The sequence below is a fragment of the Lineus longissimus genome, chromosome 11 (assembly GCF_910592395.1).
Source record: "Lineus longissimus chromosome 11, tnLinLong1.2, whole genome shotgun sequence".
NCBI classification, from domain to species: domain Eukaryota; kingdom Metazoa; phylum Nemertea; class Pilidiophora; order Heteronemertea; family Lineidae; genus Lineus; species Lineus longissimus.
The window spans coordinates 6,000,085-6,144,263 of NC_088318.1; the positions used below are offsets into that span (position 1 = coordinate 6,000,085).

The 144,179-nt window shown below is 41.1% G+C and overlaps 2 protein-coding genes across 3 annotated transcripts; one reads left to right on the top strand and one right to left on the bottom strand.

Annotated features, from left to right (window-relative positions):
• The first annotated feature begins 7,527 nt into the window (after positions 1-7,527).
• Positions 7,528-73,692, top strand: LOC135495597 (junctophilin-1-like). 2 transcript variants are annotated; one of them, XM_064784400.1, is made up of 7 exons: positions 7,528-8,300; positions 21,467-21,499; positions 30,626-30,649; positions 53,597-54,401; positions 55,596-55,714; positions 57,002-58,011; positions 66,741-73,692. In XM_064784400.1, exons 1-7 carry the CDS (start codon positions 7,916-7,918, stop codon positions 66,831-66,833), a joined length of 2,469 nt encoding a protein of 822 aa, XP_064640470.1. In that variant the 5' UTR covers positions 7,528-7,915; the 3' UTR covers positions 66,834-73,692. The 2 variants fall into 2 exon arrangements, with proteins under 2 accessions (XP_064640470.1, XP_064640471.1); XM_064784401.1 differs by lacking the exons at positions 21,467-21,499; positions 30,626-30,649.
• A 30,434-nt stretch (positions 73,693-104,126) lies between these two features.
• Positions 104,127-105,554, bottom strand: LOC135496012 (uncharacterized). The gene is made up of 3 exons (XM_064785116.1): positions 105,292-105,554; positions 104,729-104,965; positions 104,127-104,507 (listed from the first exon to the last, which is right to left on the bottom strand). Exons 1-3 carry the CDS (start codon positions 105,552-105,554, stop codon positions 104,339-104,341), a joined length of 669 nt encoding a protein of 222 aa, XP_064641186.1. The 3' UTR covers positions 104,127-104,338.
• Between the last annotated feature and the right edge of the window lie 38,625 nt (positions 105,555-144,179).

A 144,179-nucleotide genomic window follows, 5' to 3' on the forward strand; every position in this document is an offset into this window, starting at 1 on the left:
CAAAAACGTTAGTGACGGTACTGCCATGGATCTTTTTGCTGATGATTCCAAAATGTGTAGGGAGATAGAGTCTGTAACCGACTGTCTGCTACTTCAGACCGACCTTGATAAATTGTACGCTTGGAGTAAACGGTGGGGCATGACATTTAGCCCAAGCAAATGCATGGTCATGAGTGTTACTAGGAAGTTAAATCCGACACACTTCTTTTACAATATCAATGGTTTTGCATTGTCTCGGGTTGATAAATTCAAGGATCTTGGTATTGTCTTTTCTTCGGACCTGTCATGGTCATCTCATGTCAATGGTATTGCAAGCAGTGCAAGTAGAATGTGGGGTATGATCAGGCGTGTATGCGGGCGTACTGCAGACGTTAATTTGAATATCATGTTGTATAAATCACTTGTGCGTAGTCGCCTTGAATATGGTACGGTGGTATTCGACACACATGTGCGACGTGATCTTGAAACTTTAGAGCGTGTCCAGCGGAGGGTGACTCGTCACATTTTAGGCCCTGATATGCCATATGTGGAGCGTCTGCGAGCGTTGTCTCTGCTGCCCCTGTCGTACCGTCGGGAAATCAAGGATCTAGTTTTTATGCACGATTCTTATTATAATGTCCTGGATTTTAATGCACGTTTTTATATAACCCCGGCTGTAAGGGGCGACGGTTTACGACTGGCGCAGCCGAGATTCCACTCGGAGACGTTCGGTGCCTCATACTGGGTGAGGACACCGAAGCTGTGGAACAGCCTCCCGGTCCAATTACATAATTTGAAAAAAATGCATTTTAAATCGTCCCTTAATGTTTATTATTTTGACAGGTTGGATCGTTTGGATGTCGACGACATGTGCACTTTCGTCACTTTCTGCCGTTGTGCAAACTGTCGGCCCACTTAGTGCGCATGTCGCCGGCACCCCGACGACACAACCCATATTATCTGGTGCCATATAATAGGTCTCGACCTACATGGTTACCAGTGTAATGCATGTACGTTTTATTTTGTTCGTAATCCAATGTCTTGTCATGTTATATCAAATATTGTACATGTATTTTACACGAATAAATAAATTAAAATTAAATTAAAACGCAATCCCCTCAACAAACTGCTAAAGCTCATCATTTACCATCTCTACCCCCTCCCTAACTTCGTCATCGTCCTCAGGAACTAGGCCACTGGCTCTCCAACCCTTCATAATCGTCTGTTGTGTGACCCTTTCCCAGCCGAGGCTGATCATCCAGACCACATCCCGCCTGGTGATCCGCTCACAATGTCCTTGATCATCGGTGTGGCCGATTTTCCACACTTTCCAAATGGTGACACTTGAAGCTCCTGTTTACGGTTAAGTCCAAGGGCTGCAACAGCGAAGTACATCGTCCTGGGATAAAAAGTGTCTGTCCCATTCTCTGCGGTGATTGCGTCACGAAATTGCTGATTTCGATGCGCCGGATACCTGTCTAAAAGTAACAGGAACGTGGCCCCTGCTACAAATGGCACAATCAGGGCCTGCAACCACTCGATTAGCGATTGGTGTCGTGCCCAACCCTGTGGACTACCAGTTACCTGGAAAAGCAAACAACAAGTATGAACATTTACATTACTTTTCTGAACAGTCAGACACGCACAATGTTTTGGTTGCATCCATGACAAACCTACAACAATCTTAGTCAAAGAAGTTCTGATTGTCCTAAAAAATACTACCATTAACTAGAATGTCTGAACGTCAATGACAGCACTGATGACGTCAGGTACATGTCCTGCACTACAACCACGGACTTGTATTCTATGCCAATACTCACTCGCACATTGTCTGGAGCATCCGCCTGAAGCTGCCGAATGACGTCACCATCTGGTGTCAAGCCTCTGAAGTTGAGCTCGGCTCGTCCTTTTCGTCCGTCTGTCGTAACTACTAGAGTCACCGTGCATCCAAGTTCCGGGTTGCCTTGGGATGATCTAATGTCAACATTCTGGGATCCAGTCGCTTCCATTGTTGATCTTGGCACCATATCAAACAACACGAACGTCTCATTCATGTTCATGATGACATCAAAATCAGCGTCTCTGATGAGGTCGGCAAAATCTCCCCGGTAGTCGGCAACTAAAGCCTGGGCGATGTCAGGTAACCCCCTTGAATCGTTTGTCTTCCTTCGAAAGCTGATTTGTTTCCTGAAATGGAATTTGCATATTGTTAAAATTCACCGAATACAATCCATACGTTAAGGCCGATCCATGCAACAGCGGAATAAAGCTCACCTTTCCATAAAGTTGCTAAGCCAATGTGCAGATGCATGGAAAAGGTATAGCAGGGGTCTCTGTTCTTGTCTTTCGGCCTTCGTTTCGTTCGGAAGCTCTGCCCACCATTGCCGAAATTCTCTTCCAGCTTGCCCTTTAATATCCTCACAGGGAAACAGGGAAACCAAGTCTTCGGCGCTCAAGGAACCAGGTGTTCAAATTGTTTTCCATTTCGGGCCACTGTGCTGAAATAAAAAAGCTAACACGTTTAACATCTTTGGAAATATTGATTGGTGATGACCACTGGTATGAACAAAATGTTAGTCCTAAGAATAAAGGTCCCTGGAACAATAATACTGATTGTTAAAGGCATGGTCAGGGTCAGTCGACTAATGTCTGCGGTGCTATGCGGTGGTGTCTAGCACAGGATGTCGCAGTTTCAGCATGACGTAATCCTATAGCATGCTCCAATTGGTATGTCTCGATAAGGTCAATCTTCCGATTGAGACTGTAGCTTTTCTGGTGCCTACGTGAACCCGGTACAGCTTGGTTAGCATCATCTATATCATCATCATCAGTAGTGGTATCAGGGTCAGGGCTTTCAACATCATCTCCATACTCCATTCCATACGTTAAGATCATCATGGTGCCTGCTAGGCCTACCCACAAACTCCATCGGATTGCGTGCATCTTACCAGAAGAACGTGGTCAAAGCAAGATGGCAGAAAACAATTGTGACATTTGACACGAAAGTTCCCTGTATTGGATTTTCCCCTCGAGAAAACGATTCCATAATCGATTAGATAAAATAAATTCATTTAAAAGACTCTGGATCGGTCAACCATTTACATGGACTTGTGATAGACTTACGTAACTTCAATAATCATCACCCTGACTACAGGGATTACTGGCCCTGGCCGCGACCAGGCGTGATTGAATTGACAACATTTACAAGGTTGACTTCCTATATCTATTGATCACTATAATTGGCTGTCATATTGAATGTTTGCAGCCCACCCGTAAAATACTACAGACTGCCATGTTTCTGGACTTAGTCATTTTCGAGCCATTTTATTGGCGCTCGGTTAAGTGGGAGAAGACAGTATATAGCTTTCGCTTCAAGGTTATCGAGGCATTATATTATACGAGCAAAAATCACTAATACGTGGGCCTATACACGTAGATACACGGCGTCAGAGATTCCTCTAATTTGTCTAATAATTTGTAAGAACAAATACGATTTGCATGAATTTGTAATCCTCACCCACCACCAGACTGTCTTTCTATGAGTACCCGAATTGTTCTATTGCACACCATTGACATGTTCAATGAATGCTAAATGCGAACTTCTCTTTGGTGTGCGGATGAATACATTTGTTAAGAGATAATAATTCCTCTTGTTGCGCGTGAGTCATAAACGATGAGAAAATCTCTTTGAAACGACCAAAACCTAAGACATGTGCACCGACGACATAAGTATACGGTACCTATCTAGACGTTACAGTCCTCATAGATCCAAAAAATGAAAATTCCCCCATGTGTTGATTGTATCCCACTTATCAATAAATGTCTATTCATATTACATGTTTCGACTCGGTTTTCGTTTTTTGTTGACATTATTCGCAAGAACCCAGCCGCGCACCGAAGACAGCCGCCTCACTTTGGCATTCTGCCAATCTGGCCGATGACGTCACCAGAGGGGACTCCCTCCGCCATTGTTTGTGCACAATGGATGCAATGTACAAGAGGAGTGATTGAAAATGCCGAATTACTGTGTTGTTGGGGGATGTAAAAGCATTCCGAACAGCGAATTACAAATTACAGTTTTTCGATTCCCAAGTGATCCAGCTATTCCTCTTCTGCATCCATGATGTCCACACAAATGGCATCATCAGCGGCAACTCCCACTTCTGGCTCGTACATATACGGTGTAATGCCGGCCGCTTCATCACCCTCTGATTGAAATGAATCGTCATCCCTTTCATTCAATCCACTTTCATCAAAATCTGTTGAAGATTCTGAGAAGAAACTGGATGAATCGGAGACAAGACCACTTGTGAATATTCATAGGTTGGAGGGTCGAGGCCTATCAATTAGACGAGTGCAGGGGGGGGGGGGGGGGTCAAATTTGGAGTGAAAATGGCCGATATGGGTAAAAATGTCCACTTGTGTCAAACTTGTCAATTTAAAAAAAAATTTCCGTGGTCAATCACCAATTTAAATCGCACCAGTTACTCGCAAGACTAACCCGTATATCATATCCGAATTTCAGTTTCACTACTTGACGCATTCTTTGATGCGTCGCGGTCAAACATTGACAATTTAACTGCTAAAAGGCTTAAAAAATCAACTGTGGTCTTGTCTCATCGCTCGAAAGATCGTCGTGAGTCGCCATTGTTTATACAGTGTATGCAAATTCAAATTATGCTTGGGGTATAGCTCTCGTGACGTCACAGCCTCGGTTTCGCAGATTCCATTCATAAATTAACACGATGACTTAGTTTTTCGCCTATTTTGGAGGAGCGGCTTTTTGCCGATTAAAAGACGGTATTTTCGCTTTTGCGTTAATAATTTTGAAAAATTACGACTATGATATGAATTGTTTCTATAATACCTTTCTCACTACGGCAAAAGTTCAGCTTCGACGGTCGCTGGATCTATTAGGACTTTAATAGTAGATCATTATGTGCAGTCCTTCCAGAAAGTAAATGTCCACCATTTTTTAAAAATATCACAGATATAAAATAAGATATTTGAATGCGGTTTTCGGCAGAGTATGGTATATTCAGTTGGTCATATATCTGTTGTGTTTGGATGCACCTAATTCCATCCCTACATTATGTAACAAACATTTAAAAAAGCTCCAACGATCACCTCTTTTATTTCATGTGCCTTTTCAAAATTTCAAATGAGTCCATGAACTCTACTTTATGACCATCATTTTTTGGCATTTGCAATTCCATAGAGTGTGTTCGATAGTCATGACAAATGCACATTTTTGTTTAAGATTTTTATGTTATTTTTTAAATCCCTTCATAACCTTTGAGACCTCCAATCTTTCATGTATGAGCTGGGTTGGCCATAAAGACCCTGACTGACTGCATTGCTGACTATGAGCGGTGTTCTCAAAGGTCACTAGCTGTCTGAAAAAAACAATCACCTATAGCAAGCTAAAACTAATCTTCAAAATAAAAGAATTTAGCAGGAATTTTTTTGTAATGTAGTAGACTGTACATATAGTAGCGATTACAGTACTGTAGTAGAGGTGCAAGGAAAATGGGCACCAGCTTTAGTTCGTTTTGAGGAACATCATTGCCAAAAGGTGGCAATAGTAGTATTTGGGTATGAAATTGACATGGGTATGACATGTGCTGGAAATCTTCGACCGCCTACTTGGGCCGCTTATCAAAGTTCCGCATTGAAAATGCTGTTGCAAAAAGGCTGCCTTTTCCCCATTTTTTGAGAGATGTCAAAAACTACAATAACGTAATTAAATGTCAATGGAAAATGCATCAGTGCAGCCAGGGTCAATGCTTCAGATTGGCTTATTTTCGACCTATATTCTATACACACATGACCTGGAGGAGACCACGAAGTTAACGATGGTATAAACTAAATGTTACACATGTAAATGGTGGCAGTTGACCAAATGTTGCACTGGCAGGCATCTCGGTCAGTTGCTAGTTGGGTTTTTCGCGCACTGGTTGATAGCTGAAGTACCAGTATTGGTATGCAGATGGAGTCCGCGATGCACTGCAATGTTTTTGATCTCATCGACCACTGCATTCGGCTGATGCTATGAGAAGAGTCTTGGAGGAATGATGCCTACGAGAATTTGCAGCAGTGCAGTGGACGCAAAGCTGTCAGCATACTGAGATGCTGTTATAACACCTACCTTGTATCATTTGTGAGAAACATCTTGGATTATGCAACCTGGTACATGCACATCTTCGGTCGAAGTTGTAACGCCGATGTTGTAATTACACGATCGTGTACACATGTTGGTCAGGGTTTCTGTTATTGAATCAAAAATTAAAGATTTCGATTTCAAGTGATGGTTATTAGGGAACAAAGGTCTTTGAGCTATAATCTACATTTTTTTGTGCTATGGACAAACGACTTGTTTATAGGAACTGTCTCAATCACTCGAAAGGAGACTGGCTTTTTTAACAACATACTAAAAGATGCCCCACTCAGCTTTTGGACATATGTTATCCTCGTCAGTTCGAATGCGACGAAATTTACAGAAAAGGACATTAAGGAGATGGAGAACCTCAGATGAATACGACGTATATATAAAATGTCAACTTTGAATAACGCAGTCACGTACTTGACATTCTAGGCATATTCCTCAAATTTAAGATGGGAGGCCGATTCACTAGTTGACATATGCGGGTAACCATGGTAACAGTAAAGCTTTCATGTCAGTCAGAGGCAACATCACACGATACCTGATCCTTTGTAAACAGGTGAAGCCGGTAGTAGAATATATACTGAACACTGAAACAAACAACAAGCATGGGTATTTATGCTGGAGGTATCCATACATATCAACTGTGAGGGTACGTATCAAAAGTAAGCCAGATAACTGTTGGTTTTCATTCTGAGAGTCTGGGCTTTTTCACTCCTACGCCATATATATACATGTACAAACTCAAAGTAGAACCACAGGCTGTAAGATATATTACGAGACGTTACAATATTCGCATGCCAAATACCAAAATTAAATGGAGCACTCTATTTTGTAAACGTCGAACAGTTTGAACCAAAAGCGATCAAAAACGCCCCAATGATGATACTGAAGCTATATTTGTACTTTACATGCATGCATAAAAGCTTGTAAAATAGAGTCAATTACGCTAATAAGAACATTTTCGCCTACGGTAAAAAACAAGTGCCAGGGAATAAAAGCTGTCTGCTCATTTGTGACGTGAACGTAATCTTCTCCTCCCTGCTAAGAGTTTTGTATTTATTTGACGTTTCCATCTCCGAGGCCCTGGGCCAATATCGGAAAACACCACGTGAGCACACTGTCATCGCAGAACAAACGCCGGTAAAGCTTTTGTTCCGCTGATGCAACTATTCATACGTCCCTTCTCAGCGCAATTACAAAACTGTACGTGTGGTTCCAGCGTCGCAGTGAGCAGACTAAAGAAGGATAATGTATTCATTTTGGGCATCCTCGATGCGCTTTTCGAAGGTTTCACATGTCAACAAAGAGTTCGTGCGAAGCGAGAGATCATTGTCCATGGTTGGATACGAGTTTCATTCCTGGCGCTATGGACTGCAGGCGCTGCAGTAATCGGTAGTGTCTATAACGATCAGGGTATCGATCTGTCGCGGATTACTTTATTCAATCACTACACAAGCAGGCGAGTGTGACCAGCTGCGACGGTGTTGAGTCGGAGGATACCTCCTTCATAGGTTGGATTACTGTACCTTTCTCGAGGATTCGGATAGCGTGCTCTTGGCGCCGAGATGCACACCTTGGCTACGATAGGTAACTGACTGGATGACGTGGGTAGAAGGCCGGTAATGTAGAACATTCCTTACAAGCCAGGCCCAGCCTTGCTACACTAGGATCCTCTATGAGGAAGCTACAACCTTCGTCCTCAGCCTCCCGGCCCGGCGCCCCATAACAACGGGCAAAACTCTGCTGCTCCTCACACACTGACAGGGTGCAATGACTACCGGGGGTGGTCGTTTTGATTTCGATGATGGCGGCACATACTGCGGGGGTTGGGAGGATGGAAAGGCCCACGGTCACGGCGTATGTACTGGACCCAAAGGCCAGGGCGAATACTCCGGTGCCTGGCAATATGGGTACGAGATCTCCGGAGTATACACTTGGCCTAGTGGTAACCAATTCGAGGGTCAGTGGCTTCAAGGAAAGAGACACGGACTAGGAATAGAAACAAAAGGGCGGTGGATTTATAGAGGGGAGTGGACACAGGGATTTAAGGGGCGCTACGGAGTGCGGCAGAGTGCCAATTCCGGGGCCAAATATGAGGGGACATGGACCACGGGGCTGCAGGACGGATACGGCGTGGAGACTTATGCTGACGGAGGTAGGTCGAATATTATTTTCTCCTTTATACGTAACGGTCACTCTACTAAACATCCCCCGAGCGCGCATCGCACCACCAGCCTTGCACTGCAGACATCACGATGACCTTGAGCTAGCCATGGCGCCCATCAACATCATCCTTCTCATTCTCCTCCTCGTTGCCTTCTCCATCTTCACTGCTCATTCTAGCCTAGAAGCCATACGATGACTAAACTTAATGATCTCGAACATAAGTCCTTAATCAATCTTTATGTAGATTCACGAGTTTACACATCAGTTCATATAGCACTGCAGGAATATTTAGAAATGGTCATCTGCCTTCTGTCGTACTAGTAATGGGTCTATTGGAAAGCTTTGGTCAGTGTTACTGTTGAATAGCTGTTACGCTTACAATCTCACCGTGAAGCATGAGAAACTCTGGTCATATCATGATGAGTATGATACCGACCATTGGATTGCGACAGCAAGCTATTCCACGATTGCATGGGCTACAATTATGGTGGAATTCATAGTTTTACAGAATTGGACGTACGAATGTACTCTATTCGCACGGAATGGACGCCCATATTGGTTCATATTCCCATTTTCTTATTCGTTTACAAGTGACAAGCAAATAACTTTTGCACTGCCTGGTTGCTGAGCCGGCATGGCACTCCTCGTAATAAATCTAATCATATAGTTCTCTGTTGATATTAATGTTGTCAGTAACAGTGAATCTGAAATAATAAGGAGGGTTTTACGCATGTTTTTGGCTGCCTAGTAGCCGCAGCCAGTTAATGGAAAACGTCTGAAAAAGCACCGTATACACCTCCAATATTTTATAGCGACAGTAAAGTCACATTTATGTAACCAAACGCGGGTACATCCTGGTATAGTATGTATTGTGTCTGTCGAAGACACAGTAATCGAGGTCCATCGTCCTATACCAGGAGCTCGAAAAGAATAAATCACATGCCAGTTTTGGCCTGGTTGACCTGAAAATGGTCCTAAGGTTTCTTGTAATTTAAAACCTACGTTGTCCGCCATCACAGTGTCGACAATACCCCAAGACATAATTGATGACAACTACTTCTTGTCTAGAGATTCCAATTGTCTAAAGTTTCGCAGAGCTTTTCATCTTTGAGATTGCCAAAAGAGCTGCGACCTTTCTCATAAAATGATAAGTAGCAGAGCCCCTGTATTTAATCCCTACTAAGAAGAGCCCATCATCTTACCTGGGTCTGGTATCTTGCGCTATGCAGAAGCATCATGATTGCCCAGCCTTGGAAATAGCTAAGTCATTGCTCATCTTCTTCTGAAGATAATGACTAGGCCAGCATTATATCAGTATATATGCCTACATTGCTATATGCAGTCAGTGAATACAATAGATCTAGATTGAGTGCCAAGCCTACAGCCTTCACTACAGCAAAGCAATCAGTTATTGCAGTGCATTGAATAATAAATAATACAATTGACTCCAATGTACTTACATACGTGTACATTGCAGTACATCATAATGTGCATTGCGGTGCGTGCATCGAATAATAATGCGCCTCCCATTTGTACATATATACGTGTACGTGTGCGTGTGCAATTCATCATAACGTACACTACACTGCAGTGACGCGTTTCGTGGCTTTATACAGTACATGTATATCAATTTATGCAGTTGGTCCATTGCTAAGTGTTGTAACCATTGCATTTGCAGTTCAGTACTCGCCGTTGCAGTACTAGGCCTCGTACTCTGTCTTCTCGTCCATCAAGTCGGGCCGGGGCGACCGGCCCGCGTGTCCTCCTGCGTTGCAACTTTACCCGAATCTGCTGCATTACAGGACGAGGGCAACTCATTTGAAGGTGACGCCAACATTCACTTTTTGGTATACTTTTTTAAATTAGATGCACCTCGTGCTACTCGAACTATACATCAGTTGGGGTCCGAGCTTTTGGTAGGACTATGCTTGTTTTCTTGGCGTGGTCTGGGCTACTTAGAATCCGAAATTTAAATGGGTCACCACCAGGCATTAATTGGGCGCTGAAAGAATACAGGATTTCACAAAAATCTATAGGTTTTGAGTAAATTGGACGTTCAAATAGGGTTTCGCAAAATCGCTGCAATTTTCAACGCTAAACTTATGTGATACAGAGCCCTTTGTCACATACTCTGCCCTGCATTATTCAGTCATTTTCCCATCTTAAATATTGATGTTGATCTCCAGATATACTCTGAGGAGTTTCTTTCATAAAAGTTCAAATGAAATACCTTCATCTTGAAAAGGTTCTTCATCTAATCGATAGAGGTTCCAACCTCATGAATATTGAAATGGCGACGCCGTCTATATGTATCTAACACCTCTAACTCAATTATATAATATCAGAATCAGTCAATGCTGATAAACCAAATACAACAACATTGTATTAATTTTCACCTGTTTATTTTCGTTATCCACCTAGGCTCAGTTGTTCAAAAGCACGTTAGCTTTAATGTTGCCGTTATGTCTTAATGAGATTAACTGAAAGTGATAACGACCTTAAGGTTCCTTAACGTAACCGTTAGGGATAACGTGACTTTTGAGCTTTTGAACAACCGGCCCCTGGTGTAATATCGTTCTCTGCGCTGATAGGAATATAGACGCACTTTTTGATGTATCATTAACAGAGCAAAAGGCTGAATCATCATAAAGAATTTATTTAAAAAAAACAAGATAATTGACTGATACAACGGAAGTCATCCCTGGAACTATCTGCCCTGTAATCCAGGGTCTATATCGCTGCGCCTGTGCTTTGTTAAAGGGGGATTATAGGCAGGAGCAGTGTTAGGGATCAAAGTGAAAACTTACATTTAAGTATTATCTTCAAATTCTTCAATAAAGCTGATGTACATGTACAATAACGTAACTTATGACTTAACGCTAACGTTACTGTACATGTATGATAACGAAGATTTAGCAACCGCAGCGGGGCCCAGTGCGCGCGCTACGTTCCCCAAATTCCGAATGAATCATGATTATCAGTGAACATGGAAAGTAATTTTTGGTAAGGCAACCGCAATGAAGGTTACTCAAATTCATGGGAGAGGTTCTCACACACAAAATGCAGCAGAATATATTATGAGATGTCGGTGATAAGTCCCTCTCATATAAAAAAAGTATATTTCAGTGCGATTAAGATGCAAAATGCCTCAAACATGAACATATAACACACCGAATGCATTCTTACGTGTATCAGTATAGTACACAGCATTGATGTGATCACTTCCATGCATGACAGGACGTTGGTCTCAATACATTACCAAATGCACTACATCAGTATATTTCACCGCGATTCCTTCTTGTGTAAAGATCCACCAGTGCATTTAATTGTAGTTGGCCACACACATTGCATACAGGAATGCACACAAACTGAGTGAAGCTATCGATTACCAGACTTCAATAAGTCTGTTCTCGTACACATTTATTTTCTACGCGATAATTCTGTGGATAGATGCTACCAGATTTCGATCTGCAGCTCTTTTGTGCGCGCGGCAGACATGGTCAAAGGTCGGATAATCCCACAGCGAGTTATTACGATTGAGGAGAATTCGAAGTGGGCAGTAAATCTGTGTGGCTCAGAAATATTGTGCAGAGGCACGGGATAACCTAAAAAGCAGCACTACGAATGCGAGAGGCCGAGGCAGTCAAGACAGTGCATTTGTTTCATCCCCAGTCAAATTAAAGGGGTACATCGTTCGTAATTACTGGTGGTCAAATGCCGTTAGTGCAGTTATTATGCGTACGAATTTGCTGAAACTTGGTATTCATAGCATTTGGAAATCTGTCTACACAACGACAATGTTGAAATTTGAATTAAGCACGTATTAACGCAATTAACAAATTTCAAATTCAAATATATATTTCAAATTTTTAACGAACGGCGTGTGCCTTTAAGTAAAAAAACTGTTCCGTATACGTGCCCATGAAAAACCCTTTATTTCTGAACAAGCCAGGTTCACCTAGGCCGATTTATATACAGAAAAAAACCTGCAATACCAGTTTTACTTGAAGTTTGATGAGGAGTTATGAAAATAAATCAATATTGAACTGAAGTCTTGGCCGAAAAAAAAGCCACATAGTTTATAAAGAAGAGGTAACATATTGAATAATCACTGGCCTAAGTTTACGTTCAAGCAATAATATTTAACACTGGCTACGAGAGTGAAGGCAATAATGTAAAAAATAAACACAAGGCGCATTGAAGACAACAAAATTTGCAGCGATGATTCATAATATATCCTTCTTTAAAAGCGTGGAACCCTAACCCAGTTGATCACCCACCTTATTCAAAGAAGCCAACTTCACTTCCAAGCAATAAAGGTTCCTGGGCGTTTAAAAAACCGTTGAGGGTATTTCAGCCAATGCACCTTTGGAGGTATTTCAGCGAAATAGAAGACGCTTAAAATGTTTTCAGAATCTCAAAAACTGTTATTTCTTTGAGTTGTTGGCCTGGTTGGGTGCGGCTTGTTCTGGATGCGCCACTGCGTTATTCTTCTCCAGGGGTCATGTGCCTTGCTCTTTCGTACCCTCCACAGGACCCCTGGGAAAGAGGGCTAACAATGGCAAGACAGGACAGGCAGCAGGGGAGTGCATGAGCTGCATCACGTGTGGGGTGCCATGTTTGCTTATTATTAATATACTAAGTATATGTGATGGACATCCATTAAAACAATGCTCTTTGATTTCCAAGTCCTTTTTCCGTTGTGATGTGATTGCAAAACGTTTTTCACGTTGTTTCAGATCTGTGTTCTACCATTATGCACAACATACTTACATTGTGATATTTTGGCCCTCCCTCTGCTTACACGCATCAAGTGGAATTCAAAGGCCTACTGCTTTCGTTGAACTTAAAATTTAAAAACTTTGTAATCATTTAAATACGCACTGGATATAGATTTTAACAATGCAGTTGTGTAGACATATATAGACACAAGCTCTTTCTATTTTCCTGAGTAAGCAGTAAATACAACAAACACGACCGGTGTGCCCCTTTATGGTTGTTTAGTAACATCGTGATAGTAAGCAAGAACAAGATGTAGCTTATGATATGGAACCATAAGGTCTGATGTGGCAAATAGGTTTTCAGGCGTTGTTTTGAAAGGAAACCCCACAGGCGTACTCAGTTTTCAAGTGCAGAACTAAGGCAATGCTCTTGGTGCTAGCAACGGAGCACAGACATAAAGCTAGTTGCAGTAATACTTATGTGTATAGATAAGGCACTGGTAAACTGCCACGTATCCCTGAGCGAAAAACAACTATGGCGTAGCTGGGTCTTTCTTGCGAATGCTAGCATATCTTCTTTGCAATGTTCAATCGCCTACATTGCGCTGAGGTAAAGTTTCAACGGACCTATGCAAAATATCCACAGTCACATGCACTCCAATGTACACGTGTTACTAACAAGGTTAGATTGAAACCGACTTTGATTATATATGTCTTGAGCAGTTAGGTGAGAAGGGCACGTGATCACCTGGCAGCCATATTAAGATCTCGGTACCGGTTACCAGTCAGACTGGTTCTAATCATCACTGGCGGGGGAGGTAAATTTAATACTCCACTCATTTCGCAAAACCACTGCTAACGTCATCAGCAGTCTCGGTTTAACGGAAGCGTTTTGTTAAAGATGTAGATTTGAGACATAGAAGATATATAAAAAAGATTGTTTATTCAATTTTCTGGCCATTTTCCCATTTTCTGAAGCCGAGTGACGACAAGGAGTCATTCAAAATAGCGACAATACATGTTTTGCGGTTTTTTTCTGTTAGTGCTTGTTGGAACTGTTCGAATATTATGAACAACAACCAGGGTGAACAACCACTTTTTACATTCGTCATTAATTTGTCCTTTTTTGAATATCGGCGTGTATCAGGGCTGAGAAATTCTTCATGACCAAATCTATGCGAAATTGATAATGCACTCTAACATGTTGTGATAATAGTTTTGAACTTTTGACGATTTCTTTCGGCCAACACAAATATGCACCCCGAGGAGCTTTTTCGGTAATTTGAAAACCCCTTAAAGACCTTTCCCGCCACGTGAGTCCACGCCGGGATCCGAGTTCACGTCACCCCGCTATTACGACGCAACGTCATTTCCATCATCGTCGCAGTAGTGGGGTAAAGCGCCATCACCGTGACGTCGGAAAATCGATATCAACACCAAGGGTCACAGGATAGATCCATGGTTCCAGGAAGCGCCTTACTAGTGCATCGTTTCACATGGAAAAGATCGACGCATGGAGAGCTATAACTCTGGTGAAATCGGAGTCAACATCGGAAAAGCGTGATAATTCAGTCTGATTTTGAATTTTTCCTTTTTTGTGCATTTTGGGCAGCCGACAGCTGGGTAATAGTGCCCTTAATAATACCAATGGTCCTTTGAGGGTTTTTTTCATTTCGCTGAAAAACCTCTGCAGTGTGCATAATTATTTGTGTTGAGCGAAAAAATATTAAGCTTTTTGAAAGCTCAGAAACTCTATAAATAAGAGTGTCACAGTGCTTGGCAAGAGTAGATCGTTGTATCTGATTTCTTTGGGACATGATAAACGAAACAATCCAGGAAATGACTTGAAAAAAACTAGAAGTTTGAAAAAAAGCAATTATCATTCTTAGTACATAAACATTGGCTGCCGGGAGACATCGTTTACAAAGCAATATTGTTAATTAATTGCTCCATCAATTTTTCGTATTTGATGGCCTAACGATCATTTTTCTGAACAGTACAGTGTAGTTTGGAATGAATTCTTGTTAATTTGTAATTTTCCCTGTTATTACAGCATGGCAGTTCGCTATATGGGCATGGCAAATACTGGTAGTTCTTTCCAGTGCTACAAAATGATGTTGACTTGTTCCTGTTCACATGTATTTATAATTAGTGTATCTTTGAATAAGCTGAAAAAATGGAATACATGTAATGTACGTTTTATGCACTTGTATAGTACATTTTGCTTATTATGGTGTCAAACCTAAGGAATGGGCTTCCCCAGATTTTGCTTATGAGAAACTCTTTACTTCCACGCTTCCACACGTCTCTAAGCCAGGCGGTCGGCGAGAAGGCATATAATTTTAATTCAAATGATTTGCTTAAGTCCTTGGAAGTTCATTACACTGTAATAAATCGTACAGTTAAATAAAGAACCAATGCAAACTAAAACCACGTGGAAGACGACTCAAGTGGATCCTGATCTAAAATAGTTTGGTTGCATATGCACACTCACCACGCCAAGGGAAGTGTACTTCTACGTGATACAAGTGGGGTAATCATGGCAACACTGCGCCTATTCTCAATGATAAGATAAACTATCGTTTATTGGTAGTTCTACCAGAACAATAATGGCATTCTTGTAGTATTAAAGCATCTGGTGCTAGATCGAAGGCCTGACCCAGATACACGTAGCGGTGAAATATGTCAAAGGGAAAAGTGTGGTTTAAACTGATGAAATCAATCATAAAGAATGAGATACAATATCTAAATATTGAATTCAATATTTTTTTTTTGATTATCAAAAATATACTCAATTTTTAAAAAGATACTCAGCCGTGCAATGTAGTATTTGAATAATTTACTGAGGTCATTAACTATATCAAATTGGAATGATGGCGTTATGTTTCATACACCAACCTTTTATAGACATTTATAACTGACTAAAAATCTTTGTAATGGGTATATAATGTGAGATGGGGGCAAAACCCGCGACTGGGAAACACATACATTCATGATTCCTCTCTCCCTGCCCGAAAGAACGGGTTATTCCTATGATCATGGTAATAGTGATAGTACTTGCATTCACTGTAAGTTCCATACTCATTAACTTGCTGTTATTGGTGATCAGATGTAGCTGAACTTGTATGCAGCAGCACCGTCCAAGTGCAGTGTACACACATGACACGACATTCACATATAATGCAATGTCTAAATGTAATGACGTGATGGATAAAATAATAGGAATCCTTCGGCAAGGTTACGCGAGCACAATGCGTGTATAACGCCCAATAGCCTAAGGCAGGCGTTCCAAATCAGTCAGGGGCTGGCATTGCCCAACTCTGATTTCAATCGATTTTTGTAATACTGTTTGCCGGACAAGAAAAAAAGAATACCGGCAGTGTTGACACAGCCGTCAGCATGGACTTCAGCAAATCTCTCATGATGGTCCACTGCATGACTCAATCTAAGACACAAAAGGGTGACCTTAAAGTGCAACGGAAATATTTCACCTGAATATTACGTTTATTTGCTCCGGCTGGTTTTGGCTATCGACCCCCACGAAAGCTTTCTCGTGGGGGTCGATGTTATCAAGACTTTAACAAGACAGTACAACAATAGGAATTAAAGCCTTGATGCCAGCGGGCTTTGTTTAAAGACAGTTGGCCGTGTATTGGGCATGCAGGCAAGGTACATGTAAGGGGCAAAATAATGTAATGTGTGTGACTGTGGAAGGTATTTGGTCCGTATTGGGTAAATCATGCTGCATGTTAATGCCCACACAAATCTGAGACGGGGAACTATCCTTTATGAAGATCCTTCGATCCTTCGGTAGGAAAATATTCTGCTACTATACATTCACTGATTGGAAAGAACAAAGCTTGTGATAAATATTATTTGGCTGTTGAATGTTTTAATGAATGAAACGTTTCTTAAAAAACGTCATTTTTCGATTTTGGAGATCTCGCAGAACACTGGAGATCATTTTGGAACGGGTTTTAAATATCTAGTGACATGTAACAACTTGATAAGTTTTCGCGAAGCCCCCGAAACATCCACGTGAATGTTTATACCATTTTCCGAGTTCGTTAGGAGGAGGTCGAACAAGAGATAGACGTTCACGTTGCCGTTTCGGGGGATTTGCGAAAACTCCCTATTAACTGGTAATACATGTATTAGTTCAATGAAAGCGGCTTCATAATCAGTGATTTCATCAACTTTGCCCTCACCTTTAGTAAACCCTATACACGTATAGCATAAAAATCAAAAATATTGTTGTTCATTTGTAGACGAAGATCATCAATAGGAGCATGACACAAAAATATTTTCCTTTTTTACAAAGTGCCTCTCAGTACCCGGGGCGATATTGAAAATCGCTCTGTGTCTACAAATAGTCCATTTATTGATTAAAATGTATAGGCGTATTCTATAGTATGACCTGCACGCTGCCTAATACCTTTGCCCCCGGCTATGATGGAGAATATTGAATAAATAGAGAGGTATACTAACATTTGTGCAGGCAATATGCTGAGCTGATATAACAAAGGCTTCTCGATTTCCCTGACGTTGCCACGGATAAGCCGCCTTCGCTTTTGTCAATATTACGGGAACACGCGAAATAATTATTGCCACCATCTGGTGGTGTTCTGTTGATGTTCAGGTGGCCCATGGGGGGGGGGGGGGGCAATTTTCGTGCCCTTAAAGGTCGATCATTGGGTAGGGGATAGGGGACGGTGATGATAAGCGATCCTACATACTTTACATTTTTCGTTGGAAAAAGAAATTAACGAAGCTACGCCAGGCCCCACTGTTTCATCTCTATCTTCAACGTCTTTACCAAAACAACGTTGGTATATATGCTTTTATTTCTGCCGTACACGTAACTTTTGTTTAATCGCTGAAACCTGTTATGCAGTATCAGTTTGAAAGAATATATTGGGTGTCCTATCATAGCCTCGGCCCACAGTGGTGATGCTGTAAGACAGATAGTACGTTTTATACTGTCAAGAGCATAGTTTTGAGATAGCCTTTAGTGTGTCTGAGGCTTGATTTTTCAAAAGAGGTGCTTGGCCTTGACTCGGAGAGGTAGAGACCCGACCCGGAGAGGCTGTAACTGTTTCCACAGAGTCTCCCTGGATGTCTTCATCATTCTGCGCTCTCGGATGGAAAGTTCTGGTCGATTGATGGATGTAAAGTCGCCTCAGTCTTGTTGTTTTCTTCAACTGATGAAATGATGGAAAATCTTTGCAAATTGCAAAATAGAAGTAACGTTTAAATTTGGTGGTCTACAGAATGGTTGATATGAACTGGAGCTAGCAGGTACATTTGCCCAGCCATAAAAGTACTTTTTTAGAATTATTTGCATGGCGAGATACGAACACTTTCAACTGACACACGCAAACTTGATTTTGCGTTGATCTTTTGGCAATACATACGGGATTATGATTTGCTATGACTACATCACATTAGCAAAGGTTTAGGTATTATACATCTATTAAACCTTTGACGAGGACAAAAAAGCAAAACCAGCTGAAGATGTACCCTTATAATAGGTGAATGTCTCTGAGCGACAAATGCTACTTGGCGTTGTTTATCTGGTCCTCATTATCCATACCCTGGCAACGACAAAGCACATCACCGATGTCTGATTATTTGGAATAGCTCGTTTTCTGGTAGAATCTATGCAGGGCTGATCGGTTGCCATGTAAACCAAAACGGCAGGCGCACAAGGGACGCATTCATTGTATTCATGTTGTCACCAGAGTATGTTTCTTGGATAAACTAAATGAGGAACAAATCATGACAATATGATAGTATCCCATAAGTATGATTAAATGTTAACACTTCCATTCAACATATGGCGCGTGCTGGTAAACATCGAAATATCGGGTGTTCCACAAAACCGTCACGCATTTGGCCTTTAATGTCTCAATTACATAAATGCCAAATTCTTTGAAAAACACCAGGGATTGGTTTTTTTATATGAAAACAAGCCCAAGATCTAATTAAGCAATCAAATATAAAACTGCCGAGTACACTGCTCAATACAAAAATTCAAGTCTAAAAATAAAAAGTTCCCGATTTCACTCCGTGTTCTCCACCTTAATAGTCACAGACTGTGACCGTTTTGGTTACATTTACCTTAACCACGAATTGGTCGCTGATCCGCCCAGTCAATGATATAATCGTTGACCATAACGAACCACCATTCACAGCGTAATTGGCTCTTGATGACTGTCAATTAACTACTGTCATGTACTATCGCGCCTCATCAAAAATTAAAACGAATTGCCACAATGCTAATAACTGTACAGGTCTCTTGGGGACCAGATCTATAAATGTTTCATACGTCGTAATGTTGTTAAAGGAACTCACAAGGCAATGCACATACCCATCTCGCATTTTACGGGGAGATGTACTGCTTATTGGTAATACCGTGATCAATGTAGGGTCTCGTGACTGGACCAATTAGATGTTACGATGACAGTCCTAGTCATAACACTGGTTACTGATTCCAGAGCAAGGTTTTATAAAGCGCTGTTGTTTGCATCTCGATATTATGATTTTTTCTCCCTGCGTCGGGATGGAGACTGATAAGACCTCGCTCGCTATCGTCTTCTTGAACAACAACATCTTCGGAAGTGCTGCAGTTTCAATTATAATTTCAATAATTTCCCTGAGGACTTCCAAAAACTGTCAGAAGACATCCTTTCTGTTCATCTGCTCTTGTATTAATTCCGGTTCGATCATTAGCAGAATTGCCTTCATTCTCTGATGAAATTAATAGAGTACATGTAGTCTTGCAGGTGCCATATACATTGTACAAGGTTCAGCCGCCTCAGACTTTGGCAGGTGACTATACACTGATGAATATTTTTTTTAAAGCGCTGAACAAATATACAAATCTACATTAGGCAGAGAGAATAAAGTTACTAACAATGACGTATTGTTTGGCAAACTCGGAAATGGTTAATGTTTTATTCCAATTTGTCAGAATAAGCTTTATTTGCGCGAGGAAACATAACTCGCTCTGATGTATGGGCAAGATAGAGTAACAATGAGAAAACAGTTGTTAGCATCCCTTGAATACAGTGCATACAGTGGCGTATGAAATTATGCACTGCGCTAGGCAGGTAGCTAAAAAAGATGGCTAGTTTGACTGCAAGCAGTCTTTATAAGCTGCTAGTGGTATAGCATTTACTCTTTTACTCGTGTATTCTCTTAAAACCAGATAGTAAAAATAACTGCTATGTTGTAATTTGTTACTACTCTTGAAGTTGCTATTGCACCGACTGTGAAATTAGTTGTTTTAACTATTTGAATAGCAATTCGTAACCATTCTTATGGTAGATTTTACTACTCTTTTTAGTTGGAGCAACTCAGTAATGGTTAGTTTTTACTAATTTCAGAGTTGGTGCAATAAGGACTACCGAATTTCTTGTTTTTTACTCATACATTTGAAGAGTTTAGTTTCAACGATCCAAGATTGCTTCATTAATTCCCAGTAGTTACTGTTGCGAAATGGATATAAAAGCAAAGTCGAAATATGACATCACGGCCATGCCAGAGAGCTTGGTGTATACATCCCATTTTCTATGTGATCTGATCATTTTGATTTCGGCTTGACGACCATGTACATAATTGCATTCCTTTTTTGAGTATCTATATGACAAAGGTGTACGAAACGGTAAATAGAGTATATACATGTACATGTACTTGCATATTACGAAATACTTCGAATGATATTCGTTCTAAAACTTAACTGGTTATTAATGAAAAGAAATTCATTAGTTATTTGTCGATTGCTTCTTTCCTTGAAATCACCACTTTTAATGTACTCATTTAATATTATGTACAGTGCTTAGAAAATGTATGCACCATTATTTTAGCACTTTAAATCAAATAAATTATTATTATTATTATTATTATTATGATTGGCGTATTAGCTTCGCTCCCCTGCTCTCTTTGGGAAAAATCGTTGAAACTGACAGAGAATTAGGTGAGATATCATAATTGAAGAGAATATATATTCGTTGTATCATTGTTAAACATGTTGAACGACTCCCTCCCTCTGAAAATCCTGGCAACGCCTACGATCACATGGCCGCACTTTTTGAATTATACCAAATAGCCTCTCCCGTCCTGACCTCATATTGTATTATTCTGCAATAAAAAAAAACTAAACACTCGTTCTGCTTTTAAAAGTATACGCACATGTACGTCACAAAGTCATGCTCAAATGAAGGTTTTTTGTGCAAAAGAACCACGCGGCCACTTGATGATAACTACATATCAGAAAAATTAGAAATAAAATGATAACGAGAATTAGCTTTTGGAAAATTGAAAATGTTCGCAATATTAGCTAGTGTAATAATGGTCTTCTCCTTTGGTTTGAACCTTGTATCAGTGTGTCCACGTCCGTTTATGTGTCAACTTGTCTTCTTCTTTCTTCAAGGTTTTAGTGGTGCGATGTCCGCCCGCTCGCCAGGTTAGTTCATTGTTGCGTGTGGTGCCTTGATATCCAACCTGACATACCCAATAAAGCTTATAATGTTCTAGCTATCAACAGCAACATTAGGGCCCAATCTGACTGCCCCATTCCAATCTATTAACGCCTTTGGTTTGAATTTAAAGGTTCTGCTTTAATAACTGTCCTCGCGTTCATAGTTTGTTGAGTTCGTAACCAAGTTTGCACTTGAAATAATATGATAATGTCTTTGATTTATATAGCGCTACTCAGAACGATAACCTGAATGCCATTTGGTGCCTCACATGTAGGGTTGCTAAGCTGGCTTTAGTTTTGGCGTTCGCAAGCAATATTTATCCAATGAAAACCTTACATACTGAAGTGATGAAAATTAGCAAAAATTGGAAAATGCAACAGAATAACGTAAATATCGGTGACAAAATCGATAGAAAGAAGTTAGAGGAAAATAGGCAAAAAAGTTGGTAACAACCTCCAACAACCTCAATTACATACATGTCTGTGTTTTAAAGAAATATTGCTCGGACGTGTTAATGTCAGGACTGCACAAATGACGAACTGACATTTCCTAAGTTAAGAACGACAATGTACATAAACAGGAGAGAAAAAATGTCTGCAGAGTGCATTTTCTAGTGCATCCAACACCTGCACTCTATAGAGTGTATCAATAAAACCGCAAGCAACCGTTATTCAACAAGAATCGCTCAAGATGCCACCGGCATTGACATATATATTTCCTGTTTATGGTGTGACGTAAGGGACGTCTAACTTTTTTGATACACCATGTATATAGAAGCTGTGCTCGCATTGTCTTTATAATGCAATACTGCATTCTATATCGGGCGACTCCACCCTTTAATTAATGGACGATTATTTGTATCAAGGATGACAGATCGGGTCTGGGATAATCCTCTTCGGCAGGGATTAGCTCCAGAATTTTTTTTTAAATCAGGGAGGGTTTGACACAAAGGCAATAACTACTGAGATGAATACGACATAACTGGTTTAATGAACGCATTAAAAACAATACGTTGGACAATATAATCCAAAAAATCATACATCATACAATCCGCAAATAGGCAACCAAATTGGTTGTTAAAAAGAAGGCCCTGTTGAGTTATAAACACCACCGGACTGTTCTTTAATTTGACCTCGAGTTGCAGAAACAAGCCTCTGAGTGGTTGACATCCCAGGCTACCACGCAACAGGGTCCGAGGAGAACCCAGGATTGGTTTCTAGATGAACTGGCAGGATTATTCTGGATCAACCGGTGTAGATTTAAAGTAATAGTCCGCTTTTTATTGAGGTATGATTGTTCTTCTTCTGGTTCTCATCAGTAAACTATTTTTCTGAACGTGTTTGATGCTTTTCCAGTTTTGTTTCAGCTCTTAGATAGTAGAAAAAAGCGTTATTCGTTATTTTCATTACGCGCAAGCCCAGGCGCGAAAGACTATTCCCGCCACGCGAGTGCAGGCCGAGATCCGAGTACACGTCACCCCGGCCCAATTGGCAATATTGCCATTTGGGATGGTTAACAGAGCTTGGAGCAAATGCGACGCTTGTGATTTATTTAAAGAAATAAAATGCCCGACTTAACATCCTGGAGAATCAGGGAATCGAGGGTTTCCAGTGATATACGACACAAATGAGTTGTCTTCATGCAATCACTTTGGAAACGCATTTTAAAATAGATGTTACGTCCTGTTAATGGGGCACGTCATCATCGCGTACATTCGGGAAAAACTCCCTAACGAGACCCTAGCTCCAGGAAACGCCTTACTAGTGCATCGTTCCACATGGAAAGAGTCGACGCGTGGAGAGCTAACTCGGGGTCAAATCGGAGTCAAGATCGGAAAAGCGCGATAATTCAGTCAGATTTGGAATTTTTCCTTGTTCTGTGCAATTTGTTGATGGCAACTGCTAATACGTAGAATAGGAGGTGACTGGGCAGCCGACAGCTGGGTTATATTGCCCCTAATAATGCCAAAATAGTCCTTTATCTTGGCGTTATCTCCTTCAGTTAAGCCCTAAAACTTAACGCCAAGTTTAATTAACGCCAGCGTTAGTGACAAAACTGGTTTTGAGCAGCTGGGCCCAGAGTAAAAACCAAGAAGAGTAGATACAAATTATTTTTGCGAGGAATTCTACTGTTGACATGGTAAGAGCGATTTTATTTATCCACCTTGTATCCGAACAGTTTGGCCTTCGAGTTAAGTTGAAGGAAGGCAATACAGGACTCTGTAACACTATAAACAGTGCCTGAAGGATAATCCATAATGTTTATGCCTCACTATTTATAGCAAGTAAAAGTGTCTGGGTCGGATCAGATTCCCGGTGTAGTGTATGTATGCATCCCCGGCTTCTATCTTACACTAGGTATACCTGGAGAGATAGGCCTATTCGATACATGCATCCGTATGCAGCTACTCAGGCTAGTACATTTCATTTTCTTCTCTCGGTTAAGGAGCGACGTGAAATGATGGGGACGTATAGTAGTAAGTTATCATAACACAAAAATAGGGTCGGGTAAAAACAAGTTAAAACGGATTTTGCACGACCAACCATTCGGCCTCCTTTTTACATTTTCTCTGGCGCTGAAAATCCTGGTTTTGAGTCCGGCGCAGATACGCCCTGATGAACATGCGGACTATAGGTCATGTAACAGGGTTCCACTCAAAACTCGCGTATATGACTTAATTATAGTGCATCAATTGCTTTGATACCGACTGATGTACAATTAGGGCATTGTATGTATTGCTCGTGCGAAGTTCGCTTTAATTTAACATGTCTAAATGCATTGGCAAGTTGCATAGACAGTAATAAGCCCTTACTAAGTCATAATGGCGATATGTACAATACTATATGAGCTACTATAGCAAATATTTGAGAGCCTTGTACATGTACGTGTATGTCACATGCTCTTATCACTCTCGGCAGAACCACTCTGAAAATAGACCCACACTAACTTTCGGCTAAGCTTGTTTCTCATGGTAAGCTTATTTCTAAAGCACTTCTACGCCTTCATCTGGCTGAGAGATAACTTCAATGGCTCAGGTATTGCAGACATTATAGTATGGCAAGATTCACCTGCCAGATTCCATCTGTGTTAGGTAAACATGCATCACACTGTTAATACACCAGACACTCCCTGCATCCCGCTGCAGCACTTACTCCAGCAGTGCATCGTTATAGTGCATTTCAATCCAAGATTAGGCTAATGGAAATTCTTGTACATTTAGGTGCGGTGGCCATACCCATTCGAAGCAAGCTCCATGAGATTAATCTAGATAAATCAGTGAGTCAAGATCTCAACACGCTCTTTATGGAAAGAATGATCGTGTCAGTTTTCAATTCAACGATGCATGGTACATGTAATCTAATTAGCCACCAGACTGTCTCATTCGGGCTTGGTTAGCGGGAGCGGATGTAACTGCAGCAGCTAGTATAGTGCGTGCATTACTAACATTGGTTCAAAAAATGGTTTTCCATGGATCTTCGTCATCGGCAGGGATTGCAATTTGACTTACAAGGGTTCAAATCGATAGCTAATGCATTTATTGCATTACTGTCTTTATTATTTGTTCCCGTTTAATAATTCCGTGCTGAGTCAATTAGTTTTGTCCTAATTTTGTTCCGTGTTTTACTTTAATTTGTTCTGCCTTTAACTTTTGTTGTTGTGGATTGACTCTATTTTTCACTTTGTTCGAAATAAATTCTTGTTCCCGTTTAATATTTTGCGGCTACTTTATTTGTTTTGGCGAGCTAAAATATATTTACGTGCAGATTTAGTTTTTCGTTCTCGCCGAAATTTTTTATTATTGCTTTATTCTCTAACTTGTTCCCGATAAAATATTTCGATCTAGCAAAATTGTGAAAATGTGTGTGAAAGTATTTTACGACCGTGTTATTATATTTTCGTTATCTCTTTTTATTTTAATGACTAAATATTTACTCTGGCACTTAGGAGCCATCGTATTTATGACGTGGGTGCACGCCGGATTGGAACACACGGAAATACCCTGTAAACTGGCAGTGCGCAACTAGCACCGCTTTTTTAATGTTTTAGCAATTCAAAAGTTCGAATTCGTTCAAGCATTTGCAGCAAACATTGATAGTACTCGAGTCTTGTTAGGTAATACATTGAGTGGCTTCCGAGAGTGTTTTACGCCGGATTGTATCAAGTTCGCCAATTTTAGAAATTGTTAGAATTCTATATGGGAGGAATTTGAAATTAGATCATTGGCAGCCAAAGAATTAAAACTGAAAGTCATGTTTCATGAGTCGCTTCAGTTTTCTACTGATTGGGACTATCTTGATCGCAGAAATGACCATGAAGTTTCGGAAACAAAGCCAAATCTAACAACATGTAGTTGTAAAGATACTGTTTAAGGAACTACTAATCATTGGCCATAAGAAATATAAGAAAGAGTATCTGTACACACTCTCCTCTTTGTAACAGTATCGAAGTCCGATGAACGCAATGGGTTGTTTGTAGCTCAGTATCGGTGACGCCCCTCATAAATCGTCGGCACAATATCAATTATGTCAAACGTCAAAATCGATCAGTGTATAGTAATTATCACTTAGAACAGTAACTGAGTTGTTGTATTTATTTTTCGCCTCCACATTCACGTCATTGGTTCTAAATAAAGACAGCTTGTTTGTTACGATTTTAACGCCGACTGAGAAGGACTGCTCATGTTGTGAAGTCGTCTTCTCCTTTATTAGAACTAGTACGCATACAGTAGAACCTCTCTATTAAGAACACCCTCGAGGCTGACAATTACTGTCCTTAAAAGTGAGGTGTCCTGATTAGAGAGATGTCCTGATTAGAGAGGCCAAATTGAGTGACAACAACCAATTACGGACCAAAACTATTGTTCTTTGTCCTACCGTTTTTTGGTTTATACAAGTAACCGATATCAATACGTACAGATGATTAAACATTTAGACAATGAACACGAATCGACCACCAGTGCTTAGCTGTCCTTTGAATAATTCGCTGATATTTATTGGTCGATCGCCACTACTTGGTTTACCAAAAACTTGGTGTCGGAACAAACACAGATATTTGAGGGAAGTGTCGGAAAATGTTGGTCAGGTTTGCTGAAAGGCGCTGAAAAGCTAGTTTTATGGTTTGACTCTAGTGTGTAATACCACCGTTCGCTGAGAGTTTACTTTATATTTGGAACTTGTTCTTCCAAACCGTTTGATAGAACTTGCCGGATAGGTTGAGACTTTGTTAGATTCCCTTACATGCATTCACATCTTTAAATCACTCGTCTGCATTAGTCTTGTAAGGTGTGCTACCAGAGCTTTCCAAAGTATGTTATATCGAAAATCTAAAATGTCAGCTAAATCTCCAGGGCAAAAGCATGGCAACAGATCTATGAGCATTTTGTTAACACCATGGTTATTCGGAAGTGTTTACAGTTGAACGGTGCTTTTTTCTCACTTTAATCAAGCTATGAAAGGTATAACGTCATCGCTGCTGAACGTAATTTGAAAAGAATTAAAAGCCTACGTGTCGTACATTGAATGATAGTTTAACTATGCCTCAGCTTTAGGCCAATGCAGACAGTAAGGAAGGCCTAATTATCCGAAACAAATATATCCTTATAGTGGTCTTATAGATCATTTCATTGCGAATACTAATATATCGAAAGGTCTCCAGTTGAAACAGGCTTAAAAAACAATTACGAAAAAATGTTGTACACATAAATCGTACAGGAGCTCAATCGGTTTCTTTGACATCGGTTTGGCTGGCCAAGCTTTTCATTAAGGTCTCGCACCTGTAGTAAACCAATCAGCTCGCGGTTGTATGAATTTCAAAATAGTTCAGTTTGATATCAATGTGTGGTTTCATCATACCAGTTGAATGGTAATTTCTATGTTAGATACAGTTCTTCTTCAATTGTGAATTAGGTGTGTTTAAAATGAAGAAAATTATGAAGTTTTAGTCCAATTGGCATACTTATGTGGTTTTGAGGCTCAAATTAACCGTCGTGGTGAATGAAAAAGCTGATCTGCGGGTTAAAAATCATCCCCCTAATTCAGACCCCCAAACCCTGGAATTATCATGCACAACATACAACGAACATTTCTTGGTTTGACAGGCTAGGATAGATCTATTTGGCTGTGAAAGTGTTCCTCCCTGGGTACGTCCCGGAATAAGTTATGAGCATGTAGATAGTAAAGATTTAAGAGGAAAAGGGCGTAAAACTTTGTTACAGGTGCGTGTCCTTTAAAAATCATTTACCATTACCAGAAAGGTTTTTCGAGATTCGGAAAACCTTTTATACTTTCAGTGGAACAAATATGCTAACCTTAAAATCTACCATATTTGTTGGAACTTATTCACTGCTTTGCCGTTCAGATGGCTGCTGACGCAGTTCTCGCAGCCAAGCATTGTCGCCCTGAGAAATCCACCTCGGCACCTGTGACCGAGAGTGATAGTCTGGATAACATTGAGGTTGGGAGTTAACAGGTAGCTAATCAAGTGGAAAAATGGTGGGGGAGGCGAGCTGCCGATTATTGTTTGTGTGGCTGAGATCAAATAGATTGCCTGTTAGAATGGGGGTTCGGCGGGAAAGACTATTACTGATGCTGGTATATATTGGGTCTGAGGCGAAGACGGTGTGGCCTGGGCGTGCAAGTGATGTTAGATTACCGCTCTGGGGTTATATTACAAGCCACCACTATGGTTTCTTCATGGTAAACACGTTGGCAATGTCCTTTTACACTTGATCATTACCATAAAGTGTGTGTGACACCCTTATGTGTACTACAGGGTGTTCAAAAGATTGCGTTGCCCCATTTTTTGACTACCATGACATTTTTCAAAATATTGCCACGGTATGCATTAGTTGTAATATTTCAAATTCATATACCGTACTTCCAGTAACATGTACGCTTGTGATAAAATGACATGATGCCTTTCATGACTATCAGAATAAGAATACAGCATCTAATAACTAGCACTAAGATCCAAATTTTTACAATTATAGGGGGTTTATGCAAGATAATTTGTATTCTATTCAATGGCTATCACTACCATTTGCTGGTGGTTGCTTGATTTTGTTCGTCTTGGTAATAAATATGTTTATGATGAATTAATAACATTTAGTATCTGAGTTTAGGATATTTTTACCCACCCTTTTGAAAAATACTTGAGTTTTTTTTATTTCTGGAGACCCAAATCCGTAGTCTTTATGAATTCTTACAACCATGCATTTTTTCTTACCACGGTATGTACATGTATTTCAAATTCATATACTGTACTTCCAGTAACGCTTGTGAAAAGCTGATCTGATGCTTTGAAAGCCTCGTGTTGGCAGAAAGACGCTGATTTAGATACATAGTATACATGTTTATCACCACAAAATGTAAACACTGCATCAGAACTCGAAGTTCTATCGTTCGATAACGCATGTGACGCACAAAGGAGTGTATAAGTATCCTCCTACGCCGAAATGTGATAGTGTTGTCAGTATGACAGATATCGCGTCGGACTTTTGTGTATGCATTCTTTTATAATCCTTTATGAAAACAAATCGTTTTTTTTGCCTCTGAATTAATCAGTAACAGCAGCCATTGTGGACAATGTAATGCCATGCAGTGTGACAAGAGTCTGGACTAGTATGCACCAACACAATAATCCATTGCATGCTATGATAATATAATGCCTAGCTAATAATCCCTGATAGGACTAGGTCTACAGGGGGACTCAGTCTACTTTCACACCAGCATTGGTCATACTCTTGAAAGAGATCAAAAGAAAGATAGTTAGTTCTAGATATTCCTTGGTTGGTGTAGCGAGTTTCGGCGAATTAAAGCAGAGCTCGCTCCGTACAGACGTATCCGTAGCGATTTTACGTATGATGTAATGGGATGCATGGCGAAACAATACGTGAAGTTAAAAATGATACGTCATATGGGAGGCACTTTACGAAACTCCCTATGTACGATGGAGTGTCATGCATGCTACTGTCTGATTATAAACTAAAGCTTTTGTTGTCTGATAAAATGTGCCCTCCGAGAAATACCGGGAGAGCCACCTAGTAAGCAGAAAAAGAACTATCATGAATGTGCATGACATTTCTTTTCTCAGCTGTTAGAAGTATGGGCAGTATCCAAAACCACATACCACATACCACATACCCACATACCCACATGCCAATTTTTTCCAGGTGGGGCAATCCAATGACGGTTATGTTAAAGGGGAAGTCTGTTGTTAAATGGGAAATTTGTCGATATTTCCACCGGATGTGGTACTCCGCCAAATGGGAATATCTGTCGATATAAAGGAGGGATATGGTGATATTTGAATGCTAGAGGGCGCCACCGTTACTTTCTAGTGTTAAAGGGAAATCTGTCGATATTTCTATCTTAGAGGGCGCTACCTTTAACAGCAGACTTCTCCTTTAACATAAGTAACTGGCAGTGGCGCCCTCTAAGGTCGAAAGATCGACAGATTTTCCTTTAACAATAGTTGTGAAGAAAAAGCTTAAACCGTCATTGGATTGCCCCACCTGGAAAAAATGGTATGTGGCTATGTGGGAATGTGGTATGTAGTATGTTGTTTTAGATACTGCCAAAAGTATGGCCTCCCTTGGAAGGTACATCATTCAAACATCATGTCTAGTGTGAATGACACCCGATATCCTAATGTCATTTGCCAATCACCTCAGTAGTACAAATGAATGAGACGGATTGACAGCATCATAACGCAAAACTTTGCGTTCCGACCTTTATATCATATTTCACATGAGTTTGTGTCATAACGTATTTTTTGTTGGGTTGACAATTTGAAATACATGTATAATTGATTATTGATAAATGATCTTCTTTTCCACTTTGGCAGCTCGATCACTCTATAAAAACATCATATCCAACTGTGACAACTGTTCATATCTAAGAATAAATGACAAAATGTCTTTCCTTTGACAATCTGGACGCTTCCTCCGTAATATTACCGATAAAAAGGGAAACAGAATGATAGCTTCATATTGACTTTTGGCTGGCGTGGTTTACAGCTCCCATATTCTATGTCTAGTTTTTATTTACTGGTACCCTCTTCGATTTTCGTTATGAACCTATGTATTAAATTAGTATTTTTGTTAATTATAGGACAACAGCAGACAGCCTGTGAAAGTAAGTGTCTTCGTGCATTTGCATCTGTGCCTAACTGAAAACGCCATTGCAATTTGTCAATTTCCAATTCAGCGCCATTTTATCCTCCAGCAGTGTTCTCGAAAAAATAAAATTTGCTTATTGGTCGTCCAGTGTTAAACACGATGTCATTGAAGTGATGTTAATATCAAACTGCCTCACTTGACCAAAATAGCCATTTTGTTTTTCAACAATCGCAGTCTTGTAAGTAGGTGGCGCTGTTCAGGAAATGGATAAATTTGCATCTCAATCATATTCTTTCCATTCTATCAATTTATCATATTTTTTTATATTTTCGCACGATTTGAATGACTATCATCGCTTCTTTAAAAGATAATGCATTCATTCTTCAAAATCTATTGCTTCTGGATAAGTAAGCTCCGCACCTTCAGCAGCAGTTCCCTGACGGAATTAGCTTGTTTCGGAACAGCTAGCAGTGCCACAAGCGGAGTTGCAGCTTTCCTAGATGAGGGAAAACAGTTCGCAACGGTTTCAGATCGAGCACTCATGTCTTCCCAACCAATTTATTTCTGTCTGCCATTTTGCCTCGCTTACACAAATTTACATGATGCAAGTGCAAAAATTCTCAACTGCTGCGAATAATGAAAATAAACAAAAATGGAACGAATTTCGTCTAATTCAATAATCACAAAACTGTAACACCACTTTAGTATAGATGACTGTTTAGAGGCACGAATGTCACCCTGTCTTCTGATCCGTCCGACACAACGCCACTTCACGAACAACATTCACGCAAATCCACACAATTCGTTTTACTCTGCACGTTTCATTTAGTGTCCATTACTGATTAGTCTAGAGTTAGCCAAAAATCAAAAATGGCCTCCTTTTTCATCTGATCACTCTATCGAAAGACCATGGTCAAAAGTACATTTTCCTTGGTGTTTAAATCATTGGTGATGTATCTTTTGGCGTAAACGTCATGGCACACCATCTCGACCCCAACTTGATGGCGTTGAGAGACAAACTGAGTCATCATTGTCAGTTCTTAGTTCGCTTCGATCTGGTGACTTTGATATGCATCGCTCAGAAATTGAAAATTTTCCACCCATGAGCAGGCCATTGAATCGCTTCAAAAATTCACTCGTGTGAGCGAATTGAAAGTGATCGAAAGGCCTTCTCTGGGAGGATGATTTTAACACTGTCAAACTGAGTGCAGACGTCTAGGACTGCACAGCTCACCACGCTATCGCGCATGTGTTTTTATGTTCTCTCTCAATTCTACAACAGGCATGTGAGTTTGCTTCTGATTGATCTAGAAACGGCTTCATAGGCGTTACTGTTAGTTCTCTGCTACTTATCTGTTTATATTGCAGGTTGATCTTCACGGGATCAACTGGGATCATTCTCAAAATGCCCTTTTCGTCACCTTGCCGCCGGAATGAAATAATTGTCATCAGCTACTGTCATGTTTTACATTCACTTTCATTGAAAGGTGTGCTTGGGTGTGTTACTTTATCTAAATAATAGTGCATGGCCCGTCGATTTGATGATGCTAGGCTACTTTTACAAGCCTTTCAGGACAGCAATCACATGGCGTATTAAATCCCTACGGCGTGTTCTTTCTGTCTTGATGTCACATGTGTGTCATTTACGCACTTACATTCTCTAACTGCATGAGTGTGACCTTTCTAGTCTACCGCGTACCGATAGCATTTGCGTTAAACGACAGTCGTACAAGGCCCATGTAAGGCCATCCCACGCACTATACTGCCGTAGAAAATGTTGTGACAGAGACATAGTACCTAATGTCCTTACGTGGGCTTTTCTTTGATACACCGGGCTACGGCTGCTTTCATGCTTCTTTGCGAAGATCATGAAGGTCGCTTATGACAATCAGAATAGAGTGTTTTATTCGCTGATATGTGTTGTAACGTTTGATATGTCTTCTGTGTTCAACTTCCCCTACAGAGCAATACGATAATTCTGATGCCAAGCAGCGCACATTTCTTTTATAACGGCTCCCAAAAAGCGTGTTACATTTTTGACTGAACTAGGCAATTGATAGCAAGATCAACTAAGAAATTGATATGAATTATCAGGCCGGCCGGTTAGATAACTAACTACTTTTAGGTAACCAGCGGGCACCGGAGTGGGAGCCCCACTTTACAAACATTATCACAATGCTGTAATTGAATTCGATCAAGGGTGTGATTTACTGATCCATATATCGATAAACGACAGAACATTAGCATTAACTTAGTGCAGCAGTTCTCGTCGCCCGGAGAGCTATAAATAGCAAGGCAGTCGTTCGATTAGTCCAGCGTCTCGCTGTTCGTAATCGTTTTTGTTTGAGATCGAGACCAAGTTAGAATACTATGATGACAAATACCGAAAAACAATTTTCCTAGAAATGCAAGAGACGAGAGAAAAAGAACGATGTTTGGCATCGATTTTTACGATGCATTATCACCCTGTGGAATCAACTGCAACCTCTCCAACGAGCGTTGCCCACCTCTCCGAGTCATGGCCGACCACCTCTCCGAGCAAATCTAGCCTCGGACTGTAAACAAAGTCCTTGTATGAAACTTACACCCATGGCAACCATGGACAGGGCACCCATGGACCTTGATCAGCTTTTTGAACCTCACTTAATATCCCACTTCATTATATAGGGTGGGGTAGATACGCACCCTTAATAATCAAGGCCAGTTTAAAAAACGGTCTTAATTGAGGGGGGTCTATCTCCCCCAAACCTTCACCTTTCTCTATTCAATTTACCAGACATCGCTCCCATCACCAGGCATTTCTTTATCCGAAGACCGATCGCAGAATGAAGGTGTTTTCCTATATCGCCTCAGTCATTGAATGCTTGCGTTGCCATAGCAACGTTTGCTCTATTTCTCCCTAGCGTTCGCCAGTGACTTTCGACGAAGCAACCATTCTCCTACCATATGGCCAAGTCTATGTTTCCAAGGCAACACCTGATGCATGGAATCGTCTAAATTTTATCTAACTGCTCTTGCCGATGTTTGTGAGGTCTCGACACAATGAATGGCTCCGTTTAGTTAGATTATGGATCCGTCTATCCGACTGCAAGGTGCACCAATATTCCAACATTTTTATTTTCGAAACTTGACGTTTCTGCTACGCAGAAAGCGCGTGGCGCAGTATTGATACCTTCATAAAATATGTATCCTACAATAATTTACAGGGTAGAATTAACGTTGGTGGGTGTTTGTTATTCTTCTCCATCCCTAGACCGAAACGCTCCTGTCCTCAGAATACGCCACATCCAATTAATTGGCAACCCGTGGAACCGAGACGACCGAATGACGTCATATTCATTGAATCCTGTGTTTTCAAGACAGGAGCGTTTCGGATAACGCTGCGCATCCATAGATAGTTTGCGTGTGCAGTTTTCCTTGTTCCGTGTTCGCTGGTGATCTTCTGACGCACCTCACACAGAATGAATCTTGGTTTGTTTGATTTGACGTACCCATTGGTTTTACCAGGGAACACGCTTTGCAGACAATGGAAACAACGGCATCCCCTTTCTACAGAATTTTATTCGTATACGTATAAGGATCCGTGATAAGTTGCTATTCTTAACCTCTCTGATCAGATGGACGTCCGGATTCAATTGTGTTCCGTTGAAGCGGAAATAACTGATGTTCGTTGTCACCACACTGGGGAGCAGGGCGCACAGATCAGACTAATGGCCGTTTTAAAATTTACTGGCCAACATTTGATAAACAAAGCTATAACTCTTGCACAAACGTTTCGAAAGTCTCTCGTTCTGTACCAACAACAAAATACGATCAACTGACATGTAACATAAACAAAAACCCAATCCACCATTCCTCCTTCACCTTCGATGATATGGATCAACACTCCACCTGTAGAAGGGAGCCGCTTTGAATCACCCATCGCCGTGCTTTCATTAGCTATTGGTTACAAGTACCAACCTTCATTATTGTTCAAGTTGACAGCGACTATACTCTTACTCTACCGGGTATTCCGAAAAGAACACAGAGCACAATTTTCAAGATTCAGACGGCCATGTTACTCAAGTAACACTTGATTGAATTTTTCTGTTTGTCCTTTTTTAAGGTACTCGTTACATAGGTATAACTTATTGATGTTCGCGAAAAGTAACTCTGCAGCCTGAAATCATGTCCGGATTAAACTATCCCTAAATATTTTTTTGGTTATTTTTCTTCAAATGATCATGTAATTTGCGTGTTTTTTTGCACCAACAAGTATGTTCTATAAGATATTGGCTGCCTGATTCGATATATATTCTTACTTGCCAACTTATTTTTCTCGTGTACACTTTCTGGTAGGTTGTTAAGTAAACCCATATGCCCAATATCATCGGTTTCGCTTCACAGCCATTTGCTACTATCACGAATGTACACGCCACAGTTTATATCAGTTTGTGGTCTGTTGCCTTGGAAACGGACGCTGATTCTTAGCGTCCTTGAGAGAGATTGTTGACGATCTGCTCAGTTGTTATGGAGTTGTCTACAGCCACAGGTCGGATTGTACGGATATGGATTTTCCCGGGAATTTCATGCGAGAACTCGACAGGTTGCATGCATTTAACACCTTGACAGGTCTGATGCACCGGCAATGTCTTTTCCTCTTGTAGAGAGGTTGTTAAGGACTATCAGGACTGAGAAGAGCTTGAAATTTCAAGGAACGCATGCAATCAGAATGAGCAGAGAGAGATCCCACTTCGATGCCAGTAAAATTTTTCCCTTTTGGGGCCAAATTACCCCCTCATTTACCCTAAAATACCCTACAAATACTACAGTACCTTAGCCAAGGGTATTTTTTTTGTAGGCGCATCTGCCATCTTGTCATCAGTCTCTGGTCGCATTTGCCTCTTGGCTTATATCCTATGACTGTCATTAAGAGGCCGTACTTTTTTAAGTACGTACCCACAGACGTCCCCCCCCCCATCTATATAATCGTAAAAATGTACAGTGTACTCAAATTGTCCCCCCTCAATGTAATTCTTAGATGCTTGCGTATGTAAACACACGGTTAACACAGTCCCCGTCCCCTATTAACTGTACATATTAATAAAACAAAGACCACCAATTTGACCCCCCCCCCCTAGCTCCTGCCTACAGTCCCTCTTTAAGAAACCCTTTTCAAAACCCCGGGAAAACCCAAGTCCAACAACCACTCACGTGCATTTTTGTTGACATTCGAATTGCGCGCGTGCGTTTGTTTACAATTTCATTTCCCGCGAAATCTCATAGATCATCGTGGATTGAAAATAACATTCACCAATGCCGCGTAACAAAATAAATCCAAAATTGAGATGACCGTAATGAAATATTTTTTTCACAAACATCGAAAAGTTTAAGAAACGTGTGAAAATAACACCCAAACTTACGGTGGCTAGGAAAGGACATCACGTGATTTTTTTTTTCAACATGAACATTTTTTTTCAGGAAATATCGCGATCGATGGACTGATTATCTCGACGCTCGAGATAAATAACTCGAGCGATCGATATATTATCTCGGGGATCGAACTATTTATCTCGGGGGATCGAACTATTTATCTCGAACGATCGTGGTAATATGACAACTAAAAATTCGAGTTGTTTATTGGATTGGACGTCATGGGAGGGAGGTATTCGCTGACTGAAGTACTACTTTAATTAATATCAAAACTGTTTTCAGCAACATGCCGGCAAAACATACCGGTTTTTTGCAAGCAAATTTTGCAAAAATAGAACTTTACGTGGGAAGGGTGGCTGTACGCTTTTACAAAGTGACCAGTCTGGAATTTGTCTGAAATGGAGGCAACAGCGCCATCCGAGTTGTACTAGCCATGTCTACTTCCATACCAATTACAATGGTGATAATCAAAGCCAATGTCAATTCTATAACTCTTTACTCTCTATTCAATGCATTTCGTTGCATTATACTCTTCATATGTAATGCACAGAGTCATTCCAACTACACGGAATCTTTGAGTGGAGTTTTCTCAAAATGAAAGATTACCTGAGTGGTCACTTCGTGAAATGATCGACGACTTGTAATCGGTTTTCATATATGGTATGCCACCCTATAGCTTGAGGAATCGGGGAAGTCTTGAAAAACCGTAATCGATAATGCATATCCTTCGTACTTTGTTGTCCGTAGCCCTTCTTTAGAGCGGTGAAACCCGCCTCGCTTACAACACAAATCATTATCGTAACAACATTTTAAAACTAATCTTGGAGAAGACATCAATCAGTTTACCAATGCAGAACACACATACTTGTCTCGCAAACATGGCAAAAGACCATTCTCGGAAAAACAACTGAATAATTCATTACCCGCCGATGACCTGCTTCCAGGCAGCTGGGACTGTCGTTAAGAAAATATAGATCAGAGGCTCGTTTCTGGTCCATTAACATGGTGTGTTTCCAACAGAGACATTATGATATTCATGTTATTCATGCGGCGGTGAATATTGAGAAGGAATACTAAGTGCTTTTTTGGCGCTGTTGGAGTGCGCTCTTTAGGTATGTTTGGGTTGACCGCTGACCACTGCAGCGGAATTGTTGCAGCTTAAGCAGAGATAGATGATCATTTTGGTGTGCGAATTCTGCAGTGGCAGTTTTACAGGTTGGACAGTGATAGTACTAATCGGGTCTAATGCTCTTGGCGTGCTGACTGCAACAACAGTTTTTTGGGTTAAGCATTGATAAATCATCATGGATGTAAATACATTTTTGGTTCTAGACAGTAGCGACAATGATGGGTGATCATTGAGCGCGAATGCTCTTTGGGTTTCAGACCGAGCGGCAGCATTTCTAAGTAACATGAGTAAGGCAATGATAGATTTCTAATGAAGTGGTGATGGAGTCATATACTGTTTGACATTCCCCAACTATTTTCATGGTGAGATAAAGGGTCTGAATGCTCTTTACCGGAGCCATCCTGAAAATATCGGGCCATTTCACTCGATACATACTCACTCGGAGAAGTCGTGTTGTAGGCCTTGTTTGCAAGATGATATACCGGAGCTGAGTGCAGCCGTAATGCAAGGTGAAATAAAGCATTGAGGCTATCACGTTTAGGTTCCTTCGCATGACTTTTGTTTTGGCGAATACTTTTTTGACCGATTGCAGTGATAACGTAGCTCGTTGCAGTGATAGCGCAGTCTGTTTTCTTGGCATTTCCTAACCACTGTCTTTGAGATTCGGCATGAGCATGGTCGATACCCTCTGGTATATCAGTGGTTCCATATCGTCCCCAATTAAAGACCAACTGTATCGATCAAGAGTAAGTTGATCAAATCCAATGCTACTATTCTTATACCATTCAAAACTTGATCATTAGGTAAGGTTATGATACATATTGTATATACATCATGATTTTGTTCGACTGTTCCTTTGTTTTCGTATATTATCTTACATCGTTTTCTCAGATGACGTCCAACGTGGCAATATCATCTTATCATAATTACCATGTGCATGTAGATCACCAATTAATTGATAGACTCACCTAATTGCATCGTTTGCAACACGTGTCACGTGCCGTCTTGCCCTTTGTGACGTCATATTGACGCCATGATGCGTGCTCATGGTGACCTGTTTTTCACGTGGCCGAAGTTCGCTCTTAGAGTTACCATTTGACATTAAAAAGCTTTTGATGAAATAAAAATGGTTATTCGCCGGCTAAGAATTATGGCACTGTAGCTATGCACATTCCTACAAATCACACCCTCAGTAATATTGTGTCAAATTTGGCGGAAAACTATGATACATCAACGATAGTAGCAAACCATTTTCGTTCGAAGCGTGAATGTTACATGCAAATGTACACATGAGTACGAGATTTAAATCAGTGTCCTCTTCCAACACGCAGCCCCTCACAGTGCTCTTCAGAGTTCACAAACCATTAAGCAGAAAATCAGACCAATCAATAAGTGTCACACACATGATACATTATGTATTGAGTAGATTAGAGTCTGTCGCAGGACAATTAGCACAGGGGTGAGATTGTTATTTTCCGATAACTGATTATCGAGGTCAATATCCGTGTTACTTTTATCATTATATACTACGAAACTGTAGTAATCTACTAATTAGTTGAGTGCTGATATTTGTATCGCAACTGAGCGTGTCTAAAATCGAACCACATGAACGTTGCACCTGCTTTATACCTGCTTGTCTTATGGAAGTGCCACCACTCATCAGGCATTTTGCACGGGAGGGGATCTTGCTGGACTCCGTCTGCGACGAGTTATTTATAGCGGGGACTTTTCGTAAACTCTTTGGCTTCATATATTTGTGCCAACTACTGCTGCGTTTTGCTGCCGACACGACCGGTATCCAAGGAACTGCTAACAACTTAAGCTGTGGTATTAAAACGTGAAAAAAAAACAAGCAAATAACTCGTCGCAGACGGAGTCCAGCAAGATCCCCTCCCGTGCAAAATGCCTGATGAGTGGTGGCACTTCCATAAGACAAGCAGGTATAAAGCAGGTTGAAAAGACTAGTGCTCTAAAAGGTAACTACCTTTTGGATCTGATTTGCCCTGATAACCCTTTGATATTATAGTAGAACAAAGAGAATTTCAGTCTAGGTGTGAGCGGGCTTTGTTTACAGACAATAGCCTATGTGTTGGCGAGGCCTGAATTCCTTCAGCGGTGAGATAAGGGGAAAACTAACGTATCGATAGAGACAACGCGTACGATGTCCCGTTATCACAATCGTTTGCTTGGTCCTCGACTTGTCACCAAGTAAGCAGTAATAACGGGTAAATAAAACACGCTCGGCGTAACCTGGCTCTTCCTTATATTGAAAATATTTGTTTGGCAAATGCAACTGTTTTGATAACAAGAACCATGATTATACATTATTGCAAAAAAATTACGATTGATTCTGTGAATCGAGGTTGTGGTTTTACATAACACCTTACCGTGTGTATCGATCGAAATGTGCAGTGGTACTCTCTTTGAAATGAAGCACGCTTTCGATGTTTTTAAAAACCTCAGAAGTCTTTCAGCCCACACAAATATCCCCTTGGAAGTTTTCAGCGAAATGACAAGCACTTAAAGGTTTTTCATGTGCACCCTCTAACAATGTCTAAAGGGTGCATATTTTATGTTGGCCAAAAGAAACCTCTTAAACCTTTACTTCTACATGTTCTAAAACTCTTTAATGGTTGGAAGATCACGCACCGTTATCTATTTGACATGTAAAGCTCAGCTGGTACCCCTCCGCCCCTCTCCCCTCCCTCCTAACAAGCATTTAAAACCTGACCTTGAAGGTTGAAGAAAAAAAGATTTAAAATTGACCTCACCAGGATTATGACTCAATTGCCAGGGCGTACCCTTTTCCTCTGAGCAACGGATTCCCTCCTGCAAACCCCTGTCCCTACGACATGACAAGGTAAAAACCCTCCTCCAGCAGCCAAAATACTGTATTGTGTACCGTTGTACAAAACCAGTCGTTTCAAGAATGAAAGGAAAGTAAAGTTACTCAGATGGTTACACAGCCTTGCGTGAATGTTGTTGAACAGAACCAAGAGTTGTTTTGCCGTGCACGTTAGTTACATTGATTCCTTCATCGGTGGGCAGACATCAGGTGGTGTTCATCAATTGCCTCATCTTCAGACACTGTCAGTGGTACCAGTCTCGCAGTTATCGTCTACTAAAAAGTATTTCCGAATCTATTGGAGCTATACTCGATCAACTGAAGACAGTGTTGAACAATTGTAGCCAGTTTTTAAAAAGAACCGAACTACAAAAGTGATGTCTCGCAAAGCGGCGTTCAGAATGGTGTCTGTGATGAGGTGATTACAATAAAAACGATGCCTCAGCTGGCAGTGGCAACCAAAACGATACCTTGCCTTGTAATGAACGATAAAACACACAATTGTTAAAAACACGAATGGCGTTTTAACGAGACAGCACTTCCTCGCTGATCATTCTGTCTACAGATTGTTTTTAATTTTCGGGAACCGATCCTAAACCAGTTCTGAACATTCAATTCAAGCTCAATGTTTTGCACATGGCCAATCGAAGTCATTTGTCATTCAGTTTTGAATAACTTTATACGTTTGCGATACGAAATTATCCAATGGTTTAGGATGTCATGTTCCGGCTTTCCCTTTCTTTTGATTTCCAAGCAATTAATCAACCGGACTTAGATAGTTGAAACTAGAGTATCATATTTTAGCGCTGGTATATTACACGCCTTTCATCTAAGGTCTTACACTGAACTCTTCAGGCATTCACCTAAATTCGTAATCGAGCAACAGGGTAAACAGTTTTTATGCTACCTGTTACATCGGCGATATCTTTCTCAGAACAGGTCGTTGTCCGGTACATCAGTCTAAGATACTGCCCGATCAATACAAGCCATTCTGTATCAATTAAGGTGAGACGTTACCCAGGGCGATGGCAAGCTCGTTCAGGCCTCAGCCAGGCGTGCTGGAGACGTCATGAAGTTGACATGATGCGGTTGAGCTTGGTTGAGCAAGCGTGAATCTCTGTTGTGGTGATTGGGCACAGGGCATTACATGCGTGGTGTTCCACATGTTCTAATTCAACGCGAAAAACATGAGTACAAGACACGTTTTACACAACCATCGTATTCAGACGTGGGAGATGCACATGATGATGAAACATGTTGCAACGGATCATATATATATTTATTTATTCCTCCTATGCAGAAGAAGATATACAAAATAGTATACAATAAATTTAACAGAGTGTATGAGGAGTGAGTGCATTATTTACAGGTAATTTGGTAATTAATTGAGTGAGCTGGTCAATACCAGCACTCCGCTGCAATTTGCAGCAATGACATGTTGTCTTCTAGGTCGCAGCCAGGTATTTGCTTACCTAGCAATGTCTCTGTCAGATCATTGTCATTCATGTTCCACAGTGCCGCGGACACCTCTACGGAGCATTCGTCTACGGCTCTTTCCCAGAATAGGTCTCGCTTTACCGCGAGACCCGAGCACTCGCAGAAGAGATGTCGTGGTGTGTCCGTGTATGCGCTTTTACAATGTGAGCAATATATAGGCTCTTGCAATATGACAAATGTGTTCAGCTTTGCAATAAAAGCATATCTATGTTTACTCCTCGGGTCCTTTTGGGCGGACAGCCAGAGGAGGGACGGAAAGTCCAACGTTTTCTCAATGTTCAGAATTCTGGTTAGTTCGCAGTCCTTGTTACACGCGGACACGAAGTTAACATTTTCATGAGTCTCTATGGCTAATCGTACAGTCGATTTCCAGACGGATTTGTGAGGGAAAAGAGCTGGGTCCGTGGCGGCTAGTTCTAAGTAATCCGATAGATGATATTTATATAACGTGTCCCTGAGCAAGGGAACATAGCCAATGCACTCCTTACTGCGGGTAGTTCTGTCCTGCATGGATAGGTACCTGAGTCTGAATACCGTCCACGGGAGTTTGCATGGCGCTTTACTTAAGGCTACAAGTTGACCAAGGAACTGGAGACGTCTAGCGTCCACTGAAGATTGAATACAATGGCTCCCGATCATTGCTTGAGCCACTAAAGTCCTAGTCATTCTCGGAAATCCTTGCATCCTTTTCAAGCAAAAGCGGTGTGCCCTTTCGAGGATCATCGTTTCGCGCGCAGACAGATTGTCCCAAATTTCACTACCGTAGAGCGCTCGGGGGAGGCATACGGTGCAGTAGAGTTTGAAAGACGAGGTTGGATTAAAACCAGAAGGTTGAATCCCCGGACCTAGGATGCACATTAACGTATTTTTCAGCTTCTGGGCGGCGGCTATTACTTGCCTCAATGGCTTGGAGTGCTTATCCTGGGATACCCCAAGGTGCACACAAACATCTGTTTCCCTGACGGGTTTGTTACCCAAGTGCCAATTGCGGAGTGGCTTCGTTCTTTCCCACTGTCTCACGCTTTCACCGAATACTATTATCAGGCACTTTTGTCCATTGTAGTCGTATCTCCACTTAATTGCATACTGGTCACAGCACCCCATCATGCCGTCTAATCCAAACTTTGAGAGCGATACCAGGGTGAGATCGTCCGCGTGGCAAGGCGATCCACAGTTCACGTCTTCGATTTTAGCACCGACATCTAACTGATCTAGGTTGTCAAGAAGTTCGTTGATGTAGAGTAGGTACAACCAGGTTGAGAGTACACCACCTTGTCTGACAGACTGTTTTAGCGCAAACCACGGGGACATAGTATTACTGACAATCACGCAACTTTCAGCATCCACATAGCAGTTTTTGGTCAAGCGCCAAAGCTTGCCTTGCACCCCAAAATTAAAAAGCTTGTAGAAGAGCCCGTTATGCCAGACGGTATCGAAGGCTTTGGATGTATCCAAGAAGCACGCGTACACTTTCGAGTTCCTTTCGAGATTGTGACGGATTGTTTCCTGGAGCACGAAGGCAGTGGATACACAACTGCGCTTCTTTTGGTAGGCACTTTGCTGGCGATTAGGGAAAGCTATATTGTTGTCTTGAGTCCATCGATTCAGTTTCTCTAGCATCAGTTTTTCTAACAGTTTGTACAGAACAGGTAGCAACGTTATCGGACGATAACTCCCTGGTTCGGCCCGATCCTTTCCCCCACCCTTATGTATAGTGTGGATAACTCCTTTCTTGGCACTGGCCGGTACATGCTCAGATGTCAGTATCACGTTAAGGAGATTTGTGAGCGTTGTATGGAGGATGCGACCTCCATATTTGATGTGTTCGTTCGTGAGGGAATCGTGACCTCCTGCTTTCCCACACTTAAGTCCACGAATCGCGCGCGTAACTTCCTCAAAAGAGAAAGGGTGGTCGAGGCCGTCTATCTGTATCTGCTTTGACCTTTCGTCCATGTCTTGCACTGACCTGTCTACTTCACACCTAAACGTTTCATCATATCTCAGGTCGCATTTCGGAGAATAAAGCTCTTCAAAATATGCGGCCCACTTATTCGCGATGTCCGAAGTGTCATAAAACATTTCCCCTTTGAAGCGCATAGGGGGAGGGGGCCTGTTTGGCGTGAGTTTACGGCTTTTTAGCAGTCTCCAGAATTTGTCCTGGTCTACCTCGGCAAGCTCGTCCAGTTCTGCATAGAAACTCGCCTCCAAGTCGGCATTCTGCTTTCGCAGAGCCGCTCTGAAAGCCCGTTTGGCCTCTTTGTACAATTTGAATTCCTCCGAGTCCGCGGATCTGGGTTTGTCTGCTTGCACCCACAGGTGGCGTGCCTGTTTCATTTGCTGATAGACAGGCTTGAGTTTTTCATTCCAGTTCGGTCTGCACTTCTTACGCGAATTCCTCCGTTTGGGAATGGAGAGATCAGCTGCGGTGACCATTGTGCGAACTACTTTTACACAACCATCGTATTCAGACGTGGGAGATGCACATGATGATGAAACATGTTGCAACGGATCATGGTGACCTTGTTCAGTATTTGACGAGACATTGATTTCATGCACTCATTGTGACACATCACCAGAAGTACAATTTTCGGTCAGGCGTATAACGGAGCATATAGTCACAAACAAGGCGAGTTTCTTCGACTTTGACCCATGTACTGACGACAGAATAATTGTGTGTACCCGATAACTTGTTGACAAATCAATGACATACATATCCTCAATTTGCTTGGGAAATAAAATTCATGATGAAGTGATGAAGGGACACAGTCAGGCGAACAGTTGTGCAGGTTGGAATAGATAAGACTTGGTGTAGCCAAGGTATTTCGGGATCTCGTAGACTGCACCAAACGTTGCCATATCTTGTCGATATCAGTTATCCAAGCGATTTGTTATCGTATCCATCGCTGGCGTTCATTTTTTTCCCCGATATGATGACGTACTGGGTCAACGTCACTGCTTAGTGGTGAATGAACCCCCGCCGACAACTCAATCCATTTTGCCTGACATCTTTGGACTCGTTGAACGCACTCCGCCGCAGTGCCAGTGCTCCCCATTGCGAGGTTCTTTGCCGCATCTGGGTAACCTATCAATATTATAACGACATTCCACTGTTCACCTTGCTTCAAGTTTGCATAGGTTGGCCGAAAGGCAAAGGTGAAGTACTCGACAGGTGTACTTCAGACTGGTCCCGGTTCAAGGATATTTTCTCTCTATCATACATAAACTTGGACGATGTTATAAAGTTGGTATAGTTATTTTCTTAAAAGAATTAAAAAAATATCCACCCGTTCTCTTATAGGGGGCACAGGGTGACTACCATGGTGTTACGCATTACGAAATTTGCAGGCCTATCACAGTCCCCAAATTCACAAGCGCGCTTTGGGAATTCTTCAAATAATTTATCGGTTTCATTTTACCACCGACTCTTTCCCGTCAAAATGAATACAGAAATAAAGGTGGACTACAAGACAAGTCCGAGATCATGTCCTTATAGGTGGTTGACACGATTATCTAGTCTTTTCATACTGTTCGACTTTGGCAGAGCCGCCGCTGACATGCATTCATGTTCGCCGTGATCGCTTGGTGCCCGAATCGCACTTGGTAAGATAGACAGCCGCTTCTTGTACCTGGATATAATGAATGCTTATTCATCATCACTACGCTATTCCTCATAAGCAAAGCTTCGGAAGCGCGTATATCGCGGGTGTAGAGACCTACACAAATTGTTTATTATAAATGTAGTACTGATGACTAACGTACAACTCGTGGAGTTTTACCCAAGGATGCGCGTGTTTTCTTCGTGTTCAAAGCTCATCATCAAGCCCTTTGGCTTCTTTGCCTGCCTTCGTTTTATGATATTCCTCTAGTGAGGTACTGCTTTGAGTTCCTGGCGGTTATTTTTCCATAGAAACACTCGTGCTCTAGGCAAGCAGTGCATGCATCTTGTGCCTACCTTGCCAACAAGCATTCCGAACATTCTCAACCGAGATATGGTTTATACTCTGCCGTATTTCCAACCTGTCGATTTATTATCCAGGCAAAATTCAACCGGTATTCCGAAACAAATACCGACACAGAACATGCATGCAGATACGAACACTCATGACAAAAGCGGACTTCAAACCTTGGGTTGTACAAAAGATTTCTCATGATTAGGATAGGGACCGCATGGACTTTATATTCAATGCGTATTCGCAATACATGTAGATAACTTGTGTATTTCAAATTCAATTTCAAATTTCAAATTTTGTACAAACGAACCTGGTCTTTAAGAGTCAATTAATTTCTTTTCAGTCTGCTCTAGGGAGCATCCAGGGTGCCTTGATATTTTGTAACTAACCAAGATTGATGATGATGATGACTCCATTTACCCAATACATCCTTCGTCTCTCAGCCTTTGGCTCCGGATCTAACCCGGCCATACATCTTACATTATCTATTCACATCCCTTAAGCTCATTCGCATTCTTGACAAAACCCATGGGAGTGTTCAGCTCTCTTTCTCATGTGAGATGAATTGCTAATTCAAAATGCTGTGTATTGTACATCTATCTGAACGTATGTATGTATGGTGATGTGGGAGAATGATAGAGAACTACTGTGTACTTAAATTGAATTTGACCTGCTGCGGTCATACACTGCTGGTAAGACTTATTAGTAGTACACATTGACCATGTTAACAGTTCTGTTGTCTAGAATGATAAAAACACCGTATAATGTATGGATATTGGAAAACTATGGAGTACGAAACACTGGACTTGCATGACTGGGAAAGTCTGGACTAAAAGTCATCACTCTCCACCGCCTGGAATTAATGAATTGGTGCCCTGTCCTGGCTCACTTCCCAATACCCCATCGGTTCTCAAAGTCATCATGGAGCCAGAATCTCCCTCCAAAGAGAGAGGATCAAGATTTTTATAAGAATTTTTACTTGCAGTGGCAAGAAACGAAAAGGTTTGTGAAATAGGGCTTCTTAAGTTCTTGGCTATGGCTTAGCCAACATGTTTATCTTGCTGACAGTGTTGTTGTGTGAGGGCTTTACAATTGGGGGAACAAGAACTTTGCGAACAAAGATACGCACCCCTTAATAGCACAATCGATTAAACCTGAAAAAAATGATTACGTAATGCCAATGCCGATCCACACCTCAGTCTACCTTCGTGACCCGTCTGCCAAGTGTTTTGCCCTAGGACCAAAAACCTCACACTGAGTTACCCTTCTGCATTCCAAGTGCCTTACCCAAGGACCCACTAAGCATTAGCACCTGTTCTCAGCTCCCAAATCCTACTCGGATATCATAGCGATGACTGTCAGTCAAGATTTTCCCAGTCCAGTCCAGTCCAGTGTTTTCCAATACCCATAATAGAGCAATGAAACGTGCTGAAACGTGCTATATGAAACGTGATTTTCATGCTCACGTATCACATTACTGGGCACTACGAACATTGTTGTTTTTAATATTGCAAGCGGGACATATGTAAACAACTTACTCGAAAAAAGTCACGCGGTTATACTGAGTATAATATTGTGGGTTTGATTGGTGATATCATGGTGACAATTGTGTAGAATCATCCAATCGATATGCTTATTGTCACTCGTGATTTACCAGTTTCCTATCAATTCATTGAACTCATTAAGTGCCAGCGACATCATTAAATGAATTGGCCGGCTTTCATTTTAACTGTTTGAAAATTCGTGTTGGTCTGAATGTGAAAATGATAAGCACAAAATGCGTCTGTGGATTTTAAACACCAATATCCATGCTATATCAGAGGTTTGTTATGGGTAAACAAACTAGTAACTTTACGAGGTCAGCACTTGGCTTGTCTAGTCGCCGCTCAAAGCAGCATTTATAGACTGGCTAGTTTCGTGGTTAGAATCCTTGACAATTTCATATTAATCTCCACTCGCAAATGTACTTTGGCATCGTGAAAGCGTGGTGTGCTTGGTGATTACAAGTAATAAAAACTCACAAATGTGTTGCTTCCGTGAATTAACAGAAATATAATAGTTTATGCGTTACAAGGTCAGCACTTAGCTTGTCAGTGGCCGCTCAAAGCAGCAGCTAAGACTGGCTAGTTTCGTGGTTAGAATTCTTGACCACTACACAATCTCCACTCGCAAATATACTTTGCCACCGTGACAGCTGGGTACCGGTGTAATCACAAGTAATCAATATGCAAGCCATGATATGGCCATCTAAAGAAGATTTTGGTGCATAAAAACTTCCAAATATGTTGCTTTCGTGAAGTTAGATTCCATCACTATTCATATCAGGTAACCATTTTTTTGACGCCTTTTGAAGGATCTATCGCTCGACCATTGTGATCAAGTTGATCAGTACGTGCAGGTGGAGGAGTTGTTCGGAAAAATACCGCAGTCATTTGGACAAACCTCGTCCGCCGACTGTGTTTTTCAATGGAGATCAGCCTTCGATATTTCCGCCGTCAGTCCCTGTGAAGTCGAAATAAAATGTTTATCTTACTCTTGGCGAATTCCAGGTAAAAATGTTTAGTGATACTTCTCTGCTGCTGCTTCCTCATCATAAAAAATAACATGGTTTGCACTGAATAGATAACTTGTTTGGATCGGTGCTAAACCTCTACACCCACTAGAGCCAACTCACAAGGCTGTCATTATCATCACAGCCAGTCATGTTTATCTTGTACCCACACCAATTCCTTCATTGCCTGCGTAATGACTGTTTTGCTTGCCAACGACCCTTGGTGCGCTGATACACAGAATATACAAACATTTATCAACAAGTTCATTACGCATTCGAAAACTAACCATTACAGTGTACGTTTTTATCAGCCGGTTATAAGACGTAGAGGATGATGAAAGTAATATAGGCAAAACGAAGAGATCCTTTTGTGTCCAAAATAATCTAAGCCAGGAACTGAGGCGTTGAGAAAGTAAAAGCACAGCAACCTTCCTACTAAACTCTATCGGGACAACTTCTCAGAACATATTCTCGCTGTCTGTCTCCGAGAGTGATTACAGATATATATATAACCATGCGTTAATCACCTAGTGAACTCGGTTTTTTTACCTGTATATGTAGTCATAATAGACAAACTAAATGCCGTCAGGACTGGAATTTCAAATTCTAAGTTTTAGATGTATTTCGTACTGACTGTCAGACCCACGGGAAGATACCTTTGTCTGAAGGCTTTCAACAATAGTAGACCACGTGTTAGACATCTTTCATGGGAACAGCTGTCGAATAGCAACGTGAGGTAGCATGTATAACATATCAGGCGGGGTATAGCTGCAGTCAGTTAGTTATCGAACATTGGTTGGCTGCGAGATTCACATTCGCGAAATCGTGGGGTATCAATCGAAACGCTTTTCTCACTTGGGCAAACTCGTTTTTAAGAATGTTTTTTTACGCACCCGCTTCAGTTTTACGTACTAAAGGAAAAGGTTTTCAATCGATTTTTTTCAGAAGTTCTTTTTCCAGCAACTTCAAAGCACGCTGAAAGCTTGCTGAGACAAGACCACTAATGAATATTCATAGGTTGGAGGGTCGAGGCCTATCAATTAGACGAGTGCATGTTTTTAACTCTCAAGTACATATTTGCAGAGGTATTGAAAAAATATTTGTTGTGGCAAGTCCACAGATATAAAAGAAATTATTTGATGAAAAAATTAATTTCGAATTTTGCTAATTGGGTAATAGGGGGCGTGTTTTGAGTTTTTTCTGCCAGTTGGCTGAAAAGAGTGGAAATATCAAAGTCTGTCTAATTTGTCGATTAAAAAAAAATGTCCGTGGTCAATCACCATTTTATTTTTCACCATTTACTTGCCCGACTGTCCGGAATAATATAATCTAAATTTCAGATTCACAACACCACGCGTTCTTTGATGCGTCGCGGTCAAACATTGAAATTTAACTGCTAAAAGGCTTAAAAAATCAATTGTGGTCTTGTCTCTATTTACACTACATTTTGGGTCAATATAGTGAAAAATTTGAATGTGCTCAAATCACTCTAATTCATTTAGAATATTGTTTGCTGATGATTTAAGGTCAAAACAAGCTAAAATAATGAGAAAAAAACTTAATTTGACCCAAATAAGAGTCAACCTAACCCCGGTCTAAGTTCGGTTTCATTTTTACAAGTCTTGTTGTGTTGCCATTCATTTTGTAATTACTTTGAAACTACTTAGGCCTTGATTCTGAAAGTTGTGCCCTAAGCAGCAAAGATATTCCTAAATCACATCCTAAATTTTCAGCTCCATAGCTTGCTTATTCTGGACAGGGCAGGTCTTTGAATTTGGTGCTGTTGGCTGCAAAATCATGACTTTTTGTCGATTCTGTCCTCTTTCGTCGCTTTGGCACAGTTGTACCACTCTTTGAAATGTCTCTCATTTCTCCAAAAATGTCCAGATATGACTTTCCTTTGTTGGAGAGTTGTGGGATGTCATCTACATTAGTTTGAAAAAAATCTCAAAATGTTAACCCCTGAAATGTACCTTCATTGAGAAAAGACCACTAATGAATATTCATAGGTTGGAGGGTCGAGGCCTATCAATTAGACGAGTGCATGTTTTTAACTCTCAAGTACATATTTGGAGAGGTATCGAAAAAATATTTGTTGTGGCAAGTCCACAGATATAAAGAAATTATTTGATGAAAAAATTAATTTCGAATTTTGCTAATTGGGTAATAGGGGGCGTGTTTTGAGTTTTTTCTGCCAGTTGGCTGAAAAGAGTGGAAATATCAAAGTCTGTCTAATTTGTCGATTAAAAAAAAATGTCCGTGGTCAATCACCATTTTATTTTTCACCATTTACTTACCCGACTGTCCGGAATAACATAATCTAAATTTCAGATTCACAACACCACGCGTTCTTTGATGCGTCGCGGTCAAACATTGACAATTTAACTGCTAAAAGGCTTAAAAAATCAATTGTGGTCTTGTCTCTGCTGGCAATTTTCAGTGCACAGCCACTGACACGCTCTTCCGACTATTACCACTTGTTTTACCTGTCTGGGTACCACACAGTTTCGGACTCCTTTTCCCTCTAATTCGAACCAAAGCATGAGGTTAATAAGCTGACTGCTGGCCGACAACACGAACACCAACATATGGTATGTTACAGTCTAGCTATAAAAGATATAATGGTGAATGCAGAAAATGTTATGTTGTGCATGATGATTGGAAAAGAACAGCTCTTCCGATCTCGAGTGAGGTTGCAATTGGTATGTACTAAGGCTACATAGAGCAATAGTGCTGATAATTCTAGACGAATTGTTATAATTGGTAATGAATGCTAGCTTCTTCTTCTCCTTCTTTGATTCACTGTTAGAACTGCAATTTGTCAGGCTGCGATTTTTCAGCGATTTCTAAGAGATTGACTAGAGGAGTTCTTCATGGTACGGTCCATGTAAAGGTTGATCACCAACCATGAATGGCGATTCCTGAACTACCAAGGGGTCCAACATTCAACCAATGAACCAATCCCGTTTCGCGAGACCCATTGGCCTATTGTCGTCGAATAGGACATGACGTAATTTTAATGCTCTGTGAGCTAATTGCCAATGAACCTGATAATATAAGCTGTGTTTTTTTCAGTTGATCCTGCAGGTTCATGCTACAGCATCTAACATTAAGCTGTTAGCACTTGACTTAGCATCTTCTATCATACCCACCTCTACAACATATCCAGCTCTACAACATTAGCAAGGTAGCACTATCCAGACTAGGATTACATATACTTGAGCCTGGCTACCTTTCTGCCCACCTTATATAGAAACCTATACACAGTTTGCTTCGAGACGAAGTATATAACTAAGACTGCGCACCGATGCAATAAGTTGGTTCCTATCGCTAGGAGCACATCCAGATTCTATCCATTACTAAAGAGAAAAAAATAGCTGGGGTCCCATTCATTATTGGTATAATCTTTAATTGCACCCAAATTTAACTCACAAATGCACTACTTTCGCAACTTCATATTTTATTATCAGCAACGCCGCATAAGATGCTCACCTCTTTTTTGGGCTAACGGTATAAAATCGTCAGGAGTTTAAAGAAACTCAAAGTACGTCTAAATGAACTCAGGATTTTGACCTACTTGCTATTAAATTGACCTTCTTTTAAATCAAAGCTCTGTTGTGCGGCCTGATAGTGTCATCAGTACAACTGACGCTGGATAGATATGTAACCCTCTGCAATTCATGTATAAGCGGATGGGAATGTATGTACAAAATGTACATGTATATGAACTGTGTATCGCAAGGTGCGATCTTACTTTATGTGAGAAACTATAAAGTAATTGGAATGGTCTGAATTATATAGCTGAAACCTACATCCAAAAGTGCAGACACGATACTGGGCGCTGTATACTGATCTATATCTAAAGGAGCAACCCATCCACCAGGAAACTCATTACTGTACGTCTCACTATCACCTGCCGGTAATGAGAAGTATATTCACGTACAGCTATGTCTATATTATGTAGACGCCGAGAATGTTGGGATAAGGAAATGCTTTAACCCTCAAAGAGTACAGTCCTAGCTACGGTACTTTATCTTATTAAAGTATGTACTGACCTCAACAAATAGAAGCAACAAGGTCAGTCTTTACGTACGATTTTGGGAATTGCAGGCCTAACATCAGTTCATCAGAACTTGCTGATCAAAGTACTACATCGGGTGGACAATAAAGATCGCACCAAACTTTTACGTGGTACTAAAAAGGAAAACATCATTCAGATTCCGGTAACAATGGCTTCTTCACATTAACATGTACATGTACATGTAAATTTAGTACATAGACGTTTTTCATTCAGGAACGTTAAGTCCTTTTTTCTCTGGGGTGGATCATACCCTTAAAAACATCGGCGTTGGTTTTCATCCGTATCTGGCATACTGATATTAATGACGCCTTATACATCCTTTTTTCTTTCCCACATACATGTGTCATATTAATGTTATTTGATACAATTCTATCAACAACCACCTGGTGCCATGAGTGCTGAAATGACTGAAACCCTTTCGTATCTATGAATTGAAGGACATTGCTAATGTTGTTACTGAAATCCACATTTATTGGTCCTCAGGGCACTGTGCCTTGGTGGAGGTACCTACCATGTGTTACAAGGCCAGGCATCATTCACGAGCATCAACAAAACAACTTAACTCGAGGCCTGGTCATGTTTCCTTGTTGGCGAAGGTTAGCGATATTGCTGATTGAGTACCTCCAACATGTCTAAGACAACTCAACAAATACTGTTTACATCTCTGGGAACAAAGTTACTATCCTCAGCAATGTGTTGATAATGCACACTCTTCCAGTGACATTACAGGTATCACTTCAATTGCATGAAAAACATACCCAATGACGTCATTGGTAACATTTTTAGCCCCAAGCATAAAGTAACAGATGCCAAGCAAACATAGCCAAAGATTATTCTCACAGTCAGTGGGAAAGGAATATTTCTGGCGTATTTGTCAGATTTTTGCACCAAAAATAAGATATGTTCACATTTCCAAGATAGAGGCATGTTTACGGCGAAAACCAATTTTTCTTCGATGCAAAGCTCCATAGCGCTTAGCCAAAGGACCGGAAAATCACGTGACATTGAATTCAGTGTTTACTGAACTTTCTTGATAAAGATGCCGAGTAATATTATTTGATATTTGAGACTTTATATAATGATGTATTATTTTTATGTGCTGTAAGAAGGCGAATGCTAGTCCATTAGTAAAAACGTTGGCCGTTAGGTGTAGATCACCATATCACATGTTGTTCTATAAAATGCATACACGACGTTTGTTTGATTTCTTTTAGTTCATTTTACAGTTCCAGCATTAATCTGAACCTGACACATCCCTGAACGACAAGAAAAGTTCAAAATGTGTCTCTCTCTGGATAATGAAGACTTACGTCGCCGAAGTCTTCAGTTAACCGAATCATTGTTCTGCTTCCGACGGGAGCACTTTTACTTTGCAGGCTTCCATAACGGATAAGGTAAACTTCCTTCTTTCAGTTAGCAAAGAGGCTTTCCCAGTATAAGTAAAGCAGAAGATGACACCAAATGAAATTCTTACCAGGTTCTCCTTAACTCTTTGCAGGCACTTACCAGGGACAATGGCTGAGAGGAACACGCCACGGTTACGGAGTTCGACAGAGCGTGCCTTACGGTCTTGCTTCCCACTATCGACCAAAAGGACTCCGGGCCTCCCTCACCTCCCTAAGGAGCGAGGCTGAAGAAGATCATGTGGTTAAGGAACGTGATAAGCGACTTGACGAAAGCAGGGGCGGCTTCGTGCTCAAGGCGAAGAGCGACGAGGAGCCGGACAAACTCAGAAAGCTTTCCATTTTCGATAAGCATGGCCGCTCTAGTTTACGTAAGAGCATTATGTCCGGTTTGAAATTAAAGAAGCAGCGTAGCACAGGAGATATCAATGATTCGCCTCGGCGGCCGACCGGTTCTGTGCGGAGTACAATTAGTAATATTAGTCACATGAGTATGGATTCTACACATTCTGCCGCTACTGGCATGTCTAGGCTAACAGATAGTAATCTTAGCTTCATTAGCCAAGATGACATCACGGATGTAAATGTGACCGAATCCTATATGGGAGAGTGGAAAAACGACAAACGGTCAGGTTTTGGAATAAGTGAACGATCTGACGGTTTAAAATACGAAGGCGAGTGGTACAACAACAAAAAATACGGATACGGTGTAACAACATTCAAAGATGGTGCACGAGAGGAAGGGAAATATAAGAATAATATATTGATATCATCAGGAAAGAAAAACAAAATATTTCTAATTAGGTCATCAAAGTTACGTGAGCGGATTGATAATGCAGTTGCTAACGCCCAACGAGCAGCACAGGTTGCCTTGCAAAAAGCGGACACAGCCATCTCAAGGTCAGTATCAGCTTGGCGACAACAGCTCCGAGGGCTATCCACCTCTTCGAACCAAGGCTAAGAACCTCTCCGGGTAAATCAAGCCTGGGCCCTCGTATGCGAGGTAAAGAAGTATCTGGTTTGATAATATCACCAGGGGGGGGGGGGGATCTTGAAGAAGGAATGCATGGCACTTCTACAGAATGTTTAGTGTAACGAAGATACTTGAAGAAGAACAGGTGGTCACCAAGTTTAGATGAGAGATAGCGATCAGTAAATCAGTAGGTTTTTTTCTGGTTGGTTTGATCTCATTAATTACCTGCATTGGGCATTTACATTTTCGGCTCTTCTGCAGCCCAACTGGTTTCATTGAGTAGCCTATGGTTGATCACCTATATCATTTTTTTTTATAACATTTTTTGCTAGTTTGCCACCTTTCTATCGAATCAACAGTGAGCTGTACACGTTACTCTCCGAGAATAAATCGTCCCAGTGCAGAGTGAACGCAAGAAGAAGGTGGCGTACTAGCATGTTGATAATCGGTTATCGAAGTCTTCATTATCACCTATGCGCTTCCACAGTTCTCATTTAAGTGTTGGCATAGCCATTAGATGGCTATAAACAACCAACGTCCAGAAGGAATTGTGGCTTTTAACATATAAATCAAATAAGGTCATTGCGTTTTATTGGCAATAAGGATTACAGTAGGGTGATTCAGTGCAATGATTCCTTCCACGAATTGAAGATACCATTTATTGTCTGGTGATCAAACGTCTGCCTTTTCTTTAGTGTTTTTTTACTGTTTCTTCATTGCAAACTCGTCAGCGAAAACTACAGATCAATATTTTGAGTCAAAATCCATATCCTTTATATGGAGACTGTCTGACGTGTGATCTTGAGTGTTTCTTAAAGAGACTATAGGCAGCTAGGTAGGCAAGTCACCAGTAGGGGTCTCTCCCACCTCAGAGTACGTCAATAGGATTCATGATTGTACGACGAATGTTTTTAGTGGTGAATCAAGCATGACCCAGTGCCCTTACTGTGCAAATTGGTCTTCCGAAGATGCTATTTTAACCCCCGTGCTCCTGTCTATAGCCCCCCCCCCCCTTGAGGAGGGTTCCGCTGTTGGCATAGCTAATTTCTAAACGGCAAGAAAGTTATCTCATTGAAATAGTTTATTTACGACGGACATGTTAAACTTCGATCTTTTTCCAGGATGGCTAATGCCCGTGCGAAAGCTGAGCAAGCTGATATTGCTGCCCATCGTGCAAGGGAAGATTCAGACATCGCGAGGTTAAAAGGCAAAGAATTTGCGCCAGAGTTTCACCAACCCGGTAAGCGAAGAAAGAAATGAGCACCAAATGAAATACAAAGTAGTCACTTGGTGCATGAGATGAGTGCGAATCGTAATTCTTTATGGAGTGCTTCTCCTCACTAATGACCAATGTTTTCGAGAGGTTCGTGACAATGCACTCATTTCCGAAAGCAAATTAACCCCCAAAGTCTTCGGAATGGTTTATTTCTAATCAGCACGCCATACATAATTCGGCACTGTTGATAGGGACATTAATTCCACCGGAATTGACCTACTTTTTTGCTTTCGGAAATCCCTATATAGGCATTTAGGCAGGTTTAGCAACCATTACGAACGACGAAGTACGAAGGTATGTGGTGTGCTCAGGTTCTGCGCGAATTCGTCTAGGCGCCATGCGTACATTGTAAATGGGGTTTTCATACCTACTTGTAGTTGGAGGATAACTCAAGGAACTCTCCCAAAGCGTTTTCCATGAAGTACATTTACACAGCTCTACTTCATCGTTTATGGCTCTTCGTAAGGGTTTCAAAGCCTGCCCATTGGCAAACGAGAAATTTCGAAACATGAGTTGTAAGTTTAAAATCTAAAGAGACCGTGCCAAATAAATGAAAGAGAAGAAAAATTGATGACCTAACGCCGTGACACAATATGAAATATGAAATACCAATATCTTTGCCGCCTGTCAGTGACTTATCCTTGTCTTTAACACTGTAACAGTGTTCATTGAAACAGGTAAGTGCCTGGTGCATGGGAGACGAGGTGGCTTCCATCAAGTCTTCCCACAATCATAAGCCACAACCTGATTCAGCATCATCATTGAGACCTGTTAATCTCTCCAACAAAGATTATCTGAGGATGTCCTTTATTGTTTCTTTCAACAATATGTGGTCGAATCGTATTGTAGGAGGAAACCAGGTCATCCAGTGGTAACCTAAGCTCTCAAAGAGGGTCATTTTTCTGTCACATGAAGAAACCGGGACTGAGTGGGAATCGAACCCGGTGTAATGTTTTTGAGTGTTTCTATTTTTGAGTGTTTCCCCTCATTGTTTGGGAACGCTAAAAGATAGATTGACAAGTTTTTCTGTGTTTCCCCCTATTGAAAAGTCATGGTCTCTCTAGCTGCCTATTGTTTGGAAACACTGACATATGGGAAACAACCACAGATGTTACACCGGGACAACAGAGGTGACAGGTGCTAATGTTGAGCTCGCCCGTTCTTATGTCCTGCGTTTCAAGTCCCCTAGCCTTTTTGCCGAGTTTCAATGTACCGTTACCGATGCAGTAATCTTTTAAGACTTTATTTCAGGTACGGACATTCTGCGGAAGAAATTGCAAGAACATGGCGGACCGGATATGGGAAACTATCACCCTGTTCTAAATCACAATCCCCACATTCGATCCAAGTCGGTGACGGACCGATCGCACGAGCATTTACCGGATGGTCAAGCACCGCCAGGTATGGTGTCAGCCTTATCAACTGCTCTAGACTGTGCTATAGCTGGAAGTTCAAGCAAAATAGTTCATAATATGAATCAGTTGGAATCTCAGGAGAACCCGAACAGTAGTCGCTACTTAGATAATAGAGATGGTCGGGGTGGTAGTGATGATCATATACGGGGTGGTGGGTCCGCAAAGTATAGTCCTAACACCAGGCGTAGAATAGCTGCGGGTTATAAACCTGAAAACCTATCGGATTTGTTAACCTCTACAATGTTAAACGATCATTTTGATCACTATAGAACCAACAGGGACGATAGTGGACTAGGTAGGGAGATTTACTCCGATACGGAGCGATATAGGAATGGACCTAATTTAGACCCTTCACCAGATTCTGGAGTATCTGACTCGGACGACATAAAACCCTACCGTCCAGTTTCACGGAGAAAGACGATGCCTTCTTTAGCTAATAGTAAAAACAAAAGCGGTTCTACTGGTGATGTGACGAAACCGGAATCGGCCACCGAGGTGCATAGCAGTGAAAACATTAATGCAAAAAATCCAGACTCGTATATTATAGAAAATGGAATAAGAAAACGAGTCCAAGCGGAGGTGCATGCTGCGGCACCTATGACGCGAGCCCCGGCAAAAGAGTTGCCCAGTCGGTTACGTATGGAAACAGAAAGCCGACTAGGTAGCAAAGGAAAGCGCGGCAGTCTTCCAGACATTACAACCTGTAAGCAGATGGAGAAGAAAATCATGCCCAGGGAGGAGGTGAGCCGCCTCTCGCACGAGAGGAGACAGGAGCTCATCCGGTTACACGCGGAGGAAGAGAGACGAGCACGTGGCGAAATTGTGATTAGGCTCAGCGACTTGAAGGTAAAGTATACTCCCTTACCCAGATCCCTACCTAGTTCCTCCTATTCTGTGACAAGTCAGTAACACGCCTATCCTACAATGAAGGTGTATCAAAAAATTAACCAACGGCCTAGATTTTTAGACCTATCAACCATAAGAAAGTGTTGATGTTTGTATTGAAGAAATTGATAGACTTTTAACACTTTTGGATTGCCTGAAACACGTGAAGAATAGTTCATGCCGCGTAATTTAGAACCGTGGATTTTCTGAAATGGGGAATCATGGTGGCTAAAATGAGTTACCCTTTTTTGATGCACCTTGTACCCAAATTGATTATTCTATTGTTTGTGCTATATCTGGTCAAGTTAAGTATCTAGTAATGACGTCATACAGTTAGTACCGGGTAGGGTAAAGTGATGTTATACCGCTATGCAAAATATGTTTTCAAAATCCTTGTCTGTGGTTTGTGAAAGTGCTGCCCCCTACTTTATCTTCTGTCAATTGTAAGTCAGTCCGAGCCGACAAATCCGCTGTGGTGGAAACACATATCAACCAACTTCATGCATGTCATAATAAGTGTGATGCCCTTAGAGAGATTATGTAGTGGTTGACTATACTCTAGTTTAGCCAAACTAAGATCGTTGATTAATTGCTGCGAATAAATCGAAGCGAAGGGGAAGCCAGAACTTGACGTCCGAACATGGCCATCGGACAACTTGGTGACGCCAACTAATTGGCTATCCAAATTGATGTTGAATGGCATCGAACGGCCATGTGCATATTCAGTATTTTACCCTAGTCTTAGATCGTTGAAACTAGTGTTTTTCCGTCCCAAATCATCCATTTGTCCTTCGGGGGACACAGTAAGATTAGGTCACTTTAAGGCGTGCGGTTAATGATCTTTTGCCGTGCTTTAGATTCAGAATATTTATTGAAATGTTACATACTAAAGCGTTTACTAAAGCTTTTTCTAAAACACAGATTTCAGAAAAACATGATCCCTTCCCATTCTATACCTGCACGTGCCACAAAATCCCCTCAGACAATTGCACGTTTCTGTTAACTAAACTGTTAAAGAATACTAAAATGAAGTCACTTTTGATTGTCGAGCTTTTCCTTTCAATGGAGTCTCATGAGAATTATAGCTGGTTAAGGTTTTGATTTGCTTTAGGCTACATTATCCTACGATATTTTGATTGTACTAGAAAATTACAAGTCCGTTGTTTGGCTCAGTCACATACATGTATACGCGATTGATATTCGAACAAATTCAAAGATTTCACCATCGCGTAGAAGTTCAGAAGGTCCCCATGCTGATCGACAACTATATATTCATTGATAACGCTGTACAGAATTGAAAAAGTTTCACATCGGGTTTAATCAGTAACCAGAAAGGTCCCCTACTCGCGGCCAGGTTATTGACGTCACAGACAAGGTGCGCTCTGTAATGCATTACTGCCAATAAGCATGACGTACAGGCAGCATCAGCCCACAACATCCTTCAGCGGATGGGAAAAGGGATGGGCATGTTAACAATAATTGTCATCAGATAGAATTGCCTGTGTCCTTGTCATGAACCTATGAGGACTTCTGCAGTGTCACGTACTGATCTAAAGTATGGCGTGACTTGAACCTATGAGGACTTGGTCAGTGCCATGCACTGATCTATGGGGATTCGAAAAAGCTGGATCACTGGACTGCTGGATTCACTGGATCGTGACTCAGGGATCACCACTGCCTGGATGAATTGACCAATTCCCAAATCCCTAACGTTTCCCACCATGTTCCCCAAGCGCAATGCCAACATGGATTCCTCAATCTCTTCCCCAGAGAAATCGCCGGGCTATTACCGGCGGTCTGACATTTACTACAAGCTGACAGAAGGTCTGAATTGTAACTGAAGAACTTCCTAAGTCAGTGTGTGAATGATTTTGTACTTGAGTCAGGGCATTCGATTAGACAGCTGTGCATGAGGATAGCCAGCTTGTGTCAGCTACGATCCCTAATCCAGGCGGTGGTGATCCATAAGTCACAATATAGTAAATTCAGCAGTCAAGCGATCCAGCTTTTTCGAATACCCATTTCTGATACGTCCGATGACGATAATTACTAATTAATAATTAATGCTCAGCTTTGCAGGCGTTTTGTTTTTCGCGGATTTCGCTAACAACCTAGATTCGCGAAAATAAAAATAGTGAACAAAAATATAATTTGAAAAATCGAAGAAAATTTGTGGTCGACTGTGTGGGTGGGTTTACAATGATGAGCTTTCGAAGCGCCCAGTTAGGCAACTAACAAAACGTTCAGCGAAGATTCATCTATTGTTCGGACATAAGCTGACTGATCACTCAACACTTGACCGCTTTAACTGTGCGGTTGCGAAACCCTGATATATGGCATAGAATATGTGACTGAGCCAGCAAGAAGCAGTTCGCCACTTTCCTCAGCAGGGATTTGCCTGGTGGTGACCTTCAATCACGGATGTATAGCACTATGCAGTGCTATACATCCTTGCTTAAATCAACCCGCCCATGATGCTGCCTACTTTCATGGCAATTAGCTATTTCCAGCGAGAAAGATGCGACCACATGTCATTACCGTCTCGTAACTGTTGTCAATTTACGCGAGGTAATTTAATGTTCTCTGCTTGACCTTGATTACCCGCGTGATATCTAATTAATGGCCTGTGTACATGTCTAGAATTCGATGAGCAGTGCCCGGTCAAGAAGATTTGGGATCATCTCTGAATATACATCGTACATAGATTGAAGCCAAAAGCAGCTATCGCTATGACCACGTTCTTTGGGCCGCTGTGAAAATTTTCAAATTCATTTAAAAATTGGATTTTTTTAACGAACGGCCTACATGTAGGCCTTTAAAACATTGCTAAGCATGTGAGCTGTATGTGTTGTTACCAAATAGCAGTTAATATACATCGGGTTCTAAGATCTTCTAACTTTAAAACAGGAGTATCAGGTACCTCCATGAACGAGATACTGTATTTAGCAATCGTGGCAATAATTGGGTATACCTAGAAAATATAGGCCTACCTGTAGCTAGCCTCTAGCATAGGGCCTCACAGAACATGCATGTGCTAGCGTGTACATTCATCATAATGACTGTTATGCTGGGTCGGCGTTGGTTAGTAAACGTTTCATATACATGTTCATATATTTTCCCAAATTTTTCTCATGCCGTCTATGGTCGGTTTATTTCAGAACGACCCTATTTCAGCAAACATTTTCATACTGATCTTCTAACACAACTGATGTTAGGCCTTCTTCAAAAACTGAAATCCATCCATACCGGGCATTTCTAACGGGTATTCGAAAAAGCTGGATGCTGGATTTACTGAATTGTGACTTATAGATCACCACCGCGTGGATGAATTGCTCAATTCCCAAATCCCCTACGTTTTCCACATTGTGCTTCAAGTGCACAGACTGGCACTGCCAACATGGATTCCTCAGTCTCAGACTCCTCGCCAGAGAAACCGCCGGGCTATTTGCGGTCTACATGAACTACAGAGCTGATAGGTTTGTATTGTAGCTGAAGAACTTCCCAAGTCAATGTGGAATGATTATGTACTTGTGCCGGGGCATTTGATTAGACAGTTGTAATAGTGACAGTATGAGGCTGGGTATTGCAACATGCACGGTAGGCCTACCGATAAGCAACACTACAGTACAGCATCAGTGCCAGTTACAGCAGCGATCCCCAATCCAGACGGTGGAGATCCACGAGTCACAATCCAGTAAATTCAGCAGTCAAGCAATCCAGCTTCTTTGAATACCCATTTCTGACACATCTGATGACGACGCGTCATTTCCTCGGCTCCTGGAATAATGCTCAGCTCTTTACTATAGACCGCTCATTCGCTAATAACCAAGATTCGCGAAAATAAAATTAGCAATAAACTTTTTATTCTTTTTTTTTGAAAAATAAAGAAAATATTTGAGGTCCACATTGTGGATCGGTGATTTTTCGAAGCGCTCGGTTAGGCCACATAACAAAACGTTCAGTGAAGTTTCATCAATTGTTCGTGCATAACCTGACTGATCACCCAACACTTGGCCGCTGCGAAAGCTCACTACTATTCTAAAATACCTGGATTCAGAGCGAATCGCACTGTACGGTGTGAATGTACAGTGCGCAAACGAAGCCTCGTTTTGAATTCGGCGATTCTGGTTAGGCAACTGCGTGGGTTGGTGTAAAATATGGAGGCTGTCAAAAGCATTTAAAACCACATTTTTTTCGTTGTTTAATTTGAGACATTTTAGAATAGAAATTGATACCTCACTGTCGGTATTGATTGTCTCTCCAAAACCGCTCGGGTGGAACTGAAATATTTGCCGAAACCTCGGCTCTGCCCTGGTTTTGGTCAACATTTCAGCTCCATCCTCGCGGTTTTGGTAAGACAACCAATACCTCCGATTCAGTATATCAATTCCTTATGCATACCGTAAACGGTGACTGAAGGGATGGGTCTTATACTTTTCCGCATTTCAACCTGCGCATTTGTTTTTCAAAGTTTGCGGTGAAATCTTTGGGTCTTCTCGAGTAAAAAAACAATATAGTGATGATCTATCCTGTCTTCATGTGACGCCATTCAGCGTAGAGTTACGTACATGTTTTTCAGAATAAGCATCACAGTGGAGACCTTAGCCTGAAACTAATCATAACCAGTGTCAACTTCTTTGCCTGTCACGGTTTTGACAGTTTGTTCTAAGAGGCCATCAGTCCGATATTCATCGCATTCCATTAGGCGAGACTTTTTTATGAGATTGGTACTCTGATTTTTAACACTGCAATAGTTAAGTGGTGGATAGAATATTTTTTAACAATCTTACATTTCTTTTTGGGTGAAATATGAAAGGTATGTAAAAATTCGGAGATGGCAATGAACATTTTAAAAGGATCGAGGAAATAAAGAAAATTATCTTACAGTTTATGAACCATTTTGCTGTTTAAGTTCAATCAGTATTTCACCCCAGACAAATGGTCTCGGAGATCGGGTCAGTAAAAAAGAAAAAAGCGATTTTGGTTGTTTTATGTTGGGAAAACTTATTCCGGGTCGTAAAGTCATGGGCTGTTAATCACCATCGCCATGGCCTCATATCATGTGATTTTGCCGTTCATCATTTTTGCTAGATTTTTCGAGTTTGGGATTTTATTAATAAGTGAGGCTAATCCGAGTACCAAGTAATAAACGAAGTCTCGCCTAACCATCATACCCTGTATTGTTGTGATTGTGCTGTTTGTTTCCGCTAGGTCTCATCTACAATGGTGCAGAGGGGGTGACTAAAATTAAAATGACAATGACGGGGGAAAAACGAGATCCAAGGGGGTCGTGGGTGGTATGCGGTGATAGGGTGCATCCTGCACTAACATGCCATTCCAGTCACTACGATAAACAACTCCCAGTATTAGTCCCAGGCTCACCCGAAATCCATCCCAGTTTGCCCTATTTGTACGTTTTAAAATGACAATGGCGGGAAAAAACGAGATCCAAGGGGGTCGTGGTTGGTGTGAGGTGATAGGGGAATCCTGCAAAAAACATGCCATTCCTGTTTTCCCTATTTGTTCGTTTTAAGACTAGTAAATAATTTTACTCATGTACACGTGCACTAAGCCTTTCTGTACTGAGCTGAAGTAAAAGAATCTTAATAAACCACTCGGTATTTCGCCTTTATTGAAACAGGTATTCCTGGCACTCGCTTTTGATTTTCAATGAGTACTTTTCTTGATATCAAAGACCAGGCTAGTTCGTTCCAAATTTAAAATTCAAGTGTGTACAAGTGTATTGAAAATAAAGTGTCAAAATACTGCGATGTTAATAAATAGGTTTGGTTGTGGGAACGGTTCAGGTTGAAAAATGTCCATTTTGGATGAACAGACGCCATTGTAGATAAGGCATAAGTCCTCGGTGCATTTTCTCATTTGGTGCAGGGTTTAATCGGATTTCATGTCATTTTCGGGTAGCGGTTGGAACTTCTAGCCGCTGGAACCTTGACTGTTATCCTTTTTGAAAAGCTTTTGACCGCGTTTTCCTACGCTCATGAAAACAAACATTGTTGGTTTAGTTGCACACTTTCATAAACGGAAATCTGTGCAGAAGAGTACTTTTTACTGAGTCACATTCATTACAACAGATAATACGTTTACGAGCAAACTATCTGTATGCATTTCATCAGTAAGCTCGCACCAAAGGGATAGTAGCGCCGTATAGTTCTTATCCTTTGCATGCGTGTTTCTTTTAGGCTGACCTTGATCCAACCATTAGTGTTGCATGTGGAGACAGTATCAGTATCGAAAAACCAACCCTAACCGCTGCTGTCCGAGTCATAGTGCACGTTGTCCAAACAGCATGTCAGTATCAGATGATTAGGCTAAACCAGGCGCTCGGGCCGTGTAGAGGACCCCTCCGAAGGGCGAAGGTACCCACACTGTTCTTTTAGCTGATTTGTCGGCGAGTGTCTTGCTAGCTCCCATTTTTGTTACTAAAAAGATGCTGCGCATGCATGGGCTACCGGCATCAGTCCTTGTAGGGCCTAAACGGCTCAACAATTTTGTGGTTTCCTCATATTTTACTTTTGCGAGAATGTGCGAGACATAGTAATACAGTAAAAAAAGAATATATTTCACGCAAAAGATACATTACATGTACACGTACATGTAATATTGTGTTAAGAGTGCTTCTTGTATTTATTTAAGCGGGCGCACCCAACCACTTATTTACGTGCATGATCATGTTCGTACATTTGACATAATAGGCCCTACTGGTATCCATAGAGCTAGCAGGAACAAGTGCTGTCAAATCAGTCACCAGGTCTTCCCTTCGATGCAACATGTGCTAGATACATTCCTTTCCCCGATATCCGCTTTCAAACAACACAAGGGTAAGGAATATAGTACCATAATCCATCAACAAAGTAAAAAATCAAACACTTTCGTTAAAAGCAATGCATCACTGTCGTAACATACAGTTTAAAGTTTGATTAGCTGAATAAAATACTCAATGCTCACTTGTTTACGATCAGTTCAATTTAGGCATAAACATGCCATCAGCGACAAACCTGGTACATGTATTCCTCGGTTCAATTTATTCTTAGCCACGGACCTAGGATCGTGATCTAAAAAAACACTGATAAGAACAAGAAAGGAACATTTGCCACCGACCTTATACAACTGAAATTAGAGTATAAACAATACAGATACAGATACATTTTATTAACTGCACAACAATATGTACGTAAGTATAGGGTAATTTCGAAAACATATTGGTTCGTGTCATCAATGAAACTGTTCATTTTCAACAGTGTCTCATTGCATATCTATAGTCTTTCAATCAATTTCCATGGTGCATCGAAGAGGACCATTTATTTTTAACACGTTCTCCCCTTCACATCTACATTACCGTACAAAGCACAACACACTGCACTGATAATACATTCCTTGGGATATCCTGCCGACACAAACTTGTTCTCCTGAGGTTAATACGAGAATTATAACAGGAAACTTGGAAACTAGCCCATTTTTCGCCTCCCTAACTAACTGAAAACTCCGAAAAATATGCCGCCTTTCTGCTAGATTTGTACGTATGTTTGTGCCTAGAAGTGTTATCTTCATCATCCATGTCCACTTCATCTGTTAAAAACAGTGAGTTTAAGCAGGATGCTGAGATTTTTCCGGTGTTTGTTTTATTGGCAATCCATCTTCTCGAAGAGATTTCTATCGGGTGTTTCGTCTCTAATACTAACTACGGCTTAATGTGATACACTTTAGTCCTGAAATCTGGACACGTCTGTATCACTGGTTGAAGTGGCAAGCGGTATATGTGGACACAAAGAAACATTTCAGTGCTGCGTCGTGTCATACCGTTCACCGCGTTCACAAGAGATGACTAGCAATATTTAAAGGCGATAAACCCGAAAAGATACGAGAAATGTAGGCGGTTAAGATGAGGGTAAATGTGCAAAACCTCCTGTATCATTCCAAAAATCAAGTCGGGGCTCGGATGTTTATAGCAAGTTGGTCGCTAACCTAACATGAACTTATTAAAACTTGACGTTAGGTCTAATTTACCTAACTGAATGAAATAAAGGTAATGGTACGTTGGTGGCTGTCTTGTATTGGACAACTACTAGACATGTATGTAGGTCCCGATCTTTTAAGGTGAAACACCCCTACTATCAGCAGTGTACAGTACTTTCTTGAAACAAGATGAAGCCATAGATGCTATAGTGCGGGAAGGTGGTCGAGTGAGGAAAAACACATTGAAGCTAACTGAAAGTCCACTGGAGCAGCTTAGTTCAATGTTTCACACTGGCTCGGCCATGACAAACTGGAAAATCTTAGAAATAAAGGCATTTTTGGTTTGGCCAACACAATATGCACCCCCATAGGAGATTTTCAGCAAAATGCAAAACCCTCATACGTATTTCAGAACATCATATACCAACATGGGTTCTTCATTTTAACGAAAAAATCTCCACGGGATGCATATCAGTGTTGGTTAAAAGCGTTTTTAAAAGTGCGAGAACCTTTTTTTCTGAGAATGTAGTGTGGTCTGGAGAAATCTTCAAGTCAAATATGTTACTAAATGTCAGATACATATACTATATGTTACCATGATTAGTTACTGAATGTTTTGAAAAATGGCAAGTAGTTGACCATTTTCTTGCACGAGCATCTTAAGCTGCAACGGATGAAACTGCTCGATTCTAAAAATCTCCTCTTTCTTCTTCCAGGACTGGTGCCAGCAGAGGCAACTTCTCATGTTTGTTATCGCCGTCAACGTCAGTTTAGCAACAATGTTCTTCAATCTTCTTCAAAACCAGTGATATCAACTGCTATTCCCTGGCCATGTAAATAACAAATTGAATAGGCAACCACTCCTGGATGCGGTGTCCAACAAACCCAGCTGACTTTCGCAAGTGTCAGGCAACGGCTGCGGACGAAGACAAGGTCCCGGGTCATCCCCTTGGATCTGACGTGTCCAAGGGTTCCCCCTCTTTACCGTAGAGGGCTTCTAGAAGCGTGACGCACGATACAACGTATGGCATGTGTGTCAAACTTTCCTTTAGGTCCGCTTTAGGATCGTGTGCCAACTCATTAAGGTGGGAATTTGCCCTAAGATTTAGAATAAATGTTCGAAAACCATTACTTATTTCTGCAGCTCTTTTGCTGTACATTACTATCAAAGAAAAGTATAACGCAAGTTGAACTTTCTATTTCTTCTTTCAACTTGGTTGATTTCTTAACAAATATTCGATTGTCATGTAGCTTTCGTAAACACGTTAAATGGACGCGTCCCCAAAAGGTCGTTTTAGTTCCCTGATGACGTCAGGCTGTACCCGGATGTGTGTTTGAGACGCCATGTTTGAAATGGTCGATTCTTGACACAATTCCCCAAAGATCTCATTAGAGTTTATCGCCAGATGGCGAGGAAGTAGATTACGCCGTTTGGAAAGTCATGCAAAATGTTTCATAAGTGCTTGTGGTACTTAATGTGATATGGTGTTAGAATGTGACTGGTATACATTTTGTATACACAGACGTCGTAGAAAGAAGGTTGGCTTTGGAAGACTAGAAAATTTCGGCCAACGAACTGAAACACTTATTTATTGATTGATTTTTAAAGTTGAGGCCGCACTTTCTGTCGCGAATGCAACTTTATTTGTGCATATTTTGCCACTGAAAAATAATCAAAACATTTTTTTCATGGATTGTTTTTCATAAATATCAGTTTGTAGTTACTGGTCCGCCTCTTTGCCATGTATTATGCCTCTGACATTTTTACACTATTGGAAGGGCTCCCAATTCCTATAATCCTATAGAATTCGCCTCATACTAAAATCGATTATGTTCGCAATATAAAATTTGAAAAAAAACCTTGTTAAGACTATATTGAGACATTAAACTGGAAGAGATTAGGAGATTTTTTTCTTACCATGTGTTGCTCTATCCCCACATAGTCTTGTCCCATGTCGGCATCAGTAAAATTTGGTTTGTAGCTTGAAAAAGTTGTAATTGTATGATATTTGACTTCTCCTTCAATTATTTTGAACTTCGTCAGTAAACCACAACGAGTTTGCTGTAAAAAGCATTGGATATCCTGTTCATACCTTCTTCACTCGTTTGATTGTACATAATTTTGTAATTTCACAGACATTATTAGTTCATATTGCCGCCTGTGCCTTCAGCTTGGGATTGATTAGAATATTGAATGCATTGCCACCATTTGGTCGTTGGAGAAACGAGGAATAATATCATGGAATAACGTGATGGACAGTAATTGTTTGAAGATGGGGTTCACGAAATAATTAATTGAGGGGTGCTTTTTGAGATTATCGCCGTCAAAATTGGGAGCCACAACTTATTTTGGTATTTTGAAGTCCAATTGTTATCCACATGATTTTCCTCTGCATGCATTGTCTTATAAATCATGTTATGTTGCTATATAGCACACATGGTACACTTCTCGAGCTAGCCGCGACCACGTTTATCAAATGTACCACAGGTCACCAATAATGCAGTTTGAAACATCGGGTTTCACATCTTAAGTTATAGTTGTTGCATCCCTATCCTCCTCTATGCCATAGAAACGTGTGCCTTGATTTGATGAAAACAAACAGTTTGTTTGGTATCAGGGAAGATGTAAGTAGAAAGTAAAGAGAACGAGATTTCTAATTAACATATAGATTGAGTTCCGTAATCGATCCCCATTTGTGTTCTGTAGCAGATTAGTTAAAGGACAATACAGACCACTTCTGCGCGTTCATGTAATGCTCAAGTCTTCTTAATTGTTGACTCGCCAAGGGATTTCGTCTACAAATAAACTTTCAATGTCTTTCAAGTCATTTATCAGATGCAACAACTCGTGTAAGGAAAAAAGTTAAGAGTAAAGCATTTCGACTCTTATCTTTTCTTGTAAATATCTTTATAATTTCGGTGAGTCTTCTGTTCTCCTTGTAGCACATACGTTCTCCTCGTTTGATGTTGTTTAAGGAGGGTGTTCAGCTGAGTGGGTTCTCCGACTCGGTCTGGGCCAACGTTAAACGAATTGGCGTTGTTTCCTCTCGAATCGTTTTCTGGTCTGTGTACCAAAATGGCAGAACTGATGGAGTTTTAAGATGTTTCCCGGCGTTCGCACCCTGGTGGCCTGCATGGAACTAATAATCGCCTTCCCCTCGATAGTCTCTCCCGGCTTGTGTCGTCGCCAGTTGGTAAGGACCGGAACACCTTTCGTCACATACATAGTTACTCTACTTTGCATGTTATTTGATTGTAAATACTTTTGTTATTTTGTTTCATACATAACGGGTGTGTGCGTGTGGTATGCTATTTGTATTTATATATATTGTACTGCCAGCAAATTTGGTCAGTTAGAATTGCTTTATGAAAGGTACGTGCCCTCACTTCTGTAATTAGCCAATCAAGGGAAGGTCATTTGAAAGCTATGGTACCATTGACACCTTCGTCTATTTCGTCTTATTCAAGTTGGAATCCACCGCTGCGCATAGATTTGAACAGAGGTTCTCTTGGTGTACGTTGCCGGGGTCTTCTCCAGCTTCTCTAGATATAAGGTGTGATGAAATGAAACATACCAAGCCGATATGGTGTTCACACTAATGTTGGTTACAGCTTGTCGCTATATTTTGACAAACACATTTTCTGTCAGAACACTGTTTTAATGCCCGTAATAACATTTAAAGAAAGAGCGGTATTTTCAGCAACACAGCTGCGACAAAGCAGCCATGCATTACGGTTTGTTGATTTTAGCCACCAGGGCCCTATGATTTTATCAAATGATGGTCTCGCACGTTAACGTAGCGTATCACGTGACGAATCACGTGGCGTCCTTCGTTGCGGAGCAATTTTCAGTACAGTAAATCAAAACCTTCTCAAATTCATGATATATAGCCTATTGCGTAGTCCCCAATTGCGTAACGTATAGGTAACCTGCACATATAAACGGCCGCCCTTGATCATCAGTTCGGGCTCATGACCTATACCAAAACGCAACCCCACTCCAAACTGTTGCCTGCCATCAAATAAATCAATTATCAACTTATACACTATTGTTATATGGCATCAGATAGTCATCTACAGCACAATTTGTAAGAAAATTAGTGAATTTAGTTCTCCTGCGCCCCTCTCCCATCTTTATTAGGTTTTTAGTTTCAAACAAAGAGGAGAACTTGGATAAATCATGATAAGTACACGGAACAATACCTTTCATATAGATTTGGATAAGACAATAAACCGTAGAATCTGTGATAAAAAACTGAGTATTATAACAAAACCTACGTGGTCGTCTTAACAACTTCTCTCAAGCTAGACTTCGCAATTTATCAGGTATTGGTCAGAAGACACCTGTTATGCTTCTGATGAGGCTCTATGATTCTCAAATACCTGGATTTAGAACGAACCGCGCTATACACTTCCATAACCGCTTGGATTGGTGCAAAAAGTGGAAGCTGTCAAAAGCAGTTAAAAACACATTTTTCGTTGTTTAATTTGAGATATTTTAGAAATTGATACTTCACTGTCGGTATTGATTGTCTCACCACTACCGCTCAGGTGGAGCTGAAATGTTGGCAAAAACCTCGGTCTGCCTCGGTCTGCCTCGAGGGTGGAGCTAATATTTAGACCAAAACCGAGACATACCGAGGTTTTTGCCAACATTTCAGCTCCACCCGAGCGGTTTTGGTGAGACAACCAATACCTCCAGGTCGGTATCAGTTCCTTATGCAATGGGCCATGCATCCTCTCTTGCAAACAGTGCCTACAATACGACTCCTCCTTACGCATGTTTTAGAAAGAGTAAGTATATTTATCGAGTGAAATGGCCCTATAATGTCAGGAAGGAATTGGAAGCCAGGCAAAATATCTGATATAAAATGAATGAATGTGCGAATTTCACCTTGCTAGCACGACAACAGTGCAGTCTGCATCATACAGGGTCAGCATAGCTTTGCAGTGGCAGATTGGTACCCGATTTCCTCACCAAAGATAGCAAAACGAATGGGCATGACCGCCATATCGAATGTCTCCCGGCCAACTGGCGTGCTTCGCAGTTTTTAGTCTGGAATGCGGACGAAGAGGACGAACATGCATTGTTTTCGAGTGGCGGGCATAACCGAGCTACTCATTCATTTTGTCATGCCATCTGCTGGATTTATCTGGTACCATGTCTACAGTATCTGCAATAAACTGACTTGTTCAATAGTGGCACCCTTTAACAAACAAAGACATATAGCGTCAAGTCAAATAGTCAAAAGATTGAATGGAGTTGATCTTCGAGGGTGTGTACATTTACAGTAACTATGATGGTAATAATTGACTACAGGGTCAATGTATTATCGCAGTTTGCGGTACCTTGTAAATATAATTCTATTCTCACTTACGAGATGTTCTTCTCGATGATATGCACAAATTTATCTTTTGTCCCACCTTTATTTCAGTTTTTCAATTTCACTTATTTTATACGGTTAGGTGTTGTGAACTACGTCATCTGTTTCAGTCATAAGGCGTTTGTCGTCATCAAGTCCGCTTGCATATATACATTGTAACTAACCTAAGGTCAAGGTTAAGGTCAGAACGAAGTGTATGAGTATTGTACTTTAGTTCTGTTCGCTTCTGTAAATCGTGAAAAAAAACACCACCGCGGAATGATATCAACACATACTGTGAACAAAATGGATTTCTATCTTTGCCAACCAAATTCAAGGTTAAGCTTGCGTTGTGAGGAATGAAAAGGACATGTACTCTTCCCTTTTTCCTCAGAATATTTGAACAGAACGACCAGTACATAGTCTTCACGTTTTCATTCAAGCGTTTTCACAGGTCCTCCAGTGTTCATGCAATTGCAGACATGCAAGACTCTATGAAACGTGCACCCAGAGGCCAATGCATTTGACTCGGCGACAGTCTGGCTGAACTTGTACAGAAATGTTGGCGCCTGTAATCGTTTATACAGATTCCGGGCAGACCTTACCGCAACGGACAAAACTGTAAGTGTACAGTGAACTACATGTACATGTATATGAAGGTTTATTTATTTTTCTGTAAGATCAGTGTATATTAAGACCAATTTTTAACCATAAGGTGTTGTACATTGTCGTTTGTGACCGAGGCTTTTGGCATACAGTATTAAGACTTATACAGTAGAACCCCTCTATCAAGGACACCCTCGGGACTGACAAGTGCCGTCCTTAATAGAGAGGTGTCCTGATTAGAGAGATCAAATTGAATAGAAACTACCAATTTGGGACTAAAACTAGTGCCCTTTATAGAGAGGTTGTCCGCTAAGAGAGGTTCCACTGTAGTTGATTGTCTTTGTTTCAGTTTTCTAAAGAAACACCTTTTACCGCATCTGTACGGTTTGTTGAGACTTAAGTCGTTTGTGTAAAATAACCTTTTTCTGGAAGTTTGTGAAAATTTTACTCATTGTTGATAATAAACGTTTTCTCTGACTTATTGAGTCACGGAACATCGGCCTTAGGACATACAAGAGAACCGCTATGATGTTAATATTTTGTTTAGCTATTTGGCCGAGTTGATATCAAATCGATTCCATCGAAAATAAGTCACTTGACACATTTGTTTTACGACGGAGAACTACGATTTACATCAAACTGACCACCTTGGCTTTGCAGAAATTGCAGACATATCAGGCTGTGTTTATCGCGGCTGTTCTGGAAACTGTCCTAGCTGGTGTTGTTGTTGTCATCACTGTATAGATTTTATTCAAAACAGGTTACCTCGGAATATTTTGTTCATAACTTTTCATTTTAATGGAATGGGGATAAAATAAATTCTGTTATACGCTGTGATCGAAGAATATCTGGTCTGGTTTAAAAAATTCTAATCGCCAGAGACTGGCTGGATTTCTTTCCAGTCTCTTTAATTGATGGCTTGATCTTTTTTTCAAGAAGCCTGGTTCACTTCTGGTGTATTTCTGAGCGGTCGTATAACACCCGATCTGGAAAAGTGTACGTCGGAGAAAGAGCCCAAGAAGGGAACTGGCAGGCTTTTTGGTGATCAGGACTTGGTTGTTCAAAACAAGCCTAGTCACTAACTTGGCATTAATTTCAACTTGGCGTTAATGTCGACAGAGGGTTGTCTCTTTCAGTTAGACATGTCAAGTTAACGCCATGTTTATCGCTAACGTTAATTGTTTTGAACTACCAAACCCTGGAAGTTTCTAGCTGTGAATGTTTGCTAGGTAATTTAAATTTCATTTATCACCAAATTCAGTTGCCAGGATGCTATCTTCAAATCAAATTAAAGCGGCGAAAACGTGAAACCTCATCACTGAAATTTGGCCAGATACTAAGTGGTTATTGGCATTCTTGAGTTCACTCCAGTCCAGACAATGTTGAGTTACGTTTGCTGTTTAGCCTAGATGATGAGCTATGAAATTAGATGATGGACGACAAGCTTTGACAAGTTTGCAAGTTATATATTTTTCTATTTGATGTCCATACGTTTGTTTTGCATGAACCCTTTTCTTGAATTCTCCGCGTGTTGGGTTTCTACACCATCTCAACCATTGGTTAGTGTATTTCCTGGGAACTACTCCCATGTTGTGATGACATGACCCAGCCGATTTGACCACCTTGGTGCTTTTCAAACATGGTGACTGAATACAATAGTGTATAAGTTATGGTCCCAATAAAATGCTATGTTTCTACCCTGAAATCGGTTGTTTTTTTTTTTATTCTATGTACATGTACATATTCGTCAGAACGTACATCAGGACGTTGATGAATCTATCTTTAAATTAAAAATTGATATTCCGACAAACTACTGAGAGTTGGAGTGTTGGAAGGTAGATATTGCTCTTTTAGATGCGCATTTGAGTCATTTGAAGTTGTTAAAAGTAATGTGTATTCAAGTCTTAAAGTAATGTAATGTAATGTTTATATTTATATAGCGCTAATCAGTAAAGACTGCTCAAGCGGTTACCCTGGTCTCCACAGAAATCAATCAGGGGTTTCAAGGAGCAACCAGAAGGTGCTCACTTGAACTCGACCAGTAGGGGAACTAAGCAGTGACTATGCCGGGAGTCGAACCCACGACCTCCTGATCATGAGGCCGACTCTCTTCCACTGCGCTACCGCTGCCCCGTACATGTATATTGATTAAGTACATTAAGTACATTGATTAAGTACATTTTCGGCATCTATCACCAACATTCGATTCAGCTCGATCAAACACTCGCTTACCGAGCCCATAGTAATGGGCGATAGAATATTTCTATGTCGCTATTTTAATCTCATTCATAGACGAGTCACAACAACCTTAGCGATGATTTATTTTCATTCCGCTATTGGTTATTTCGGTCATCAGGCCAGTGAGTGTTTGCTGAATATCTTCGCTTGGATGCTGACAACACGGGCCGTCACAGTGCCATATTTGTGATCACATGATCACTCGAATTACGAGAAGATCAAGTGAATATCTGCCGCATCCCTGTCCCGGTACTCATTTCTATTGGCAAGTATAGATTAGAGAAGTGAGTTGCAGATAGGGCCGGTTAGAGTTTACATGTATGAGTGTACGATATGTTCCATGTGTGGTTTGCCTACAGATTTATAACCGGCAAGCAGTGAATCAGTAAGTCACTAACACGGATACCAGTGGCGAGAGAACTGCAACAGCTTTTGTTCATACTGGATCCACTCACCAATAAGATGCTAAGCCCGACAATACTTGATTTGTACCACCGACTCGACGGGTAGAGTCTAAACAGCCGAACACAACAGTAGGCCTTTCGCAGCCATAAAAGGGGTGGGATATCTATTCAAGGGTTAACAACGTAATCGTCATGAACAGTCATGACTCTACAGCGGAACCTTTCATATTACAATTAAAGACTAATTGGAAGAAACGAAGACAAGATATCCCTCCCCTTTTATGGCTGCGAAAGGCCTACTATTATGCCCAGTTGTTAGGCTCTACCCATCGAGGCGGTAGTAGAAATCGGGTATTGTCGGGCTTGGGATCTTATTGGCGAGTGGACTCAGTGTCGGGAATACCAGAATTTAGATATCTTTCGAAAACGAATGGAATCTGTTTGAAAGGACGGATCGAATTCATGGTATATGGGATGATGATCATGTCTGCGAAAGCCTGAATGTTGATCATTTCTTAATCAGCTCGTCGTAAATGTGACAGCAATGGACATGGCTCACCACTTAGTTTCCAAAGAATTGTCGACATCTGCGCACAAGCTGTCGGAGCAACCGGTTCTCTTCATCCAGCAACTCCTCGACTTCTCGCAAGCCTACGTCATGCTGGTCGTTCTTCTAGTCGGAATCTTCGGGAACGCGTTGTCATTCGTGATATTTTTCAGAGTGAGGAAGCAAGAAGAGGCCTGCGTCCAATATCTTAGTAGCCTATCTGTGTCTGACACTGGAGTCATTCTGATAATTGGGGTTACAGATTGGTTCGCATTTGGTCTGAATCACATCACAAATGGAGCATATGGATTCAGCTTATTGCTTTACAATGACGCAACATGTAAATTCGTTGCCGGACTTTGGCATGTTTTGGAAGTAATATCGGCATGGATCATCATAGCCTTTTCGACAAAAGAGCCTTATACGTTGTGTGTGGTTTCCTATAAAACGGGCAAACATCCCCACATCAAAATTAAGCCAACATGTACTGACGACGTTTTTTTGGCTGGTGTGTTTAAGTATCCACCGATTTTGACTGCTCGGTAAAATACCGAGAACATCAGCAGTTTGTTTCTACCAGAGCGCAATTTTTTCTACGGCTCTATATCAGTTCGATATCACCTCGTACGCGTATGTACCTTTCATGCTAATAGTTTTTGCTAATGTTTCGATTCTCATAGCGATTTTTCTCTCAAACACTAAACATATAGGACGAAATCGAGAGAAAACACGACATGAAGGAAGACTGTGTCTTTACCGCCGGTTTCGACTCTTTACATCGTCCTACCTCTACCCTGTGCAGCCCTATTTACGTTCATCTCAGAAGCAAAATATCTTAGAAATGAGGAGTCACTATTCTTGTGGGTCTTGGTTAAGATCTTGACGCTGATTAGTCTGTTTAATTACCGCTTCACCTTAGACAATAATTAAATTCAATTTCTTTTTCTTCTGCGTTCGGAAATTTTGAAGAGTTGAATATTCAAATTTTATACAAATTTGTGTGCGCGTGACCTGCTCTAAGAATAATTATTCAGTCCCTGCAAGCTTTTTTTGAAAAGGTAAAATGGGGCATTGCATTTTTGACGTTCGTTCTTTTTTGTCACTGGAGAAAAAAATTGGACGCTTGTCCTGAAAGAAAAAGTTCAATTATTGATAAAAAGCGCTGCCAATACAGCGGTAAACATTGCGGAATACTGTATAAAAACACATGAGTTATCAACCCCGGTTCCGAAAGTGTTTTTTTTGTTTGTTATCCACCCGAAATACGTCTCTAACCCGGGGTTGACATCGACGACAGCATATTTGTGTGTCTCTTTGATTGTGTTTACATGCAGGTTCGATATCATCATGTGCATTCTTATACTGCCTTTTTATCGCCAATAGGTAAAGAAGATGATTTTAATAACATAGATAGGACACCAGATTTGCCCAGTTTGAAGACTGTTCAAGACCCTATCCAAACCAGCAGAGTGAAAGAGTCTGTCCAACAAACCAACAAATTGAAAGATGCGCCCATTGAATTAAAGGTCCCTTTGCTAATTATTGCTTTACGTACTGCCAGCTCCAGTTAATCAGAGTCTTTCAATGAACTTATGTATGTGAATGGATTAATGAATATTGTGTAAATTGCATTGCTCCCACGTTACTTTATAGTACCAGTACAATTTACCTATGAACTCACTCCTAAGATTGCGTCTATTGATTCATTGTTGTGTAATGCTTGTGTTAAAGGTGTAACTAGTGTTCTGGTTTTGAGCATACATTGTACAATAAAGCACTTCTCCAAAGGCAACCGTAGTGTTCAGTTCAGTCTGTGCATGTGCTGGTGTATTAGGCCGATACGCCAACACGGCAAACCCTCCAAAGATCTCTTCAAATATCTTGTATGTGAATGAGGTATACTCCCTATAACTAACGACTTTTACTTCGATAAGCTGCATATCCAAATAATGAGATTGAAGTCATGATTGACCCCTTTCAGGCTGTATATTTACGTTTCATTCGTCACGTTTTCTTTGTGTATATTTGCATCATCTGTCTATTTCAAGGACTCTTTTTATAAACACTGGTGGCAAGGACGCGTATGAATATTTTTAAGTCGCTATTTTGATCTCTACCAATTGAGACGAATCGCATCAACTTCAGCAATGATTTATTTTCATTCGGCTATTGATTCTTTCGGTCATCATGCAAGGTGTTGGTCTGGCAGGATTCTGACAATGAAGGCAACGGCCGAATCATGATCTTCTAGTGATCTCATGTCTCGAATGACGACACGACCATCCTCTGCCGCATCCCTGTCCTATTACGGTTTCACTCCATGCTATTAGCCAAGTTGAGGATCGAGAACCCGACGAGAGAGGCACCAAGCATGGAATGATATCATCAACCGAGTCGTCAGCATTATCAAACCAACCTGGTACGATATGTCCCATGTTTGATAGCCTAGTGGCTGGTTGATCAATGTGAAGCCGCTGTGAGCATCAGTGCCACTGTTGTCTATACCTGTGTCCGACACTGGCGTCATTAGCGAGCTTTTCACACCGCACGGTTAGGCAGCCCACCACATTTAGCGGTGTCGCAATTGAAGCCAGTCAAGACGGATAGATCCGCTGTTGAGGGCCCTGCTTTCCATACCTACCATGTCGATTAGTCTCTAAAGGTACGTCAATTTAGTTCATTGTTTTAAACAATTTCATGTAAAGGAACTAAATCGCCTCAGAATTATGTAACCGAAAGGTACATCTCTTAGTTCGGAAAGTTCATCACACCACACTGAATGGCTGTCATCCTGATGTGGTCCTCAGTGCTCGTTACCCTTCATTACCGCCCACTCGTAACCTCGAATAACGAGAGCGCAAGATCTCGTTTTCCTGTGGCGTGTACGTCCACTTGATTTGAAACGGCATATACCAATATGGCCATTTTGATATTTGGAAGAAGTCGCATTAATCAAATAAGCAATTAAAAGAGCGTTTCCTGACCAAGAAACGGTTTTTGCTCGTGGGTACGCGGCGTAAATACAAAAGGTCTTAGATAGATTTACATCATGTTCGACTATGGGATTTTCATTATACTACATACCAGTATTACATTCTTGACAAATGGTTGCCGCTCCGTTGTGACCGGGTTAAAGGCCGAGTTAACACAGAACTACATGTAGAAGTCACTATAAGTTTTCACGCGGCCCCATTTGTCAAAAAACGCGAACGACTGTTACAAAAATCGGCAAAATGATGCATTAACAGCTTCAACGACCTGAAACCCCTCAGCAAATTTAAGAATCTCTTTCAAAAGAAGTTTGATCATATTCAAACTTGGGGGAAAACCGCAGATGATTTCTGTAAGCGTTTTCAACAAACGCGAACGAAGCTTGGTAGAAGTCGGAAATCAGATTACGACTTGTATAATGGAACATGTGCACACGTCACAAGAACACCCAAAATTATTACATGCAAACGGTCATGACGGTAGTCCCGATCATTTGACCAATTACCTTCGAAATGTCCCGTTTCATTTAAAAAACTTGCCTTTTCACACGGATAGGAACTTCATTTCAAAAGGGAAATATGTGACCCAGCACGGCAAAATGTGTCGCATGTCGGACAGAAGCTGAGCCTAAAAAGACACCAGGGCATAGTAGAACAAATTGATATCCTCAGATTTAACATAAGGCAGACAATAGCGAAATGAACAACCAGTCCGTCTCAACCTGTCAAGCTGGGAGCGACATGAGACTCATTTTGCCATGCCGGTGTAGAAGTTTAAAATATCCTAGGATAGAATGCCCAGGAAACAAAGGATTCTATTATGCGCTTCAATCTCTGAGCTATTGACGGTCAGGGTCTTTATAGAACCATATTGCAGAATACAATAGGGCCGGACACTTTTTCCAAGGGGGCATTTGTTACTGTTACACCGGGTCACATATAATACCATCAACTGAATACCAAACATGAAATATGTCGAACGAAGAATATCTGTCAAAAACGCTGAATGAACGAGAACTCACAGGTAAATTGCAAAACTGAAAAATACTCTTCTTTTCAACCCGTTCAGTTTGAAAAGGAACGCTTAACTCTTTCAGTGTCAAGATCTAAATTTTTAGGGTATTTTATTTCCTCCAGACGACACCAGCAACTCTTATGTGTTCTATATGGTTTATCTGGCCTGAGGCGTCCGAATTGAATAATTCTTTCGACTGAGAGGGTGGGGTGGGGTGTGCCACGCCACATTTTCAATGAAAAATGCTGAAAATTGGCCAAAAATACCACTCCTTTCAAAGTTTTTAGAAAATAATCCCAAAATACCGCTATTGATTACTGCTGTTTTCTTGAAACTAGGGGTAAAGACGAAGGTTTTGAAGAATTTTGATGAGTGTATCTTATTTTTGGAGCTTTAGTGTGGTGAAAATTCCCCAAATGCCTAAATTCTGACCCCTGAAAGAGTGAATCAGCTACATTTGTGCTGGCGGAGACTATCCGACAAACCTGTGTATGTGTGCACGTCACAAGAGCGCAACTTCTGATGACCTACATGCACATTGTACCGTCGTCATTGGTGATGGCTAACCGTGCGTGTCGAAAGGTCACTATTCTTATCATTGGGGTTACAAATTGGTTCGCTTTGAGTGGTCCGACTCACACAAAAATTGAGCACAAAGTTAGATACTTTCATTCATGCAACATGTCATTTTGTGACCGGTGTTTGGCACGATTGGGTTGGATACTTGCAGCCACAATCAGTTGCAGTCGTTGCATCGTAATTGCGGTATTCTCTAATTATGATAATTAAAAGCAAATTACCCATGAAGCGGGCAAGTTGAAATGGGATATACGTTGCTTTACATGGGCATACTTATTGCTTGCTATCGAAAGTACAATCTAGGCATATCAAAGACCCATTGCTAAATATCAGACCTTCGTCCAACGGAGAGATAAGCATTATTTATTGAACAATACTTTGTTCTATGTTAAATCGAGCCAAGCAATGACTTATTTTCTAGTTTTAACCGCGATCTTGGACAGTTTCGGAACTTTCAAGGTTGCGCACCATTACGACTCCCACTCCGACTTCAACTGGGTTTGAGGTTGACAGTCATTAAGTGAAATCTTTAACTGAATTGTTGAACGCTTTAATATTGATGAATTACCTGTATCTGCACAATCATTTTTGAAATTACAAATTGGACCAGCCTGTGCATAAGACGGATATAATGAAGTCGCCGTCCAAGTCGTAGGCAATCAATACGACTTGGAATACGACTACATAATTTCCTCCTTATCCACAGGTCCGATCTGGATTATTAAAATTCTTGTACATGTACACGTAGTTTATCAATATGAAAACGTTCGTCACTTGATTTTAATCGAAGTTGTCACGAGATGACAGTAATTCACTCTCAAATTTGAAGTCGGAGTGAGAGTCGTAAATGATGCGCAACCTCTCTATAGCAATGACCCGTGCCCCGCACGGAGTTTGGGGCATGGACACATGGAGCAAAAAGCAGGCACTGCCAGTCGTCATATACTATTCAACATTTTTCAATTGGGATTGACACTGGGTGAGCGACATGACGCTACTGGTTTTCATGTCGGTATGCCATCGGCCTCAGTGTAGATTTCCTTGTAATTGATATGCCGCTGGCAGTTTTAGATCGGTAAAACTAGTCTTTACATTTTGTTTCATTCATGCAGTGACTCAGTGGTTAATGCAATAACAATGAAACCGACTGACCGCATCGTTACAAAAGATATCTGGACATATAGTGACAAACCATCAGAGCAACCGCTTCAATTCATCCAGCAGCTCCTCGACCTCACTCAAGCATACGTCATGATCGTCGTTCTTCTACTGGGATTCTTCGGAAACACGTTGTCCTTTGTGATATTTTTCCGAGTTAGGAAGCGAGTGGACGCCTGCGTCCAGTACCTCATTTGCCTTTCAGTGTCCGACACAGGGGTCATTCTTTTTCTTGGGGTACCCGATTGGCTCGCAAATCACCACATCACAAAGGGAGAATATGGATTCAACTTAATGATTTACAGTAACGCAACATGTAAATTTGTGGCTGGCGCTTTACACGTTTTTGAAGTAATATCTGCCTGGATAATTGTAGCATTTTCGATAGAAAGAGCTTACGTTGTGTGGTTTCCTCTGAAACGAGCAAACATCACACCAAAAAAGAGACAAAACGTGTTATTGACGATTTTTTTCTGCGGTGTGTTTTCAGGTATCCCCCGATTTTGGCTGGCGGAGAAAATTCAAGGTCCACCTGAATTTTGTTTCTATAAAACAACCCCAATTATTTCTACGATCCTGTATCAATTTGATACCTCATCATACGCTTATGCACCTTTCATCCTGATATTTTTGGCGAATACTTCCATCCTTATTGCGATTTCTCTCTCAAAAACTAAACATCTGGGGAAAAATTCTGAGAAAAAAGGCCAGGATGGGAGACTGTTAGTGTCTTTAATGTCTGTTTCGACCATTTATATAGTCCTTCTGTTGCCTTTCGCAGCAATTTTTACCTACATCACGGAAGCCAATGACATTGGAGAAGAACAATCACTGTTATTGGCGGTTTTAATGAAATTCCTCACACTCCTAAGTGTACCTAATTACTGCTTTAATTTCATTATTTATGGGTATACGCTGCCCTTTTATCGCCAAGAAATCAGAAAGATATTTGCGATTAAAAAATGAATAGATATAAACATGGGAGTATTCTTCAATAACTCTAAAGTTACTAGGTATATACTCTAGTTACTTCTCTCTAAGCCCGGTCCGACAGGTTCATTAACTCTTGGCATAACCGGCCCCAATACACAATGGACTGAGCAGGGCCTTTGTGGATTGGCTGGCATTTGTCGGTTGTCGCTGGTGGTGGCAAGTTGATTGACAGTGGTGGATAATTTTTATTTTAATACGATGACTTGAAACTGATCATGGTGACCTATCCACGAGACACTATCCTGTATTGTGTGGTGGATCCATTTCTAATCAGTCCATGTGGTATTGGGCTACGGGGTGGTTCAGAAAAAATGCACAAAGCAAATTGCCAAACTCGTATGCTTGTGAGAAAATCTTCGAAACCACCATGTACATGTACATGTAGCCGTATGGAAATACGGTTCAATGCTTCTGTCCGTATTGATTTTACAGGAAGATTAAAAAAACAATCGTTTTCATTTCAACGCTCAATGTATTATAACCACTAACACAATGCGTTTTAATTCAGAATTTAATCACAACACTGACAATAGGGAGGTTTCGCAAATTCGACGGACTACGAAGTACGAACTACGAATTTCTACTTCGAATTTGCGAAACCTACCTAATAGCTTAGGCCTAAACAAAAAATGCTGTGTTTCGGGTCACCTCAAAAATAAATTTTAGGGTAGGACGGTCGGAAGATTATTTTATTTTATTTTATTTTTTTCCTCAATATACTTTATGATTGAAATTCACACTCAAAAGTACTGTTTGTTGCTCGACGCATTTGCCGTCGTGAATTTCGAAGCCTACGCATATCCTACCTGCTTATAATCAGGCCTTTCAATTACATCTTTTGGGATATACACCTTCTAATTTTCTACCCTAATTTGGGCTCACCTGTAAGTCTTAATTTGGGCTTAAAATGATGCGTAACGCCAATTTTTGAGAAAGAGATTAAGAGAAAATACTTTAAATATAGCAGTTTAGCATTATTTGCCATAATTGCATGAAATACTACTACACAATAACTATTTTATGGCAGTATAAAATACAACCTTAAAATTCCATAATTTTTTTTTTTAATTTTTTTTTAAATCTAGGGTCGGGGCTTTTCGGTAGGGTCGCGAAACACAGCATTTTTTTTGTTTAGGCCTTACGGATTCGCTCGTGATACGGACACATTTCAAGTTCTTAGGCTTAGTCAATCACTCAATGTCAATTTCGTGTTCAGCAATGTCCACCAATTCAAGTCCTGGCTCCTGTTCGTCCTCCTCCTCGTCCAAAGCATTCAGGGGTCCAGCGTCGATGGGTGCAGGGCGGAATGCAGCCTCAAATCCGTTTACGATAACCTGCTGATCTACAGCTTCCCAGGCTTGGCTTACAATGTTCACAACGTCTCTTAGTCCTATCCTATCGCACTGGCCGGCTTCATTCGTGTTGTCCCTCTTCCAGTTCTTCCACTGGGTTTGTGCGTGGCACTTAAAAGACTTCATGACGGCAACGTCAAGGGGCTGCACAAGAGACGTGCATCCTGCCGGAATGAATTGAAGAATGCCAGCCATCTCAGTCACTCTCATGCCAAAGCCTTCCGTTTGATGGACACGGTATCGGTCTACAAGGAGAAGAAACTGGTCGGGCTACTGCTCAGTGACGTGCGGTTCGAAAACTTCATCGAGCCAGTGATGAACAGTTTCCTCCTTCATCCATCCCGTCGCAGAGGAGGTCACCTTGACGTTGGCAGGCAAGTCTTCTTGCAGTAAGGCATTCAGCTGACGGACAAAGCCTCTTCTTGGGAACGTAACGTGAGCATATAATTTTCCGCCAGTTGCTGTGATGCAAAGCGTGACTGTACACCCCAGTTTGGTGTTGGACCTTGATGTTCGGACGTCGATGGACTGGGCTCCCTTGGTATTTGCAGTGTACATCGGTCGGATCTCAAAAAGGAGAAACGTCTGGTCCATATTGAACACGACTCTCATCTGGATGTTGAAACGGTCGATGGTACCAGTTGCATCATTTCGGAAGACTTCAACTCGGGCTGCAGCATCAGCAGGCAACGTCGTGGTGTTCTTGTTAGTCTTTCGCAAGGTGATCCTCTTCCGCTTCATAAAACCTTCCACCCAGCCAACGGATGCATGGAAATCATGGTACTCGGGTCTTGCTTGGACTATGGCCTGTCTCCGGTTCTCTGGTGTCTCATTCCACCATTCATCAAATATCGTCATGGCTTTCTCTTGTATGTCCTGGATAGCAAGAGGAAGGCGGCGCTCTCGAACTTGCAGGAACCATTCATGGATACGATCTTCAACCAATGGCCAGAGACCAACCAGTCGCTCTTTCACAGTTCTGTCGCTGCCTCTGCCGTCTGCTTCTTGATCTTGTAGGTGTTGTAGATGCCACTTTCGGAGAGTTTCGACTGGAATGTTGTAGTTTGCCGCAAACTCTGTCATGGTGTTGACGGTGCCATTCAGCAGGGCTGCCTCTAGGTCTCTCAGAAAGGCGATTTTCTCGTGGACGGAATAGCTCCTCCGACGTTTTGGCAATGGTTCTTGAGGTTCCATGTCGATTATTGAAGTCTGTCTGAGGATAGGGTAGTTGGCATCGGTTTATATAGGGCCAAAACCCCCAATATAGAGATGAAGTAAAAGAAATAGACAACATTTTTGTGCCTTAATTGAACGCCATGCATCACTCATGTCACTTCTTTATTTCACTGATGACTACACTGTTTCATCACTCATGTCACCTTTTACATCGTGTCCAGAAATAAAGCACCCAGCGTTTTCTTATAAGGTACATTACACTGACAATGACTGATGTCTAGGATTAGGCCTGGCAAAGAATCACACATGTGAGAATGATCCTTTTTAAGCATAGAAATACCGAGTGTAAACAGTACAGCCTAAACATCGTTTTAGAGTAAAACAGAAAGTTAGCATGCACTTTTTTGGAATACCCTGTATAGGCGTACGTTTTGAATCATCCAGTCAATCAAAGTGCAGATTTTATGAACCCATGGGCCTAATTGTTTGAATTCTTCCTTTGAAATAGACACGGTCTAGACCACTAAGCCATGACCATGCATGGCCATCAGTGGGCGACGTGGTGCCACTCACACATTGGTCAATCGTGTTGGATAGAGTCGAGAACCACGTGATTGTGTAGGCTGTGCCTTGCATATTCGAAACCGGGCTTAGAGAGAAGTAACTAGAGTATGTACTTTGTTCCTCTAAAACGAACCAGCTCCTTTCTGCGATGCGGTACCAGTTCGACATCTCTACATACGCGTACGTTCCTTCTATGATAATACTATTTGCAATTAATTCCGTCACTGTTGCTGTTTTAGTCTCAAAAAAATTTAGGAGGAATGTATCGACAAAATGATGGGAGATGGGAGCCAGGAGTGGAGATTATTAGTGACTTCAATGTCTGTTTCGACTCTTTACACCGTCCTACTTCTACCCTTTGCAGCCCTTTTTACGTTCATCACAGAAGCAAATGTTTTAGGAGATGGGGAGTCACTGACTATTCTTGTGAATTCTTGGTCAAGATCTAGACGCTAATTAGTGTGCTTTATTACTGCTTCAAATTCGTCATACGGTCTTACGCCCTCGTTTTATCGCCAAAGAGTTATGAAGATGTTTTTAATAACACGTTTACGTACTGATAGTTTAGTATTTGCGGCATCTACCAGTTAGCATTCTATTCTAATTACTCCCTTATCAAACACAGAGTAATGTGCGATGGAATATTTTTGTATCACTATTTTAATCTCATACAAAGTTTACAAACGAGTTAAAAAAATCTTTGTTACAATATATTTTCATTCGACTATTAATTCGTTCAGTCATCAAGCAAGGCGTTGAAGGTGAATGTTTTCCTGGATTCCGACAACGGAAATAGGTGCGTCGACACAGTACATGTATCTTAGATGGTTTCTGAATGTTGTTTAAAATATCACTTAAGATATACAGCACGTTGTCGCCCGATGCATTTCAACACATTCAAAAGGGACTGAAACTGGGTGGCTGACATGAAGTTGTGTCTTGATAATCGTGACGTCACGTCAGTGGCCTCAGTATCGATTTCCTCGTAATCAAAATAGCAGTCGTAGATCGGTCGAACTAAAGTTTATTAAACAAGTAGCTGATGTCTCAGTGAGAAATCTACCTCTGCTAATGCTCTGCACTTGGATGAGGAGTACCAGTATTCTATTGATATGTCTGTTGAAAGCTAATCGAATCGCTGTTGAATGGTCGGAAGGCTTGTTGGATGGGGCTGTGTTGCTAAGGAACCCAAATTCACGGTTTTGACATGTCTGTTGAAATATTCCAATGTCTTGATAATATTTTCTGAAATAGCTCGTGGTGAATGCGAAAAAAATGATCGCGGCTCAGCTCCTCGTTTCCCAAGACCTATGGACGTCTAAGTACTGGCCGTCATCAGAGCAACCGCTTCTATTCATCCAGCAACTCCTCGACCTCATGCAAGTCTACGTCTTGACCGTCGTTCTTCTACTCGGAATCTTTGGTAACACGTTGTCCTGTGTTATATTCTTCCGAGTGAGAAAGCGGGTGGACGCCTGCGTTCAGTACCTTAGTTGTCTATCTGTGTCCGACACTGGAGTCATTCTTATTCTTGAGGTGCCAGATTGGTTCGCATTTGGTCTGAACCACATCACCAATGGAGCTTACGGATTCAACTTAAGGCTGTACAATAACGCAACATGTAAATTTGTGGCCGGTGTTATGCATATTTCTGAAGTAATATTGGCTTGGATAATTGTAGCCTTTTCGAAAAAAAGAGCTTGCGTTGTATGGTTTCCTCTAAAACGGGCAAATATCACTCCAAAAATAAGAACAAACGTAATATTGACGATCTTGTTTTTTGGTACCCCCCGATTTTGGCTGGCGGGGATCATTCCAGGTACACCTGAAATTTGTTTCTATGAAACGAACCCAATTATTGTTTCTACGATCCTGAACCAGATCGATGTCTCTTCATACGCTTATACACCTTTTATCCTGATATTTTCGGCGAATATTTCCATACTAATTGCGATTTCTCTCTCAAACCTAAACATCTGGGGAAAAATCGTGAGAAAACACGGCAGGATGGGAGAATGTTAGTGTCTTTAATGTCTGTATCGACCCTTTATTTAGTCCTTCTGTTGCTTTTCGCAGCAATCTTTACTTACATCACGGAAACCAATGGCATTGGAGAGGAACAATCACTGTTTTTGAAGTTTTTGATGAAATTCCTCAAAATCGTAAGTGTACTTAATTACTGCTTCAATTTCATTATCTATAGGTGTACGCTGCCCTTTTATCGCCAAGAAATCAAAAATATGTTTGCAACTCAAATAAGAAATAGCAATGCGCGTAGTCTTCGGTGATTACACACGCCACCGCGGCAAAGAAACATGGCATGTATTGTATCAGTGTGTATTGTACCACAGTGTACAAACGAGCATGCTATATCTCACTGAGAAGTAGAGTCCATTGATCAGATTCCTTTCTTACGAAAGGGTATCTCAATGCGAATCAGCTATTTTTTAATGGGCTATACCCCGTCGGCATTAATATGCGGATTTCCGCGGATTACGGAACGGATCAATGATTGTGACTGCACACGGCCTGAATGGGAAGCCAAGGACCTGTACGGGAAGCCTAAGTATGTAGTTTGAATTACAAACTTCGCGCATTTCATTTCATTTCATTTTATGTTAAAAAAGCCGCCAAAAATGCCGTGAGACCGAAATGCAACTTGAGTGTGGCGCGCAGCATTCATTTTTCAGTTCCGACCTTCCTCACCCGCGTTTATCATATTATCGCCTGTGTGAAATCTCTCAATCGCCTGTGACAACGAATACAGCCCTGCCACGTGTGTGCAACATCATCTCCCAAAAATTTTGGAAATGAGCTTGGTTCCTTAATCCGCGGAAATCCGCGGAATTCTGCGTTTTAGTGGTGCCGAAACAACTATTTGTATTTGCACAGAACCACAGTGTACAAACGAGCATGCTGTATCTCACTGAGAAGTTGAGGCCATTGATCACATTTCTTTCTTAAGAAAGGGTATTTCAATGCGAATCGGCTATTTTCCAATGGGCTATACCCCGTCGACATTAATATGTGCACTTGTACACCCTATACAACAAAGAATTGGGCCATTGGAATGTACTTCCTGCTAGTATAATAAAAGCGAGCTCTGCTTATGACGCGCTTCCGCACATGCGAAGCTAAAGATGGTCTGTCTTGACTTATACATGTCATGCTCAAGCCAAATACATCCTCATAAAAATTATAACATCTTGATACCCGTAAACAAATTACACAATGGTCAGAAAATATCATAAGCATATATTAACTAAACGTGGCAAATCTGACTTTGGAGAGTTAGTCTGACACTCTACGATGTAGTATTGTCTGGAAAAATCAGTTTAACAACAGTGTCTTCAAGAAAATGCACAGGTGCAAAGCTCAAGACTTCGAAATTATCTTCAGAATTACATGTATTGATAAGTTGGAGTAAACCTTTCTGAGTTGTAGTAGTATATCAAGTAGCTTTCTTTCGTTATGATTATAATAGACAGACCCATACTATTGTGACATCGCGGATAATGATCAATACGCCCATACTATTTTGATATCGCAGATGACAAAGTGGTGAACGTTAAAATGAATTGTGAGGCCAATATAGATCTTTTAAAAATTGATCCAGGCTGTGAGGATGAAGGACTTAAACTAGTGGGAAGTGCTGTAGAGACCACGCGAGGATGTTCGCGTAATTAGCACAGAACCTCGGTCGTGATGAGAGGCCTGGTGCAGTACACTAGTGTAATATGCTGGAGAAGCAAGACGGGTTAGATCAGCGAGATGACCTCCAGAGGAGGGAAGATACATGTACATGTACTACACATGTTCTGAGTCAGGATCACTTGAATGTGTGCTTTTTTCGGGACAACTGTGTTCGTTATTGACTGAAACTGGGTGTCTGACACGAAGTTGCGTCTTGGTAATCGTGACGTCACGTCAGTGGCCTTAGTGTCGATTTCCTCGGAATCAAAAAAGCAGTCGTAGATCAGTCTAACTAAGTTATATTAAACAAGTAGCTGATGACTCTCTGAGTAATCTAACTCTGCTAATGCTCTGCACTTGGATGAGGAGTACCAGTATTCTATTGATATGTCTATTGAAAGCTAATCGAATCGCTGTTGAAGGGTCGGAAGGCTTGTTGGATGGGGCTGAGGTGCTAAGGGGCCCACATTCGCAGAATAAGCATGTCTGCTAAAATATTCGAATGTTTGGATATCATTTCGGAAATAGCTGGTGGTGAATGCGATAAAATGAACACGGCTCACTTCCTCGTCACCCAAGACCTATGGACGTCTAAGTACTGGCTGTCATCAGAGCAACCGGTTCTATTCATCCAGCAGCTCCTCGACCTCACCCAAACCTACGTCATGACCGTCGTTCTTCTACTCGGAATTTTTGGTAACACGTTGTCCTGTGTTATTTTCTTCCGAGTGAGAAAGCGGGCGGACGCCTGCGTCCAGTACCTTAGTTGTCTATCTATGTCCGACACTGGAGTCATTCTTATTCTTGGGGTGCCAGATTGGTTCACATTTGGTCTAAACTACATCACAAATGGAGCATACGGATTTAACTTAATGCTGTACAATCAGGCAACATGTAAATTTGTGGCAGGCGTTATGCATATTTCTGAAGTAATATCGGCTTGGATAATTGTAGCCTTTTCGACAGAAAGAGCTTTCGTTGTATGGTTTCCTCTAGAACGGGCAAATATCACTCCAAAAATAAGAGAAAACGTATTATTGACGATATTTTTTAGCGGTGTGTTTTTAGGTACCCCCCGATTTTGGCTGGCGGAGATCATTCCAGGTTCACCTGAAATTTGTTTCTATAAAACGAACCCTATTATTGTTTCTACGATCCTGAACCAGATTGATATGTCTTTATATGCTTATGCACCATTCATCCTGATTTTTTTGGCAAATATTTCCATACTAATTGCGATTTCTCTCTTAAAAACTAAACATCTTGGAAAAAATCGTGAGAAAACACGGCAGGATGGGAGACTGTTAGTGTCTTTGATATCTGTTTCGACCCTTTATATAGTCCTTCTTTTGCCTTTCGCAGCAATCTTTACTTACATCACGGAAACCAATGACATTGGAGAGGAACAATCACAGTTCTTGTGGTTTTTGATGAAATTCCTCACAATCGTAAGTGTACTTAATTACTGCTTCAATTTCATTATCTATGGGTGTACGCTGCCCTTTTATCGCCAAGAAATCAAAAAGATGTTTGCAACTCAAATAAGAAATAGCAAAGGGCGTATTCTCAAGTGATTAAATACGCCGCCTCAGCTAACAACCATGGCATGAATTGTATCAGTATACATGTACACAACAATTTGTATTTACACAGGACCACAGTGTACAAACGAGCGTGCTATATCTCATTGAGAGGTAGAGCCCATTGATCATATTCCTTTGTTACGAAAGGGTATTTCAATGCGAATCGGCTATTTTTCAATGGGCTATACCCCGTCGAAATTGGTATCTGCACTTGTCCACCTTAACGATTTGGGCCATTGGAATGTACTTCCTGACAGTATTATAGGCCTATAGCAAGCTCGGTTTACGCTACAACTTTGCGACCCCATAGATAGCGGCGAGATGCGGTAAATACCCGTGGCGCAACGGCTGAATTCAGTGATACCCGTACCACAATGTTGCGGGCCGGGTATATAAATGTTGGCGGAACGATGATATTGTACCGGGTCGCAACTTTGCGCCCAATTAATTGACTTTTTATTGAAGTTGTTTTTGATAGCCATCGCCCGGGACATAGTATAACATTTTGCAGTGAACAATCCTATCTTAAAATAAAAAGAGGATGTGTGAGCACTCTTTTTGCATAATCTACATGTTTCATCAATTTGAACCAATACATCTTTGAGGAAGAGCTGGAGATGTACATGTAAAAACATTTCGCTCTCATTTTTCATGGAGTCTACATTATTAATGTAATATAGATTCTGAGCCTCGACCAAAGCCAATATATACGCCAAGGGGTCACTCCAACTCCGAAACGAACAACTTCAGTACAGTATACAATATACCGGCAGCTGCATAGTCCCACCATGTTCACAGATTCTTTTCTAATTCCATCGGAATGTCACTTCATACTAGTAATGCCAAAAGGACTATTTACATGTATATGGAAAACGTTTTTTAACTTTCCGTTAAATTTTTTAAGGGGATGGTGTTTGAGTTAAAAGTATCTAATCAGCATATTTGTAAATAACTAGTATTGTTCTTTTGAAGGGGCAAATATAGGCCTAATCAAAATGAATATGAAATACAAATGTTTGTCTCTGTTGGTGATTCCTTCCGCCAAATCCGGCACGCCCCCCCCTCCCCCTCAAATATTTAGCAACTTTACCGAACACTCCATGTGCCCATGCCCCAAACTCCGTGCGGAGTAGTTTCTTGATATATGTAAATAAATTACACCGTGATCAGAAAATATCATAAGCATATATTAACAAAACGCAGCAAATCTGACTTTGGACAGTTAGTCTAACACTCTACGATGTAGTATTGTGTGGAAAAATCAGTTTAACAACAGTGTCTTCAAGAAAATGCACAGGTGCAAAGCTCAAGACTTCGAAATTATTTTCAGAATTATTGAAAAGTTGGAGTAAACCTTTCTGAGTTGTAGTAGTATATCAAGTAGCTTTCTTTCGTTATATGATAATAATAGACAGACCCATACTATTGTGACATTGCGGATAATGATTAATACGCCCATACTATTTTGATATCGCTGATAAAAAAGTGGCGAAAGTTGAAATGATTTGTGAGGCCAATATAGTTCATTTAAAAATTGATCCAAGCTATCAGGATGAAGGACTTAAACTAGTGGGAAGTGCTGTACAGACCAGACGCGCGTTGTCGCTCGATGCATTTCCACATGATGAAAAGGGACTGAAACTGGGTGGCTGACGTGAAGTTTTGTCTGGTAATCAAGACGTCACGTCAGTGGCCTTAGTGTCGATTTCTTCGTAATCAAAATGACACTCGTAGATTAGTCAACCTGAAGTATATCAAACAAGTAGCTAATGACTCAGTGAGTAATCTAACTCTGCTAATGCTCTGCACTTGGATGAGGAGTACCAGTATTCTATTGATATATATATCTATTGAAAGCTAATTGAATCGCTGTTGAATGGGCGGAAGGCTTGTTGGATGGGGCTATGGTGCTAAGGGGCCCACATTCGCAGTGTTAGTATGCCTGCTAAAATATTCGCATGTCTAGATATCATTTCTGAAATAGCTCGTGGTGAATGCGGTCAATATGAACATGCCTCACCTACTGGTTACTCAAGATTTCTGGACGTCTAGCGACCGGACGTCATCAGAGCAACCTCTTCTAATCAACCAGCAGCTCCTCGACCTCGTGCAAGCCTACGTCATGACCGTCGTTCTTCTACTCGGAATTTTTGGTAACGCGTTGTCCTTTGTGATATTTTTTCGAGTGAGAAAGCGGGCGGACGCCTGCGTCCAGTACCTTAGTTGTCTATTCTAAAATACCTTGGTACCGTAAAGTCAACTTTTAAATGGAAAATGCATAAGCCTCGTTCTGAGAGCGGAGTGTTTTGGACACGCAACCAAGATGCTCTACCAAAGTTCCCTCGGGTTGCACTAAAATGTGGAACCATGCACACGTCACGTCAATGGAATTTCAGCTCACTTCAGAAGTTTGAGGCTCTCAAAACACTGCTTCAAACACAAATCAGTCAAGGAAGCATCAACCACCCTAAGTTTTTTAATGAGCACTACACATATTTGCCGAGAAAAACGCTCCAAATAGCCCATTTGCGCGGATTTTAGCATCACTTGAGCGAGCCGATGCGGACTTCCTATGCGCGCTGTACAAAATGTACATGTCTCATTTTCTGTAACGTTGCCGTAACATAATGTAAACAATGGCGCTACCGGCGCTTCGGCCGGGCCGGCGATGGATGGAATTTGCCAAATTCGCACATATTCAAGTTATTTTCGTGGCCTATCTTTTTAAGTTTGAGGTATTTTAGAATAGAAATTGAACCCTCGGCTTCGGACCTTGGTTGAGTTACCAAGACACTCTCGGGTGGAGCTAAAATTTCGTCCAAACCCTCGCCTGTCGGCTCGGGTTTGGACTGTATTTTAGCTCCAACCTCGAGTGTCTTGGTAACTCAACCAAGGTCCTCCGCCTCGGGTTCAATTCCTTAATCTGTGTCCGACACTAGAGTCATTCTTATTCTTGGGGTGCGAGATTGGTTCGCATTTGGTCTAAACCACATCACAAATGGAGCATACGGATTCAACTTAATGCTGTACAATGAGGCAACATGTAAATTTGTGGCCGGCATTTTGCATATTCCTGAAGTAATATCGGGTTGGATATTGTAGCCTTTTCGACGGAAAGAGCTTACGTTGTATGGTTTCCTCTAAAACGGGCAAAAATCACTCCAAAAATAGGAAAAAAACGTATTATTGACGATTTTTCTAACCAGTGTGGTTGTTAGTCTCCACCGATTTTGGCTATCGGAGACCATTCCAGGTACACCTGTAATTTGCTTCTATAAAACAAACCCAATTATTGTTTCTACGATCTCGAACCAGATCGATATCACTTGATGAGCTTATGCACCTTTTATCCTGATATTTTTTTGCGAATATGTCCATCCGTGTTGCGATTTCACTCTCAAGTACTAAACATCTGGGGGGAAATCGTGAGAAAACACGGCAGGAGGGGAGACTGTTAGTGTCTGTTTCGACCGTTTATATTGTCCTTTTATTGCCGTCCGCAGCAATTTTTACTTACATCACGGAAGCCAATGTCATTGGAGAAGAACAAACACTGTTTTTGTGGTTTTTGATGAAATCCCTCGATCTCGTAAGTGTTCTTAACTACTGCTTCAATTTCATTATCTATGGGTGTACGCTGCCCTTTTATTGCCAAGAAACCAGAAAGATATTTTCAATTCAAATAAGACATACCAATGGGCGTATTCTCCAGTGATTAAATACACCGCCGCGGCAAAGAAATATGACATGTATTGTATCTGTGTACACAACAATTTGTATTTGCACAGGACCACAGTGTACAGACGAGCGTGCTATATCTCACTGAAAAGTCGTCTCAAGTGATCACATTCGTTTGTTACGAAAGAGCATTTTAATGCGAATCGGCTATTTTTCAATGGGCTATACCCCGTCGGCATTAATATTTGCACTTGTTCACCCTAACGATTTCGACCATTGGAATGTACTGCTTGTAGTAGGCCTAATAGGAAGATCTTCTTATGAATCAACTTTGCGACCCGGTAGATTGCGGCGAGATGCGGTATAAAATACCCGTTCCGGAACTTGGCCCCCCGGGCGAATTCAGCGAGAGCGTGCCGCAAGGTTGCGGGCGGGGTAAGGTTGGCGGAACGATGATATTGTACTGGGTCGCAACGTTTTGGCCCGGGATGGTTTGTCGGCCAATGAATTGACCTTTTGTTGAAATTGTCTTAATAGCCATCGCCCGGGAGCGGGACACAGTAAAACTTTTTGCAGTAAACAATCCCATCTTACGATTAAAAGAGGATTTGTAAGCACTCTATTGCATAATCTGCATATTTCATTAATTTGAACCAGTACATCTTTGAGGAAGACCTGGAGAAGTACATGTAAAAATATTTCGCTCTCATTCTTCATGGAGTCGTCATTATTTATATAATATAGATTCTGAGCTTCGACCAACGCCAATATATACGCCAAGTGGTCACTACGATTCCGAAACGGACAACATCAGTACAGTATACAATATACCGGTAGCTGCATAGTCCAACCATGTTCACAGATTCTCTTCAAATTCCATCGGAATGTCACATCTCACTACAAATGGCAAAAAGGACTCTTAACATGTATATGGAATTAATATTTTAACTTTCCGTTAAATTTTTTAGGGGGAAGTTGTTTGAGTGAAAAGTATCTAATTCGCATATTTGTAAATAACTAGTATTGTTCTTTTGAAGGGGCAAATATAGGCCAAATCTAAATCAATATGAAATATAAATGTTTGTCTCTGTTGGTTATTCCTTCCGCCAAATCCGGCACCCCCCCCCCCCCCCCTCCCCCCAAATATTTAGCAGCTTTACCGAACACTCTATGTGTCAATGCCCCAAACTCCGCGCGGATTAGTTTCCTGATATCTGTCAAAAAATTACGCCATGATCAGAAAATATCATAAGCATATATTAACTAAAAATGGCAAATCTGACTTTGGAGAGTTAGTCTGACACAGATCGATGTAGTATTGTCTGGAAAAATCAGTTTAATAACTGTGTCTTCAAGAAAATGCACAGGTGCATAGCTTAAGACTTCAAATTATGTTAAGAATTATTGATAAGTTGGAGTAAACCTTTCTGAGTTGTAGAAGTATATCAAATAGCTTTCTTTCGTCATGTGATTATAATAGACAGACCCGTACTATAGTGACATCGCGGATAATGATCAATACGCCCATACTATTTTTATATCGCAGATGATAAAGTGGCGAAAGTTAAAATGAAATGAGAGGCCAATATAGTTTATTTGAAAATTGATCCAAGCTGTGAGGATGACGGACTTCAACTAGTAGAGACAAAGCGAGGAAGTTTGCGTAATTAGCATAGACCCTCGGTCGTGATGAGAGGACAGGTACAGTACACTAGTGTAATATGATGGAAAAACAAGACGGGTTAGATCAGCAATATGACCTCCAGAGGAGGGAAAATACATGTACTATACATATTCAGAGTCAGAATCACTTGAGTGTGTACTTTTCCGGGACAACCGTGTTCGTTATTGACTGAAACAGGGTGGGTGTCACGAAGTTGCGTTTAGTAATCGTTACCATACGTCAGTGGCCTTAGTGTCGATTTCATCGTAATCAAAAAGTAGTCAGAGATCATTCAAACTAAGTTATATTTACATCGCGGATAATGATCAATACGCCCATACTATTTTTATATCGCAGATGATAAAGTGGCGAGAGTTGAAATGAAATGAGAGGCCAAAATAGTTCATTTGAAAATTGATCCAAGCTGTGAGGATGAAGGACTTAAACTAGTGGGAAGTGTTGTAGAGACAAAGCGAGGAAGTTCGCGTAATTAGCATAGACCCTCGGTCGTGATGAGAGGACAGGTACAGTACACTAGTGTAATATGATGGAGAAACAAGATGGGTTAGATAAGCAAGATAACCTCCAGAGGAGGGAAAATACAGGTACTATACATATTCAGAGTCAGAATCACTTGAGTGTGTACTTTTCCGGGACAACCGTGTTCGTTATTGACTGAAACTGGGTGGCTGTCACGAAGTTGCGTTTAGTAATCGTTACCATACGTCAGTGGCCTTAGTGTCGATTTCATCGTAATCAAAAAGTAGTCAGAGATCATTCAAACTAAGTTATATTTAACAAGTAGCTGATGACTCAGTGAGTAATCGATCTCAGCTATTGCTCTGCGCTTGCATGAGGAGAACAAGTTTTCTATGGATATATATGTCTGATGAAAGCTAATCAAATCGGGGTTGAATGGGCGGAAAGCTTGTTGGGTTGGACTATGGTGCTAAGGGGCGATAAAAATGAACACGGCTCACCTACTCGTTACCCAAGATCACTGGACGTCTAGGGACAGGCCGTCATCAGAGCAACCTCTTCTACTCAACCAGCAGCTCCTCGACCTCGTGCAAGCCTATATCATGGCCGTCGTTCTTCTACTCGGAATCTTTGGTAACATGTTGTCTTTTGTGATATTCTTCCGAGTGAGAAAGCGGGCGGACGCCTGCGTCCAGTACCTTAGTTGTCTATCTGTGTCCGACACTGGAGTCGTCCTTTTTCTTGGGGTGCGTGATTGGTTTTCATTCGGTCTATACCAAATCACAAATGGAGCATACGGATTCAATTTAATGTTGTACAATAACGCAACATGTAAATTTGTTTCCGGCGTTTTGTATATATCTCAAATAATATCGGGTTGGATAATTGTAGCCTTTTCGACAGAAAGGGCTTACGTTGTGTGGTTTCCTCTAAAACGGGCAAACATCACTCCAAAAATAAGAAAAAATGTATTATTGACGATATTTTTTAGCGGTGTGTTTTTAAGTACCCCCCGATTTTGGCTGGTGGAGATCATTCCAGTTACACCTGAACTTTGTTTCTATAAAACGAACCCAATTATTGTTTCTACGAACCTGAACCAGATCGATAACTCTTTATACGCTTATGCACCATTCATCCTGATATTTTTTGCGAATAAGTCCATCCTTGTTGCGATTTCTCTCTCAAAAACAAAACATCTTGGGGGAAATCGTGAGAAAAAACGGCGGGATGGGAGACTGTTAGTGTCTTTAATGTCTGTTTCGACCTTTTATATAGTCCTTCTTTTGCCTTCTGCAGCAGTTTTTACTTACATCACGGAAGCCAAGGACATTGGAGAAGAACAAACACTGTTCTTGTGGTTTTTGATGAAATTCCTCAAACTGATAACTATTCTTAACTACTGCCTAAATTTCATTATCTATGGGTGTACGCTGCCCTTTTATCGCCAAGAAATCAATAAGTTGTTTGCAATTCCAATAAGAAATAGCAATGGGCGTAGTCTCCAGTGATTACATTCGCCACCGCGTCAAAGAAACATGGCATTTATTGTATCAGTGTAGACAACTCTTTGTATTTGCACAGGACCACAGTGTATTATCTCACTGAGAAGTAGAGTCCATTGATCAGATTCCTTTGTAACGAAAGGGTATTTCAATGCGAATCCGCTATTTTTCAATGGGCTATACCCCGTCGACAGTAATATGTTAACTTGTTCACCGTATACAACAAAACATTGGGCCATTGTAATACATGTATACATGTACTTTCTTGTTAGTATATCAGCAAGTTCTGCTTCTGACGCGCTTCTGCACATGCAAAGCTAAATATGGTCTGTCTTGACTTATACATGTCATGCTCCAGCCAAAATACATCCTTCATAAATATTAACCCATCTTGATATCCGTAAACAAATTCCACCATGATTAGAATATATCATAAGCTCATATTAACTAAACACGGCAAATCTGACTTTGGAGAGTTAGTCTGACACTGTCGATGTAGTATTGTCTGGAAAAAAAAATCAGTTTAATGACAGCGTCTTCAAGGAAATGCACAGGTGCAAAGCTCAAGACTTCGAAATTACCTTAAGAAATATTGACTAGTTGGAATAAACCTTTCTGAATTGTAGTAGTTTATAAAATAGCTTTCTCACGTTATATGATTATTATAGACAGACCCATACTATTGTGACATCGCGGAGAATGATCAATACGCCCATACTATTTTGATATCGCAGATGACAATATGGAATCTTTGGAAAGACGTTGTCTTTTGTGATATTCTTCCGAGTGAGAAAGCGAGCGGACGCCTGCGTCCAGTACCTTAGTTGTCTATCTGTGTCCGACATTGGAGTCGTCCTTTTTCTTGAGGTGCGTGATTGGTTTTCATTCGGTCTGAACCAAATCACAAATGGAGCATACGGATTCAATTTAATGCTGTACAATAACGCAACATGTAAATTTGTTTCCATCGTTTTGTATATATCTCAAATAATATCGGGTTGGATAATTGTAGCCTTTTCGACGGAAAGAGCTTACGTTGTGTGGTTTCCTCTAAAACGGGCAAACATCACCCCAAAAATAAGAAAAAATGTATTATTGACGATATTTTTCAGCGGGCAAAAACCAAACATTTTAGTGTTTGCATGCAACAATGCACAGGAGGCTAATTGCCAGATTAATTCACACCTGTCCAATCTCAAACAATAGGAATGACGGAGTCTCCCTCTATTCAAAACAGAGTGTGCTAGGCCTGCCATAGCTGGTAATGAGTACCCCCCGATTTTGGCTGGTGGAGATCATTCCAGTTACACCTGAACTTTGTTTCTATAAAACGAACCCAATTATTGTTTCTACGATCCTGAACCAGATCGATAACTCTTTATACGCTTATGCACCTTTCATCCTGATATTTTTTGCGAATAAGTCCATCCTTGTTGCGATTTCTCTCTCAAAAACAAAACATCTTGGGGGAAATCGTGAGAAAAAACGGCGGGATGGGAGACTGTTAAGTGTCTTTAATGTCTGTTTCGACCTTTTATATAGTCCTTCTTTTGCCTTCCGCAGCAGTTTTTACTTACATCACGGAGCCAAGCACATTGGAGAAGAACAAACACTGTTCTTGTGGTTTTTGATGAAATTCCTCAAACTGATAACTATTCTTAACTACTGCCTCAATTTCATTATCTATGGGTGTACGCTGCCCTTTTATCGCCAAGAAATCAAAAAGTTGTTTGCAATTCCAATAAGAAATAGCAAAGGGCGTAGTCTCCAGTGATTACATTCGCCACCGCGTCAACGAAACATGGCATTTATTGTATCAGTGTAGACAACTTGTTGTATTTGCACTGGACCACAGTGTGCAAACGATCATGCTATATCGCACTGAGAAGTAGAGTCCATTGATCAGATTCCTTTGTTACGAAAGGGTATTTCAGTGCGAATCGGCTATTTTTCAATGGGCTATACACCGTTGACAGTAATATGTTAACTTGGTACACCCTATATAACAAAACATTTGGCCATTGGAATATACTTTCTTGTTAGTATATCAGCAAGTTCTGCTTCTGACGCGCTTCTGCACATGCGAAGCTAAAGATGGTCTGTCTTGAGTTATACATGTCATGCTCCAGCCAAAATACATCTTTCATAAAAAAAATCACATCTTGATATCCGTAAACAAATTATATCATGATTAGAAAATATCATCTATATCATAATACTATAAGGCGGCTCGAAAAAAGTGCCATTTGGGTAGTGTTTTGTCGCGAAATTTTGCACGTTTGCAGGTGATATGTTATCCTGATGCAACGTTATGTTTATTTTCGGAAATTTACTTCAGCGGAGCAGTAATGAGGGATTTTTAATCGGACACTGTCAACTCTCCTTACCACTCACAGAAGCCAAGTCATTGCTGTTTAGTTATGCAGAGGCTTAATCAAATACCTGCACTCCCTGTGGGATGGCTAACATTACCTGTTGAACAGCTGGCTGAAGGGGGATGATTGGAACAGCCCGTACCTGTTGACCTGCTGAACCAAGGTTAATGTTATTTTCAATCCACGATTGCAGGTCACCTGATCTTCGAGATTTCGCGGGGGAAGAAATTGTAAACAAACGCATGTGTGCAGTTCAAATGTAAATAAAAATGTATTTTTGGTACTTTTGGTTGCTGGACTTGGGTCTTCCCGCAGTAAGGAACTGGGGTCAAATTGGTGGTCTATTGTTTATGGGTGCTGTGTTAGCCAGTGCTAGCCCTTGATTATGAAGGGATTTTCAAATGAATACCATGGTCTGTTTATGTGCTCACCACAGCTTTCAATACTTGATGTACATGTATCTGAAGAGGCACTCTGAACTTGGCATGGCCTTATCAAAGAGCAGCTCACGGTGCTGAACTTCTAGCTTGCCTGTCGACTAAGTGCCTTGCCCGGGATCATGCTACATGTAGGAGGAGCACGCATTTTAAAGTTATAGTACATGTAGTGATGGTGCAATAGGTCTGAGCCATTTGGAGGCCGACAAGTGAAGGCCTATCTGGGTTCTCCTTCTCCGTATAAAAAGGGGCATATTGCTGATTGATTGATATACTTTTTATGCACGCATACAGCACGCCACAGCTAGGTCCGAGTCTGTGGACAAATGGTTTGTTTAATTTGTCTCTTCGATATTGCTCCTTTGATATTGCATTAGATTTTCATTGCAATTCAATCTATTCAAGGTATAGCCCATTTGAACCTGCCTGCACCACGGGTACAATGCTAGTAAGCCCATATTAACTAAACACGGCAAATCTGACTTTGGAGAGTTAGTCTGACACGGTCGATGTAGCATTGTCTGGAAAAATCAGATTAATGACAGCGTCTTCAAGAAATTGCACAGGTGCAAAGCTCAAGACTTCGAAATTAACTAATAAACCTTTCTGAGTTGTAGAAGTATATCAAATAGCTTTTTTTCGTTATATGATTATAATAGACAGACCCGCACTATAGTGACATCGCGGATAATGATCAATACGCCCAATACTATTTTGATATCGCAGATGACAAAGTGTGGAATGTTTAGAATAATTGTGTGGCCAATATAGATAATTTGAAAATTGATCCAAGCTGTGAGGATGAAGGACTTAAACTAGTGGGAAGTGTTGTAGAGACAAAGCGAGGAAGTTCGCGTAATTAGCATAGACCCTCGGTCGTGATGAGAGGACAGGTACAGTACACTAGTCTAGTGTAATATGATGGAGAAACAAGATGGGTTAGATCAGCAAGGTAACCTCCAGAGGAGGGAAGATACATGTACTATTGAGTCAGGATCACTTGAATGTGTACTTTTTCCGGGACAACTGTGTTCGTTATTGACTGAAACTGGGTGGCTGACACGAAGTTGCGTCTTCGTAATCGTGACGTCACGTCAGTGGCCTTATATCAAACAAGTAGCTGATGACTCAGTGAGTAATTTAACTCTGCTAATGCTCTCCACTTGAATGAGGAGTACCAGTATTCTATTGATATTTCTGTTGAAAGCTAATCCAATCGCCATTGAATGGGCGGAAGGCTTGTTGGATGGAACTATGGTGCCCACATTCGCAGTGTAAGCATTTCTGCTAAAATATCCGAATGTCTGGATATTATTTCTGAAATAGCTCGTGGTGAATAAGATAAAAATGAACACGACTCACATACTCGTTACCCAAGATCTCTGGACGTCTAGCGACCGTCCGTCGTCAGAGCAACCGCTTCTATTCATCCAGCAGCTCCTCAACCTCGTGCAAGCCTACGTCTTGACCGTCGTTCTTCTACTCGGAATCTTTGGTAACACGTTGTCCTTTGTGATATTCTTCCGAGTGAGAAAGCAGGCGGACGCCTGCGTCCAGTACCTTAGTTGTCTATCGGTGTCCGACACTGGAGTCATTTTTATTCTTGGGGTGCGTGATTGGTTTTCATTCGGTCTAAACCACATCACAAATGGAGCATACGGATTCAACTTAATGCTGTACAATAACGCAACATGTAAATTTGTGGCCGGCGTTTCGTATATTTCTCAAGTAATATCGGGTTGGATAATTGTAGCCTTTTCGACAGAAAGAGCTTACGTTGTATGGTTTCCTCTAAAACGGGCAAACATCACACCAAAAATAAGAAAAAATGTATTAGTGACGATCTTTTTGAACGGTGTGTTTTTAGGTACCCTCCGATTTTGGCTGGCGGAGATCATTCCAGGTATACCTGAAATTTGTTTCTATAAAACGAACCCAATTATTGTTTCTACGATCCTGAACCAGATCGATGTCTCTTTATATGCTTATGCACCTTTCATCCTGATCTTTTTTGCGAATATGTCAATCATTGTCGCGATATCTCTTTCAAAAACAAAACATCTTGGAGGAAATCGCGAGAAAACACGGCGGGATGGGAGACTGTTAGTGTCTTTAATGTCTGTTTCGACCTTTTATATAGTCCTTCTTTTGCCCTCCTCAGCAGTTTTTACTTACATGACGGAAGCCAAGGACATTGGAGAAGAACAATCACTGTTCTTGTGGTTTTTGATGAAATTCCTCAAAGTCGTAACTATTCTTAATTACTGTTTCAATTTCATTATTTATGGGTGTACGCTGCCCTTTTATCGCCAAGAAATCAAAAAGATGTTTGCAATTCCATTAAGAAATAAGAAATAGCAATAGGCGTTGTGTCCAGTGATTACATTCGCCACCGCGGCAAAGAAACATGACATGTATTTTATCTATGTACACAACAATTTGTATTTACCCAGGACCACAGTGTGCAGACGAGCGTGTTATATCTCCAGGAGAAGTAGAGTCCATTAATCACATTCGTTTGTTATGAAAGGGTATTTCAATGCGAATCGGCTATTTTTCAATGGGCTATACCCCGTCGGAATTGGTATCTGCACTTGACTATTATGATGTGTGGCATGTGGCAAAAGGCAGTTTCATTTTCTTCATCATTTGGTAGTATATAGTATGTTTGGTACAATCAAGCAGTCTTTACTTTTACAATAGGATAGATAATCCGAGTCTAGGCTATTATTAATCGCCATTACTGTCCTAAATATTTTCCGGGTTAGCAAAGAAGTTGGAAGCACTCGCCAAAAAAAACCGGGATGTGGAGAATTGCGTGATTGGATCAAAAGCATATCAAATCACTTGTACTGGTGCGCCTCGAGCAATAAAGATGGTGACAAAGAAGTGCTGTTGGCCAAGTGGCTTTCCATTATGAACCACATCCAGAATATTCACGAGGGCCACGACAACGAGAAATTTCCACGCTGTGCGCACGAGGTGATTGACGAGTCAGAGCGAAAGAAGAAGTGGCTGAAGCCTAGTAAGTTTTGTTCTTTTTAATCTCAAATCCTACTACTATCCTCTTTCCCTTACCACTACCAGTGTGATGTTCTTGTGTTTTGATATGCTTACATTTCTTATCATTTCAGGCACCAAGGTCACCGAGAAGGTGAATGCATTGCTCACCAACAAACGCCTACAGACTGATGTGAAAAAGCTGAGCCCATTACACCAGACATCAAGTGTGGAGGCCTTCCATTCCCTGATTGTGCACTTCTGCCCAAAATCAACTCATTTCTCTTACCTTGGGATGAAGAGCAGGTGAGTAACATATGCATCTTTCCAACAACACACAAACAAGTTCTGCCAATCTGCTTTGAAGACTGAGCAGATTGAATGTCAGCTTTTGATAATGTCAATCTTATTTACATTTTCAGGCTTGCATTGGCAGCTCTTCATTACAATGAGAACAGCAGTCGCCCAGTTGCAAAGACAATGACCGGTGGAGATGCTTGCACAATTATTTTCCCAAAATTCAAGCAAGGGGGATTCAGTATTCAGAAGTCCAAACCACCTGCCACCTACAGTATGTATTACTTAGTACATTATCAGGACAGTAAAGTTCCTTCTTTAGGCAATTTGCTGAAGAAAAGAGAGAAGATAACGATAAGCTACTAAAAAATATAATATACTTTTATAATATCTTTTGCTTTGAATTTTACACTACAGTAATCGATTGTCTTTTTCAGGATACCTCACAGATCTGATGGAGAAACTGTGCGATGAAGTTGTATGTGACCCAGCAAAATTTGACAAAGTTCTTGATGACATCAATGTCCCACCACCACTGGCAACAAAGTATGTGCGTCCGAACAAGCAAGAAGCCGTCGCAAATTGGTCCAAGCGCTTCAACTCAACGTAAGTTCATTCTTAGTCCTCCTGATCCATATTTGGCAGTTTGAAACCCTTGTATGTGTCCGATTGAAAGGCATTCCTAATGACAGTCACTGTACATGAGGGTAGGACGACCCGGATCTTTTTTCCCAAGACTCCCCAGCACCAACGCACAAATTGACGGTATGCTACATATCGATACCTCCTGAAAAAGAAAGGTGAAACTGCATATCAAAGAGTAATACAACCAAAATCAACAATCTACAATACAAATGTGTTTGTTTTCTTTTGCAGGGTAGCAGTGTGAGCCATCTAGATGCCAGGCAAAGTGTTTCACTGAGTTCAGATCAACCTCGAAGAACCTACTAATATGTAGACTAGAGGGGAACACTAGAATAAAGAACATTGTCCGTTGATAGTACATACTCATGATTTGGTCCATCTGGGGCGTGATTCCCTTGCTGTGCTTTGAATGTTAGGAAAGCAACTTCCAACGCCCATATATTTAGGCAGGCTCCTTCAAAACCCGGGTGTTCTGTCACACACTTGAAATCAGCACCTTCGATCAAGGGGTCAGTGAGCTTTTGCTGGACTATGTTCATAGTCTGGCAACATCTGCATTCTAGTGCTGTCTCCATGATCTGACAGTTTCCACAGCTGCACCTGTAGTGTAAATAAAAATAAACTATTGTAAATAAACGATCATATCACTTTGTAAATATAACAAGTCATTTATCTCATTGTCCGCATTGAGTGAACATCATGGCATACATGGCATGCCATAGGCCAGTGACAGTGTCAGTGTAGGCCTACGTGTGTGTGTTGCATGCATGCTGAACTGAAGAAGCAAATTTCTTTGATAAATCTGTCTTGAATTGACGATCTATTTTCTTGAATGTCCCGGCTCCAGGCATATCCCCCTCACCCCCTAAACCTACTTTGCATCCATTCACGTCGGTTAAGAACCTAAACATCACTATACCACTCACCAATAATTCAAATCAACCAGTCGCCGCGCATCGTCTTCATCGTCTTCAACTTCGACTTGCATTTCTGCCTCCGGATCGTCCGCGTCATATTCCGGCTCAAACTGGTACGGTAGCACCCCGATGGCTGGTCTTTCGACACCTGACTGGTCTATAAATATTTCCTCAGTCTCTGACAAGTATTCAGCCGCAGAAAAGTCCGAGAAATCAGAGGAAATGCCAAAAGATTCGCAGCTCGATTGCACAGAAACTTCGCTGTCCGCCATGTTTAAAATCAGCTGTTGACCTTCTGTGACGTCACAGGGTATCTGGGGGCAATCTCCGGATTTAATGTTTTTTTCTTGCGTGGGGTTTTTCAAAATCGTGTTTTGTGATAAATTGGCTGGGGAAAATTATATGAATTTGTTCATGTTGTTTATTTATAAGGTACTAAGTTAAATTGGCAAGATATAAAGAGGGTCTGGATTATTCCTTTAACGATTTGGGCCGTTGGAATGTACTTCCTGTTAGTTGGCCTATAGGAATCTCTGCTTACGCCAGAACTTTGCGACCTGGTAGATTGCGGCGAGATGCGGAAAATACCCGTGCCGGAACTTTGCGACACGGCCTAATTCAGTTATACCCGTGCCGCAATGTTGCGGGCCGGGTATATCAAGGTAGGCGGAACGATGATATTGTACCGGGTCGCAACTTTGCGGCCCGGGATGGTTTATCGCCCAATGAATTGACATTTTGGTATAATTGTTTAAATAGCCATCGCCCGGGACATTGTATAACTTTTGGCACTGAACTATCCCATCTTACGATAGAAAGAGGATTTGTAAGCACTCTTTTTGCATAATCTACATATTTGATCAATTTGAACCAATACATCTTTGAGGAAGAGCTGGAGAAGTACAAGTAAAGACATTTCGCTTTCATTTTTCATGGATTCGTCATTATTAATTTAATATAGATTCAGAGACTCGACCAACGCCTGTAATACGCAAAAACTCAAACTCCGAAACGGACAACTTCAGTACAGTATACAATATACCGGCAGCTGCATAGTCCCATCATGTTCACATATTCTCTTCAAATCCCATCGGAATGTCACATCATACCAGAAATGTCAAAAGGACTATTTACATGTATATGGAAAACTTTTTTAACTTTCCGTTAATTTTTTTAGGGGGAAGTTGTTTGATTTAAAAGTATCTAATCAGCATATTTGTAAATAACTAGTATTGTTCTTTTGAAGGGGTAAATATAGGCCAAATCAAAATGAATATGAAATACAAATGTTTGTCTCTGTTGGTTATTCCTTCCGCCAAATCCGGCACGCCCCCCCCCCCCTCAAATATTTAGCAACTTTACCGAACACTCCATCTGCCCATGCCCCAAACTCCGTGCGGAGTAGTTTCTTGATATATGTAAATAAATTACACCGTGATCAGAAAATATCATAAGCCTATATTAACTAAACGCAGCAAATCTGACTTTGGACAGTTAGTCTGACACCCTAAGATGTAGTATTATCTGGAAAAATCAGTTTAATAACAGTGTCTTCAAGAAAATGCACAGGCGCAAATCTCAAGACTTCGAAATTATCTTCAGAATTATAGATTGGTTGGAGTAAACCTTTCTGAGTTGTAGTAGAATATCAAGTAGCTTTCTTTCGTTATATGATTATAATAGACAGACCCATACTATTGTGATATTGCGGATAATGATTAATACGCCCATACTATTTTGATATCGCTGATAAAAAAGTGGCGAAAGTTGAAATGATTTGTGAGGCCAATATAGTTCATTTGAAAATTGATCCAAACTATCAGGATGAAGGACTTAAACTAGTGGGAAGTGCTGTACAGACCAGACGCACGTTGTCGCTGGATGCATTTCAACATGATGAAAAGGGACTGAAACTGGGTGGCTGACGTGAAGTTTTGTCTGGTATGAATCAAGACGTCACGTCAGTGGCATTAGTATCGATTTCTTCGTAATCAAAATGACACTCGTAGATTAGTCAACCTGAAGTATATCAAACAAGTAGCTAATGACTCAGTGAGTAATCTAACTCTGCTAATGCTCTGCACTTGAATGAGGAGTACCAGTATTCTATTGATATATATATCTATTGAAAGCTAATCGAATCGCTGTTGAATGGGCGGAAGGCTTGTTGGATGGGGCTATGGAGCTAAGGGCCCCACATTCGCAGTGTAAGTATGTCTGCTAAAATATTCGAATGTCTGGATATCATTTCTTAAATAGCTCGTGGTGAATGCGGTCAATATGAACATGGCTCCCCTACTGGTTACTCAAGATTTCTGGACGTCTAGCGACCGGCCGTCAACAGAGCAACTTCTTCTAATCAACCAGCAGCTCCTCGACCTCGTTCAAGCCTACGTCATGACTGTCGTTCTTCTACTCGGAATTTTTGGTAACACGTTGTCTTTTATGATATTTTTTCGAGTGAGAAAGCGGGCGGACACCTGCGTCCAGTACCTTAGTTGTCTATCTGTGTCCGACACTGGAGTCATTCTTATTCTTGGGGTGCCAGATTGGTTTGCATTTGGTCTAAACTACATCACAAATGGAGCATACGGATTCAACTTAATGCTGTACAATAACGCAACATGTAAATTTGTGGCCTGTATTTTGCATATTTCTGAAGTAATACCAGGTTGGATAATTGTAGCCTTTGCGACGGAAAGAGCTTACGTTGTAAGGTTTCCTCTAAAACGCGCAAAAATCACTCCAAAAATAAAGAAAAACGTATTATTGACGATTTTTCTAACCAGCGTGGTTCTAAGTCTCCACCGATTTTGGCTATCGGAGAACATTCCAGGTACACGTGTAATTTCCTTCTATAAAACAAACCCAATTATTGTTTCTACGATCTCGAACCAGATCGATATCACTTTATATGCTTATGCACCTGTTATCCTGATATTGTTTGCGAATATGTCCATCCGTGTTGCGATTTCACTCTCAAGTACTAAACATCTGGGGGGAAATCGTGAGAAAATACGGCAGGAGGGGAGACTGTTAGTGGTGTCTTTAATGTCTGTTTCGACCGTTTATATTGTCCTTTTATTGCCTTCCGCAGCAATTTTTACTTACATCACGGAAGCCAATGTCATTGGAGAAGAACAATCACTGTTCTTGTGGTTTTTGATGAAATCCCTCGATCTGGTAAGTGTTCTTAACTACTGCTTCAATTTCATTATCTATGGGTGTACGCTGCCCTTTTATCGCCAAGAAATCAAAATATATTTTCAATTCAAATAAGAAATACCAATGGGCGTATTCTCCAGTGATTAAATACGCCGCCGCGGCAAAGAAACATGACATGTATTGTATCTGTGTACATAACAATTTGTATTTGCACATGACCACAGTGCACACACGAGCGTGCTATATCTCACTGAGAAGTCGTCTCAAGTGATCACATTCGTTTGTTACAAAAGGGCATTTTAATGCGAATCGGCTTTTTTCAATGGGCTATACCCCGTCGGCATTAATATCTGCAGTTGTTAACCCTAACGATTTCGACCATTGGAATGTACTGCTTGTAGTATGCCTAATAGCAAGCTCTGCTTATGACTCAACTTTTCTACCCGGTAGATGCGGTATAAAATACCCGTTCCGGAACTTGGCTCCCCGGGCGAATTCAGCGAGAGGGGAAGAATAGCCGTGCCGCAAGGTTGCGGGCGGGGTAAGGTTGGCGGAACGATGATATTGTACTGGGTCGCAACGTTTTGGCCCGGGATGGTTTGTAGCCCAATGAATTGACCTTTTGTTGAAATTGTCTTAATAGCCATCGCCCGGGAGCGGGACACAGTATAACTTTTTGCAGTGAACAATCCCATCTTACAATGAAAAGAGGATTTGTAAGCACTCTTTTTGCATATTCTGCATATTTCATCAATTTGAACCAATACATCTTTGAGAAAGACCTGGAGAAGTACATGTAAAAACATTTCGCTCTCATTCTTCATGGAGTCGTCATTATTAATGTAATATAGATTCTGAGCTTCGACCAACGCCAATTTATACGCCAAGTGGTCACTCCGATTCCGAAACGGACAACATCAGTACAGTATACAATATACCGGTAGCTGCATAGTCCAACCATGTTCACAGATTCTCTTCAAATTCCATCGGAATGTCACATCTCACTGCAAATGGCAAAAAGGACTCTTTACATGTATATGGAATTAATATTTTAACTTTCCGTTAAATTTTTTAGGGGGAAGTTTTTTGAGTGAAAAGTATCTAACCCGCATATTTGTAAATAACAAGTATTGTTCTTTTGAAGGGGCAAATATAGGCCGAATCAAAATCAATATGAAATATAAATGTTTGTCTCTGTTGATTATTCCTTCCGCCAAATCCGGCACGCCCCCCCCCCCCCACCTTCCCCCAAATATTTAGCAGCTTTACCGAACACTCCATGTGTCAATGCCCCAAACTCCGCGCGGATTAGTTTCCTGATATCTGAAAACAAATTACGCCATGATCAGAAAATATCATAAGCATATATTAACTAAAAATGGCAAATCTGACTTTGGAGAGTTAGTCTGACACAGATCGATGTAGTATTGTCTGGAAAAATCAGTTTAATAACTGTGTCTTCAAGAAAATGCACAGGTGCATAGCTTAAGACTTCAAATTATGTTAAGAATTATTGATAAGTTGGAGTAAACCTTTCTGAGTTGTAGAAGTATATCAAATAGCTTTCTTTCGTCATGTGATTATAATAGACAGACCCGTACTATAGTGACATCGCGGATAATGATCAATACGCCCATACTATTTTTATATCGCAGATGATAAAGTGGCGAAAGTTAAAATGAAATGAGAGGCCAATATAGTTTATTTGAAAATTGATCCAAGCTGTGAGGATGACGGACTTCAACTAGTAGAGACAAAGCGAGGAAGTTTGCGTAATTAGCATAGACCCTCGGTCGTGATGAGAGGACAGGTACAGTACACTAGTGTAATATGATGGAAAAACAAGACGGGTTAGATCAGCAATATGACCTCCAGAGGAGGGAAAATACATGTACTATACATATTCAGAGTCAGAATCACTTGAGTGTGTACTTTTCCGGGACAACCGTGTTCGTTATTGACTGAAACAGGGTGGGTGTCACGAAGTTGCGTTTAGTAATCCATACCATACGTCAGTGGCCTTAGTGTCGATTTCATCGTAATCAAAAAGTAGTCGTAGATCAGTCAAACTAAGTTATATTTAACAAGTAGCTGATGACTCAGTGAGTAATCTATCTCAGCTATTGCTCTGCACTTGGATGAGGAGTACAAGTATTCTATGGATATACAGTATATGTCTAATGAAAGCTAATCAAATCGGTGTTGAATGGGCGGAAAGCTTGTTGGGTTGGACTACGATGCTAAGGGGCGATAAAAATGAACACGGCTCACCTACTCGTTACCCAAGATCACTGGACGTCTAGGGACAGGCCGTCATCAGAGCAACCTCTTCTACTCAACCAGCAGCTCCTCGACCTCGTGCAAGCCTATGTCATGGCCGTCGTTCTTCTACTCGGAATCTTTGGTAACACGTTGTCATTTGTGATATTCTTCCGAGTGAGAAAGCGGGCGGACGCCTGCGTCCAGTACCTTAGTTGTCTATCTGTGTCCGACATTGGAGTCATTCTTTTTCTTGGGGTGCGTGATTGGTTTTCATTCGGTTTAAACCAAATCACAGATGGAGCATACGGATTCAACTTAATGCTGTACAATAACGCAACATGTAAATTTGTTTCCGGTGTTTTGTATAAATCTCAAATAATATCGGGTTGGATAATTGTAGCCTTTTCGACAGAAAGGGCTTACGTTGTGTGGTTTCCTCTAAAACGGGCAAACATCAATCCAAAAATAAGAAAAAATGTATTATTGACGATATTTTTTAGCGGTGTGTTTTTAAGTACCCCCCGATTTTGGCTGGTGGAGATCATTCCAGTTACACCTGAACTTTGTTTCTATCAAACGAACCCAATTATTGTTTCTACGATCCTGAACCAGATCGATAACTCTTTATACGCTTATGCACCTTTCATCCTGATATTTTTTGCGAATAAGTCCATCCTTGTTGCGATTTCTCTCTCAAAAACAAAACATCTTGGGGGAAATCGTGAGAAAAAACGGCGGGATGGGAGACTGTTAGTGTCTTTAATGTCTGTTTCGACCTTTTATATAGTCCTTCTTTTGCCTTCTGCAGCAGTTTTTACCTACATCACCGAAGCCAAGGACATTGGAGAGGAACAAACACTGTTCTTGTGGTTTTTGATGAAATTCCTCAAACTGATAACTATTCTTAACTACTGCCTCAATTTCATTATCTATGGGTGTACGCTGCCCTTTTATTGCCAAGAAATCAAAAAGTTGTTTCCAATTCCAATACGAAATAGCAAAGGGTGTAGTCTCCAGTGATTACATTCGCCACCGCGTCAAAGAAACATGGCATTTATTGTATCAGTGTAGACAATTATTTGTATTTGCACAGGACCACAGGGTACAAACGATCATGCTATATCCAACTGAGAGGTAGAGTCCACTGATCAGATTCCTTTGTAACGAAAGGGTATTTCAATGCGAATCGGCTATTTTTCAATGGGCTATACCCCGTCGACATTAATATGTTAACTTGTACACCCTATACAAAAAAAATGGGCCATTGGAATATACTTTATTGTTAGTATATCATCAAGTTCTGCTTCTGACCCGCTTCTGCACATGCGAAGCTAAAGATGGTCTGTCTTGACTTATACAATAATAATGTTATGCTCCAGCCAAAATACATCATTCATAAATATTAACCCATCTTGATATCCGTAAACAAATTACACCATGATTAGAAAATATCATCAGTTTAATAACAGTGTCTTCAAGAAACTGCACAGGTGCAAAGCTCAAGACTTCGAAATTACCTTAAGAAATATTGACTAGTTGGAATAAACCTTTCTGAGTTGTAGAAGTATATCAAGTTGCTTTCTCACGTTATATCATTATTATAGACAGACCCATACTATTGTGACATCGCGGAGAATAATCAATACGCCCATACTATTTTGATATCGCAGATGACAAAGTGGAATCTTGGGTAACACGTCGTCCTTTGTGATATTCTTCAGAGTGAGAAAGCGGGCGGACGCCTGCGTCCAGTACCTTTATAGTTGTCTATCTGTATCCGACACTGGAGTCATCCTTTTTCTTGGTGCGCGTGATTTGTTTTCATTCGGTCTAAACCACATTACAAATGCAGCATACGGATTCAATTTAATGCTGTACAATAACGCAACATGTAAATTTGTGGCCGGCGTTTTGTATATATCTCAAATAATATCGGGTTGGATAATTGTAGCCTTTTCGACAGAAAGAGCTTACGTTGTGTGGTTTCCTCTAAAACGCGCAAACATCAATCCAAAAATAAGAAAAAATGTATTATTGACGATATTTTTTAGCGGTGTGTTTTTAAGTACCCCCCGATTTTGGCTGGTGGAGATCATTCCAGTTACACCTGAACTTTGTTTCTATCAAACGAACCCAATTATTGTTTCTACGATCCTGAACCAGATGGATAATCTTTATACGCTTATGCACCTTTTATCCTTTTATTCTTTGCGAATAAGTTCATCCTTGTTGCGATTTCTCTCTCAAAAAAAACATCTTGGGGGAAATCGTGAGAAAAAAAGGCGGGATGGGAGACTGTTAGTGTCTTTAATGTCTGTTTTGACCTTTTATATAGTCCTTCTTTTGCCTTCTGCAGCAGTTTTTACTTACATCACGGAAGCCAAGGACATTGGAGAAGAACAAACACTGTTCTTGTGGTTTTTGATGAAATTCCTCAAACTGATAAATATTCTTAACTACTGCCTCAATTTCATTATCTATGGGTGTACGCTGCCCTTTTATCGCCAAGAAATCAAAAAGTTGTTTGCAATTCCAATAAGAAATAGCAATGGGCGTAGTCTCCAGTGATTACATTCGCCATCGCGGCAAAGAAACATGGCATTTATTGCATCAGTGTAGACAACTATTTGTATTTACACAGGACCACAGTGTACAAACGATCATGCTACATCTCACTGAGAAGTAGAGTCCATTGATCAGATTCCTTTGTTACGAAAGGGTATTTCAATGCGAGTCAGCTATTTTTCAATGGGCTATACCCCGTCGACATTAATATGTTAACTTGTACACCCTATACATAAAAACATTGGGCCATTGGAATATACCTTCTTGTTAGTATATCAGCAAGTTCTGCTTATGACGCTCTTCTGCACATGCGAAGCTAAAGATGGTCTGTCTTGACTTATACATGTCATGCTCCAGCCAGAATACATCTTTCATAAAAAATACCACATCTTGATATCCGTAAACAAATTACATCATGATCAGAAAATATCATCAGCCCATGTTAACTAAACATGGCAAATATGACATTGGAGAGTTAGTCTGACACTGTTCGATGTAGCATTATCTGGAAAAATCAGTTTAATGACAGCGTGTTCAAGAAATTGCACAGGTGCAAAGCTCAAGACATCGAAATTACCTAATAAACCTTTCTGAGTTGTAGAAGTATATCAAAAAGCTTTTGTTCGTTATATGATTATGATAGGCAGACCCAGACGATTGTGACATCGCGGATAATGATCAATACGCCCATACTATTTTGATATCGCAGATGACAATGTGTTGAACGTTTAAAATAATTGTGTGGCCAATATAGATAATTTGAAATTTGATCCGAGCTGTGAGGATCAAGGACTTAAACTAGTGGGAAGTGCTGTAGAGACCACGCGAGGAAGTTCGCGTAATTAGCACAGAACCTCGGTCGTGATGAGAGGAATGGTACAGAACACAAGCGTAATATGCTGGAGAAGCAAGACGAGTCAGATCAGCGAGATGACCTCCAGAGGAGGGAAAATACATGTACTTTACATGTTCTGAGTCAGGATCACTTGAATGTGTGCTTTTTCCGGGACAACTGTGTTCGTTATTGACTGAAACTGGGTGGCTGACACAAAGTTGCGTCTTTGTAATCGTGACATCACGTCAGTGGCTTTAGTGTCGATTTCATCGTAATTAGTCGTAGATCAGTCAAACTAAGTTACATTAAACAAGTAGCTGATGACTCAGTGAGTAATTTAACTTTGCTAATGCTCACCACTTGAATGAGGTGTACCAGTATTCTATTGATATTTCTGTTGAAAGCTAATCGAATCGCTGTTGAATGGGCGGAAGGCTTGTTGGATGGAACTATGGTGCTAAGGGGCCCACATTCGCCGTGTAAGCATTTCTACTAAAATATTCGAATGTCTGGATATTATTTCTGAAATAGCTCGTGGTGAATGAGATAAAAATGAACACGACTCACATACTCGTTACCCAAGATCTCTGGACGTCTAGCGACCCTCCGTCGTCAGAGCAACCGCTTCTATTCATCCAGCAGCTCCTCAACCTCGTGCAAGCCTACGTCATGACCGTCGTTCTTCTACTCGGAATCATTGGTAACACGTTGTCCTTTGTGATATTCTTCCGAGTGAGAAAGCAGGCGGACGCCTGCGTCCAGTACCTTAGTTGTCTATCGGTGTCCGACACTGGAGTTATTTTTATTCTTGGGGTGCGTGATTGGTTTTCATTCGGCCTAAACCACATCACCAATGGAGCATACGGATTCAACTTAATGCTGTACAATAACGCAACATGTAAATTTGTGGCCGGCGTTTCGTATATTTCTCAAGTAGTATCGGGTTGGATAATTGTAGCCTTTTCGACAGAAAGAGCTTACGTTGTATGGTTTCCTCTAAAACGGGCAAACATCACGCCAAAAATAAGAAAAAATGTATTAGTGACGATCTTTTTGAACGGTGTGTTTTTAGGTACCCCCCGATTTTGGCTGGCGGAGATCATTCCAGGTATACCTGATATTTGTTTCTATAAAATGAACCCAATTATTGTTTCTACGATCTTGAACCAGATCGATGTCTGTTTATATGCTTATGCACCTTTCATCCTGATATTTTTTGCGAATATGTCAATCATTGTCGCGATATATCTTTCAAAAACAAAACATCTAGGGGGAAATAGCGAGAAAAAACGGCAGGATGGGAGACTGTTAGTGTCTTTAATGTCTGTTTCGACCTTTTATATAGTCCTTCTTTTGCCCTCCTCAGCAGTTTTTACTTACATGACGGAAGCCAAGGACATTGGAGAAGAACAATCACTGTTCTTGTGGTTTTTGATGAAATTCCTTAAAGTCGTAACTATTCTTAATTACTGCTTCAATTTCATTATCTATGGGTGTACGCTGCCCTTTTATCGCCAAGAAATCAAAAAGATGTTTTGCAATTCCAATAAGAAATAAGAAATAGCAATGGGCGTTGTGTCCAGTGATTACATTCGCCACCGCGGCAAAGAAACATGACATGTATTCTATCTATGTACACAACAATTTGTATTTACCCAGGACCACAGTTTACAGACGAGCGTGTTATATCTCCAGGAGAAGTAGAGTCCCTTAATCACATTCGTTTGTTATGAAAGGGTATTTCAATGCGAATCGGCTATTTTTCAATGGGCTATACCCCGTCGGAATTGGTATCTGCACTTGTCCACCTTAACGATTTGGGCCATTTGAATGTACTTCCTGTTAGTTGGCCTATAGGAAGCTCTGCTTACGCCAGAACTTTGCTACCCGGTAGATTGCGGAGAGATGCGGAAAATACCCGTGCCGGATTTTAGCGACACGGCTGAATTCAGTTATACCCGTGCCGCGATGTTGCGATCCGGTTATATAAAGGTAGGCGGAACGATGATATTGTACCGGGTCGCAACTTTGCGGCCCGGGATGGTTTGTCGCCCAATGAATTGACATTTTGTTGAAATTGTTTTAATAGCCATCGCCCGGGACATTGTATAACTTTTGGCACTGAACTATCCCATCTTACGATAGAAAGAGGATTTGTAAGCACTCTTTTTGCATAATCTACATATTTGATCAATTTGAATCAATACATCTTTGAGGAAGAGCTGGAGAAGTACAAGTAAAAACATTTCGCTCTCATTTTTCATGGATTCGTCATTATTAATCTAATATGGATTCAGAGCCTCGAACAACGCCGATAATACGCAAAAACTCAAACTCCGAAACGGACAACTTCAGTACAGTATACAATATACCGGCAGCTGCATAGTCCCATCATGTTCACAGATTCTCTTCAAATCCCATCGGAATGTCACATCATACTAGAAATGTCAAAAGGACTATTTACATGTAAATGTATATGGAAAACGTTTTTTAACTTTCCGTTAATTTTTTAGGGGGAAGTTGTTTGATTTAAAAGTATCTAATCAGCATATTTGTAAATAACTAGTATTGTTCTTTTGAAGGGGCAAATATAGGCCAAATCAAAACGAATATGAAATACAAATGTTTGTCTCTGTTGGTTATTCCTTCCGCCAAATCCGGCACGCCCCCCCCCCCAAAAATATATATTGAGCAACTTTACCGAACATGCCATGTGCCCATGCCCCAAACTCCGTGCGGAGTAGTTTCTTGATATATGTAAATAAATTACACCGTGATCAGAAAATATCATAAGCCTATATTAACTAAACGCAGCAAATCTGACTTTGGAGAGTTAGTCTGACACCCTACGATGTAGTATTGTCTGGAAAAATCAGTTTAATAACAGTGTCTTCAAGAAAATGCACAGGCGCAAATCTCAGGACGAAATTATATCTTCAGAATTATTGATTGGTTGGAGTAAACCTTTCTGAGTTGTAGTAGAATATCAAGTAGCTTTCTTTCGTTATATGATTATAATAGACAGACCCATACTATAGTGACATTGCGGATAATGATTAATACGCCCATACTATTTTGATATCGCTGATAAAAAAGTGGCAAAGTTAAAATGATTTGTGAGGCCAATATAGTTCATTTGAAAATTGATCCAAGCTATCAGGATGAAGGACTTAAACTAGTGGGAGGTGCTGTACAGACCAGACGTACGTAGTCGCTGGATGCGTTTCCACATGATGAAAAGGGACTGAAACTGGGTGGCTGACATGAAGTTTTGTCTGGTAATCAAGACGTCACGTCAGTGCCTTAGTGTCGATTTCTTCGTAATCAAAATGACACTCGTAGATTAGTCAACCTGAAGTATATCAAACAAGTAGCTAATGACTCAGTGAGTAATCTAACTCTGCTAATGCTCTGCACTTGGATGAGGAGTACCAGTATTCTATTTTGATATAAATGTCTGTTGAAAGCTAATCGAATCGCTGTTGAATGGGCGGACGGCTTGTTGGATGGGGCTAAGGAGCTAAGGGGCCCACATTCGCAGTGTAGGTATGTCTGCTAAAATATTCGAATGTCTAGATATCATTTCTGAAATAGCTCGTTTTGAAAGCGGTCAATATAAACTTGGCTCACCCACTCGTTACCCAAGATTTCTGGACGTCTAGCGACCGGCCGTCATCAGAGCAACCTCTTCAACCTCTTCAACCAGCAGCTCCTCGACCTCGTTCAAGCCTACGTCATCAGCGTTGTTCTTCTACTTGGAATTTTTGGTAACACGTTGTTCTTTGTGATATTTTTTCGAGTGAGAAAGCGGGCGGACGCCTGCGTCCAGTACCTTAGTTGTCTATCTGTGTCCGACACTGGAGTCATTCTTATTTTTTGGGTGCCAGACAAGGAGGATACCGCGGTGGCGTTACGGCTTTTCCAAGATGGCGCTGCATATTGTAAACAAACTCGATCCACGGCCAAGGGAAAATCAATTCATCAAACAAAGTTAGATTTTTCGCATCAAATCAGAGTTATTAGTACTTTTCTGCTATGAAATAAGTCTTCAGACAATAAGTTATCATTTGAATAATGAAAAGAGCTGTTTTGATGGGGAAAAATTGGGTTTTTAAAACCAAATAGCCGGGCACCGATCTTCCAAAATTAGCGATGGTTTCAAAACAGTCTCCCAGATATGGGGCAATCTCTTCATTATCATAATGGGATTTGGAGGCATGTTCACAGATTTTACAAGTTCGAGACCTGTAGGACCTAAAACTCGCATAGATCCCCATAGATCCCGTCTATTTGTCGAGTTAGCGTCCTGTAAGATCATGCATTTTCGGACACTAGAACGAATTCTTCCTGCGGATATCGCGGTTTGAGTGATTAAAGGAGAAATTGACTGTTCTTAGAGTTGTATGGGACAGAAATGAGTTCATACTTCATGAATACATGAATATATTATGATATGGGCGGGCTTCTAAGTCAAAACAATAACAAACTCAACTGCATCTCTACCGAGTATCGCATAGTGCATTGCCTTGTGTATTTCGTAGTGTATTTTAGCGGAGACATTATTTCCGCACTTTGGCCACGCCAAACGTCTTTTTTATTCGTGGAAGTTAATCTGCTCTGTAAATTTTATTTTACACAGGAAGAATCCATACTAGGTATTGCAATATTTCATGTCTATTGGTGTTTTTGTGTACAGGAGCGCACCAGACAGTGGGAAGTGGAGATGTGTTCAGTACTGGTGCTGTCAGTAGACTGAATCTGATTGGCCATAGCGATCACTAATATGGGATGTGATCACGTGATATGACGTCACCGCGGTATCCTCCTTGGGTGCCAGACTGGTTCTCATTTGGTCTAAACCACATCACAAATGGAGCATACGGATTTAACTTAATGCTGTACAATAACGCAACATGTAAATTTGTGGCCGGCATTTTGCATATTTCTGAAGTAATACCGGGTTGGATAATTGTAGCCTTTTCGACGGAAAGAGCTTACGTTGTGTGGTTTCCTCTAAAACGGGCAAAAATCACTCCAAAATTAAGAAAAAACGTATTATTGAAAATGTTTCTAACCAGTGTGGTTCTAAAGTCTCCACCGATTTTGTCTATCGGAGAACATTCCAGGTACACCTGTAATTTACTTCTATAAAACAAACCCAATTATTGTTTCAACGATCTTGAACCAGATCGATATCACTTTATATGCTTATGCACCTTTTATCCTGATATTTTTTGCGAGTATGTCCATTCTTGTTGCGATTTCACTCTCAAGTACTAAACATCTGGGGGGAAATCGTGAGAAAAAACGGCAGGAGGGGAGACTGTTAGTGGTGTCTTTAATGTCTGTTTCGACCTTTCATATAGTCCTTCTTTTGCCTTCCGCAGCAATTTTTACTTACATCACGGAAGCCAATGTCATTGGAAAAGAATAATCACTGTTCTTGTGGTTTTTGATAAAATCCCTCGATCTCGTAAGTGTTCTTAACTACTGCTTCAATTTCATTATCTATGGGTGTACGCTGCCCTTTTATCGCCAAGAAATCAAAAAGATATTTTCATTTCAAATAAGGAATACCAATGGGCGTATTCTCCAGTGATTAAATACGCCGCCGCGGCAAAGAAACCTGACATGTATTGTATCTGTGTACACAACAATTTGTATTTGCACATAACCACAGTGTACAAACGAGCATGCCATATCTCACTGAGAAGTCGTCTCCAGTGATCACATTCGTTTGTTTCGAAAGAGTATTTTAATGCAATCGGCTATTTTCAATGGGCTATACCCCGTCGGCATCAATATCTGCACTTGTTCACCCTAACAATTTCGACCATTGGAATGTACTGCTTGTAGTAGGCCTAATAGCAAGCTCTGCTTGTGGGTAGTTGATAAAGCTTGGAACCAGTGATAAACCCTGGAATCAGTCCTAAAAATGCATAAAAACATGAAATAATGCGATTGGAACCTAAGGTGGTTACGAATCAATATTTGAAGATTATTTTACATGATCAGATCGGAATTTGACGGTAGTTTAGAAATCAGTCGCATATCCGATTCAACGATCTATATTTTAGAACAACCCAGTCATATCTCGACTCCAGTGTACATTACTGATCTCTCAAATATGGGCATGCACGTTACGACACGCCCACCACACACCCATAATATGGACCAATCAGCGCTCCGCTTACTACGCCACCACACGGGGCATATTTGAACTACCGAGCGGTGTGATCATACAGGGTGATACAGAGAAGATTGACTACATCATGCAGTACCGGCTGGCACTTATCCGTACATCATCTTAAACATGACAAGAAACGTAGATGAAGGTTTATTACCGAAGGTTTTAACCGGGTTTGGAGATGAAAAATGTGAACAAATTCCTTCGCTGTGAGCGATTTCGTACATATTCATGTACACATCGAGGGATGTAGAGATATTTTCGTGATGTAACCAGTTCTAAGCGGACACATTTTTTAGTGATTCCCGTGTGCATGTTTGTCCTATCTACCAAGCTTAATCAGAGCATTATATATACAAAATGATTCTTCTAATAAAAACGTTTTATTTTAGTATATGGAATACAAAACAATCACAAAACCGTTCTTTTGCTTACATTGAAAATAAATCATTAGATATTTGCAATTACGGCCCGTCATGAATATAAGTTTATATTTTAACGACAACAACGCATTTCAAATGCAATCCATGATGACGTCATCCTCCACAAAAAGGTGGTTTCTGGAACTACTGGCAAATTGCTATCAATAAAGTAAACCGGGACGAGATTGGCAGTTGGAAGGGTATAAATCGTGGAAGGAACGCATCCGATTTCACGCGGTACTTGCACAGTGATTCCACGGTTTAGTACTGACTATTCCAAGATTTATCACTGGTTCCAAGGTTTCACCGATTCCAAGCTTTATCAAAAACCCTGCTTGTGACTCAACTTTGCGACCCGGTAGATTGCGGCGAGATGCGGTGTTAATACCCTTTCCGGAACTTTGGCCCCGGGCGAATTCAGCGAGAGGGGAAGAATAGCCGTGTCGCAAGGTTGCGGGCGGGGTAAGGTTGGCGGAACGATGATATTGTACTGGGTCGCAACGTTTCGGCCCAAAATGGTTTGTCGCCCAATAAATTGACCTTTTGTTGAAATTGTCTTAATAGCCATCGCCCGGGAGCGGGACACAGTATAACTTTTTGCAATGAACAATCCGATCTTACAAAAAAAGAGGATTTGTAAGCACTCTTCTTGCACTCTATTTCATCAATTTGAACCAATACATATTTGAGGAAGACCTGTAGAAGTACATGTCAAAACATTTCGCTCTCTTAATGGAGTCGTCATTATTCATATAATATAGATTCTGAGCTTCGACCAACGCCAATATATACGCCAAGTGGTCACTCCGATTCCGAAACGGACAACTTCAGTACAGTATACAATATACCGGCAGCTGCATAGTCAAACCGTGTTCACAGATTCTCTTCAAATTCCATCGGAATGTCACATCTTACTACAAATGGCAAAATGACTCTTTACATGTATATGGAAAACGTTTTTTAACTTTCCGTTCCATTTTTCGGGGGGGGGGGAGTTGTTTGAGTGAAAAGTATCTAATCAGCATATTTGTAAATAACAAGTATTGTTCTTTTGAAGGGACAAATATAGGCCAAATCAAAATCAATATTAATATAAATGTTTGTCTCTGTTGGTTATTCCTTCCGCCAAATCCGGCACGCCCCCCTCCCCCGAATATTTAGCAGCTTTACCGAGCACTCCATGTGTCAATGCCCCAAACTCCGCACGGAATAGCTTCCTGATATCTGAAAACAAATTACGCCATGATCAGAAAATATCATAAGCCTATATTAATTGAAAATGGCAAATCTGACTTTGGAGAGTTAGTCTGACACAGTTCGATGTAGTATTGTCTGGAAAAATCAGTTCAATAACAGTGTCTTCAACAAAATGCACAGGTGCAAAGCTCAAGACTTCAAATTATCTTAAGAATTATAGATAAGCTGGAGTAAACCTTTCTGAATTGTAGTAGTATATCAAGTAGCTTTCTTTCGTAATATATGATTATAATAGACAGACTCGTACTATAGTGACATCGCGGATAATGATCAATACGCCAATACTATTTTCATAACACAGATGATAAAGTGGCGAAAGTTAAAATGAAATGAGAGGCCAATATAGTTCATTTGAAAATTGATCCAAGCTGTGAGGATGACGGACTTAAACTGGTTGGAAGTGCAGTAGAAATCACGCGAGGAAGTTCTCGTAATTAGCATAGACCCTCGGTCGTGATGAGAGGCCTGGTGCAGTACACTAGTGTAATATGCTGGAGAAACAAGACGGGTCAGATCAGCAAGATGACCTCCAGAGGAGGGAAAATACATGTATTATACATGCTCTGAGTCAGGATCACTTGGTTGTGTGCTTTTCCCCGGACAACTTTGTTTGTTATTGACTGAAACTGGGTGGCTGACACGAAGTTGCGTCTCGGTCATCGTGACGTCACGTCAGCGGCCTAAGTGTCAATTTCCTCGTAATCAAAAAAGCAGTCGTACATCAGTCAAACTAAGTTATATTAAACAAGTAGCTGATGACTCAGTGAGAAATCTAACTCTGCTAATGCTCTGCACTTAGATGAGGAGTACCAGTATTCTATTGATATATATGTCTGTTGAAAGCTAATCAAATCGCTGTTGAATGGGCGGAAGGCTTGTTGGATTGGAGTATGATGCTAATGGGACCACATTCGCAGTATAAGCATATCTGCTAAAATATTCGAATGTCTGGATATCATTTCTGAAACAGCTCGTGGTGAATGCAATCAATATGCACACGGCTCACCTACTCGTTACCCAAGATCTCCTGGAGACTAGGGACCGGCCGTCATCAGAGCAACCGTTTCTACTCAACCAGCAGCTCCTGGACGTCACACAAGCCTACGTCATGACCGTCGTTCTTCTACTCAGAATCTTTGGTAACACGTTGTCCTTTGTGATATTCTTCCGAGTGAGAAAGCGGGCGGACGCCTGCGTCCAGTACCTTAGTTGTCTATCTATGTCCGACACTGGAGTCATTCTTATTCTTGGGGTGCCAGATTGGTTCACATTTGGCCTAAACTACATAACAAATGGAGCATACGGATTTAACTTAATGCTGTACAATAGCGCAACATGTAAATCTGTGGCCGGCGTAATGCATATTCCTGAAGTAATATCGGGTTGGATGATAGTGGCCTTGTCGGCAGAAAGAGCCTACGTTGTGTGGTTTCCTCTAAAACGGGTAAACATCACTCAAAAAAACCCCAAGAAACCCCGTATTATTGGCCATTTTCTAACCGGTGTGGTTTTAAGTCTCCATCGATTTTGGCTGGTGGAGACATTCCAGGTACACCTATAATTTGCTTTTATAAAACAAACCCAAATATTGTTTCTACGATCCTGAACCATATCGATATCACTTTATATGCTTATGCACCTTTTATCCTGATATTTTTTTGCGAATATGTCCATCCTTGTTGCGATTTCACTCTCAAGTACTAAACATCTGGGGGGAAATCGTGAGAAAACACGGAAGGATGGGAGACTGTTGGTGTCTTTAATGTCTGTTTCGATCGTTTATATAGTCCTTTTATTGCCTTCCGCAGCAATTTTTACTTACATCACGGAAGCCAATGACATTGGAGAAGAACAATCACTGTTCTTGTGGTTTTTGATGAAATTCCTCAAAATCGTACAAGTGTGCCTAATTACTGCTTCAATTTCATTATCTATAGGTGTACGCTGCCCTTTTATCGCCAAGAAATCAAAAAGATGTTTTCAATTCAAATAAGAAATAGCACTGGGCGTATTCTACAGTGATTAAATACGCCGCCGCGGCAAAGAAACATGACATGTATTGTATCTGTGAACACAACAACGGCAATACTAAAACACGGAATTCTGCGGTTTACGGAACAGATCGATGGGTGATATGAATAAAGACCAGCAAATGCTTTTATCTAAAACGCCATGTACATTTACACTAGGCCTTTCTGTACAAAATTGTAGTAAAAGCATTTACTTATCTTTATTCATATCGCCCAATGATTGTGACTGCACACGGCCAAAATGGGAAGCCAAGGACTTGTACGGGAAGCCTATGTAGTTTGAATTACAATTGCAAACCTCGCGCATTTCATTTTATTCCATTTCATGTTAAAAAAGCCGCCAAAAATGCCGTGAGACTGAAATGCAACTTGAGTGTGACGCACAGCATTCATTTTTCAGTTCCGACCTTCCTCGCGGTCCCCACACCCGCGTTTATCATATTATCGCCTGTGTGAAATCTCTCAATCGCCTGTGACAACGAATACAGCCCTGCCACGTGTGTGCAACATCATCTCCCAGAAATGTTGGAAATTAGCTTGGTTCCGTAATCCGCGGAAATCCGCGGAATTCCGTGTTTTAGTGGTCCCGAAACAACAATTTGCATTTACACAGAACCACAGTATACAAACGAGCGTACTATATCTCACCGAGAAGTTGAGGCCATTGATCACATTCCTTTCTTAAGAAAGGGTATTTCAATGCGAATCGGCTATTTTCCAATGGGCTATACCCCGTCGACATTAATATGTGCACTTGTCCAAACTATACAACAAAGAATTGGGCCATTGGAGTGTACTTCCTGTTAGTATAAGCAATCTCTGCTTATGACGCGCTTCTGCACATTCAAAGCTAAATGTGGTCTCTCTTGACTTACACGTGTCATGCTCCAGCCAAATACATCCTTCATAAAAATTACCACATCTCGATATCCGTAAACAAATTACACCATGATCAGAAAATATCATAAGCCCATGTTAACTAAACACGGCAAATCTGACTTTGGAGAGTTAGTCTGACACTGTTCGATGTAGCATTATCTGGAAAAATCAGTTTAATAACGGCGTCTTCACGAAAATGCACAGGTGCAAAGCTCAAGACTTCGAAATTATCTTCAGAATTATAGATAAGTTGGAGTAAACCTTTCTGAGTTGTAGTAGTATATCAAGTAGCTTTCTTTCGTTATATGATTATAATAGACAGACTCGTACTATAGTGACATCGCAGATAATGATCAATACGCCCATATTATTTTAATATCGCAGATGACAAAGTGGCGAAAGTTAAAATGTGAGGCCTTTCTAGTTCATTTGAAAATATATCCAAGCTGTGAGGATGAAGGACTTAAAATAGTGGGAAGTGCTGTAGAGACAACGTGAGGAAGTTCGCGTAATTAGCACAGAGCATCGGTCGTGATGAGAGGACAGGTACAGTACACTAGTGTAATATGCTGGAGAAACAAGACGAGTTAGATCAGCAAGATGACCTCCAGAGGAGGGAAGATACATGTATTATACATGTTCTGAGTCAGGATCACTTGAGTGTTTGCTTGTCAGGGACAACTGTGTTCGTTATTGACTGAAACTGGGTGGCTGAAAGGGTGGATGTCGTCCTTGATGCCGACAAATGGTACCCAGGTTCGAGATCGACTGGACAATAAGCACCCTGGGTGTCATTACACTAGACAAACAGCACCCAGCTTCTTTTTGCCTGGCTTACGGATCTTTGGGACGAGGACGTTTCTTGCAATCTCGTTTTTTCTCGCGCCGTGGTACTTGCGGCATTAGCAGTGCGCAAAATAAATAGAACAGATCAACAGAAAAAAACGCGTTTAGACCTATAGGTCTTTGAAAGCACATTTCGGATGATTTATTCAGAAAAGGTATGTAGGAAGGATATATTCAGAGAATGAAAAAGTGTGTGATGACAAAATGAATGGATTTGCTGCGTATTTTTCTTGACGATCAGTCGATATGGCTGCGTGGTTATCGTGACACGTGACCTCCGTGAGCGTGGGGCCAACCTCGGTTGTAGGTATAGAAAAAGTGTAGAAGAAGAAGCTGGGTGCTGTTTGTCTAGTGTAATGGCACCCAGGGTGCTTATTGTCCAGTCGATCTCGAACCTGGGTACCATTTGTCGGCATCCAGGACGACATCCACCCTTTCAGCGAAACTGGGTGGCTGTCACGAAGTTGCATCTTGGTAATCGTTACGTCACGTCAGTGGCCTTGGTGTCGATTTCATCGTAATCAAAAAAAGTAGTCGTAGATCAGTCAAACTAAGTTACATTTAACAAGTAGCTGATGATGCAGTGAGTAATCTAACTGTGCTAATGCTCTGCACTTGGATGAGGAGTACAAGTATTATATGGATATATATATGTTTGTTGAAAGATAATCAAATCGGTGTTGAATGGGCGGAAAGCTTGTTGGATGGGACTATGATGCTAAGGGGCGATAAAAATGAACACGGTTCACCTATTCGTTACCCAAGATCTCTGGACGTCTAGGGACATGCCGTCATCAGAGCAACCTCTTCTACTCAACCAGCAGCTCCTCGACCTCGTGCAAGCCTACGTCATGGCCGTCGTTCTTCTACTCGGAATCTTTGGTAACACGTTGTCATTTGTGATATTCTTCCGAGTGAGAAAGCGGGCGGACGCCTGCGTCCAGTACCTTAGTTGTCTATCCGCTGTGTCCGACACTGGAGTCATCCTTATTCTTGGGGTGGGTGATTGGTTTTCATTCGGTCTAAACCCCATTACAAATGGAGCATAGGGATTCAACTTAATGCTGTACAATGACGCAACATGTAAATTTGTGGCCGGTGTTTTGTATATATCTCAAATAATATCGGGTTGGATAATTGTAGCCTTTTCGACAGAAAGAGCTTACGTTGTGTGGTTTCCTCTAAAACGGGCAAACATCACTCCAAAAGTAAGAAAAAATGTATTATTGACGATATTTTTCAGCGCTGTGTTTTTAAGTACCCCCCGATTTTGGCTGGCGGAGATCATTCCAGGTACACCTGAACTTTGTTTCTATCAAACGAACCCAATTATTGTTTCTACGATCTTGAACCAGATTGATAACTCTTCATACGCTTATACACCTTTCATCCTGATATTTTTCTGCGAATAAGTCCATCCTTGTTGCGATTTCTCTCTCAAAAACAAAACATCTTGGGGGAAATCGTGAGAAAAAACGCCATGATGGGAGACTGTAAGTGCCTTTAATGTCTATTTCGACCTTTTACATGGTCCTTCTTTTGCCTTCCGCAGCAGTTTTTACTTACATCACAGAAGCCAAGGACATTGGAGAAGAACAAACACTGTTCTTATGGTTTTTGATGAAATTCCTCAAACTGATAACTATTCTTAACTACTGCTTCAATTTCATTATCTATGGGTGTACGCTGCCCTTTTATCGCCAAGAAATCAAAAAGTGGTTTCGAATTCCAATAATAGCAAAGGGCGTAGTCTCCAGTGATTACATTCGCCACCGTGGCAAAGAAACATGGCATTTATTGTATCATGTAGACAACTATTTGTATTTGCACAGGACCACAGTGTACAAACGATCATGCTATATCTCACTGAGAAGTCGTGTCCAGTGATCACATTCGTTTGTTACGAAAGAGTATTTCAATGCGAATCCGCTATTTTTCAAAGGGCTTTGCCCGATCGGCATTAATATCTGCACTTGTTCACCCTAACGATTTGGGCCATTGGAATATACTTCCTGTTAGTAGGCCTAATAGCAAGCTCTGCTTATGATTCAACTTTGACTCAACAATGCGCGTAGTCTCCAGTGATTACACACGCCACCGCGGCAAAGAAACATGGCATGTATTGTATCAGTGTGTATTGTACCACAGTGTACAAACGAGCATGCTATATCTCACTGAGAGGTAGACTCCATTGATCAGATTCGTTTGTTACGAAAGAGTATTTGAATGCGAATCGGTTATTTTTCAGTGGGCTATACCCCGTCGGCATTAATATGTTAACGTGTACACCCTGAACATGCTTCCCGAAATTGGTTGCTTGCATTGGAACTAACTTTTTCCCCCTTGTCCGTCATTAAAGGCATTCAAGTGTGTTGGTTAACCACCTTAAAGCCTAGTTTCCCCTCATGACATCACTATTTCGGACACTCAGCGCCCCATTTCTGGAAAGGTGTATACAAAAAAAAATTGGGCCACTGGAATGTACTTTTTTGTTAGTATATCAGCAAGTTCTGCTTATGACGCGCTTCTGCACATGCGAAGCTAAAGATTGTCTGTCTTGACTTATACATGTCATTCTCCAGCCAGAATAGTATATCCTTCATAAAAATTACAACATCTTGATATCCGTAAACAAATTACACCATGATCAGAAAATATCATAAGCCCATGTTAACTAAACATGGCAAATCTGACATTGGAGAGTTAGTCTGACACTGTTCGATGTAGCATTATCTGGAAAAATCAGTTTAGATAACAATGTCTTCGAGAAAATGCACAGGTGCAAAGCTCAAGACTTCGAAATTCTGAAGAATTATTGATAAGTTGGAGTAAACCTTTCTGAGTTGTAGTAGTATATCAAGTAGCTTTCTTTCGTTATATGATTATAATAAACAGACCCATACTATAGTGACATTGCGGATAATAATTGATACGCCCATACTATTTTGATATCGCAGATGACAAAGTGTTGAAAGTTAAAATGAAATGTGGGGCCAATATAGTTCATTTGAAAATTGATCCAAGCTGTGAGGATGAAGGACTTAAACTAGTGGGAAGTGCTGTAGAGACCACGCCAGGTAGTTTTGGTAATTAGCACAGTCTCTCGGTCTTGATGAGAGGCCTGGTGCAGTACACTAGTGTAAGATGCTGGAGAAACAAGACGGGTCAGATCAGCAAGATGACCTCCAGAGGAGGGAAAATACATGTATTATACATGTTCTGAGTCAGGATCACTTGAGTGTGTGCTTTTTCCAAGACAACTGTGTTTGTTATTGACTGAAACTGGGTGGCTGTCACGAAGTTGCGTCTTGGTAATCGTGACGTCAGTGGCCATCGTGTCGATTTCCTCGTAATCATAAAAAGCAGTCGTACATCAGTCAAACTAAGTTATATTAAACAAGTAGCTGATGACTCAGTGAAAAATCTACCTCTCCTAATGCTCTGCACTTGGATGAGGAGTACCAGTATTCTATTGATATATTTGTCTGTTGAAAGCTAATCAAATCGCTGTTGAATGGGCGGAAGGCTTGTTGGATGGAACTATGGTACTAAGGGGCCCACATTCGCAGTGTAAGCATGTCTGCTAAAATATTCAAAAGTCTGGATATCGTTTCTGAAATAGCTCGTGGTGAATGCGATAAATATGAACACGGCTCACCTACTAGTTACTCAAGAGCTCTGGACGAGTAGCGACCGGCCGTCATCAGAGCAACCGCTTCTACTCAACCAGCAGCTCCTCGACCTCGTGCAAGCCTACGTCATGACCGTCGTTCTTCTGCTCGGAATTTTTGGTAACACGTTGTCCTTTGTGATATTCTTCCGAGTGCGAAAGCGGGCGGGCGCCTGCGTCCAGTATCTTAGTTGTTTATCTGTGTCCGACACTGGAGTCATTCTTATTCTTGGGGTCCGAGATTGGTTCGCATTTGGTCTAAACCACATCACAAATGGAGCATACGGATTCAACTTAATGCTGTACAATAACGCAACATGTAAATTTGTGGCTGGGGTTTTGCATATTTCTGAAGTAATATCAGGCTGGATAATTGTAGCCTTTTCGACAGAAAGGGCTTACGTTGTGTGGTTTCCTCTAAAACGGGCAAACATCACGCCAAAAATAAGAAAAAATGTATTATTGATGATACTTTTTAGTGGCGTGATTTTAAGTGCCCCCCGATTTTGGCTGGCGGAGAACATTCCAGGTACACCTGAAATTTGTTTCTATAAAACAAACCCAATTATTGTTTCTACGATCCTGAACCAGATCGATATCTCTTCATACGCTTATGCCCCGTTCATCTTGATATTTTTTGCGAATGTGTCCATTCTTGTTGCGATTTCGCTCTCAAGTACTCAACATTTGGGGGGAAATCGTGAGAAAACACGGCAGGATGGCAGACTGTTAGTGTCTTTAATGTCTGTTTCGACCGTTTATATAGTCCTTCTTTTGCCTTCCGCAGCAGTTTTTACTTACATCACGGAAGCCAATGACATTGGAGAAGAACAATCACTGTTCTTGTGGTTTTTGATGAAATTCCTCGATATCGTAAGTGTTCTCAACTACTGCTTCAATTTCATTATCTATGGGTGTACGCTGCCCTTTTATCGCCAAGAAATCAAAAAGATGTTTGCAACTGAAATAAGAAATAGCAATGGGCGTAATCACCAGTGATTACATTCGCCACCGCGGCAAAGAAACATGACATCACAACAACGGCATTACTAAAACACGGAATTCCGCGGATTTCCGCCGATTACGGAACGGATCACAGATTGAGACTGCAGGCGGCCTGTATGGAAAGCCAAGGATCAGTACGGGAAGCCTATGTAGTTCGAATTACATACTTCGTGCATTTCGTTTCATTTTATATGTAAAAAGCCGCCAAAAATGCTGTGAGATCGATATGCGGCTTGAGTGTTGCGTGCAGCATTCATTTTTCAGCGCCAACCTTCCTCGTGGTCTCCACACCCGCATTTATCCTACTAGCATATACCCATGGAGCGGGCAAAGTTGAAATGTAATATACATTAGTTAAATGCCCAGCTAGCAAATTACATGGGACCCATATGGGTGCCAAATGGGCAATCTGGGTTGCCAATATGGGCCCCATCTAAACAAACCATATGGGGCCCAGATGGGAAACATGGGGCCCACTTCAACCATGTGGGGCCCATATGTGTTTTGCACCGTGGACGCCCATGTGGGTACCATCTGGGCAAAGTGGGGTAACTGGGTATGACGTGGGGGTTGCATGGGCAAGCACCACCTTAAACCCCTGTAAATCCCAGTTAGTGCCCACCTGGTCTGATGTGTTCTACACTTCTTTGAATAGTCTATGTCATCCCCAGACACGTTGTCTCAAAAAGGGATTGCATGGGGACACTGAGTTGAGTTCATTGAGAATGGAAAAACGAAACAAAATGTATGATAAAAAAATGAAAATATTTATTTGATTTCTATAATGAATTGCAGTTGATACTGAGTATCAACAATGTCAAAGCACCAATGTCATTGAATAAACCTGAGATTTTGTCCTGCATTTCCATGTTTTGGCAAGTCACTGTTCATCACTATGGTTATATAATATTCTTAATTGTTACTATCAGTATTTTGTGGCTCTGGCAGGGCAGGGTCATTTCCACCTGGCAATTGTTGTTCATTGACGACTTCACCTCCTCTCGCCGCACGTTTTCCTCCTAGTCCTCGATCACGCGCATTCGTGAACCATGTTGACATTTTCTCTGCGATGGCCTTGTCTGTTGACTGCTTCTGATAGGCATGTTTACGAACACTTCCTGAAACCAAAGACGTATAGTGTAACAGTATTATGTACATCACAATAGTTTTCTGACAAGGCTACGAGTACCACTACACAGGTCTACAATACATGATCATGATAAAACAGCAAAACAGGTAGGCAAGACACACTGCACAGTGTATTTTCACGTACATAAATGTACACAGTTAAATGTACAGTGTAGCATGTACAGTTACAGTACACTAGCAGCCTACAACGAACGGGATATCACAACAAAAACATCAAAGAATCTGCAGGATTGTATTGAAAGAATGTATATAAAGCACACAAACATCAAGATTGGTGCTTTAGTAGACAAGGTCACAACTAACCTGGCAAACAAAAACCTGAGATTTTGTCCTGCATTTCCATGTTTTGGCAAGTCACTGTTCATCACTATGGTTATATAATATTCTTAATTGTCACTATCAGTGTTTTGTGGCTCTGGCATGGCAGGGTCATTTCCACCTGGCAATTGTTGTTCATTGACGACTTCAACTCCTCTCGCCGCACGTTTTCCTCCTAGTCCTCGATCACGCGCATTCGTGAACCATGTTGACATTTTCTCTGCGATGGCCTTGTCTGTTGACTGCTTCTGATAGGCATGTTTACGAACACTTCCTGAAACCAAAGACGTATAGTGTAACAGTATTATGTACATCACAATAGTTTTCTGACAAGGCTATGAGTACCACTACACAGGCCTACAATACATGATCATGATAAAACAGCAAAACAGGTAGGCAAGACACACTGCACAGTGTATTTTCACGTACATAAATGTACACAGTTAAATGTACAGTAACAGTGTAGCATGTACAGTTACAGTACACTAGGAGCCTACAACGAACGGGATATCACAACAAAAACATCAAAGAATCTGCAGGATTGTATTTAAAGAATGTATACAAAGCACACAAACATCAAGATTGGTGCTTTAGACAAGGTTACAACTAACCTGGCGAACAAAAAACTATTCCAATCAATGAAATTATGGGAAAGTTTCTCTGCTTTTTTAGTACTGGCGTGAAGAACAAAATCAAATATGGCGGCTGACAATGGCGTGCAAGGAGGCGACAATACTCGTCCCCATCAGCTCTTTCAGCTCCATTGGAGACGCACGATGCACTCGGAGGCCAATGGGGACGATTTTGATTTGCTTTGGCGCCAAACAAATTTTGTAAAATGCCAGCTGGTACTCATAAATTTTATAAAACATATTTCATTATCATAATCTTGAATGGGCCTCATGTAAACCCTTTATTTTTAAAACATATAATTGGAAATTCTCGGATGTGGGATTGATATGGGGTTCATATGGGATACATTGGGCTTACAATTCTCAATAGATCCCCATATCAACCATCGCAAACCCACATGGGGCCCATAACTCAAAACTCATATGGGCTTTCCCATATGGGCCCCACATGGTGAAATCCCATGTGAGATAAACCATCTAGGTCCCACATGGGTTACATGTGGGCCAGATGGGACCCTGCTTGCCCAGGTAAAACCCATGTGGTTCCCATATGTTTTGCTAGCTGGGTGGGCACGATGATTGAGCTACATTAAATTTCTAACGTTACTGAAGCTTTATTAAAGGTTAAACACGAAATTAACTGCATTTAAGGACTTATTGCTGCTATCTACATGCAACCCCCAATAGATTGATTGGAGTACGCTATTTTGCACAATGCATTGAGACCAGTGATAGCAGGTCCTGTTCCAAATAAGACCCTCACATATTAGGCATATCACCTACCCACTCCCGTACCCAATGCCACTGTCGGACCAAAGCCAGGCGCATGGAGAGATGCAGAACGCAATTCAAACTGACAACATCAGTCAGTAAAGAATAAAACAAAGAGCAAGCGCTGGCCACTGTACATATTTTGTCCATCCTGGCATAACTGTTTATTGATACCCTGACTGCATGTTCCGGTAGGCCACTCTGCAGAATTTGCCTTATCACTCAGGTCAGTGTTTCTCGAATAGAACTAAAATAGAACAGGCTAATCATTAATCTCCCTGCTAATACCCTGCACCATGGACCAGGTTGTATAGCACTACATACGTGCTGGAAGCTAATACTGATGTGGCAGGGAGAATATGCGTGAAGTTTGTGTATGCTTTTGAGAATGAGCGGAGCTCTCCAGTCGACGTGCTCTCTGAAAAGTTGTTATTTATTCCAAAACCACCTAGATATTCGACGTATGACACCCTCAGTGACACTCTTACTTATGATCCACACCTACGAAACCAAAAGTTGCAAGAATTCGACGCATTTTCGAGGCCCAATTTTGAAACAAAAATCGCCTCCTATTTAGCGGCCACAACGCGCATTATAGTATAGATTATTATATGCCTTCCCTGTTCGTTTTTAAGTTTCATTCAATTGTTGTGTACCTGTGACATTGACCATTGACAGGGTGTCCCTTTGCACAGCTCCCATGGTGTAGTGCAGCAACAACTACTTGTACGGTAGACACCGATCGGTACTTACTTGACACTATACGTACCGTGGGCCTAATGTACACACTGTACATGTGTACTATCATTCATGTACATTCATGATGCGAGGATCAGGAGGAGAGGTCTCTCACTCGCATGTGACAACGAATACACCCCTGCCGCGCAGCAGGTATTTCTCATTCGCCTGTGTGAAATCTCTCAATCGCCTGTGACAACGAATACAGCTCTGCCGCGTGTGTGCAATATCTCCCTGGATTTTGGAAACAAGCTTGGTTCCGTAATCCACGGAAATCCGCGGAATTCCGTGTTTTAGTAATGCCGTCACAACAATTTGTATTTACACAGGACCACAGTGGATAAACGAGCGTGTTAAATCTCACAGAGAGGTTGATTCCATTGATCACATTCCTTTGTTACGAAAGGGTATTTTAATGCGAATCGGCTATTTATCGATGGGGTATACTGTAGAATTCTTGGGTGAAAAGCAGAAAGACATGCTCTCGGTTTACATGCGTTTATTGGGAATATCTAAAATACCAACTCAAACATCTGAAACGATACAGAAACAGCACCTGGCCGGTTTAGTACAAACTAAACAACACTACATCTCTCCCTTGTTTTAGAAGAGTTCTAACTCTGATAAAGTCCTTGAATAAATCTATGAATTAATTATTAACTAATCTCTCAGCAGGGATCCACAATACAAAACACAATTATTAGAAATACCGATATGATATAATACGTTTAACACAAGCAATACAAAAGATTGGAGTATTTAACCACTGTCCAAAAAGTCCGCTATAGACTTGAATCGTCAACTACACAGTTCTATGGAGCCAGCATTTACAAGACTTAATTCTTTGAATTTAAGTTGGGTACATCCACAACAAATCTGAATACTTGTCTGGCAACCTAGCCTGTCTCTGTGGACGCCTACGAACAGGAACTTGGGGACTAGGAGCAAGGGAAGAAGGAACAGGAGGAGACACAAGAGGAGCATCTTGATCATCAACTGAGACTCTTTGACTAGGATCTGAAAACTGATCATCAACTGAGACTCTTTGATTAGGATCTGAAAACTCGACATACTCGTCTTCCTGTTCAAAAAGAGGTTCAACTTCAGATTTTATGCACCTAAAATGACTGCTGTTACGCGCCTTAACTTCTTGTCCACGCTGAGCGATAACCATAGAGCCTTTCTTCTCAACAACCTGGAATGGGTCTGGCTGGAATTTAGGGACAAGTTTACCCTGTTTGGTAACATTTTTCAACAGAACCTTGTCACCAACTTGAATCATCGATTCCTTGATATTGCGACGTGTTTCTGCATATTTCTTCATCTTCTCTTTTGCTGCGCGATCTTTCTCCAACAGGCGAGTGTCCTTGGGAGCGGCAAAGACTTCTGGTAGTTTCATCTTCATCGGTCGTCCATTTAGCAGAGTAGCTGGTGCAGTCCCAGTGACACTGTGAGGGGTAGCCCTATAGTTCCTGAGGAACCTGTTCAGTTCTGAACGCCATGGTTTCCCTTCTACTTGTGCGCATTTCACTGTTTTGCCCATTGTGCGCATGAAGCGTTCTGCACCGCCATTGGCTTCTGGCCAATATGGAGTTACCCTTTTATGGATAAAACCTAAGTCTTCTGAAAATTTCTTGAATTCCTCACTCTGAAATGGGGTACCATTATCGCTGCGAACAACTTCAGGTATACCACGCGACGCGAATAACTTATCCAGAGCAGGTATTGTCGCGCGAGCGGATGTTGACATCAGCACGTCAACTTCTGGAAATCGACTGTAGTCGTCTGGAGTAACTAACAATGAATGACCAGACGGGAGTGGACCAAAAAAGTCCATACTGACTTTTTCCCACGGACGGGAAGGCAACTTGGACATACAGAGTGTCTCACGTTGCTTTGGGTCAAAATTAGCTTGGCATGGGACACAACTAAGCACCCTGGCTTCAACTAATGCATCGATGTTTGGAAACCACACCTTTTCTCTCAGCAACGCTTTTGTTCGATTAACACCCTGGTGTCCTTCATGTGCTAGTTCTATTGCTCGTTTTTGCAATGGAACAGGAAGCACTATGCGACTTCTGCGGATCGAGCAATAAGCCGTCATTAGTCAGGCTGAATTGACCACTGGATCTCTGATAAGACTTTAGAGCTTGCAGATCTATCTGGTTGGACCACACCATGGGATTATCCACTAGGTACCATCTATTTGTCTGTGTCAATTCACATGCTGCTTTAAGGGTTGGGTCATCTTGGTAGGCATTGATGACCTCTGGCCTCGTCATGGCTTTTGGAATGGCTTGACTTGCGATGAAGTTCACGTATTCCTCAGCTAGTCTTTCTTCTGAACTTGGCTTGACGGATGATGCTAAGGGATGACGTGACAAGTAATCGGCTGGATTCTCGCTTCCTTTCTGATACCGTATCTCTGGTGAGTAAGGTTGGAGTCGGAGATTCCACCGCTCTAAGCGCATCGAGAGTGAAGCCCTTAGTTTACCAAAGATTCCAAGTAATGGCTTATGGTCAGAATGTACAACCACTGGTTTCCCGTAAATGTAAATATGGAAATGTTCACACGCCCAGACAATTGCCAGCACTTCACGTTCCAACTGAGAGTATCGTTGTTCAGTTGGGGTCAATGACCGGCTACCATACGACACCGTTTTGATAACGTTGTTCTGGTCTCTTTGGACCAAAATACCACCTATGCCTACGGTTTATGCCTGTTTCGCCTATTCCTGTTTCGCCTATTCCTGTTTCGCCTACAAAATTCCTGTTTCGCCTATTCCTGTTTCGCCTATTCCTGTTTCGCCTACTTTCCAGTACCCCTACAATAAATCGACTCTCCCACGGGGAACCTTAGGGATGCATGTCCATTTTATGGGGAAAATGTGAGGGGACAATTGGATGATGTTAACGATGTGATCACAATTTGACTAATCAAATGCCATCAACTTTGTTATGCCATGACCGTTTTGAAAGAGTCACCTTGAAAGCGAGGACAGTCCGGGACTTATTTGACCATAGGACCATAGGACCATACTGACACACAGTAAAAACTAATAGATTAAGTAGAGTAAAGCAGTCGTTTATTTTATGAAAACTGAATTCATGAGTTTTTGATAAAAATACATAATATTGTACATTCTCATAATTATTTGATCAAAATCAGCTGTAAAACCCATGTCATAATATACATGTAGGTACAGCACATATAAAGTCAAACAAGGTGGAAAATACATATCATGATATTATGTCAGACAAGGTAACTGATGGCATCAACGTAACTCATTATGTCCCTCTCTCCATTGACGTATTGTTTCAATGCGTACATATGTGGCTCTCCTCGGGTTTGGTCGGTCAGTAAGGGACGGTTCATATTCCTACGTCTGTGGGGAGGTTAGCAATACATTTGAATAGACGAAACAGGAATTAGGCGAAACAGGAATAGGCGAAACAGGAATAGGCGGAACAGGAATAGGCGAAACAGGAATACACCATGCCTACAGGAGATGCATCAACAAATATTTCAGTATCTTTGTTGGTGTCAAAATACGCCAGAATGGGTTTCTTGGCTAGGCATTGTACCAGTTTTGTCATAGAATCTTGTTGTTCTTGACCCCACACGAAATCAACCTCTTTCCTAGTCAACTTTCTAATAGGAGCCGTCAGTGTTGAGTAACTGGGGATAAACCTTGAACTGTAATTCAACATGCCCAACAAACTGAGTACCTCTGGCACACTAGATGGTGGCGCCATCTTCATCAAGGCAACAATTTTACGGGAATCGGGCTGCATGCCGTCCTTTGAAAATTTCATACCGTAAAAGTGCAATTCAGGCACACTAAATAGACACTTTGGCAAATTGATGGTGAAACCATTTTCTAACAATGCCATCAAAACCTTGATCAAACCTTCGTCATGATCTTGTTGACCTTTACCACCTACGATTAGATCATCTGAGATATTCAAAACTTGCTTGATACCAGCAGTGGCTTCTTCTACAGCTTTCTGGAAAATTTCACTACAGCTAGTGATTCCGAAGCTAAGCCTTTTTGACCTGTACAGACCCAAGTGGGTCGCAAACGTCGTGATGTGACGCGATTCCTCATCTAATTCTAATTGTAGGTAGCCCTGACGAAGATCAATCTTAGAAAATACCGTGCAGCCATTGAGATGTTCTGCAATGTCATCTACCGTGGGAGTAGGATGTCTCTCTCTAATTATAGCCTGGTTCGCTACCTTCATATCGACACATATGCGTACATCATCGGTGCTCTTTTTTGGAACAACAACAATTGAGGATACCCAAGTCGTAGGATGACCATCAGCTTTTTCATAGATGTCTGCATCTACCAGCCTTTTGAGCTCTTTTTCAACTTTCTTTCTAGTGTGAAATGGCAATCTACGATCTTGCTGAACAACTGGCTTGATTGACTCATCAATGTGAAGCTTGAAAGTCTTGCCCTTGAGTTTTCCGATACCCTGTGTTAGCTGGGGATTATCTTGGACAAATTTATCCGCCACTGACATGGAGGTCGTGGAGCAAACTGTATGGTCAGCAATGACTAAAAGACCAAGGGCTTGACTTGTTTTCACACTGAGAAGGCAACCTGATGAACCTGGGAGGACAAAAACCGTGTCCTCAATTTGATTACCATTATGTGCGATTACACAAGAAAGTTTCCCTAGAGGCCTTATTGCCTCTCTAGCATAGGGGTTTATTTTCTGATTTGTGTCCGTTAATGGAAAGTTCTTGAGCAGAGCTGCGTAAGTTGCTTCATCCACGATATTGCACGTTGCTGCACTATCCGCTATCATTGAGAGTTCAATGTTATTTATTGACACTTTGAATTTAGGAGGTTTGTTTACAAAAGTTCCTTGATCCTCTAGGTGCGTAGCGAATAGGTTGTGATCGTCATCGGAATCAGAGTCGAACACGTTAGCTGCTGAAACTTTGTTGACTTGTGCTCGTCTAGAATTTTGCTTCCTTTTACCACCCCGAAAGCTTGGTTTTGGCTTCCCTTCCGTGCTGCTTTTGCACAGACTGGAGAAATGATTCTGCTTAAAACATTTACTACAGGTGGTGCCTCTAGCTGGACAGGAATCTGGCCCATTAGTATGTGGATATGGACCACCACAATTGTAGCACTTCATGTTTTTCGACTGTTGATAAAACTTCTGCTAAGTTTTCTGCGCGGAAACTGCTTTTGTGAAGGGGTAGGAACTAAGGATTTCTCAATTTCTACATTCTGTGCCCTAGTCAACTCGTTGTTACGAGCTTCAGACAAAACGTCAGTCAATGTCATGATTGTGCTCAATGCCTTTTTCCGGACCTTGGAATCCCTCATTGTTTTGATGAGTTGAGATTTGATCTCAGCGTTTTTGTCAGTAAAGTCGCATGTTTCTGGCATTTGTCGCAACCTGGTATGGTACTGATCCGTTGTTTCGGTTGCGGCTTGTTTTTGTGTGCGAAACTGGATCTTCTCGTACTCAACGTTAACCTTGGGTCTGAAATAGTCTTTCAGCTTGCGCCTTGCGGTCGCAAAGTCATCACCCGTTTCCGGAATTGTTTCGAATTCGTCAAAACTTCTTGGCCCTATCAGGTGGAGCAACATAGCTCTCTTGCGTGCGTCGTTTGTGACATTGATGGCACAGAGATAGTTCTCCACCCTTTTGATCCACTTCTCCCATAGCGTTCCTGCATTTGATCGATCATCGCCGAGAATTTGGTCAAAAGTTTCCACCGTGGGAAGACCCCCGAGGTTAGACGCCATCTTGTTTCGCGCGTTGACGAAAACTTCGAAACGGCTGTCCGTTTAACTCTCAAACTACGGTGCTTTCACGATTATTCACGACTAGTCAAGGTTACTTGACTGATCTATACAGTGCTAACTATATGCTGGATACTTAAAGAAAGACCGTTGCTTTATCCTCGTCGCCATTTGTAGAATTCTTGGGTGAAAAGCAGAAAGACGATGCTCTCGGTTTACATGCGTTTATTGGGAATATCTAAAATACCAACTCAAACATCTGAAACGATACAGAAACGGCACCTGGCCGGTTTAGTACAAACTAAACAACACTACATATACCCCGTCGGCATTAATATGTGCACTTGTCCACCCTGTACAACAAAGAATAGGGCAATTGGATTGTACTTCCTGTTAGTATAAAAGCGAGCTCTGCGTATGACGCGCTTCTGCACATGCGAAGCTAAAGATGGTCTGTCTTTACTTATACATGTCATGCTCCAGCCAAATACATCTATTATGACATCTTGATATCCGTAAACAAATTACACCATGACCAGAAAATATCATGATATATAATAATAATAATATAATGATAATAAATACCGGATATCATAGTGCCTTGTACATGCTAAGCATGCTTCAAGGCACTTTACAATGGAGTTAGAAGCAAGTATTTGGATTCAAACAGTTTGATAGTGGTAAAACAGATTGATTAAAAAATGGAGTCTCTAAAACATAGATGGCACATTCGGAATATAAGTCTATGTAGCTACCAACTAAAGGCTTCGCGGAACAAATGGGTTTTAAGTGATTGTCTGAAAGTTGACACACGCTCTAAGTCCTTCATGGCATCTGGAATCACATTAAAAAGTCTTGGTCCACTGACTCGAAATAATCGGTCTCCATTGTTCGTTTTGGTCCTTGGGACGATAAGTCTTGTTTTGGCTGACGATCTTAGTGACCGAGCTGATGTATAGGACCTTATCATATCACGCAAGAATGAAGGTGCACTGTTGTTAAAAGCTTGAAAAACCATAAGGATAATTTTGTATTTGATACGAAACCTCACCGGCAACCAGTGCAGCTGCTCCAAGACCGGAGTAATATGTTCTCTGCGTTTGGTACGCGTGATTATTCTGGCAGCCATATTCTGAACACGTTGGAGTCTGCCAATTGTTGCATCTGGGAGACCATAAAAGAGCGAATTACAGTAGTCCAACCTGGATGTAACCAAACCATGCACAAGAAAGCGACATGCATCTTCTGTCAAGCATCGACGGATTCTACCCACGTTGCGCAATTGCATCATCTTGTAACACTGTTAATGTGAGCTTCCACAGACAAGGAACGGTCAAACATAACACCGAGGTTGCGAACGGTAGAGGCTGGACTAATTGATATCCCATCTATGCTGAGGCTAAGATCATAATCATGACATTGGTTTTTAGGAGCAAACAACATGACCTCTGTTTATTCACTGTTTTGTTTCAAGAGATTAAGATCCATCCATTTTCTGATATCGTCGAGGCATGTTTCTAGCTGTTTAATATATATATCTGTTTATTCCTCCTATATAGAAGATTACAAAAAATTCAAAGCAACATAAAATTATAACAACTAATGTACACTATTTACATACTTCTAGCTGTTGTCAAAAAATATGTAGTCTTAGGCAAGAAAAACATTTTAGATATAATTAGCCTAAACATTCCAGCACTGTGCTGTGATCCGAAGAAGTGCTACATTTTCTTCATAATCAAAAGCGGAAAGTTGTTTCCCAAGCAATGTTTCTGTGAGTTCATCATCGCACATGTTCCACAGTGCTGTGCTGAGTTCAACTGAGTTCAACTGATTGGCACCGGTTGTCCAAATATGACATGAACCATTTAAGAGCCGACCCTGTCACATTGTAAACTACTCTCAACCACCTCATAAGCCCATATTAACTAAACACGGCAAATCTGACTTTGGAGTTAGTCTGACTCTGTTCGATGTAGCATTCTCTGGAAAAATCAGTTAAATAATAGCGTCTTCACGAAAATGCACGGTGTTATAGTATCCTGTATCATCTCATACATTATCCTTATACCTGTTGTACTGCACATGCTTACCAATTATGATAGACAATAAAGTCACTTCATGTACAGGAGCCATAGAGTTATCATCTCTTTGCATGGTGTCAGAAGTGGGTTTTGAGTTCTAATTCTAATTATGGAAGGCCTCAAAACGCCAAAACCGCTGCAAGTGGAATCGACAAATCTCGCTGAAACGTGGAGGAGGTGGAAGCAGCAATTCGATTGGTATGCCACTGCTTCAGGACTCAAAACGAAGGGAGAGGATCTTCAGTGCGCTACGTTATTGCACGCAATAGGCGAGGAGGCAGCTGAGATTTACGGGACCTTCGTATTTACTGATGACCAGAAGGATAAAATCAAACCACTGGTAAAAAAGTTTGAGGACTATTTTACACCAAAAAAGAATCTAACAGGTAGAGCGACATAAGTTCAATTCAAAAACTCAGCAAGAAGGAGAGTCGTTCGATGTTTTTCTAACGGAACTTCGAACAAAGGCAAAGACATGTGAGTACGGGAATCTTACAGATTCGTTAATTAAAGACAGAATTGTGTTTGGTGTGAGGGATAATGGGCTTCGCGAACGTCTTCTCAGGGTAGCGGACTTGAGTCTCGTTAAATGTGTCGAAACCTGCAAAGCCGCAGAACTCTCGAAATCACAAGTCGCGGAACTAGCAGAGACAAAGAACGCGCCGGTGGGTGTAAGTGTCAATGCTGTTCGCGCCAAAGATGGTGCGGGTGCCAGGCCGTACCCTCACCAGAAGTCCCGGTACATGGATAATTGCAGAAACTGCGGTCGGTCCCATCCACCACGCCAATGCCGGGCATATGGCAAACGTTGTCGGGCATGTGGTAACATGAACCATTTTGCCGAGTTTTGCTTGAAATCAAAACGTGAGTTCAGAACCAGACAGCCGATCCACATGTTGGAGGTGGATGATGATAACGAATATCGTGACGTTACAGACGACTTGGAGGAGCTCTTTATAGACGCGGTAACCAACACGGGGGTTGGTGCAGATGAACTGTCTCCATGGCAGATCGCGCTGCCGCTCAGTCGTTCAAAATCCAAGGTCAGTTTCAAGATCGACAAGGGCGCGCAGGCCAATGTTATTCCGTACCACGTGTTTCGAAAGCTGAAGAAGGCGCCACCGCTCTCCAAGGCAACGGTAAAGCTATCGGCGTACGACGGTTCGAATATAGCTGTTCGGGGTAAATGTATCATGGATGTGGCTACAGAGGCAAAACGTATCCTTTTGAGTTCATAATAGCGAACGTAAAGTCTGAACCTATTCTAGGTGCGAGATCGAGCATGGATCTTGGACTACTGCAACGCATCTTTAATATAAATGGACGTACGAAAACCGATCAGAACGCGAATATTCTTGACGAATACCCAGATCTCTTCGTTGGCGTGGGGTGTATAAAAGGTGTGGTAAATCGGCTTACCGTTATTAGTGAAATGGATGCTTTTATCCAGCGGTCTAGGCGATGATGCTGTGGTCGCGGTACTCGAGCTTCAAGAGGCCCGAATGGGATCTCGGGCGTATGACGGCGTGGCTGTGACCCGTCTGGGTCGGTCGGAGATGACAATCATGATGTTTGGATTTGGTGGGCTCCTACTACATCCTCCCCCTGCCTGAAAAGGAAGGCGTGTCCCCAGAGGAACCGACTGACAAGGCAAGCTAGAACTATGCCACTGGCGGTTACTGAGAACAGCGCTAATTAAATAATTGAAAAGAACCGTAATTATACAAGGTAACGCCAAACTCAACTGGGTATTACTAGTATGCATGTGAAATATACAGAACAGTCATGGGAATAGATATAAAGACACATGTAGGTTCATACCACATGTGGGAAGTGCAATCATATCATAGCACAACAAATGACAACTAATAAGCATAGTTAAAAAAAAAAATCGGCAGTGTACATACAGTTAACCAAAGCTTTAACTATCGGTCATAAAATGTCCTGAATAATAGAAGCTGATCACTATCACATTACTCAGGTTCACATATAATTACAAATAATGAGGAATGTTACAATTTGTAAAGGGCTTTCAGATTGAGGGCGTTGCAGGACAGTATAACTTCTGGCAGCAGGCACAGGATACGGCTGAGAACTGGAAGCACCAATGAGCAGCTTTCCCAAGGCGTGGTGACTGAATGAGGTAGATAGGGGGCATCACTCTCGATAACAAGCCGGGAAATTGGCATAACTCGGATGGCCTCCTGCAACTGAATGTCACTGCACAGTAAGCTGGAAATGCCAAAATACACGTTAGGGCATTGTGACCAAGCGGTAACATCCTCCTGCCTCCCAGTAAAGCAATGCAAGT

What these genes read in the sequence shown, in the direction of transcription:
- LOC135495597 (XM_064784400.1), top strand. Translation starts at nt 7,916, where the DNA reads ATGACTACCGGGGGTGGTCGTTTTGATTTCGATGATGGCGGCACATAC. An exon ending in GGAGACTTATGCTGACGGAG is followed by an intron (nt 8,301 to 21,466) that starts GTAGGTCGAATA and finishes TCTTTCTTCAAG; the next exon opens with GTTTTAGTGGTGCGATGTCC. An exon ending in GCCAGAGTTTCACCAACCCG is followed by an intron (nt 55,715 to 57,001) that starts GTAAGCGAAGAA and finishes ACTTTATTTCAG; the next exon opens with GTACGGACATTCTGCGGAAG.
- LOC135496012 (XM_064785116.1), bottom strand. Translation starts at nt 105,554, where the DNA reads ATGGCGGACAGCGAAGTTTCTGTGCAATCGAGCTGCGAATCTTTTGGC. An exon ending in CTGGTTGATTTGAATTATTG is followed by an intron (nt 104,966 to 105,291) that starts GTGAGTGGTATA and finishes TTTACACTACAG; the next exon opens with GTGCAGCTGTGGAAACTGTC. An exon ending in CCAGATGGACCAAATCATGA is followed by an intron (nt 104,508 to 104,728) that starts GTATGTACTATC and finishes TTTCTTTTTCAG; the next exon opens with GAGGTATCGATATGTAGCAT.